The following is a 144179-nucleotide window of genomic DNA, read 5'->3' as shown; positions in this document are numbered from 1 at the left end:
GTTTTTTTTTTCATGGAATGAAAACTCTTTTGTATTAAATTAGGTGTTTCAATTTTTTAACAAATTAAAACGAAGGTGTTTTGATTTTTTTGTTGAGAAGTATATATTGGTCGTCAGATATTTATGAGTGTGTGCAGACATTTATTCTGTGCAAATAGCTTTCTTCCATATACTAATGATGCATTTTTAACCGCAAATATATAAATATATATAATAGCCGACGCGGCAGATGTTGTCCTGTCCGGAAAACTGTTACTAAATTTGATAGCTTACATACCGATAGCAGCGCCACCTACCGGGTCTAATTGAGATTAAAACTATCACATCTTCCAAGTTGGAGCAAATTACAGGTGCTTACAAAAATTGATAAAAAATATTTCTGTAGTTTCGGAGCTACATACAGATAGCAGCACCACCTATCGGGCCCAATTGAGATAAAAATTACCACATCTTCCAAGTTAGACCAAATTATAGATGCTTACAAAACTTGATAAAAATTGGTTCAGTAGTTTCGGAGTTACATACCGATAGCAGCGCCACCTATCGAGTCCAATTGAGACAAAAACCACCATATCTTTCAAGTTAGACCAAATTACAGATGCTTACAAAACTTGATAAAAATTGGTTCAGTAGTTTCAGAGTAACATACCGATAGCCGCGCCACCTATCTGGTCCAATTGAGATAAAAACTACCATATCTTCCAAGTTACACCAAATTACAGATGATTAAAAAATTTGATAAAAATTGGTTCAGTAGTTTCGGAGTTACATACATTAAAAATTTTCATTGTTAACGCCCACCCCCGAAATCCTTATTGGGGATGAGTTATCCTAAAATCCGCTCATTGATCATTTCTATGTCACATATATAGGAGATTCGCACCAAATTTGGAGTCGATAGGAGCTATAGTTTAAAAACGGCAATTTTCCATTGTTAACGCCCCCGCAAGAATATAATAAGTAATGTGAAATAGTTAGTTTAGTAATTAAAATGCGGTCTACGATTAAGATCAATTTAATCATTAATAACTTACGTAAAATACGCCCTAATATATTATTTAACATGAATTTTATTGAATTGCAATAAAGTTCAAATCGACTCCACATTTTAGTTAGAAAACGTTTGTATGGGAAAAAGAAAAGGGCTGTTTTTAGGGTTTTCCCGGAAAATATTCGAAATTTTCTCAGCTTTTAAACCTTCCCTAGACCTCCACGAACATTTCAAGACCAAGATAAGATAAATCCGTTCAGCCGTTCTCGAGTTTTAGCGAGACTAACGAACAGCAATTGATTTATATATATATAGACGAGTAACGATCCCTATCATAGGTATATGATATTAGCTGACGTAGGGCACGGCAGGAATTTTTTTGCTCAAAATATGGAGCAGCTCGACTGGGTTAGTACCTGGACCTTACAGAAGACCTCAGCTAAATAATGTATTGTGTTTCTGTTGATGAGTAAGGTGACCAGAGCTCTTGGGTGGGAATTGGGGATAGGCAGAGGGTCGGCAACGCGCTTGCGATGCGTCTGGTGTTGCAGGCGTCTATAAGCTATGGTAATCGCTTACCATCAGGTGAGCCGGACGCTTCTTTGCCGACCTAGTTATATAAATATAATATATAAATATAGTTACGTCTATGAATACTCATAAAAAAGATCTAATCACAAACATACTACGCTCAATACTCATTATTTTTCAATCACGAAAATGTACTAAATATGACGGCCTTAAGTAAACACACATTAATGCGATAAAACAGATAATCTAATATCATAAATCCTATAAAGATGTCTACCCCATGAGAGACGTCTGCCCCAAGAGAGACGTAGTCGCGTCTTGAATCACATATCACCCTCTTTATGCTCCAGCATGTCTCGTAATATCTTTGATTTTTGTTGCAATTTTCGATGCACGGCGACGTCGATATGATTCGAATTTTTAAATGCCCCAGAGAATTATAGGCGTGTGTGTTGCGTCATATATCGGTTTGCTTTGAATGTAATTTACTTGATATAAATAAGGATTAATATTTAATACAGAAAAGTTCTTTAAAAGTTACGTATCCTACTTATATTAAACATGCGAATGTTGTGGGAATGGATGTTTCATTCTCTTTTACGCAAAAACTATTGAACTATTTAACTTTTTGCAATGAAACTTAATACAAAAAAAAAATATGTGAAAATAATCCTGATGAGACCGATCGAGACCGGACATTGAAACCTGAGTTACAGCTAATAAATAATTAATTATCCATGGAGGAGAACTCTGGCCTTTTCGCCGAGGCCAGCCGGTCGCTGGAAGGATTCTGTTGCCTACAGATCCGGGACCCTCCAATTAAAGTGGCTGAAGGCTCCCGCAGGGGTTTGGTCGGTAGTGCACCCCCAAGTGTTGAAGCCGACATACGGTCTAGGACTGCCTACCCGGGCGTCCTGGATATCACCCATAAATGGGTTCCCCTGCGATAACAAAAAAAAAAAAAAAATAGATCCACTTCAATTTTATTACTTAGTGAAGTCTGTAAAAAGTGGTGAAACCGCGAAAAATAATTAGGCGACGTTTTGAAACCCTCCTACTGTTTATACAATAATAAGAACGGTTAAAATGTTTACCTTTACCTATTATAAAAGATTTTATAAACTGTCAAAAAAAGAAGTAAAAATTAAAAATAGTACGTAGATAATAATTATTTAGATTGTTATATTAAGATAGAATTGTTTAAAAACAAAGTAATTGATAACGTTACAATAATTGACTTGAAGATACGAAATTTTTATGTAATATAACGGTATATGAACATAATGCTTATTTATTTTAACCGGTACATGGAGCGTGGATGAGGCTTCCTGTGCTTCAGACAATCTTCCCGTTGTTCAGTCATGCCTTTCTTTCAGCCAGTATCTTTGATAGCAGAACATTTTATAAGAGTTTCTGAGAGTTCCAAACCTTATTCTAGCGCGGGACTTATTTGTATCAACTAAGTACCTCGTTAGACTTTTTTTAATAATATACTAGCGGGCCCGGCAGACGTTGTCCTGCCCGGAAAACAGCTACCAAATTTGATAGCTTACATACCGATAGCAGTGACACTTAACGGGTCCGATTGAGATAAAAACTACCCTATCTCCCAAGTTGGACAAAATTATAGATGCGTACAAAATTTGATAAAATTTGGTTCAGTAGTTTCGGAGTTACATACATTTAAAATTTTCATTGTTAACGCCCACCCCCGTAATCCTTATTGGGCATGAGTTATCCTAAAATCTGCTCATCGATCATTTCTACATCACATATAGGAGATTCGTACCAAATATGGAGTCGATAGTTTAAAAACGGGAATTTTCCATTGTTAACGCCCCCGCAACAATATAATAGGTAATGTGAAATAGCTAGTTAATACCATTTTTACTGTATGTAAATTAAATTAAAAGGCGGTCTACGAATAAGATCAATTTAATCATTAATAACTTACGTAAAATGCACCCTAATATATTATTTAACATGAACTTTATTGAAAAGCAATAAAGTTCAAATTGACACTACATTTTTTTTTTTGAAAACGTATATATGGGAAAAAGAAATGTTTTTGAAGTAAGAGACTTGAAATTTGAAATGTATGATCTATAGATGGTGAAGATGTGTCCGAATAATGCATCGTAATCTATATATATAAAAGAGAAAGCTCACTGACTCACTCATCACGAGAACTCAAAAACCGCTGGATGGTCCATCTATCCTGGATGGACAAAGATGAGGCACGGAGGTAGATTATAGTTAGTAGACGTCCGCAAAGAACGGATTTTGCGATATTCCACCGCTAAGGGGGTTTAATTAGGGTTGATAGTTTGTATGAAACATATAAGTTCGCCTGATAGGTTATTTATACTGCAGCCTGAAAATAAAACTAAAAATCTGGTGTATAGAGGTTTTATGAAACTAACTATTAAATTATACTAAATTGTGCCTTTTAAAAAGTTACTCAGCGTGATAAACATTTCAAGTGACTGAAATAAAAAAATAATTTTCCTTATAAATCTTAATAGTAATGCATATCTTCGTAACCACGCGGACGTAGCCGCGGGCAACAGTTAGTGTATTATAAAACAGTCCCCAAAAGTGTATGTGATCGATTTCCTGCAAATCTACTGAACGGATTTTCATGCGGTTTCACCAATGCAGAGAGTGCTTCAAGAGGAAGCTTTACGGAACGGCTAAGCCGATTTTGATGAGAGTTTCACTGGAAGTTTGCCGGGAAAACTTTGTGACACACTGATTTCAACGCGGGCGAAGCCGCGGGCATAGCTAGTAATAAATATACTAATGATCAGCCCGTTGGCACAGTTTGTAAAGTCTATTTTTTTTGGAACTGTCTTATTTAGTAAACAAACCCCTGTCAATCGTAATTCACGTTTTTTCCGCATTTATCACTCACTTTCACAACATATTAGCTTACGGACATTTGTAAAACTCCATTTACTATTTATTTCACTAAAAACAAATATCAATTTATCATTTTCATCACGTCAAAACTATTAAAATACGAATTTCGAGAGTACGGATAAATATTTTTTAAATATGATATTTCAATATCTTTAATTATAAGGCAAATAGGGATGTGGTCATAATAATGTGGTCATAATAAAATGTGGTCACAAAAAAAAGGTTACAAAATATTAAAAATGTCAATCTTTTATGGTAAAGGGTTCATTGTAAAGGTTTTATTTTATATTATGAATATTTCTGAATATCAATTTCACCCTGAACATTTTTAACGTTATCCCATAGATAATATTAAAGTATAGCACATAGCAATGGCATAAAAGTTTACTGTAGTTCACAGGAAAATTTTGTGAGAATTTAGGATTACCCAATGAGAGCTTTGTGGAGAACAATGTTATTAGTCCTTTTTTTAGATATTAGAGAGTGTGCCTGAGTGTGTGTGTGAATGTGTGTTTTTTATTCATAGTAAATACAAAAAATTTTGACAATAATATTAATAGGGCCACTTTTTTTTAGACACAGGCCGTGTGTGTGGCAGGATATTGTGTTGTGTGTGTTTATTTGTGACGCCTTTTTTACCGATCATTTTACATAAACGAAATATAAATTTGTTGTCTTTTACTATTTACTATTATTATACTCGATTAATATTTTTTAACCGACTTCCAAAAAGGAGGAGGTTCTCAATTCGACTGTATTTTTTTTGTATGTTCTCAATTCGACTCTATTCTTTTTACTGTATGTTACTTCAGAAGTTTTGACTGGGTGGACCGATTTCGACTCTTTTTTTTTTTTGATCGAAAGGTGGTGTGTGTCATTTGGTCTCATTTAAATTTATTTAAGATCTAACAACTACTTTTTGAGTTATATATAATAATGCGTTTTTACTTGACGCTTTTTTCGTCGACCTACGTTGTATTATACCGCATAACTTTCTACTGGATGTACCGATTTTAATAATTCTTTTTTGTTGGAAAGGATATATCTCTAGTTTGGTAACATGATAAGGAAACCAGGATCTGATGATGGGATCCCAGAGAAATCGAGGGAAACTCGAAAATCCGCAATAACTTTTTACTGGGTGTACTGATTTTGATAATTTTTAATTTAATCGAAAGCTGATGTTTATCATGCGGTCACAATTAAAATTTTATCGAGATCTGATAATTATTTTTGAGTAATCTTTGATAACGCGTGGTCACTTGACTATTTTTTCATCGACCTACGTTGTATTACTCGTCAATGTAATTGAAGTCGGTTTTTTTTCGTTTGCGAGCAAACACAATTATTTTTCGTAATTCTGTACTAAGTCTTAGCAAAAATATTCAATATTTCATATATTCAATGTTCAGAATTATCAGGTTTTGAAATAATTTTAGCAATATGGTATCGTTAAATATTTGATGGCTATGGCTTATTAATATTGTTCATTCATTTGCTCTTCGTGTTACTTTACTATACTTACAATATTACTCTATTGTCTGTGGTCGGAAGTAAGCCATATTTGTTTACTAAATAAGACTGTTCCAAAAATAATAATAATTGAATATAGTGACCCTGCTTTATGCTCCGGGGGCTGTGGGTTCGGTTCCCACCCCAAGCCTGGATGTACCTAGTATCTATATTTATTTTTATCTGTATTATGTGTTTATAACAAGCATTGAGTTGCTATTTTAGGAACAGACGTACGTGTGCGTATGTTAAAGATATGTATTTATTATTAATTACTTATATTATTTTCTTTATTTACAAATTTTATTGTTAAATAATCACACACGTTTTTATTCTGAGAATTTTGCGAATAGATATAATTTTATATTGTATATATTGTATATATTCTTTATTGCACCTTAAAAAAAACAACATAATTATTAATCATTTTTACAAAGGATGTTGGCGAACTTATCTCTTTTTATGACGCTCACGCCATTTTATGCCATGTTATACAAGAAAGTAACTATAATTTAAATTTTTTGTCTTCATATAAAATTTGCTTTCGCAGTGAATAAAGGTCTATTAGAAAAATAGTTTAAAGGGAAAATCTTTTAATAATTTATTTAATCTCAATACTAACATACAATAAATCTCTCTTAATATTCAATACAGTTTTTTTTAATAAAATATAATATTAATTATATTAATTTTTTCTACTGATTTTAAAAGTGGACATTATAGAGATAGTAATTATAAAGTGAATATTATAAATATGAAGGATGATTCACATTTCACCATGCGAGTGATTTATGTATGTTCTATATCAGTGAATATATCGATTAATAATTACATAATGACACAATATATGTCATTTCCAATCAAATGTAACAGATACTCTTGTCGGCAAGATTCTTTGCCGATACCGTCCGTGTACCCATCAAGCATATTAATATTACATTACATAGTACCGAAAACGCGCCAGGCATAAGCTGAGGTAAAATATAGCCGACATATATGGTAAGGACACTGCAAAGCTCTAGTTTGGTGTAATATTAATCATCCTCATCAGAATTCACACAGGTTCTAAGCTTTACTATTACTTAGAGTAAGTTAATTAAGAAAATAGTATTTACCTTACATTTAATTGTAATAATCTTTGAATTTTTCAATTAAATTATTGTCGACAAGATTACATTGTAATATGACTTAGTAAGCTTAGAGTAGTGTAAGACTTAGAAAAATATACGAGAACAATACCCTCATCATTTCTTATATATGCATAGAAATATAGAAATAGTATATGTTACTTAATTGTTTTAAAACTGTCATACAATAATCACGTGATATTTTTGGCCAACTATTTAACCCTTATTCACTAACCCAAAAAATATATTCTTTTTTCAATTTTCAAAATACTATCTTAAAATATAGGTTTTATCTGATTAAATATTTTGGAACCTTAACACTGTGATATAAATTTCCAGATAGATATCAAAATTGCATGTTGTTTTTGGTTGTTTTTTTTTTGTTTGGAAATCCTATATATTACACTCGCATTTTAAATGCTTAGGGCGATCTTGTTATACGTTCAAAAATGATTTACACACAATTAAAGCCACACATTACATTCACAAACGTAATACTTGTAATATAACATTTAAATTTATAATTTTAATACAGAAAACATCTCTATGTACTAATTTATATATAAAAATACATTTTAAATGTATTCGCCATCGCACAACAAGAATTAAAATCGCATAATAAATAAATGTAATTATAAAATATCGCTTTCAAGGTTCCTGACTACCTCACTGTTAAAATAAATTACAAATTAACTCTACTTCTTGACATTTAAATATAGGCATTAGAAAAATATTGGAATTTTTTCTTATTTGTAAAGTGATACAATTCAAATAGTTAGCTATATTCGTTGTTTCCCAAAATATGATGTTGTAATACACAGTATAGGGTACTGTTGGTCACAAACACTCCGATTTAAGATGCTGCTATGGGAGAAATTTGTTGTTTCATAATTTTAGAAAAGAATGTCAGTAATCACAAATAAGATTATTATTTATTTTTAAAATCTAAGCTAATAGTATCCAAGATTGTTTTATGCTTAGAGTTATATAGAGTTTTATAAAGGAGTTCTTACTATTCTCTGAGCTATTTTCCTAGTAACTTAGTACCTACTAATAAATTTCTAGTAAATATAAATTCTCTACAATTGATAACAATGAAGGACAAACGCTAAATATTCTTTGAAGAAAACGTCAGCAACATCCTATCGACACCTGATAAGCGATATTAAATAAAGCCGCACCCGTAATGAAGTAACTTATTCTTCTATTAATTTTTGCGTTCTGTAGTATGAACTTGACCACGTTGTGATAAATCAAACGGAAACCTGTTTTTGTTCATGTTACAATTATTAAGAATACGATTATTTTAGTTTAAAAAACATTGTATGAACACTTCCAATAATAATGTAGAATATATAAAGGTATATTATAAGCTGCTGTTATGTTGAAATTTGAGTAAAAAAATAGATATCTGTTATTACAATGTTAATGTGTTCAAAGAAGACCTATATTATATATATATATTTTTATTTTTGTAACTGAAATTACAATATTTTTTAGCAGAAATCTGGATCACCTTGAATTACAATGAAATTTTTTTTCATTAAAAATCGTTCTAGTAGTCATATGAATACGGTTCCCAGATTAAAAGATACCTTTTTTCCCCTCAGTATTTTAATGGTATAGTTAAAAAACGTCGTTTCATTAGTTTCAACGTTCTTCATATCAGGTGTCAATATATAATGAATTTATTATAATATAATTATTTACTATCGAACATTTTGACCAAAATACTACATTCACTATTTTGCTAAAATTTTACTTTTATATTATTTTTAATTATTATTTGTTAAAACATCATTCGCTTTTAAACGTTTATGTAGCCTTTATATTTCCTCCTTATTGACCTCCATGAATGACGTTTCTTCTATAATGATTTCATTGATATTTTCGGCATTGTTTCTGAAATATCGAGAAAAACATTGAAGATATATTGTTTCAAATATTTGCTAAAACATTATATAGTGGAAGAACCGTTAACTAATAACATGTTTATGTAATTACCCGTAATTCTGTAAGTAATTTTTATGTTTTTTTTTTATTATAAGTGTTTAAAGTATAAGTATATACCGTATGTCCTAATATCAAGTTTTACCTGAAATAGATGTTAGCCGATTCTTAGAGCTACCCGACATGCCCACAAAATTTCATAAAAATCGGTCCAGCACTTTCGAAGGAGTATGGTAACTAACATTGTGACACGAGAATTTTATATATAAGATATATCGACGGTTATCCTAATCTAGGATTAAAACATTGTTCAACACACAAGACTAGCTGACCCCGCAGAAGTTTTTTGCCATATATGTTATTAACCCCTTTTTATCCCCCCTTTATAGCTTAGGGGTATGAAAAATAGATGTTGGCCGAATCGCAGACCATCCAATATGCATACAAGTTTTATAAAAATCGGTCCAGCAGTTTCGGAGGAGTATGCTATAGCTGAGTAGGAGTATAGCTGAGCCCCCAAACTTTGTTTTGGCATATATGTTTTAACCCCCTAATCCCCCCTTATAAATTACGGGTATGATAAATAGATTGCCGATTCTCAGACCTACCCGAAATGCACACAAAATTTCATAAAAATTCACGTTCCAGCAGTTTCTGAGGAGTATTATAACTAACATTGTGACACGAAAATTTTATATATAAGATTTAGCTGGATATTACTGCTAGTTAACATATATACCATAAAAAAATTAGAAATCTTTTGATCTTATTTAGATTGATACTTTTGTAAAATGTTAAGAAAAATATGAATTAGTAATAAATTGTATTTATTTTAGTATGTATCTATTTAAGAAAAAAACGTACCGTTCTTCCACTATAAATCAAAACAACAACACATTAAACAACAAGAACATCGCATGGCAGAAAAAGAGAAGTTAGCGCAGTAGCAACAGTTTGCTTGTAACAAAAAATATGTCACACATACACACACATACAAAGAAATACAAAAAGGAATTGACACTGACTTTTGCGGAGCACACATATAATACTTAAAAATATAAATAAAACTATAATTTAAAATTCATTCCCTGCATTGCAATATATGGGTATACATAAATAAAACTAAAATATAATTCAATACAAAGTAGGTAGCGAAATTAATAATTAATAAATATTAATTGGTTTGTAGATACCTAGTAAATTCCGAAAGCGTGCGCATTTCTATTTCTACCGGAAAATTATTTTGCTCGTGACTAAAAAATGTAGACATTGTTATTGTATATATATTATGTACATTAGAGTTAATTAAAAAAATACTTTAGTTAGTGTTAATATTTAGCAAGGGTCATGTCCATAAAATACGTTATGTGGAATTTAATCTCTTTAACCTTTCTGTCCGATTGTCACGTTAAGTCACTTTCAGCTTTCGTAAGAAATATTACAAAAAAAGGCTGCACCACCTCTCTCAGGAATAACTTTGTGAATGAAAATGGCATACAGATTAATAATTATATGAATTTATATATATATATATATATATATATATACCTAAAAAAAATTATATGTTTAATTGTAGTTGAGGACGACATCAGACGACGAAGGTGCGGCACGGCGATTAGATTAGGATGGGACGACACGACAACACGAAGGCACGGCGAACGGATAGGTAGGAGTCAGTAAAGAGGGATTTTGTATAAAATAATAGTACCTGGGTGACCGAGCTAAGCTCCGTATTTTTAGTAAATCGTGTTTTTTGGAAATCATATTTAAATACGAATTACATATTTATAAAATATGTATAATATTTTTATTTACCGACGATAATAAAAAATATAAATAGATATAAGAATCAAAAATAAAAATATAATTAAAAAAAATAATGATAAAATATGAATAATATTTTTCGATTTTACCAAAATAATAATAAAAAATAAGAACTGGTTATTTAAATAAATAATAATGAGTGCAATTAGAAAAAAAAAGAAAAAATAATAATCGATTTGAAAATTTAAGGATTTGAACCGAGTGTTATCAGTCGATCGCGTCCGGCCGATTTCTCCCTGAGCTAATTACAACTTTATTGACAGTTGCGAAATTTACCTTCGTATTCTAACGATATTGTAGCCCTTTTTTCATTGACTAAAAACAGAGATAACACGACATTTTCTAAAAATGAATCCTAGCTAGATTTATTTATCTCCCCCGAAATTCCCTGTGTACGAAATTTCATAAAAATCGTTGGAGCCGTTTCCGAGTTTCAGTTTATATATATACATATATACAAGAATTGCTCGTTTAATAGTATTATATTATAATATTAAATAAATAAATATTTGGTAGAAGAAAATCACAGACTCAGTTCTAAGCCGAGGTGCGATTTCGGTAGGTGATACTCTTAGGACGAATGATGACCCCGAGCCCTACTAAAGGGCTTCCCTTTTTCTTTTACGGTTAAGTTTCAGTATTCGGTCATCTTATCCACTGACACTGTCTAAGCCGATAGGCCCAACAGTGGCAATATTAACTCCGAAAAAAGTATAATATTTATCATAGCGAGGTGAAACTTTCCGAGAGCAATAAAGAAAGAAATAAAGAATATAAAGTTAAAAAACGCTAAAATATAAGTAAAAAATAAAATTTTAAAAACATGACATTAGCTTTTCATCGTCATGAAAAAATCCTAGAAGTACTCGGTTTTTAAAAAAGTAACAAATATATTGAACTGCGGCTATCCCAATATCTTCTTGTTCCCATTCCCATTGTTCCTCCCTTTGTTATGGCTCATCACGTTAAGCAAAGCGCTTCTCCTTCCTTAATTGCGCACGTATTTTATGTATGACCACAAATTAAATGAGTTGATATTAAAACAATCAATTAAAATGAGAATTACAAAAATATTTTTGAATTTACGACAGGAAATATCAATTTTTCGTTACATTATCAAAAATATTTATTTTGTAAAAATAGGTTTTATCTTATATACAAGTTTATTAAACTATTAATATGTAAGTAAACTTACACTTCTATATCGGAATCTGTATCCCAAGATTTCGCAGGGCTAAAATCATAAAAAAAGTTCAATCAGTTCAACATCTAAAAAACTAAATAGGCGCATTTCTTGGTAACAAGTTGATTGGTTTTAGACTAAAAATATTTGAAAAGCTGGACGGAGACTTGGAGACTAGAAAATGCGAGCGTTCTTTTTTAGTTGAAATTATTTATTTATTTATTTATCCCATCATACATCTAACATTACAGGATATTATCCTAATGCGTTAGTGTCGTTGTCGTATTAAATACATGTCATACGCAGATAAAAATACAAAAGTTGATATCACATTAAATTCCATTATTTCATTTAACAAACAAAACTAAGTTATTACTAAAAATTCACAATACATTGTTCACATAAATTCAAATTACATAATCTATGTTAATAAAAACTATAATAATTTCGTCAATTTAATAATTTTCATGAAAAATAAAATAAATTAAAACCAATAAATAAATTTAAACCTAGTCAATAAAAATAAAATCCAATTAAATACATGATAAAAATGCAATTAATACAATAAAATAAAATATCAAAATATACCAATTTAAAACCATAGTCAATAAAACATAATTAAAATCACATAACTCATAAAAAATGAAATTCGTCGAACTATAAAAGGAAAGTATAATAATATAAATGTCAAAACAAATAAAACCGATTTCAATTTAATTCGTATGAGACGACTCCAGATACGACTTACGATCCTCGTGAACTCGTTCAACTGAATAAGTCAATAATATTATAAGAGTACAATATTTATTATATAAAGGTTTAGCTGGTAGAAGATATTAGCCACTCTATGTAAAATCATTGTGGAACTAGATCGACGTTGCCACACTTATTATTTTTTGTTTATGTTATTAATATTTTTTTTTATTTCTATTTAAATGTATTTTATTACAAAATTTAAAATAACTATATTTTTACATTTTTAACTAATATTAAATTAATATTTATTAACAATAATAATTTTAAAATAATTAAATTTCTAATGATTAATATTGCTACCTTATAAATGGTGAAATCTGTTCGATTGATTCCTTCTCTTGTTCATCTTTGGCTTCGTTTCTGCAACAGAAAATAAATATTTGTTATGTGACTTAAAGAAAGGAAAATAATTCTTTGTTGATAAAAATTATATTGCGTAATGTCGTGTAAGAGTAATTTAGTAAGTGGTATTTATACAAATGTAAAAAAAAACAGCTTTTTAGAATCCTACCTGATTGATAAATATTAAATATATAATTATTAAAGCTGTAATAAACATCTCACTTGGCAGTCGCTCCATATGTGATTTTGTTTAGAAGTGAGCTTCGATAAATAATAATTAGTGTAATATATATTGTACATTATCAATATTATCAGTATTTCTTTTTTTTTATAAGTTAAAACTTGTAATATTTTATGTTTACCGTCTAATAGTCGATAGCTGTGGTTGGTTAAGATCTTTTTTTGTACGTCGTCTCAATTTTGGTTTTGAAAATCGATTAATGCCAAAGAGACCCATTTTCCATCTATTGTAATAGCGGCGTTTAATAACAGTGCAGACCTGTAATAAAAATTAACTAAGTCTCTAAGCATTTAATGTTCTAATATTTTATATATTTTGTACATTTCAATAAAGTGATATCTTACCTCATCGTTAAAAAAACAGTAAGTTAAAGCAAGGAGAAGTCCTTGAAAAGATTTAAGAAACTGTCGAGAGTAGCACCAGACTCTGAAAACTGCTAGGTTTGTTGTCAGTGAGATATCGAAAGTGCTTAAAATATTAGTCACACCTAGAAGTGGTATTAAAACAAAAGCTGCTTTTACACTTTTTCTGTAAAAGAATAAAAATATATTTAAAATAGGATAGTTAATAACAACAAGTTTCAATTGGCATGAATAATAAGTTAATATACTTACTTAATTTTTTCGGCCTCAGATGTTTTATTAGCACGTAATTTTGAAACTACCGTCTTCATAACTCTACATAAAATTATAAAATTAATCTGTAACAATTACACTAACATTATACACGCCTTATATAAATAAAAACTGTAATATGCTGAAATCATACGCCTGTTTTAAAAACACAAGCGACGCAAACAAATTTCCAGACCATAATAAATATAACAAACTTAGTTCATCTACTCGTATACAAATAATAATATGTCGTTAAACGTGTTGCAGAGTTGAAAGTTTAATAAATGTTCTAAAAATTCTACTCAAATAAAAGTTCAACTTGAACTTGCCCAGTTTTTATTTAACAAACATACAATCATTATTAAAAAATATATATTTTGTTCATTCATGACTACATTTTGTTTTTTAATCACTTACGAGAATAATGATCAATCGCGGAGCTTGCAGGAACCAATAACTTGCTGCGAAGTTATATCCGAACCAACATCTAAAAGAGAAGCTAATTAAGTTAATAACATATTCATATAATAACCAAAGTATTACGAAATTAAACTCCACTAACATAAATATTCATTTTTATTTTAACTTACGTTTTAATTTTTTCTTCTCCGTAGTATTTCCAGTTGATAATCGACCATATCAAAGTTGAAATACAGGGAAACCCCCAACCAAAAATGTTATAATATTTAAGATCCAGGGTTGATTGCAACGCAGTTTTCGAAACTTGGCAATTCAAGTAAATTCCTTCTAAGAAAATCCAAGTAAATGTTGATGTCGCGCTACTTTCCATTATGACGTAAAGTATTTCACAGAGCGTCGCCTGAAACAGATACATTTTATTACAATTAATATTTAATAATTAATTTTACAAATGAATTTTATACAGCTAGCTGACATACGAGTATATCAATATAACATAGATTTTGGTTTTTTAAATTTTATGATTCCAGATTTGATTGAAATTAAAAAGTACCTAAAACCCTTTTCAGGCCCAATTGTGAACTTTATTAGACAGTTCAAGCGATTTTTTCATAATAATAGTCATAAATAAAGACATTTTTAATTGATTAGAAGTCCGCCAGAAATATATGTGACTTTATGCATTTGATTAGGAAACCAAATGATCTAGTTTTATTAGTAACTAGCGACCCGCCCCGACTTCGCACGGGTGCAATACTGATACGAAATATAAAATAAATAAAATAAATATATGCGCAAAAAGTGTGTTTCTTTACGACAACTCATTAGAAACCTGTAAAACTATCAGTGTTCCTCTACTATATTATGCACATATTAACCTTCCGCTGGGATCACTCTATTATACACAAAATCCGTTGCATAGTTTTAAAGATCTAAGCATACAGACAGCGGGAAGCGACTTTGTTTTATACTATATGTATAGTGATAAAATGTAACCTACAGATTACTTATCATAAACTCAGAATCTTGAAAATTGTTACGAAGCGTCTTATAGCACAGACAATGAAAAAATTGTGAAAAGCATTAAGTTTTAGTTATACCATATAATATTTTTTTTTAATAATTTTTGTGCGGAACTCGCTGTGCGCGAGTCCGACTCGCACTTAGCCGGTTTTTTAATTTTGCGAAGTTCTTGTTATAATGGCAATTAGTCACGAAAATTTTATAATAAGCTAAATACAAAAATTCCACAATGGCATATATTTGTAGGGCAGCTGACTACACTCATTCCAAGTTCTTAAAATAATTACATACAATGCAGTAATTGGAAAGCTATCTTCAGACAGGATATAAAATTAATCATCATTAAATGAGTCTCTCATTAAAAGAGTTTCATATACATTATAAAATCCTTTAAAGTATATAGTTTAAATGGATATTATATATAGTTTTTAGCTGTGCTCGCGACTTTGCGTGGAATTTAAAAATAACAAAGTTATTGATCAGTTCACAGAGTTATAAAATAAATCATTTTCTAAATGAAAAGTAGCCTAAGTTACTCCAGTGTCAGTGAAAGTCCCGTCAAAATGCAGCTGTTTCAGAGATCATTCGGAACAAACAGACAGGCAAACGCCCAACCCAGAATTACACAACAGAATTAAATTTAATGTGCTCACTAGGTTCTTTCGTAATTTTATCCCATTGTGTATCCTACCTTGTGATAGTAATTATCGACGAAATTATTTTATTTGCAAATCTACTATGTACACGATTTAATGACCTTTTGCGCAATCATTGTGATGTTAATATTTTTCTGATTAAACCTTACTCTATTAGACGATTGGTGACCACGGAATATTTCTCTTCCGATAGCTAATAATGTCTAAGCAGTTTAATGATCCAGCTAAGTTCTCGAACCACCCTTAGTTTAATTTAGTTTTACTCTCAAACTATTAATAATATAGCACTCTTTAGTTGTTAATTGTAAAAACTTTTATTTAGACGTGACTTACTAATTTGTTCTGTATAACTATGTTTTATTGAATAAATAAAATAAAATAATTATAAGTATTATCGCAAAATAAAACTAGGCGTGCGATTACTGGATTCGCTTGATACCATCTCCGCACTGCGCACATATATGTCACTAAGACCATTAGATACTTATAGTGCGCAGCTGAGACGTGTCGTTAGTTCATGTATAAAGTAGGGTTAGTAAAGATAAAATATAACATATTTTTGTTATAGGGTCTAACGGTTTAAAATAACATATTTTATTTAATAAATCCTCTGAGTATTTAATTAAATAAACAAAAACAGTCATTACTTCAACGTTCATTTTTGGGCCTGAATCACCATAAGTAATGGGCATTGCTCTTGCAAATATTTACAGTGGCAAGAGCGAGTGTAGCCGATTTATAATCTATATTTAAATTATATATGTATATATGTTTTTTTAGTATAAGTCTATTTCATTTTTTTTTCTATCGAGCTTATGTCATCCACACCTAGTTCTAGCCGTAGTAGTTTAAGCGTATAATATTTTGGATTACTAGGTGTTATGGTGTCGGTTCAGTCTAGTGTGAGATTCCGATCACGATAATACTAATGCTTTATGTATTTCTTTAACTGTCAACTTACTATGTTATAGATGCTTTTTTTGCCACTGAACTGAGCCTCCGAATCGTTGACAGGATTGAAAGCCTGGTCTAAATAAAGGGTCACGTACATTAATGTTTGTACAAGCATCGATATAAACAAACATTTATGCAAGTAGAACCTTTTATTTAGGACTGACCTGAAAAAAAAAGTGTGTACTTTAGACCACACGACTGAAGTAAAACTTCTGCACAATATACCTTCACTGTGACTTAGATGTACGAAACGTAACTGGCTATGAGAGGAAGACAGAAAGACACTTCACACTTTTCGTATCGCTTTCGTCACGCATTCATCAGCTTACTTCCCAAGTCAAGTGTGCGTAAAGAAGCTTTACTTTAAAAATATGAATATTATACTACTAACTAACGTGAAAGTGACATTATTTAAGCGTGCACACACACACGCACACACACACACGCACACACGCACACACACACACACACACACACACGCATATATATAATATTTGGGAGAAAACTCAGATTACTTCTGTGATTTTATAAATTTTTGATAGCAGCGTGGATAAAACGTTTCTTATTTTAATCAATTTATTATGGTATTAAATATAACGGTCTCATGCGTAAGTTCGTGAATATACCCGATAATAAATTTTAAGTACTTTAATGTTTTCAGTGCATATTAATGATCTCTTACATATAAATGTAAATTGTGGTTTTGTATTTGTGAATATTTTAAAGTTATTATGATTTTATTTTAAAAACAAAAATACTGTTTCTTATTATTTTATGAAATGATCATTAAGAACTATGTAGCTTAAAATCACAAAAATGAAAATATATGACGACGTCTTTGCGTAACCATCACAGGTAATCACAGGAACTGTTGAACTAGCGGTCGCTGGTTCGATTCCCGTTCACGGTGAACCTTTGTATTGGCCGTAAAGAAATACTGGGGGCCATTGAGTGTAAGGCGTTTATTAATTTATTTACTTCACATGTATTAAGAAAATTCAGCATTTTACATTACAAAGTGTAAAGAAAGAAACATATAACCTGAGGATAAATAATGACGTACTTAAGGCTATCCATATACTGTTCGTTATTCAAATAGTATTTTGAAATAGACGATGACGGTGGTTCGTTTTAAGGTTGCGCCAAAAGGAGTATACGGTTTAGATATATGTATTTTTATGTTGTAAAGGTGTTTTTTGAAAAAAAGAGACTAAATCTAATTGTAGATAACAAAATATAACAAATAATTTGATACATACACATAACACTTTTACAACTTTCACGAGTTCAGAAATTTTATTTTCTTCTCTAATCGTTATTTATATCTGCTGTAATGTGTTAGTGAACTAGTGATATTATACGGGTACTTACTTGTAGCGAGTAAAAATAATAATAGCCAAGAGAATGGTGATAAGAGACAACGTGTAACCGACAATTTCGATTATCCGGGTGTTTTCAGCAATTTCGAATTTTGTCTGCAAAAAAAATTGTCCATATACATATCACATATTTATTAATTTTAAGTAATAGGATTATTTTAATATATAAAATAAAATAAATAATAAGTTACAAAATTATCAGACAAAAAATTAACAATTATAAAAGTAGATGCATTTTTATTATAAATATAAATTTAAATTACTCTATAAGTACACTAGTCAGTTCATTTATATAAATTAAGTTTTAGATTTAAATGTATAAAGAATAGGTAGTTTAAACTAGGTATTGGTACGAGACTCCACGCGTGAAACCGTGACCACGTTGGACGTGTAGGTTATACCTAACGTAAAAATTATTAAGATTTTTGATGCGACAATGTCTAATAAATCGATGAACGGCGACTGCATGTACGAAAAAGGATGATGATGAAAGGATCCCTTTACGCTAATTGTGCCGTTACGCTCATTGTACGCTTGCGCCGCATCTATCTCTCTTCCACTCGATTGGCCTATGTGTCCGAGGAGATGTTTTGTAATGACGTTGTCATGTTAAACTATTGTCCGTAAACCAACTTTACAGACAACCAATTTCTTTTTTAACCGACTTCAAAAAAAGGAGGAGGTTACTCAATTCGACCGTATATATATTTTTTTATGTATGCTCGGGGATAACTCCGTCGCTTATGGATCGATTTCGATAATTCTTTTTTTGTTGGAAAGGATCCCTAGTTTGGTACCATGATAAGGAAACCAGAATCTGATGATGGGATCTTTACTATTACTGGGTGTACCGATTTTGATGATTTTTAATTTAATCGAAAGCCGATGTCTATCTTGTGGTCATATTTAAATTTGATATATAAATTGAGATCTGATTACAAATTTTGGAGTAATCTTTGATAATGCGTATTTACTTGAATTTTTTTTGTCTACCTACGTTGTATTACTGGTCGATATAATTGAAGTCGGTTTTTCTTCGTTTGACGGCAAACACAATTATTATTTTAATTTTTAATTATTTGTTTTAATTTTGCATTTATTTGTTTCAAATTTGCGATTATTGGTATCTGTTTGTTTATTTTTTTGTCTGTTTTTATTACTGTTAGTGCAAACTTGACTGATTAATGTGATATCTTCGTAATAATATTAAATAATAAAAATTTTAATATTATTGTTTTGCGTTATTGATGTTTGTTTCCCGAATAGAACGTACAAACATACCGAAAGAAATATACATATATAAAACAAAAAAAGAGATAAAAAAACATTTAATGTTATTAAAACACAACAAACTATTATGTCATATTTTTCGAAAGTTTCGCTTAGGTCGACGTTCTTTAGACACTCCTTGAAGCAAGCTATGTGCACGAAGCTTATAATGTGTTCCTGAAACAAAAAAATGTTATATTATATGTTATTTGCACTTAATAAATCAACACTTAAATAAATATAACTCTGAAATAAAGTGAACAGATTGAGCCATAATCAAAAAATTTCAACTGTTAATAATATTTTATAATTTTAGTACTATTTTAGGACACCTTCCCCTTATATACTTTGAAAATTGTAAAAAGTGAAAAAAATTATAGTAGGATGAAACCTATTGGAAAAGGCGGTTGGTATTTCCGGCTAAACTGCAAATCCTATGGAAAAAAGTTAAATGGCAAAGTTATTAATAGGTACTAGGTAGTAAAATGATCTAAAAATTTTTAAAGAATTAAAAAAAAACAAGTTTTTGGTTTTTTATTTTTATCTTGTACAAAATTCTTTTTTTTTTACAAATTTTGGTGAAAACTTAGCATTTTATGTTCCAAACGCAATATAATTTTTTAATGTAAAATATTTATTTTTTCATCTTATTTTGACCGCAATATCTCAAAAGCACCCTCATTTTTAATCGAAAATTCTCACGTCAAAATTATTTAAAAAAGTCGGTGGGCTTTTTGTTTCTTAAGATCTCTACTTTTTGATGGTGCAAAAATATATATTACTATGGTAAATGTTTTCAGAAAAAGCTCTTTCTTTTATAATGGGTTTCATCCTACTATCTTTTTTTTTGGTTTCAAAAGCTAAAAGCACTATTCTATTAAATGTATGTAACAGTAATATTTATTTTCTTAGTCTGTCACCCGCGAGCTGTGGAGAAATTAAAAAAAAATATTTTAGAGCAAAAAAATATATACTTACATAACTCATAAAAAAAAATCACAAAAAATCGTGTTTAAACTAAACAGGATAAAAGAAAACAATAAAATGTTATATTACTACTTTATGTAAGTTAATAAAGTCGTAATAAATAAACAAATAAAATTAAATTATACAATAAGTTTAACCATTTTTTTCTATTAAAGTTATAATTCCCAATCTCTAACAACATTATAAATGTGAATGTAAGTTCATTTGTCACGCAAAAACTACTTAGCAGATCATTCTGAAATTTTGTACTTATATTTCTTCGAGGTACTAAAAGTAACATACGATACTTTTTATTAAAAAATGCGAGTGAAGTCGCGGATAAAGGCTAGTAATATTATAAATATGAATGTCAGTTTATTTTTTACACTTTCACGCGAAAACTACTTAATCGATCATCGTGAAACTTCGTACACACTTTTTTTTATGATATTAAAAGGAACAGGATATTTTTTACTAAAAAGAAAACCAATTTAATAAGCTACATTTTGACACTCACAATATAACATTATAAGTAAAGCCTTTCAAATGTACAACTTTGTCATGCGGTCCTCTACTAAATTCAGACATCCATCCACATTCGTGTATCTTTTTAAGTCCTTATTAAGGCCACAACTCGAATACGCCGTTGCTATCTGGAATCCATTATACATTAAATTAGAGAAAAGCTTAGAAAAAGTACAGAAAAGTTCTTACGTCACATGAATTACAAATGTTATCGTAAACGTATGCCTTATGAGTCGCTTTTAAGGAACTACAAACTGCTCGACTTGAAATCTAGACGACTGCAACTAGAAGCTATGTTGCTTTACGATCTTTTTAATAATAAGTATGATTGCATGGACATTGTAAATAAAATTAGATATTCTGTGCCTTCGCGCGCTCATTTGCGACCATCCCGCCGTTATTAATTTTTCGCAGTAACACGATCTCGTACGAATGCAGGTATCCGTCCCAGTTAAATCGAATGTTTGATACATATAATAGGAAATTTTATACATTAGACATTTTCGCCCATTGTAATGACGCATATACGAGGCAGGTTATTAATATTTTAAATGGACAACCACAACACACAAGTCACTTACTCGCATAATATACCTATATTAAAGAAAATATGTATATAAAAGTGTATTTTAAACTACTATATTAGTGTATTTGTAAATGTTTATGTATGTGGGTGTTTATATATGTATATATATTTTATAGTTACTATAATAATTGTACGTATTAATCAAATTTTATATATCTATATGTGAGTACATATCTATTATATATTATATTTTGATTACAACTTATCGAAATTTAATTATAGAAACAATGAATTCTTAGACAGGTTCACCATTTGCAATTTAATTATTTTCAACGTGACTATCAGTGTTTAGTTTGCAATAACTTAAATTGTAATACTTAAGCTTAATGTAATTAATATCTATTGTAAGCTTGTTTGTGGTTCAAATAAATATAAAAAAAAAAAAAAAAAAATTGTGAGATATTATAATTACCTGGATAACCGAGCTTTGCTCGGTATTTTTTTTTGATAAATTTGTTTTTATAAATTTTATTTCAATACTATTATTATATAACTACTCTACTACATTTATATAATACTAAAAAAGAGATCGCTAAAAGAGCGATCTCTTTTAGACATTTGTTTTTGTATAGGACACGAAATAGAAATTGCAGGTAGGAAGTGAATAAATACTTGGTGTGTGAATTAGAATATGTTGCGATAAAATAATAATAACAAATAATAATAATTTTTCTTTATACATAATACTTAAAATAAATAAAAAATAAAAAAGCCTTTTATTTCCTGCATTACAGTAGATGTACAATTAAAAAAAAAAACATTTACGCTGCAGCCTGTAATATCCCACTTCTGGGCATAGGCTTCTTTCCCCTATGTAGGAGAACGATTAGAGCTTAATCCACCACGCTGCTCTAATGGCGGTTGGCGGATACTTTCCCTACTATGAGTAACGATCGCTATCAGGTGTACATGATAACAACCGGGACCGACGGCTTAGTGTGCTCTCCGAGGCACAGTGGAGAGACCCACAAGGACTGCACAAACACCCAGACCACGGCAAAGACCTGTATGGCCAATACATGTTTGTCATGTGCGGGGATCGAATCCGCAACTGCCAGCGCAACAGGTACAATCCATGGCTGTGACCGTTGCCCCAACGCGGCGTCAAGATACAGTGTGCATGTAAAATTAATTTTAGACAATGTTATAAAAAATGTATTTTAAAAGTGTTTTAATAAACTATGTGGATATTCTAAATTGAATTTTGGATGTAAATGTACAATAGCAAGAACCCCTCTCAACGGAGGATAAAGGCCTCCAGAGATGACTAATGTTCTCTATCCTCTGCTACCCGCATTGAGTGGGTACCAGCTATTTTTGTAACGTCGTCAGCTCAACGTGCAATTGGTCTACCCCTTTTTCTTTGGCCCGATGGTCCCAACCATGATGTAGTCTTTTTGGTCCAGCGACTGTCAGTAAGTCTGGTTACATGTCCAGCCCATCGCCATTTCAGCTTCTGTGAGTAACTGAGAGCATCGATGACTTTGGTTTTCTGTCTTATGGCAGTGTGGCGGCTTTTTTGGATCTTCCTAATCTTCATAATGCTTCTTTCTATACTTTTTTGACTTGTTATGATCATATTTTTTATTTTCCTAGTAAATTTCCAGGTTTGACAGGCGTATTAGTAAGGGGAGTAGGCAGTTGTTCATGACTTGTTCATGACTCTACTTTTCAATCTTATGGGTAAGTCGCTTTTTAAAATTTCTTTTAGGCTCCAGAACTTCTTTCAAGTGATATTGACTCTTCTCTCTAATTCTAGTTCGTTGTTGTGTTGATTAAATGAAATTTGTTTACCCAGGTAAATGTAAGTATCAACATAGGATATAGGCAGATTTTTTAGATATATAGGTATTTTTTACGGTTTGTCATGAGATTAGTTTTATTTAAGTTGATTTCTAGGCCTACTTTACAACTTTCTTCTTGTAGAGAGTTTATCATTAGCTGTAGTTGGTTTGTGCTTCTTTGTTTATGTTTGTGCCGACTTTCTCCCAGTTTAGTTTGGGGATGATGGACTTAAGCACCGCTATAAAGATTGTTGGTGAAACTGGGTCTCCTTGCCTTACACCTCTTTTTAATTGTATGAGTGGCCCGGTCGTTTCCAACTTCACTCTGCTAACAGTGTTATCATAAATGTTTTTTAAGACTTGTATATAATCCAATACCACTTCTTGAGATAGTACAGCTTTCCAAATCGATGAGTGACGTAGAGTGTCGAAGGCTTTTTGGTAACGACAGCATAGAGTGGTCTGTTAAACTTTTGCAATTTTTCTATTATCATCTCTAGCGAGTGTATATGGTCAACTGTGGAAAATTCTCGTCTGAAGCCCGCCTGTTATATTGGTTGGAATTTTTCTGTGGTTTCTTTTATTTTTTTCTCTATTATGGAGGAAAAAAGTTTGTATAGTGAAGGTAGGACTTATCTGTCTATAATTACTAATATTCTGTGGGTCTCCTTTTTTGTAGAGCAAAAATATTTCCGACTCTGACCATTGACGTGGAGTGTTTTTGCAATTCAATATCATGTTGAACAGTCGAGTTAGAGGTCCTACTAGACACATAAATCCTATTTTTATGGCCTCGTTGGTGATTCTGTCGGGCCCTGGGCTTTTATCTGTTTTTAGTGTTTTAATTCCTTTGACCACTTCGTCTTCACCAACGGTTGTTTTAATCTCATTTGAACGTTTATTTGGTAAGTTATATGTTGGTAGATTTGGCGAACTATAAAGGTTTTTATAGAAATCGATTGCTATTTTGAGTATTTCCGTTCTATTTTGTGTGCTTTTAGTTTTGTCCTTCAACTCTTTATTCCATGATTTGTGTGTTCTCAATACCTGGTACGTTTTCTTGGCGCTCCCTGTGGCTTGAAGACATTTTTCGACGGTTTGTGTGCGGTGTACCTTATAGTCTTGGTTTATTCTTTTACTTATCATCTTATAAAGTGCTTTTAATTCGTTTTTCATAGTCCTTAATTTTGGTTTTGTCTTTTGTATTTCTTGTCTTCTGTTGATTAGTACCTTTGTTCGTACTGAAATTATTTGGTTTTTCTTTGCCTTTGTGCTAGATGTTAGCTCGTATGCTTTTTTTTAGGCTAATATCTATTGCGTTTGTTATTTTATCGTAGCAATTCTGGACGGTTTCGTTTTCATTCCAGTAGTCGAGTAGATTTGATGAACAGCTTTTTAGTGATTCAATGTAGGTTTGCTCCTCTTCTTTGTTTCTTAATTGAAATCTGGGACATTTACCAAATTTAACACGATTTTTTGATCTTGAAAGTATATTGAGCGCTGCCCTAACAGGACTATGGTCCGAAGGGTAAGTGATGTTTAGAACTTGTGTATTGTCTACGTTTCTTGGTAGGTTTGTTAAGGTGTAGTCTATTTCGTTTCTTGTTTTACCATCAGATGATTTCCAAGACCATCTCTATTTGTTGTCCTTTTTGAAAAAAGTGTTCATAATGGCTAGATTATTCTAGTACGCGAACTCAATGAGTCTAGTTCCCCTAGAGTTTCTATTGCCATAGCCGTAGTTTGCCATGATAGTTTTGTTTGGAAATCGAAGTTTGACCAATTTTGGCATCAAAGTCACCCATCACTATTATATTATTATTTTTTTTATATCTCTAGGTCGCTAAACTAGCGTACAGCTCACCTGATGGTAAGAGATTACCGTAGCTTATAGACGGCTGCAACACCAGAAGCATCGCAAGCGCGTTGCCGACCCAATCCCCAATCCCCCTCCCCCAGGAGCTCTGGTCACCTTACTCACCAACAGGAACACAATACTGCTTGAAAACAGTATTATTTTGCTGTGATTTTCTGTAAGGTCGAGGTACTACCCCAGTCAGGCTGCTACATAATTTTAGCAGGAAATTCCTGCTGTGCCCTACCTCAGTTAAGTTTTCTGAGAGTTCTATAACTCTGTCGACAGTACTGTAGAAAAGCTCTAGTTTTTCTACCATCGAGGCTTCTGTTGGGGCGTAAGCTTGAATGATGCTTAAGTTTAAATTGTTGATACGTATTCTTATCATCGCTACTCCTTCTGATGGTCCCCTGAAACGTTTTATGTATTTTTTCAATTGTTTTATGATAATGAAACCTACTCCATATAATCCTGGCGTTTCTCAGATGTAATAGAAAATAAATTCATCATGTTCCTCTATTTTGTTGCCGAGTTTTCTGACTTCTGAGAGACCAAGAATATCGTATTTTACATTTTTTAAAGATTCTAATAGTTTCAGTAGACGTGAATAAGTCGATAGGGTTTTGTCATTGTAAGTTGTTATATTATAATATAGGTTGTTATGATAATTGTTTTTTATAGTGTTTGAAGAACCTGCTAATGTTTCCTCTGGAGGCTTTCGGTTCTAATTTTCCACGGTGACCAGCCGGCTTGGAAAATATGGTTTTTAGTCTTAGTTTTTATTTGTAGTGCTTTTTCCGTGAGAGAGGGCGGTAATTGCTACTGTTCATTATTTTTGTTTGTTTGGTCATTTGGTGGGTTGTTAGTGATTTGGTTTTTGTGTGTTAAGAAACTAAGTACCTATTCCTGGTTTAATAACTCCCTCTGATAAACTCGACGATTTTTGTATATACTTTATTGCACTCAAAAAATACATGTAAAAACAACATAATAATAAGGTTTATGGCAAAGGTGGACTTATCTCTGAAAGAGATTTTTTCCAGTCAACCCATGGTCATGAGTAAGTGTTTTATATGGCGAGACAAACAGTGCAAGAAGATTTACTAAGAACAAGAAAAAAAAACGTAAAAAAAGAAAAGATGATAAATTTGATAAATCTATACATACACACACACACACACATATATATATATATATAATATACTACACACTAACAAATACATGTAAAGATATACCAAAATAAAAAAATACACTTGTACACATACATAAACATATGCAAACTCACTACAATACATACGTAAATACATACATATTCTATAAAGATCATTACACATTTGCACTAGTTTCTTGTATATACAAGAAACTAGGAAAATAATAATAGTAATAAATAATAATAATAATTATAGTAATAATAAAATATTATTTAATACTACAAGTATTTATTATAATCTATATGTATCTATTATATATAAAGCGGGTGGAGTGACATCCAGTCAGTATCGTAATAATAATAATAAAGAATGACTCTGTATTCTAGCCTTGCAGAGAAATATTGATTTATGAAACCTAATACGGTTTTTTCTAAATTTGCATAATATGATGTTTCAGTTTCCGCTAAACCAAAACTTACGATGTTTCTCTGCCTTGATTGTATTTCTAGGTTTCCCAGCTTCTCTTTGAGATTTTCGTATTTTACGTCTATTGTTTTGAACTTTTCCTCCAATGTGCAGTTTATATTATGCGTAACTTGTTCCGTAACTTTATCAGCTGACTGTAAAATTATTGCTTTTTGTTCATTTAATTCATTTTGAATTTTTCTGAGCATATTTAAAACTTCTTCCATGATTACCAGTTATGTTTTGCGGTAATATAATATTGTGATTATTTTAAATGTTGTTTTGCTACTTGCGCTGGCCCCTGGTGGTCTAACTAGATACTAGGTCTAGCTAGGTAGAAGCTCTTTGGTACGTGACAAGCTTTATAGTTTCAAGTATTTTCTCTAGATGGCACTCATTTTATTGATCAAACTGCAAAATTATGCATCGATTTTATTATTTTCTGTAAGTTTTATATTTGAATAATGTGAATTATGATTTTTGCACATTCTTTATCTTTTTGTAGACCGCTGTCAGCAAATTAATGTAGGGAATGTTGCTAAATAGTTCCGTTTTGAGGTATTATTCATTTAATGTTTTGCACGTATAATGATTTGTTATTTACTGTTTTTGGACCTTGCCCACAATGTCTTTCGATAATCACTTGCTTATAGTTCTATTGCACTTATTTTTAATGTTAAATGTCACTGGTTTTTATTTTTTATTTTACACTAAATCCGAAGTCGATGTTGAATGTGGCTCAGTAGCACCTACCCTTATAATACTTCTTATGTATAATACATCTATACTAATATTGTAAAGAGGTAAAGTTTATAACTTTGTTTGTATGTACGGGTTAATCTTCGCAAATACTGATCCGATCATGAAAATTCTTTCACTAACAGAAAGCTACACTATTCAGGAGTGCTATAGGCTATATTTTGGAAAGGGAAGGGAAGGGAAGGGAAAGAGAAGGGGAAGGAGAAGGAGAAGAAGAAGGAGAATGAGAACAAACTGCAGGACAGCAGCACTGTATCACTGTAGCACAGCAGCATATCAGTATAGCAGCATAGCAGCGCTGCAGCACTTCAGCGCATTAGTATAGCAGCATAGCAGCGCTGCAGCACTGCAGCGCATCAGTACAGCAGCATAGCAGCGCTGCATCACTGCAGTACAGCAGCACATCAGCACTGTAGCGTTGCAGCACAGTAGCGCAGCAGCACAGCAGCACAGCAGCAATGCAGCACAGCAGCACAGCAGCACATCAGTACAGCAGCATAGCAGCGCTGCAGCACTGCAGCACATAAGTACTGCAGCATAGCAGCACAGCAGCATAGCAGCACAGCAACATAGCAGCACAGCAGCATAGCAGCACAGCAGCACAGCAGCACAGCAGCATAGCAGCATTGTAACACTGCAGCACAGCAGCACAGCAGCACATCAGTACAGCAGTATAGCAGCGCTGCAGCACTGCAGCACATAAGTACTGCAGCATAGCAGCGCTGCAGCACTGCAGTAAAGCAGCACAGCAGCACATCAGTACAGCAGCATAGCAGCGCTGCAGCACTGCAGTAAAGCAGCACAGCAGCACATCAGTACAGCAGCATAGCAGCGCTGCAGCACTGCACCACATAAGTACTGCAATACAGCAGCACAGCAGCATAGCAGCACAGCAGCACAGCAGCACAGCAGCACAGCAGCACAGCAGCACATCAGCACAGCAGCATAGCAGTGCTGCAACACTGCAGCACAACAGCACCGCAGTACAGACTAACTAAAGGATGTAAAGGACGGTTTGGCAAAACCTGAAACAGGACATTTAGACCATCGTTCTGAAATGGAATACTGATGGAATTTCCCGCTTGTGTGGTTTATTGAGAACGTGGCATCTACGTCAACGGCAAATACATCTCTCACCTTCGTTTCGCCGACGATATCGTCATCTTTGCGGAGACGTTGGAAGAGTTAGGCCAAATGCTGGCCGGCCTAAACAATTTCTCCCGACGTGGTGGTCTCTGTATGAACTTGGATCAAACGAAAGCTATGTTTAACTACCAAGTCATACCGAGACCGGTATCGGTCGATGGTACCCTTCTCGAAGTTGTTCATAATTATATTTACCTAGACCATACTATCCAACTAGGCCGCAACGACTTCGAGAAGGAGCCCAATAAGAGGATTCGGTTGGGCAGGGCGACGTTTGGCAGGCTCCTGCCTGTGTTAAAAGGAGCCGAGACGCGGACACTGACGAAGGGACTGGTCCTCAATTTTAAAGTCGCTTAACGTGGAATGGAACGGGCTTTGTGTGGGGTTTCTCTCAAAGATTGGATTAGAAATGAGACTATCCGCGAGAGAACGAAAGTAACCGACATAGTCCTCAGAATCAACAAGTTGAAGTGGCAGTGGGCTGGTCATCTGTGTAGCAGGAGCGATGGCCGTTGGAGCAGACGGGTTCTGGAGTGGAGACCGCATCTTGGCAAACGCAGTGTGGGACGTCCTCCGGCCCGTTGGACCGACGATATACGTAAGATTGCCGGTGTAGGCTGGATGAGGATTGCAGGAAACCGGGATATCTCGCGCGAACTTTGGAAGGCCTATGTTAATATATTTGTTTTATTTATTTATTTATTTATTTACAGAAAAAAAAGATACAGTTTATGTGATAAACAGTGCAGCAAAAACAATGAATAGTTTAACAGTGCACTGTGTTTCTAAAGTAATAATACTAAAGTTCATACGATATTATATACTAACATAAAAATATAATATAAAGCTATACAAATAATAGATTATACATGTGAATATAATTGGAATGAAAAAAAAATAACATTAAGTGGTTAAAGAATAATAATAATCATAATAAAAATAATAAATGCGGCCATGTCAATCTTTCTCTATATGTCCAGCAGTGGACTGCAATAGGCTGAATTGACTGACTGACTGTGACTTATAATAAGTTGTAGACTTGCTGTTTTCTGCTGAAACGTATGCCTCCTTTTAGAATGAGAGAAAGAGTGTGTTTTTAAACATTAATATAAATTTTTTGTTCATATAAATTACTTCATCTTCGAGGTGTACTTCATCTTCAAAGAAATCTAGAGAAGCTTTATCAAGGAATATTGTAGGGAAGCAGTTTTATGAAAAGAAACATGCTGATCATGTGTCTAAGATAATTTTTTTTAAGAAAATCAATATTATTTTGACACGAATAAAAATGCTTCAATCAATACATACAATTGTTTTCTTGAAATGTTGTTTATTCCTAATCCTTATGCATATATGAATTAATCTAGCCGTGGCCGTGACTTCGTCCGAGTGGAATTTAACAAAAAAGTTATTGTTCAGTTTGCAGAGTTATAAAATAAAAATAATAATTCTATAATAAAAGTAGCCAACTTTACTCCTTATTACATCGACTATCTGCCAGTGAAAGTCCCATCAAAATCGGTACAGTCGTTTCAGAGATTAGCCGGAACAAATAGACAGACAGACATACAGACAAAAATTGTAAAAAATGTTTTTTTTTTTTTGGTATACGTATGCACCGTGTAAGCATCCTAAGTATTTAGTAAAACGCCGTTATTATAATATTACAAACAGACTCTACAATTTTATTTATTTGTATAGATGTATAGATGAATTACATTCTGACGACATATGAATAACGCCGCATTAGCGCAGCGGTCACAGCACTGGTTTGTGATTGCTGCTCTAGCGGATGCGGGTTCGGTTTTGTATTGGTCATTTATTTTGTTTATTTTTTATTTTATTAATACAACAAAAGAAAAAAATAACAGGCAGTGAGGCCCAGACCTTTCTAGCCCCTTTCCAACTTCTCTATAAAATAGCTTTTGATAGGCCAACATTTTCCGCAGGTCACTCTGGTATATAAGTTATCTTAAAATAGCAATAAATAAGCATCTACTTATATAATTTAAAGAAGATTCTACAATTTCTTAAAATATTGTAGATGTCTGTTGTTGTTAAATATTATTTGCATTTTCTGAAATTACCATAGTACTTAACATTACTAAAAAAATAAACATATATTTTTTTACACCATCAAAAAGTAGCGATTCTAACGAATAAAAAGCCCACCGACTTTTTTAAAAAAGCTGATATTTTGACGTGATTATTTTCCATTGAAAATGAGGGTGCTTTTTCGATATTGAGGTCAAAATAAGGTGAAAAAATAAATATTTTAAGTTAAATAATTGTGTTTGCTCGCAACTGAAAAAAAAAACCGGCTTCAATTACATCGACAAGTAATACAACGTAGGTAGACGAAAAAATAGTCAAGTAACTATACGTTATCAAGGATTACTCAAAAAGTTGTAATCAGATCTCGATGAAATTTAATGTGACCACATGATAAACATCAGCTTTCGATTTAATTAAAAATCATCAAAATCGGTACACCCAGTAAAAAAAAAGTTATGCGGTTTAATATAACGTAGGTCGACGAAAAAATAGTCAAATAAAAACGCATGATTAGATATAACTCGAAAAGTAGTTGTTAGATATCAAATAAATTTAAATAAAATCAAATGACACGCATTACCTTTCGATCGAAAAATTGTGACGAAATCAAGTCACCCAGTCCATCTAATCAAAAGTTCTGAAGTATACATTAAAAAAAATTCATTCGAATTGAGAACATCCCCCTTTTTGTAAGTCGGTTAAAAAAATATAATGTATTTGGTATATAAAAAGGTAAGCTCTTTTCTCTCTCTCAAATTTTGTAAAAAAAGAGTTTTGTCTTGGTTTTTTGAGTTGTTCACATGAATTACGAGGTTATATGGAAGAAGTGTAAATACAAAAGTTTTCGATCTTTTTACTACCTACAACTTACCATTGAACTTTTTTCCATAGGCCTTGTAGTTTAGGCGGAAATCGAGATAAATCGTTTTTTACCCTTAAACCCCCTCTCCCTACCACTTCCCGACCTCAGATCGCCCGTAATTTATTTTTTCTTGCATTTTCGTTGTATTCTCTTTCTTTTACAATGGGTTTCATCCTACTATATATTTTTTGGTTTCAAAGCACTGGTCTATTATAGAGTTTTAAGATTAAAATTCTACTCTTTATTTTAAATAGTGGTCGCCAATTAGTTGAAATTCGACCATAATTAAGTTAAATTATAAGTTTGAACATTAAACAAAAGTATATATATATATGCGTGTGTGTTTCAGATACATGGTAGTGTGTGTAATGTTTTTTTTTACTGATTTAATGTATTTTTATGCATAATAAAAAAAAAAAACATTGGTATTCTACACTCTGTCTCATATAAACTATAAGTGTTTGAAATTTTATACTCCTTCGTCCGCGCATTTTCTTAGAAAGGGGTACAAAGTTTTTGCTTCATATATTAATTATATTGATTAAACTCCTAATATCTTATAAAGACTTGTTGATTGCTATAAAAATATAGTTACGTTTTATGTTTATTTATAAGGCTATGAACACAATAAAACAATTTATTTTAATAAATTTTGTTATTTACTGAACAATTAGCAAAACATAAAATTATGCTTTTTAACCCCCGACGCTTCCAAACGGATGAACCTATTTTCGTTACCCTGAGTGTTTTTAGCCATGTTTCATGAAAATTTGTTCAGCCGTTTGAAAATAATCAGCTCTTTTCTAGTTGATGAGGGGATCTAACTTCATTATGTCCGATCGATTCGAAATTTGGTACCGTGTTACTTCAATGATATTGGAAGTATATGACCTGATCAGCTTCTTGAAGATGGAGGGGGTTAAACCCGTTGAAGATTGGGGGAGGGACTAAAAAGGTATTGTGCACTGGGTGCGAGTTAAGCTCGCTACGTCACTGCATGTTAGGGTAAGGCTTAAATTTCGAAGGTAGGCTTTGGTTTTAGAACATTGAACTTAAATTACCATTCAGTAAATCTGCGCCTTTTGGCTTCGTTTCGAACATTTTTAGTTTACACCCAAGACCCATTTTATTGCTATGTATTATTTTTTTATACAGCTAGGTAGTTGAATCTTCATCTAGCAAATTGAAAGTAATACCTACCTAACTTGAAACTAATATCTATCTATATTGCTTAAACTAATCACAAAGACCTACCTAATATTTAACCTAAACTTAGAGTAGGTAGTTAAAACTTATTCTAGTAAATTAAAACTAATAAAATAAAATAAATTAATAAATTAAAAAATAAATTAATAAATAAGTAATAATATTAATTTTTGTAGTTTAATAGTAAATTAAGTTTCAACTAGCAATATAGTTTTAAAGCATTTTAATAAGCGTTGGTAGTATTTTATATTGCAGGACATTATTGGTCAACGCCAATATAAGAAATAATATTATTTTAAAGATAAAGCTGAAAATTTCGACGTACCCGGGATTCGAACCTGCACCATCTCTATGTGTTGGGTGTAAATTGTCGCACTAAAGACTTTAACGCTTATACGGCTGGCACAGAGACAGGAAAAATAATATCAACAAACAGACAAGAATAACTTCATACTTGTACTTACCATGTATTTCAGCCAATCCATCTTCGATGTTTTAAATCACCAAAACTCGCAACGCAATAACTGCACTATGGCACGTGCGTGTGCAACAGGGTCTCGCGGAGGACTGCATCCCGAATAGGAGAGAAATGAAGGTGGTAAGGGGGTATGCAGGGAGATGCTGGAGCCCTGACGTAATAATTCGCGGAAACATTATTCGCAAAAGCCCGTTGGATAAAATAATATGATATAGGAAAATGTAACATTGAAAGTTAATATCACTGTTTGTGTCTGAGAATAAATGTAAAAGGTGTATTAAAAGAAATTAATTAAAGCTTACTATTGTTCGATACATATTACCATTATATATAATTTTGCAGAGTTTTGTTTGCTAGTTTTTCTATACAGAGTCTGCATTCCGAACCGTTTGGTAGCTTCACTTTTCGATTTTTTCACCGACTTCGTAAAGGAGAATATTGTCAATTCGGTTGATATATTTTTTTATCTACGTACACTGTTTACGCAGAGGTTTCTGATGCGTTAATTACATAATTCTGTCGTGATTGTTCGATGTAGAATAGTTTCCATTTGATCTCATAAAATTTTTATACAGTTTGACTCAATACTTTCTATTTTATGTGCAATTTTGTTTACTAGGACGATGTAATTTTTACGATACTTTTTTACATGTACCTACTGATTACTTTAAGATTTCTGATCCGATTTACGTGTTTTTTTTTCTGTTCGATGGGAGATACCTATTGGTAATTGGTAAAAAAAAATGACTTAGTTTAGACCAAGTATTTTTAATTTTATGAGTTTTTTGTTAACTTGGACGATGTAATTTTTACGATATTTTGTGTTGGTATGGCTTTTAATTTAGATTGATTACATTTATTGGTTTATTTGAGGGGATCTATATTCTTTCAAGGTGCGTAGTACCTTTTGTAGGTCTACCCATAGCTAGTTACACCAATTACTATTTAATGTATGACAATAGCCTGATCTAATATAGAAAAATCCTACTATAGCCTATAAAACAATTTATTATAGAAACCAAAATGAAGGAAAAAAAAGGAGTGCACTTTAGACCACACGACTGAAGTAACTTCTTTCGCACAATAGGTGTGCACTTTGTCTTAGATATACGAAACGTAACTGGCTATGACCGAAAGAGAGAAAGAAAATGTGTGCTCGTACCTCTCTCTCTTGATCCGTTCGCTTCACCCGACCACACTTTCATAACGCCGTCGCTACGCGTTCACCAGCTAAATCCCGGCTACCCACTAAAACTAGCGGTACGCTCAACGTACTAGTGGGACGCCACGAGATCGCGTTAGCATGCACTGCGATGCCCCGACGGTTGGCCACACTTGTTGCGGCCTCCTTCGATCATAGAGCGCTCACGGGCACCGAGAGCACTCTATTGCCTCGGAGTGGAGAGGAGAAGTACTACGGTGACATAGCCGCAGCTTCCTTTGTAGCTTTATGGTTACTGGGAGCGATTGAGTTACGCCCAACAGTTTTTCTTATCTTTGGGGGACGACAATCTCGCTCCCCCCTATAATGTGCGCCGCCGGTTTGCAGGCGCTGGTGTAGACTGCACAACACGGCGTAGCAGTACAGGTGCAAGCAATGTGACCCTCCTTCACGCACCGGTAGCACAGCATGCTTCGGTCGACCGCGAACAGACACGTTGGGTGAGTATGTCCGATGACCGTGCATTTATAGCACCGCAGTGGGCGCTGCTCCAGCACTTACCAGCTTAACCCCCATGTCAGGCGAGTTTAAGGAAGTTTTATTTCAATTACTTAATCAAGTTACCGGGAGGAAAAAGACAAAGAGGCAGACCAAAAGCTCGCTGGATAGACGACATACTTCAATTTAGTGTTGCCCAAATGCAAGAACAAGACGAGACTTAGCCAGTCTTGGTCTTGGTCTTGCGCCAATACACCTGGTCTTGGTCTTGGTCTTGGTCTTGCGCTCCCAGTCTTGGTCTTGGTCTTGGTCTTGCAGCAAGAGTCTTGCAAGTCTTGCAATTACCTATTAGTCTATTACTATTTATTAAAGTTTACTTTAAATCTTAGAAAAACGTATTAGAATTGGAACATTGTGAGCTTGAATTAACATAGCCATAGTAAAGATCAAGCAGATTAATAAATAACTGAAGATTTGATAAGAAATTCGAAAAATTAACTGACCTATATGTCGTTTTCCATGGAAGTAACTGTTTCTTAATAAACATTTATGATTTATAAGCTTACATTTGCTAAAACATGTAAAAAAACAAATTAATTACAATAACTTGACTGTATTTTAAAGAACAATACTTATCTGTCTAGAAAGAGATTGAAATCTCAACTTATAAGAAATTTAATAAAAGAGTTTTAAAATATATGTAAAGAATTAGTGCCAATCACTATTCTTTACATATAAGTGAATGTTTTGGCGTACATCTATACTAATATTATAAAGCTGAAGAGTTCGTTTGTATGTTTGATGACAGAAGTTTTAAAATAAATAAATAAGTCCTGAACGTCACTATACCTCCAAAGTTACTATTCCTCGTGGACGAAGTCGCGGGCACAGCTAGTAAATACTTACTCTCATCATCTCTCTCAGAGATATTCGGGCTGGTAAGTAATACAAAACTCTTATCGCAGGCTTTTTATTTTATTAGTAGGTAAGTACCTACGCTTTTTATATTATTTTATTAGTTTTGTAGAATTTTTTTACACGTTTCAAGTATATTTAAAAGTGGCTACAATATTTATTAAACGGGTGATATTTGAACACTTTTTGCTATTTTTTCTTGTAAAAACTTAAGAAATATAATGACTAAATGTACAATAATAGTACCTAAGTAATTAGTTTAAAACCATATAAGTAATCAATATTATAATATATACTTACTAGAATGAATTAATATGACATCTACTACCTATCCTTACCATTTTATCCTAATCATAATACTACTTGCGTGATCAGTATAATGTATTCATTTTCATTCTAAGCACTCTGAAACTTATTTATTCTTTGGAACACCTGTAGGTACTCTTAAAATTCGAAATTATTTTGCATGAGTATACCTACGCCCTATGGCGGCAATCAAATAGTGTCAAATGTTATGATTTCGGCGTGGCGGCAACGATTGTTTTAGATTTCAAAAGAAGCCGCCGGCGCGTGTATCATAACCATGTACTTCCGAAAAGCGGCAAATTTCTTTGAGAAGTAAGTACAAAACCTTTGATGCCGCATTATCAAAGTGCCGATGGTTAAAACATAACTATGCATGCACTCAGTTTGATTTTAATAGATATTTTTTTATTCGCTATGTTTATGGTATTAGTCGTAATGCGCATAGGTCCAGTTTTTCATATTCTTTGATACAGTTTTTTGCGTCTCATAGAATTCCTAAGCGTACCTACCTATACACCGAACTGTTACACCTAACTACTCAGTGAAATAGCGCTAAGTCCTAGCTGCAAGACGCAAGAGTCTTGCAGGCTATGTCTTGTTCTTGCTCAAGTCTTGCACGGTCAGTCTTGGTCTTGGTCTTGCTAAAAATACGCGGTCTTGTTCTTGGTCTTGGTCTTGCAAAAACGCAAGAACAAGACCAAGACTGCAAGACCAAGACTGAATTTGGGCAACACTACTTCAATTGTTAGGAAGAGACTGGATGAAAACAGTTAACGACAGGAAAAAATGGGGGCAACTGGAGGAGGCCTATACCTGAAAGGGACCATGCCATATATATTGATCTGAAATACCTACTTGCTAAACCTAAACTTAATTGCTAGTTTTTATCAAAAAAAAAAAAAAATGTTTGTCATGGTTATAAAGAAAAGGCTTGTGATTGATAGATTTATTTTGTAACACCTCTTCTTATGTCTGCTACATTTAATATATAGTTTTTTTTTATTAATTTTGGTTTCATTATAGAGTATTTTCTTAATGTGTTGCTTGTTAATTACTTAACATAAATAAACCCACCTACTATAATGTTATGCATACGTATGCAAATATTCTACATACTATACTATCTCCTAGTGATGTAACGAATATTTGCATTCTCACATTCCCACTCTCGAATATTCGCGATTTTTCAAAATTCGCAATCGCATTATACTAATAAGATTTATTTTTGTTATTTACTTATATCTATACTTATATCTTACAAATAAATAAAATGAGGGTGTCTGTTTATAATATAAAAATAATCGCTTTAAGCTAAATCTATATGTACACGGTACATACACCAAAATAACATTTTTTACAATTTTTGTCTGTCTGTTTGTTCCGGCTTATCTTTGAAACGGCTGGGTCGATTTTGACGGGATTTTCACTGGCCGATAGCTGATGCATTAAGGAGTAACTTAGGCTACTTATATTTAAAAAAATTGCTTATTTTATAACTCTGCGAACTTAATAACTTTTGTGTTAAATTCCGCGCGGACGAAGTCGCCGTCACAGCTAGCTAGCTAGTCTATATATTAAAACGTGAAGCAAAAACTTTGGCTCCCTTTTTAGGAAAATTTCGCTGACGGATGAGTATGAAACTTCGCACACTTATAGTTTTTATAGAGAAGGAGCGCAGAGTGCTAATATTATATTATAAAATTATATTATAAAATTATGCATAAGGAATACATTAAATCAATGGAAAAAACATTACATACACTACCATGTATATGATACACACACTCGCATGTATACTATTTTGTTTATTATTATCGTATAATCGACCACTGGGCGACCACTAGTTCTAATAAAACAACCATTCTGTCGTAGTAGTTCTTGTAGGACACCGACCTTAGGTTTGATTTCCACAAATATTTGTGCCTATTTGTACAAATAGATTATTCTTTACAAGACGCAATTTATTCTTTTTTGCTCTATTGTCAATAAATCGATCGAAAACAGGTCGTAAGATGGCCCTGTACTGGCTGGTGTCCCGTGTTACTCGGTATCCCGCTCATCCATCGAGGCTTACAGTATTAATCAATGTCAAATAATACAAAATGTTAATTTTGTTTGTGAGTGTCTGTGTGTGTGTGTATTTGTGTGAATGTGAGTAAGTGGTTAAGTGTGCGCATATATAAGATACCCCACAATTAGGCTGTGCTATATTATGCTATATATCTTAATAAAATAGAAACTTATTATGCATGTTGACGACGCGTTAGCGCAGTGGTCACAGGACTAGCTGTTGCGCTGGCGGTCGCGAGTTCGATCCCCGCTCATGACAGAATTTTGTATCGGTCATATAGATGTTTGTCGTAGTCTGGGCGTTTGTGCTTGTGTTAATACACACATGTGTGTTTCCGGACCCCCGACATAAAAGAAAATCCTACTGAGGGCCTTTGAGTCTGAAGCGTTTAATTAATATTACAAACCTTCTCTTTGTAATAACATTTCAGTTTTCTAGTAATTTATAGTTAGCAGAAGTTTAGTTACCAGATCAGTTGTTTAGACTTTTGTTAGTGGGTAGATATTTAATATGTTATTTATTTTATTGTACAGTAATGCAGACTGATATGCGAATTGGTTATTTTTAAATTTAGTTTTATCTAAAGGTCAAGCAATATCTATTCTCCGTTTATTGAAAGATATTTTTATATGGTTATTGTTGATGCAGTTTCCGTATTCCCTGAAAAAAAAAAAAAATAAAAGACGTACAGATACTTACTTGAGTGTCATTGTCGTTGGAGACTTCGACGAAAAGAGTTTGGATGTCTGGAGGAAAGCACGGTGTAAAGTTAGTCCATCCTATAGCACTTGCCTCAGTTGGACGACGACCTTCCCAAAGGCCTTTGTATCCACATTTTCGGTAAGCAAATCCTAAAAAAGAGCATATATTTGCATCAAATATACTATGTTAACTAAAATAGACCTTTGTATTAATCACCAAGAAATAAATATATACAAATAAATAAAATTGAATTGTCTGTTTGTAATATTAAAATAACCGCTTTTTATTAAATGCATATGGATGAAAATAACATTTTTTATAATTTTTGTCTGTCTATCTGTCTGTTTTTTCCGGCTTAACTCTAAAACGGCCAGACCGATTTTGACGGGACCTTCAGTGGCAGATAGCTGATATAATGAGGAGTAAATTAGGCTACTTTTATTTTAGAAATTTATTTATTTTATAACACTGCAAACTGAACAATAACTTTTTGTTACATTTCAAAAAATATGTTAACATGCGAGGGTTTAATTCGCGACCGCGCTGTTGAACACATGAAAATAATAATATTGTAGAATCTCGAAGATAATGTTTTTGAAGTGAAAACTTATTTAGCTGCGGTGGGCTCTTTTTGGATGGCTGAAATTTCTTGCGTCGGCGACGCCGACATGCTTATACCTGTAGCTATACAACTGACGTCTTTTGTAACGTTAGTGATGTGTATCTTATAAGTGAAATTGAATGGTTTTAGTGAAAAGTCAGAAAATTCGATCATTCGATCGACTTCGATCAAATCAAATTTCAATCAATTCAATCAAATTCGAATCAAATACATCTATATCTATACATCTATATCTATACATCTATACATCTATATCTATACATATTAAATAAGAGTGTCTGTTTGTAATATTAATATAACCGCTTTTTACAAAATGCATATGGGTGAAACAACATATATACCAAAATAATTTTTTTTTACAATTTTTGTCAGTCTGTCTGTGTGTTTGTTCCGGCTAATCTCTGAAAATACTAGACCAATTTTGACCGGTATTCCACTGACAGATAACTGATGTAAAAAGTAGTAACTTAGGCTACTTTCATTTTAGAAATTTATTTATTTTTTAACTCCGATAATTGAATTAAATTGAAGATTAAAAAAATTAAATAAAATAACTGTGAAGCCAAGTTGAGAAGAAATCTACGTCTTATCTTTTTCCAATACTTTAAATTATTACATTCACATAATATTTTCAGTGAATACCAACCGATATTTATAGCTTAGTCCCTATAAAAAGCTCAGAATAAGAAGAAACACGTGTAAGGTTAGCAATACATTTAATAAGTTTACGACAATACAAGAATAATAATAAACACACAACTATACAAAACTTTAATAAGAATTGATATACTTGATGGATCGCTGAGACGAACGTTTGGACAATTTTGTTGTATGACGGTGTTCGCTTTCGTTGGAGGCCAGCATAGATAGGTATCGAAGGTAGTGTTGCAAAATATAGCACCTGCAATTAAAATTATATGTAAATAATAATGCTTGACTTCCTAATACCAACCTGCTCTTAAATTACGGTAATTATTGATTTTTTTTTTTCAATTTTTCAAATATTACATTCGTTGTTGATTTTTGTCTATATTTTAACTTGTCCTTTTGACCAATTATTGAATGCAATTGTGTTAAATAAATAGATATGCATGGAAGCAAGGATGTCCAAATATAATATATTATCGATGTCGATTATAATCAAATAATTAGTGAACTACAACGGAAATCTGACGTTACAGAGATAGGGGGCACTGCACGCTTGTATTTGAAATTTAGATTTCTAGAATGTTATTAATTTATTAGTACGTAATTACTAATTCGCACCAAAACCAATTTCGCCAATTTCAGATAATCCCGTTAACCCACCGGTCCAATAATTGAACTGATGCACGCATGTAAAGGTTGAAATTTTGGAACGGCTTAACACGGTGAGTGTTTCGATGCATATTAAGCCGATTTTAAGGCGATTCCTGACAACTAGGCAGTTGCTAATGCAGCACTTACCATATGCCCTTAACAATATTCATCATCACTACATAGTATAAAACAAAGTCGCTTTCTCTGTCACTATGTCCCTATGTCCCTATGTATGCTTAAATCTTGACTCTTTTGACTAGCCCGTTGGCGCAGTTTGTAGTGACCCTGCTTTCTGCTCCGAGGGTTATGGGTTCGATTCCCACCCCGAGTCTGGGTGTAATATAAATATTTATTTATATATTTATATATGTATTATTTATAAGTATGTTTATCAAAAAAAAATGTAGCTATATACCAGTCGGCTGTTACCTATAACACAAGCATTAAGTTGCTTACTTTAGGAACAGAAGACCGTGTGTGTATTGTGTAAAAAAAAAAAAAAACCCTAAAACTACGATTAATAGATAGAGTGATTGAAGAGGAAGGCTTATATGTATAATAACTTCCATTAAATAGTGGAGAAATACTGTTATTTTTGAGGTTTCTAATGTGATGTCGTAAATAATTAATTTTTTTCCGCTTACATTGCAAACGCAACCTGAACCCTACGAGATTTATCACAATAATGTACTAAGTATTGTACACATTGAAAAGGTCTACAGAAAACTCTGCTATGGTATATGTCTATCTCTTATGGTTATCCCACAATAACATTTTTTTGTCATTTACTTTTTACGACAAATAATGGCTAATTTTCAAAGCGATTTTAACCAATACAACATTAATCCTTATCTAATTAAATACCTTAAATACATTGTTGATTTAATATAGACCTATATGATCTTTAACAGCATATGATTTAAATGAATATTTTCGAAGATATTACAGATTTAAAAATTGCGGTACGTAGCGTTTGCGGCGGTTTCGACCGGCTTTTACTCTAAAGTTAACGCGTGCGGGCCACGGGCAGTAATGAATAAATCAAAACTACTGGATCGATTTAAATCATTTTATTATTATTTTATACCCGTGCGAAGCCGGAGCGGGTCGCTAGTTCAAAATAAATTGTAGTATTTCTAAAATTACTTGTATCAACCAAGAATGTGTATTACCATGGTGTTACCATTCTCATCGTTAAGATGAATTACAACAATGTCATCGGTTGCCTAGCAACGCTTTGCTTTTTAGTAACCTTAAAAAAACATTTCTATGTAGAAATTTTAATTCGAATCCCCCGTTCATACTGGGAATTGTAATTCAATTGCGCAAGTAATTCAAAAGGATACCAATTTGCGAACTACAAATAAAATAATTTTCTCCTTTGTTATAAGAATCTCAGTTCGCTACACGTGCAACATAAGTACCTTTATAAGATAGTATTTATTTTTTAATTTATTCGCTTTGAGTAACTCGATTTCAATGTTTTTTAGAAAATGAACTTGAAAATAATTAGAAAACGAAACGATTTGAACTTATAACATTTTGTTTCATTAACATTAATTTGCTTGAGTCTTTATCGCAGTTTGTAAAACTATTAAAATGGGTGAAGAAGAACCGGCTTCACTTGAAGGTCAATTTTTCGAGTTTTCTAAGATGATGGATAAGAAAAGAGACGGAACAACAATAACATTATATAATTCAGATTTTTGGATGAGGCAGTGTAAGCTTTTGGATGATAGAAAAATAACGATGACGGATACTGGGATACTATTCAATAAGTTCAGGTATGACTTCAATTTAATCTTTTTTTTCAAAACTCAAACATCTCTGTAATATTCAGAAATTATTTAATGGAGATAATAATGACATAAAACGTAAGACATAATGGCTTATACCAAAACGGTTTTATTTTAAAGTTATGTTTTTGTGCTTGCTTGTGTGACCACACAAGAATTAATTTTTTATAGCCAAGACTGATGTTTTCAATTTTACTCCATTCATACCATTTTTATATAAATTTCAATCCATAGTACACAGTTCTCTTTATTTTTAATAACCTTTGCAATCATTTTGCGCCGTTCAAAGACATTTTTCATTAATACATATTAAATAACTTTTACTTTCGTGTTTATTAAAGGGAATTCCAAAATACTTATAACAAAATATTATCAGCTTACTAGTAGAGTATTATAGATACTGGTATAAAAGAAAAGAGATGAATATTATTTTGTAATAAAACTTCATTAATTTTTTTTTTGTAGCAGTGACTTGGAATATTCTATGAAAATATAATCTATACAAATAAATAAAATTGGAGTGTCTGTTTGTAATATTAAAATAACCGCTTTTTATTAAATTCATATGGATGTATACTCGGTACATATAACAAAATTACATTTTTTACAATTTTTGTCTGTCTGTCTGTCTGTCTGCCTTTCTGTCAGTTTGTTCCGGCTAATCTTCGTAACGGCTGGGTCGATTTTGACAGGACTTTCACTTGTCACTGAATGCATACGAATGCATACACGGTACACGTACCAAAATAAAAAATTTTGACAATTTTTGTCTGTCTGTTTGTCAGTTTGTTCCGGGTAATCTCTGAAACGGCTGGACCAATTTTGACTGGACTTTCACTGGCAGATAGCTGATGTAATAAGGAGTAACTTAGTCTTCTTTTATTTTATAAATTTATTTATTTTTTAACTCTGCGAATTGAACAATAACTTTTTTATTAAATTCACGCAGACGAAGTCGCGTGCACAGCTAGTTAACATTAAAAGTAGTCGTCGGAGTGCGAGAAAATTAATTAATTCTAGAGAAATTAACTTTAATATTTTTATTGGTTCTTTTTTTTATTTGTTTTCTTGAAACTAATTATCTATTTTTGTTAAATACAGTAAGTCAGAGTTGAACTGGGATGAATGGAACGAGTTTTTGACGGAACTGTGTGAGTGCAAAGGTCTAGATGAAGAAAAAGTTCGCGATACATTGACTAACTGCGGACTTCCCGGACAAACGCCAGTCGTGGTTCCACAATATAGAGATTTCTTTTTAACTTACAAGCCGAAAGAAAAGTTACCTTTCTGATGATTCAAGTGTGTTTATACTCTTATTAAATGTAAATATATAGTATTTAAATTATTAAATGCACGAAGCTTATTAAAGTTTAAAATAAATCTATATGTTAAAACGTTAGCCAAAAAAATTTGTACTCCTTTATAAGAAAATTGCGCGGACAGAGGAATATGAAATTTCGCACATTTATATTTTATATAGAGAAGGAGTGCAGAATGCTAATATATTTTTTAATTATGTATAAAAATACATTAAATCAATTTTAAAAAAGCATTACACACACTAGCATGTATTTGACACACACACCCGTATATACGGGCGACCACTAGTAGTATTTAAAGTATCAATTATAAGCTTTTCGCTTTGAATATTTCGTTTCGTTTTCATAAATCCGAAATTATTTATAAACGAGAAAATAAAATGTAAGCACGTGTAAAGGTCAGATACATTGACGTATTTTACTGAGAAATACTGATTTATGTAATAAATTGTGTTAATATTAATCGTGATTGAAGAATATTTAAACTGAACTAAATTATATTAATTGCTTTCATTAAAAATATAATTAACTAGCTGTGCCTGCGACTTCGTCCGCGTGGAATTTAACAAAAAGTTATTGTTCAGTTAAGTAGCTTTAGTTACTCCTTATTACATTAGGTATCTACCAGTGAAAGCCTCATCAAAAATGATTCAGCCATTTCAGAGATTAGCCGGAACAAACAGACAGACAGACAAAAATTGTGAAAAAAATAATATTTTAGTATATTTAATGTATATACATCCATTTGCATTTATTAAAAACGGTTATTTTAATAATTAAAACATACACTCCAATTTTATTAGTTGTATAGACTGTTTTTAAATTTATTTACTTGTTATAAGCACTTATTAGTTTGTAAAAAAATGTTACTAAATAGTAAAGAGTAACAATTTTTTTTTCAATATTCCTGTGGATTTATTTAAATTAATTGTAGGTGAAACGTCACAGTACCTGTATTTAAAAATTATCCATACGAGTGTGTACTAAAGTTCTGTATTTTTGGTCATAAATCAATATCTACCAATGTACTCTAAGAATTCTCGGAAGGTAACGAAGTTCGTGAAGACGAGTCTAGTTTCTAAGCATCAATAAATTTGTCTTCAATAAGACAGTAACGTGCAAAATAGCATTATTCCGATGATGTGCTTGGAATCCAGGAAGGTAGGAGTGAGGTCGGAGCTTAATCCACCACTACTGTAAGTTGGTGGATATAATCCCTACTATGAGTAACGATCGCTATCGGTTGTCACTGATATCAAACGGGACCGACTGTTAACGTGTTCTTCGAGATACGGTCGGGAGGGTCACAAGGTCATATACCCTGACCGGATGTGTAATTAGATCGACTTTCATTGATTTTGGGCCTTCCTTATAACCTTCACATGTCGTCTCCCACTCGCATGTCGTCTCTCAATCACAGTTGTTCTGGACCATACAATTTTTTGGTCCTACGAGAGTACAGCTTTGCTGGTGACAAGCTGCGGATTTCGATGATTGTCAAATAATATCAAACCATCAAGCAAACTACTGGCTTTCTAGAAGACAAGAGTCTTTCTTCGAAGATACATACAACATTTTTGGCGGTGTATATTATATTTGTATTTGTATATGTATATATATTTATAAGGAGAGTGTAGAATTCAGGATGTAACAACCCACTGCTGGGTATAGCCCATTTTCTCCATAATAAATATCTTTGTCGGACTGAAATATGAACAGAATTTATCGCAACTAAACCATCTTAAAAATCTCGACGTTCTTTTTAAATAGGAAATTTTTAGCGTTTTAAAACCACAAGATTCAAGTTAAAATTCTTTAAGTTGCCCTACAGTAATTAATATACGAAACGTAACTCTCTCTCTTTCCATCTTCGCTAACTTATATCTTCCACTCAACTTCCGTTCGCCTCGCCCGATCACACTTTTCGTAACGTTCTCGTCACACATTCACCAGTTTACTCCCCAAGACAAGCGTGCGTAAAAAAAAAGTTTTATTGCAATAATAAAAAGACAAAATGTTTATCGTCACTGTCTATATTCCAAAGTACTCGTGCTCTATATATATCTCTTAAGGCCTTTCCACCTGTTAGGGAGAAACATAAAGAGCTAATCCCACTCCGAACCCGCTGCACTTCTGAAGATTTACCTTCACGTATGATATACAACGAATATACATAAGGCATAGAATGTCTATATATATGTATAGAGTAACGTCGATTACTCAATCCATCGTTAGTCCTTATAACGAGAGTATTGATAGAGCTATGGATATTAAGATTCAATACTTTTAATACTTTAAAATTACTACCGAGAATTCTGTATCCTTCTTAGTGCACGTCAGGAATATTTAGCAAGAGGTATATATATGTATATCACTAAAAAGGAAATACAGCTTTTGGCTATGGATTTTTTTAATTATATAGGAGAGGTATATTATAATTTTACCAAGGTAAAAGAGTATACTCGTACTAGTACATTATAGTTATGTATATCATTACATAGTATAAAATAAAGTCGCTTCTTGCTGTCTGTGTGCTTAGATTTTTAAAACTACGCAACGGATTTTGATGCGGTTTTCTTTAGTGAATAGAGTGATTTCAGGAGAAGGTTTATATGTATAATATATGCATAATATAGTAAAGGGAACACTGATAGTTTTTGCAACCGTGCGAAGCCGAGGCGGGTCGCTAGTTTGAAATATTCATAAAAATTAATTATCACCTGTTAATAATTATGCAATTATTTTTATTACGTATGTAATTATTACCCGGTGATAATGTAATACGTCTTAGGTGCGACAAAGCTAGCCCTGCGGTCACCAACCCGCCTGCCCAGCGTGGTAACTATGGGCAACACACATGAGTTCACGCCATCTTTGGCGCTAACTTGTGGACGCATAGGTCCAGCAGTGGACTGTGATAGGCTGAAGTGAATAATTATGTAATATTATATAAATAATAATAAATAAATAAATATCTACACAATACACACACGGTCGTCTGCCCCTAAAGTAAGCAACTTAATGCTTGTGTTATAGGTAACAGCCGACTGGTATAGCTACATTTTTTTTATTTTTATAAACATACTTATAAATAATACATATATAAATATATAAATAAATATATACATTACACCCAGACTCAGGGTGGGAATCGAACCCACAACCCCCGGAGCAGAAAGCAGGGTCACTACAAACTGCGCCAACGGGCTAGTCAAAATAAATAAAATATCTATCTATACTACTAAATGGAGAGCCAGTTTTTTGTTCGGTTACACTGCATCGAAAACTACTAAATCGATCGAAATAATATTTGTACCATAGGATGCAGCATATTTCGTAGAAGGTTTTAATATATAGTATGTCGGTGATAACTTATCGTAAAAAAATATGGATGGACAGAGGTCGAGATTCGGTGACAATATTTAATACTATCGAACTATTTTCTCAAGTATAAATTAAAACTGAAAGAATATATTTTAAATTGCCAGCAAAGCCAGGAAAATTTTGTGCACGATGTAAGTGTAATTTGATTTATATTGGTCTGTACATTATTAATGCTTATTGAATTGTGATTGATCCGATCGGTACTACATGGCGGATTCGTATATAAATTGGTTGATTGATTAGAAGTTTTCGTTATATTAGATAACCTATTATTTATTTTACCTGGCAAGCGTTATTTATGTTGAAAGAATATTTTTATTACTTACTTTAGAACTCAAATGTAAACAAAGCTAAATTGTACTCTAATGTATCGGAATAAGAACGAAATTCCTTTTAATGTCCAGAGCATTTCACTTTGCCGTATAATATATTAGTCCCATGTCTACTTGATTATATCCATTTAATTTTCATGTTTCTTTTTCTGTATTCCAATTCTGTATGGTATGTGGGGTTGGTGCGACCGTGTTGTCACCCGACGGCTCAAGCGGAAGATCGGCGCTGACAGCTCTGCTAGCATATGCTGAGCTTGTGACCGGGTTTGCGACATCCTTATTGTATAATTTACTTGTTTAGTTTAATGGATATGTAATATTGATTTGTGTGGATGTTGCAAATAAAAAAGTATTATTATTATTATTATTATTATTAAACGCGCAATTCTTGTATAATATATGTACTCCTCCGAAACTGCTGGACCGATTTTAATGAAATTTTGTGTGCATATCGGGTAGGTCTGAGAATCGGCCAACATCTATTTTTCATACCGTTCAGATATAGGGGGGGGGGGGGGTTAAGGGGGTTTATAGCATACATGGCAAAACATCGTTTGCGGTGTCAGCTAGTATCTATACATATAATAAAATGGTAGGAAAGTCAAAACTGTATATTGAAAATTTTTTTAAAAGAATACTTGGGGTGTAATCTACAATCGACACCGAAGCCAAAAATATAGTTTTTAGAATTTTTGTCTGTTTCTCTGTCTGTCTGTATGTATGTCCAGGATAAACTCAAAAAGTACTGCATGGATTTACTTCAAATTTGGTACAAATATTATTAAGAAGTCGGGTCAACATATAGGATACATATTATCATGCTATCACCTACGGGAAACGAGCAGTGTATTATGTTAATAACCATGCTATAAGCTAGCTTCACACTGTAAATAAAGACATTCTGTAGTATATTTAGTATCAGCATTGCACCCGTGCGAAGCCGGGGCGGGTCGCTAGTATGTACATTATAAATAATAATTTTATGTATATGAGTTGAATTTTTTTATAACTATTTTGTTTGTCTTTTTATGTGTTATGTTTTATATGAAAATTGAATTTTATTTATCTATGAAGTAAATTCTGATTAATTGAAAGTTTTGATTCATGACAACTTGACTCGGTCTTACTTAATTCAGTTTCACTTAAGTAAGTTTAATATCGTTTGATTTGTTTTCATAATTTTTGATTTCACTGATTAGTTCAAATCTTTTATGTATCTTCCTATCCTATTCCTATTCTTATTTTCTTCTGAGTTCTTGCTACTGTTTGATCAAGTTCTCTTCTATCGTTACATTAACAGGATAACTTGTTGGTTGCACTTTTTAAAATGTAGTTTATAATAAACTTAATATTGTAATGTATCATAAATGTAACCACTGCTAGCAAAACTTAATCAATAAAAAAAAAACTAAACATTTACACGACAGCTCACTCGCTTCAGCCTGTAATATCCCACAGCTCGGTATAGACCTCTCTCGTTGGCGGATATACTCGTATTCCCACTATGAGTAACGATCGCTGTCATGTGTACATGATAACAACGGGGACCGATATCTTAACGTACTCTCCGAGGCACGATGGGGAACCTACGAGAACTAATAACGAGACCGGAAATAAATATATATGATATGTATAGGCATAAAATATCCACTCCGAGCGGGAATCAAACCCGTGACCGTCTGTGTTATATAAATAAATAAATATTGAGATAAACACAAAGGTAAATATATACACATTATAATTACATAACTTTACATACCTTCTTCAAAAATAAAATTTGCATACTTCGAGAGACAATCGTGTAGATTGTGCACGATATCCTCCAGTCCCTTTGATGTAATCGTTGTTACGTTGTTGATGACCATGACTGCGTTCAGGTTGTTCACCGTTTTATCTATAGTGCTCTACAATAATAGAACATTAATATTTCTAAACTTTATATTACTTCTTATGTGATGTTTAAGAAAATCATAGCTAAACAATACTGCTTCCGTAGAGTTGTGTTCTTGTGACGAGTAAGGTAGCCACTGCCCCTGCAGACAGTTGGGGCTAGGTCGGCATCCCGTTTGCGATGCTAGTAACGTCTATAAGCTACAGTAATTGCTTACTGCTCACGTGAGCTTTACGCTTGTTTGCCGACCTAGTTGTATACAAAAATATGAATAACAAATGTCCGTAAAACAGGAACAGTATCTAATTAATTTAATGTAGTATAGTTGTATTAAAATTTAATTTAGAAGAAGTAAATCTTTACATCTATACAAATAAATAAAATTGGAATGTCTGTTTGTGATATTATATTACCGCTTTTTACTAAGTGCATATGGATGTATACACGGTACATTTACTAAATTTTTTTTTTTTACAATTTTTGTCTATCTGTCTGTCTATCTTTCTGTTTGTTCCGGCTAATCTTTGAAACGGCGGGACCGATTTTGACGGAACTTTCATTGGCCGATAGCTGATGTTATAAGAAGTAGCTTAGGCTACTTGTTTTAGAAATTTAATTATTTTATAACTCTGCGAACTGAACAGTAACTTTTTTGTTAAATTCCACGCGGACGAAGTCGCGGGCACAGCGAGTATATAATATAAGAAGAGGATCAGGGTCAAATGATAATTTATTATTATTCAATAATATATTTTTTTAAAACATATTTGAAAGGTAAACGTATCCATTCCACATTCTATGTCTGTATCGAACAGAGCCGGTAAGGGGCTATCCATTAATCACGAGTGGCTTCAAAGGGAAAAGGACATCAAAGCTATATTGAAATATTACGTTTATTTATTTTTCGTTGGACGCGCGACTTTCAAACCAACGAACGAAGTTTTGAATGAAGTGTTGCCTTGCAAATCCTGATCCCTGGCTAGAACTTTGTGTTACGATGTTCGATTTTTAAAAATTTAATAAGGTTATCTATAGACAAATATTAAAAAAAAATAATAGTCTGAAAATTTCAATTTAATTTGCACAAAAAATACTCGTATATAAATGTCGTAAATAATATGTCTGGCGCGAACTTGGGGAGGCCTATGTCCAGCAGTGGACTGCAATATGCTGAACTGATTGACTGACTGAACTGAAAAAATACTCGTGATTTTTTTGGTAAACGCTGGGATGGGTGTTATAAAATCTCACCAAATAATTATAACCAAGGTAGGTGGTTAAAAAGTTGCTAAAAAATATCACGTGATTAATGGATGACCTCAAATAAAATTTATTGTATTAGTCACACGCGACACGCGGGTTGTCCTTCGAAGACATCTTGAATGGAGTTTTAAGAATAATTTTAGAAAAAAACATAAGTAAGATATCAGAAGAGCCTTGAATTTGACTCTCTATCAATATTAATTTATCTGCATCGTAAATATCATAAGAGCTTAACGAACTATTGAAAGCAATTACGAGAAGTACCTACATGCTAGGGAATTATAAACAACAACCATCTCAGGAAACCATTTTACTGATTTTCTTTTATATTAATGTACTACAGGATCGTTTTAAAACAACTTATGATTTCATTATTTTGTTTACATCTATATCTATACAAATTAATAAAATTGGAGTGTCTGTTTTTAATATTAAAATAACCGCTTTTTACTAAATGCACATAGACATCCACGTATACACGGTACATATAGCAAAATAACATTTTTTACAATTTTTCTCTGTGTGTCTGGTTATTTCGGCTAATCTCTGAAACAGTTGGATGGATTTTGATGAGACTTTTACTGACAGATAGCTCATGTAATAAGGAGTAATAACTTTGGCTACTTTTAATTTAAATTTTTTCGTTAGCTGTGAACAGAATAAAATTTTTTTATATTCCACTCGGACGAAGTCGCGGGCACAGCTAGTCTGTATTGCTTTATAAATTACATTAATAATTTGCTTTATAGTCTCTCTCGATAAATCAAGTTTTAATTCATCAAATAAAGGTCGGGGAAAAGTTTTTTCGTATTTTCTAGCGAAAAGTTGCAATAAAATCATTTTAGTTGTATTGTTTCTTTTTTAATTACTATACTAGCGACCCGCCCCGGCCTCTCACGGTTGCAAAAACTATCAGTGTTCATCTACTATATTATGCATGTATTATAATTGGAATATATTGGAATATACATTGGAATCACTCTATTTGCTAAAGGAAACCGCATCAAAATCCGTTATGTAGTTTTAAAGATATAAGAATATAGACAGCGAAAAGCGAATTTATTTTATATGTATTATGTTATGATTTCACAACAATTAATATAACATTACATATCATAACATAATACTTATTATATGATATAATAGTATAAAATAATACAACATTGCATAACATAATATCATGAATTATATAATAACTTTCTTTTCGCGGTTTTTTAATCAGAAGTCTCTAATATGTACGATTTTATTTTTGTTCCACACATTAGGAATTCTAAACATTTTTGAATATCATATCAAAAATTGACCACTCCAGTGGGGTTCGAACCCGCGTCTCCGACTGACCGTGTCGGCGCTCTAGCCAATTAAGCTATGGAACGATCATCGTTCCATAGCTTAATTGGCTAGAGCGTTCGATATGATATTCAAAAATGTTTAGAAGTCTCTAAATTTCTAAAGTAACGGATTCCTGCCACTACTTATGAGCTGGCGGCGGATATCAAAAAATAGTAGTACATTTATATTATAATTAATGTAAATTAATTTTGTAAAATCTTACTTTGAATTTCTATATAAAATACGAATAAACTTTTCCCCGGTTTGGCACTTTTTTTTTAATGCAAAAAGTATTTTCAGTGTTCAGTGTTTGTAGATGTTTTCTTGGTAAAACAATAAATGTGTTTTTCCTGTTATCTTTATTACCGGAATAGTACTCTTTTTAAAAAAAAAAAAAAAAAAATATCACATCGTAGTTTGTATCATTTACATTTTAATTTAATTATTATAAAAACTACGAAATGATACAAATAAAGAGAAATTATTCTTTGAAGATAATAAGTATTTACTGTTGTCCGTATTTGAAACTATTAGGGCTCAAGGTTTATGTATTTCATGCTACTTACCCTACTATGTTTAATAGTCAGACTAGCGTTACCCTGCGGTTTCACCCACGTTAGTTTGAGGCGAAAATATAATATTATATAGCCTTTTTCGGTAAATGGAATATCCAACATCAAAAGAATTTTTCAATTATAATGTGTAGAATTTGAGATTAGCGGTACACAACACAAACAAACTATTCAGTTTTATTGAATTATAGTATACTCTTAGATGTCTTGTAATATTTTAATTAAATAATCAGCAGTTGCAGCAATTTGTTCCAAATTGTCTGTCTAATGTGTACGTAAAAAACTTTTATAATCAAACTTATTTATTTGATCTCGTTTATTTTGGGCCTCTTTACGAGCTAAATAAGACGAAACGTAAGTCGTATTAGTGATTTTTTTAAGCCTTGTAGTACTTGCAATGTATGTATGTATAAATATGAGTTACCCAACTACACGATAACCGAATCGGAAATTTGTGTGAGTACGAAAAATTAAGAGACGTTAAGAATGTCCGCTACTAGCGTCACAAAAATACATATATATATATATATATATATATATATATATATATATATATATATATATATCTTTTGGTTAATTTTGGATTATATAAATACCGATATTTGGGTATTCTTAGTATCTTCAATGTGATTGTTTTAATTGGCATTTTTTTAAAACTTATGAACCGATTGATATGAATCAAACATTTAAATGTTAAGTGAAGCTTACCATAACATATTGGTAGATAGGTAGTTAGGTAGATAGGTAGATAGGTAGATAGGTAGATAGGTAGGTAGGTAGGTAGGTAGGTAGGTAGGTAGGTAGGTAGGTACCTGACTAGGTAGATAGGTAGGTAGGTAGGTAGGTAGGTAGATAGGTAGATAGGTAGATAGGTAGATAGATAGATACTCTTTATTGTACACAACAACAATCAACACAATAACATATTACAAATAAAAAACAGTGCAGTGACTTATCGCTAGAGTAGCGATCTCTTCCAGACGACCTTTGGGCATATAGGACACAGCGTAGTGAAAGCAGTAGAGAAGTTTACACAGAGAAGTGACAATTAGTGTCATCTTTATATATAAATATATATATATATATATATATATATATATATATATATATATATATATATATAAACATATATAATCATACGCATAAAAACACTATACTTACATATAAACGAAATACATGGACAATATAGATAATATGGATAAAAGCATAGAATAAAAAATACAAGTGAAGCAATACTCCTACATTATGTTAAGCAGAGATATAAAAACAATTATGACGTACTAAGTGACAAATAGTTGGCCTTGAGGTATTTTTTCGGCTCCAGAAAGGTATATTTGAAGATAATAAGTATGGCTCATAATATCAGAAAATGTTGGTACTCATAAGATACTTCGATACTGCAACCGTTTCCGAATAAATCGAAAATACAGAAAATCAGTTAAATTTGTTATTTTCACCACCTTGTGAATCGATTGATCTAAATACCGAATATGTTTTGAGGCACGATGGTAGTTTCTAAGAAAAAAATATGATCACAAGTAGCAATATGCTTTCGTTTGTGTGTCTGTTGAGTAGTGCGAGGCACGTCTCTACGCGTATTTCTCGCTGGCGTTCATTCAATTCGTGAGGCACGCATTTGTCGAGCTTCTTTACCTTGCCGATTTGAGGCAAATGGACCAAGATAGAGACGAGACATAGATAGATGTAAACAAAACGCTAACCATTAAATAAATATAAATAAATAAATAAATATCTATACAATACACATACGGTCGTCTGTTCCTAAAGTAAGCAACTTAATGCTTGTGTTAGAGGTAACAGACGACTAGTATATAGCTACATATATTTTTTTTTCGATAAACAGACTTATAAATGATACATATATAAATAAATATTTATATTACACCCAGACTCGGGGTGGAAATCGAAACCACAACCCTCGGAGCAGAAAGCAGGCTCACTACAAACTGCGCCAACAGGCTAGTCAAAAAGCAAATAAATAATTATAAAAAATAATTCTATATATTTAAAATAGAAAAGATAATTAGAAATTCGAGTTCTTAGCGATTTTTTTTAGGTTTGAAATAGCCAGTACGACGAAGCGGCAATTTCTTAGGTAAAGACCTAATAATAAATCGAGAAAAGAGGCACGTGTACAAAGGTCACGTTTATATTAAATACTATTGATTTGCTCTCAGTCTTTATTTATTTTCAACTAGCTGAAGCCGCGACTTCGTCCGCCTGGAATTTAACAAAAAAAAAAAAATATTGTTCAGTTCGCAGAGTTATAAAACAAATAATTTTTTTTTAATTAAAAGTAAAAAAAAAATGAGGGTCCAGATACAACCGCCCACGCGAACAAAGTCGCAATTACAGGTAGGGTGAGAAAAACAGCTAGGAAAATTCGAAATGATATTTATAGATATTATATTTATTTTATTTTAAAAATACCATGATATCAAAGCTATAACAAGCTCATCACGGCTGATAGACTTGACATACTCGTACTAAGAAGCACGTATTAAATAAATCCTGAAATAATAAAAAAGAAATAAATCCTATCTGACACTTTATATTTAACGCATTATCCGATTTCTTTATTAGTTAATTTTATCCCGAGTTAATAGTTTACTTTCTAATAAATATTATAGGAATATCTATATAAATAAATAAAATTGGAGTGTCTGTTTGTTATATTAAAATATCCGCTTTTTATTAAATGCATATGGATGTATACACGGTACATATACCAAATTAACATTTTTTTTTTACAATTTTTGTCGGTCTGTCTGTATGTTCCGGCTAATCTCTGAAACGGCTGGACTGATTTTGACGGGACTTACACTGGCAGATAGCTGATATCGTAAGAAGTAACTTAGGCTACTTTTATTTTAAAAAATATTTATTTTATAACTGCGAACTGAACAATAACTTTTTCGTCAAATTCTACGCGGATGAAGTCGCGGGCACAGCTAGTAATTAATGTAGGTCATTGAAAAATCAGAAATTAATGGAAATGGTTCGTGTAATTTGAATACAGGTGGCAGGTATCTGGGTATCGGCTTGGACACACTACCGAAACTAGGTTACCGTGTCTACGTTAGGTGATTTTGTGGTTAAACTTGATTATTATTTTAAACTAGCTGTGCCTGCGACTTCGTCCGCATGGAATTTTAAAGATATTGTTATTATTTAGTCTTAGAGTTATAAAATTAAAATAATCTATACATTTAATAAAATGGTAGGAAAGTTAAAACTGTACAAATAATATATAATGTAATAATAATATTTTTTTAAAAGAATACTTGAGGTGTGATCTTCAGTCGATACCGAAGCCAAAAATATAGTTTTTAGAATTTTTGTCTGTTTGTCTGTTTGTCTTAATATGTACGGGATAAACTCAAAAAGTACTGCATGGATTTACTTCAAATTTGACAAGGATATTATTAAGAAGTCGGGTCAACATGTAGGCTACAAATTATCACGCTATCACCTACGGGGAACGAGCAGTGAACCTTTATTTCGTCAACGCATTCTTGTATGTATGTCCGGGATAAACTCAAAAAGTACCGCATGGATTTTCGTCAAATTTGGCGCGAATATTATTATGAAGTCGGGTCAACATATAGGCTACATATTATCATGCTATCACCTACCGGGAACGAGCAGTGAACCTTTATTTCCTCAACGCATTCTGTAACAACGTGTAATCTAACGACGCATATTTGAATGTTGTTGTTATTATGTTAATAACCATGCTATATAAGCTAGCTTCACACTATAAAAATCACGCAATATAAGTAACTAAGCCGATAAACATAATTAAATGAATATAAGTAGACAAGACAATTTTAAAGCAGCGCCATCTATGAGATTTTTCTGTAGATATGTAATCGTAGGTATTTTTGGTGCTGTATAGCGTTCACGCAAACGACGTCGTGGGCAGCAGCTAGTCTAAAATAAAAGTAGCCTAAAATAATCCTTATTACATCAGTTATCTGCCAGTGAAAGTTCCGTCAAAATCGGTTCAGCCGTTTCAGAGATTAGCCGGAACAAACAGACATGTTCGATAGACATAGAGACAAAAATTGTAAAAACTGTTATTTTGATATATGTATCATGTGTATACATCCATATGCATTTAGTCAAAAGCGGTTATTTTAATATTACAAACAGACACTCAAATTTTATTTATGTGTATGATATATATAGAATATAGATTTTTACTTTCACGTTAATAAAGCGAATTTTAAAATCCTTTAAACAAAATATTATCAGATTACTAGTAGAGTATTATACTGGTATAAAAAGAAAGGGGAATATTATTTTGTAATAATGACTATTTGTCATGGCAGTGACTTGGAATATTCTATGAAAATATAAATAACACTGAAAATAGTAGTCGGAGTGCGAGAAAATTAAATAAGTCTAGAGAAATTTAGTGTAATGTTTTTGTTTTTTATTTATTTATTTGTTTTCTTGAAAGTAATTATCCATTTTTGTTAAAAACAGTAAGTAAGTCAGAGTTGAACTGGGATAAATGGAACGAGTTCTTGACGAAACTGTGTGAGCTCAAAGGTCTAGGTGAAGAAAAAGTTCGCGATACATTGACTAACTGCGGACTACCCGGACAAAAGCCAGTCGTGGTTCCACAATATAGAGATTTCTTTTTAATTTACAAGCCGAAAGAAAAGTTACCATTCTGATGATCGAAGTATGTTTATACTCTTATTAAATGCAAATACATAGTATTTAAATTATTAAATGCACGAAGCTTATTAAAGTTTAAAATATATCTATACTAACTGTGACCGCTACTTCCCCCGCGAGGAGTTAAACAAAAATCGTTCAGTTCGCAGAGTTATAAATAAATAAATTTATAAAATAGACGTAGCCTGAGTTACTCTTTATTACATTAACTACCTGCTAGTGAAAGTCCCGTCAAAATCGGCTCAACCGTTTCAAAGGTTAGCCGGAACAAACAGACGGACAGACAGACAGACAGACAAAAATTGTAAAAAAAAATGTTGTTTTGGTATATGTACCGTGTATACATCTATATGCATTTAGAAAAAAAAAACAATTATTTTAATATTACAAACAGATACTCCAATTTTATTTATTTGTATAGACTATTCCGAAAAAAAAAAACTGTATCGGGAAAATAATATCCGTTCCTGAGTTCTAAATAGTGTAACTAACACGACTTTCTTTTATATATATAGTTTTAAAATCAAATGATCACTATTATGAGATGGTTGTAAAAAATCTAAATAAATACTTAATTATAATTTCAATTACAATTAAATAAGTTCAAAGAACTCTCTTTGTGTAAAAATGTAAGTCAGATTTTTTGCTATCACTGAAGGTAACAAGAAGAGAGATAATCGCATTGACTTGTATTTAACTTTGTAAAGCGGTCGGGTAGCAAATCTTGTATCGGTATTTTTATTTCTTTTTTAATATTATAAAAATAAAAAGTCACGACTGACGATTAATGATTTCTGGTGACCTTTGTTTTGTTGACGTAGTATTTTTATTAACCTTTCTATAAAACTGATAAAAAAAAAGGTTTATCCGATCGATTAATCTAAATGGTCATAATAGTTACACATATATTTTATGTTACTTTTTTAAGATTTAATCTTACCATTGCAACTGGAAACTTCTTCACCAATAGTTTAGAGTTATATTTATACTGATGCTCACTTATCACTTAAATTAAATAGTCATTGGCAAAAATAAATATAGGCTTACGAATATATAAAAAAAATCAATAAAACAACACTGTCAAATCAAAGCACCCATCACGACCGAACTAGCCCGAATTTTATATTGAAGTAGTCTTCCATAAGAGTGTTAGAAAACTAGTGTAAATAGACAAAATACAGCACAGAGTTGGCGGATCGTTTTTGTTTATTTATGTATTGAATATATTTATGTTTGAAACAAGCGTAGAAAAGCAGACAGATCTATTAAATGCGCATATCAAGACTATTTTAAGTACTCGAAGGACTTTTCAAACAAGCAGCGAACTATCTAATTATGTTGTTATGATAGTCAAGCTCAATAGGGATTCATTTATATCGCAAATTATTGAAGATACTATTGAAGCTTTCAACGCAAATAAAATGTTATAAATCTTTTTGTATAATAATTTTGTAAAAAGGAGTTATTCTACGAATATGTCTTACAACATTTTTTTTTATAATTTAATTTTTTTAGTTAATTGCCTTGAGATAATATTATTATAGAAGTAAAGTTTTTAATCATATTGTCTACTTGCTATTTTATATGTATAGCATTATATAAAGTATAGAAAGCGAGTAAATGGGGCCTGATGGTGACACAGTGGTGCGGGTGGTGAGAACTAGGCGCTGAAAATGCGCCTGGGAGGGGGGGGGGGGTTTGTGGTCATTGAGTGGCAGGAGCGGGTAGAGGCAGTACATTCGCTCACTCAATGATGAAAGCGTGGGTGGTCTTGCTTGCCTTGAGTTCCCTGCAGTTCTTGTGGTATTGTCTATGGTGTGATCTAGCGGCAAAGAATAGATTGTTCAAAACCAGCACATTTTTCTTCGGAAAAGAGCCAGTGAAAAACCCGACGACAAGAGTAAGCTCCGAGGCACAATGGTATATGCACAAGCGATCCCAGGTGCTAAGATACTAGGCGAAATCTGTTACAAATATTTTATTTGTTTGTCTACTAGCCTTAGGAGATTGAAATTTAGAGGTTTTGATAAATAATGACTCTTCCGCAATATCAATAGGTAGGTACGCTATTGGTTCAATATTAAAGGGGATAATTTTGTACTTGTATGTAACTTACGTTCAACTCAGTGCGAGTTTCGAAAGAAATCCCAGCCTACGCATGGACAGAGTAAAAACTGGATATTTTAATATTACAAATAGACACTCCAATTTTATTTATTTGCATAGATATGGCATTAATATTTTTTAATTTAGTCTTTATTTCAAAAATATGTTGGTACTTTTGAAGATATTAAAAATGTTCTAAACGACCCTTTCTATTTGCGGTCTAGTGTATTTGAATTTTAAGTGGTTTCAGCTCAGATTTGAACTCAGTCGTTTGATGAAATAGCACTGAGCCAAAATAAATCAACCTGAGCAAATGTTGAAAAAAAAAACGCTAATTTTTTTTACAATTAATTTATAATTCTTTCGTATTTTTATAATTACTTATAAGGGTAATTTACTTTTTGTAACAATCTTTCTCGAATACCTTTTTGATTGCAGTCATCTAACCAGTTAACACATTTCTTTTCAGAATTGTAATAAATATCGTTAGGAACGATTGTCACAAATGGATCTGTCATATCTGGTCTAATGACCAAAAAGTCGTTTCTGCCCTTCTTTTGGACATATGGTCTATCTAACAAAGCAGAGGCTTTTTGGGACAGCGCGTTCAATAATTCATTTTCTACGAGACCATCTAATTCGTCTTGGACTTCTGTTCGAGTTGTTTCCTCAACGCCCTCTACCGCTTCGTTACGTAGCCACAATTTAAAATCACCCGAGTTCCCTGAATTTGAAAGAGTTTTATAAAAATATTTTAGTTTTGATTTATCTATATTTCCAGATTTTCTTTTGATGGAGTGATAATTATTTTTCTCACGAGGCATTTTATTTATTAGACTACGAATGTATTCTAAAGAATCTATTTGTCTGCTTTCACTATTCACATTCCCAACATACAGCAGTTCTAATGAAATAAATTGTACAAACATTACCTGAAATTAATAATCACAAATTGAGTCCTCATATAAGTTTACAAATACAGGAAGCGTAACAACATTAGTCTATTGATTTGGTCTATTGAATTGGTTTATTGAATTGGACCAGTATGTACAGAGAAACCTGCTTAAATTTGATCCTCTAAGTTCTTACTGAAAGTAAATTCAATGACATATCAATTACTCACCAAAGCATTCATATTTAGTAGCTTAGTTTAATATTACGGTTTCAATAGTAAGAAGCAGTTTGGTCAGACTCAAAGTAAATGATTAAGTTTGATATAAAATTATTCATGCATGAAATTAAATGAAAGAACGTAAAGATTAAAACACGTTATAAGAAATATGCACATAACATTTAAATAATATAAACACAATTTAACTAAATACATTTATCCTACTAATATTATAAATGCGAAAGTTTGTATGTATGGATGTATAGATGGATGGATGTTTGTTCCTCTTTTACGCAAAAAGTGCCGAATGGATTTTAATGAAAGTTTAAAATAATAAAGTTTATGTCAATATAACGATAATTGTCAAGTAAGTCGGAAAAAATCTCCAATCTGCGATCTATTCTGGTGTACGCTGCAAAAACTAGAAATTTACACGTATATAATGTATAAGAGAAATGTTTATCTTACTTACTTCTACAATAAAGTCCGCGACAGCATATGTTTATCTTTTATGAGTAAGCCACTATCGCAAAAACAGTGAACTATAATAAAAGTTGATAATATAAATTTTATATTTATTATATAAAAACACCGACACCGAGTTGGCGTAACGGTTACACCCATGGATTGTAACTGTTGCGCTGGCGGTTGCGGGTTCGATTCCCGCACATGACAAACATTTGTATTGGCCATACAGGTGTTTGCCGTGGTCTGGGTGTTTGTGCAGTCCTTGTGGGGTCTCCCCACCGTGCCTCGGAGAGCACGTTAAGCCGTCGGTCCCGGTTGTTATCATGTACACCTGATAGCGATCGTTACTCATAGTAGGGAATATATCCGCCAACCCGCATTGGAGCAGCGTGGTGGATTAAGCTCTGATCCTTCTCCTACATGGGGAAGGAGGCCTATGCCCAGTAGTGGGATATTACAGGCTGAAGCGTATATAAAAATCAATTGCTGTTCGTTAGTCTCGCTAAAACTCGAGAACGGCTGAATGGATTTATCTTATCTTGGTCTTGAAATGATCGTGGAGGTCTAGGGAAGGTTTAAAACGTGAGAAAAATTCGAATAATTTCCGGGAAAACCCTAAAAACAGCCCATTTCTTTTTCCCATACAAACGTTTTCTAACTAAAACGTAGAGTCAATTTGAACTTTATTGCTATTCAATAAAATTCATGTTAAATAATATATTAGGGCGCATTTTACGTAAGTTATTAATGATTAAATTGATCTTAATCGTAGACCGCAATTTAATTTAATTTACATACAGTAAAAATGGTATTAATTTTAGCTTTAGCTATTTCACATTACTTATTATATTCTTGCGGGGGCGTTAACAATGGAAAATTCCCGTTTTTAAACTATAGCTCCTATCGACTCCAAATTTGGTACGAATCTCCTATATATGTGACATAGAAATGATCAATGAGCGGATTTTAGGATAACTCATCTCCAATAAGGATTTCGGGGGTAGGCGTTAACAATGAAAATTTTCAATGTATGTAACTCCGAAACTACTGAACCAATTTTTATCAAGTTTTGTAAGCATCTGTAATTTGGTCTAACTTGGAAGATATGGTATTTTTTGTCTCAATTGGACCCGATAGGTGGCGCTGCTATCTGTATGTAAGCTAACAAATTTGGTAGCTGTTTTCCGGGCAGGACAACGTCTGCCGGGTCCGCTAGTTAATATATATAAATACAATAAAAGTTGATAATAAGATATTTCTAATGCATATTTGGTAGTAACAAATTGAGTTATATGTCACAGAACCAATTTTGACGAATTTTGGTATAAAGATAGATATTAATAAGATAATAAGCTACTCGAAGTACTTACTAATCCTGCGCAGACTACCAGCTAGTTAAAAATAATTTTAGGAATTATTTTGTTTGTAATTATTCTAATAGTGGTTTTTGCTGGTGCGTAAAGTGGAAGTTAGAAAACTCTATTTCGGTTACTGTATTCAGAAAACTATTCGTTTAGTTTATGAGCCGTTAAATTTAAAAAAAGTTTTGTTAAAAATTAATGAGTTCTAAGCAAAACAAATTGTTTTCTAAATCGATCGAGTATAAATCTGCTAACTATGCTACATAACCAAGAAAATTAAATAAGTGTCTTTCGAGGGCATTTGATTGCTAAATATTAAGTAGTATTCTCTCTTCAAGTAGTATTCTCGTGTCGCGGTGTTTGTAGTTAAACTCCTCCGAAACTCCGAAAATTCTCATGAAATTTTGTGTGCATTTTGGGTAGGTCTGGGAATCGAAAATCATCTATTTTTCATCCACCTAAATGTTAAGGGTAGTCCACCCCTAATTTTTTTTAATTTTTAGATAAATTATTTATTCTTTATTTTATTATGATTTGGCGTTGAAAAATACATACAACCCTAAATTTTCACCCTTCTACCACCAACTCCTATTTTTATATAGCATTTAGCGGAAAGACAATGTTTGCCGAGTCAGCTAGTCATTATATATAATAAAACTAAGTTGATAAAATGTGCCTGCCGATAAAACTTAAAAAGGAGTCCCGGCAAGATAAAGGATATAGTGTGATAGCCCTTTATCTCCCCTCGAACAAGAAAGTTCCCGTTTTAACCTAAAGGGCGTGTTTTTAAAGATATAAGGGCTTTTCCAACCCTTCAACTTGGAAATTAAGTGTAATGGCGCCATCTGTTGTCAAATATTTGAATTTCATTTAGAACAACGATTATTTGGGTTGCATTTCGAAAGGAGCTGCGAGCAATTGCAGCATGTGTAGTAATGGTGCGAAATTTAAAATTCCAATTTCAATACAGTTTTAAATTACATTTGTTACTATAATAAAGTTATTAAATTTTATTATACAGCAGTAGCTTACTTATACTTTGGAGTCAACGCGACATAATTTTAGTAATTCAAATTAGTTCTGAAAACATTTTAAAATTTAAGTTATAAATTTCGCGCCTTTACTGCGTATGTCGAAACAAGCGATTTCGTAACGAAAAGGAAAGAAGTTATTTAAAAAAAATAGGTATTGGAAATTTTTGTTAAATACCCGTGCAAAGCCGGAGCGGGAAGCTAGTTTATTAAATAAAATTCCTTGTTTAAATTTAAAAATAATATAGTTGATGTTATTTTATACTTTTTACGTTGAACTTATAGTAAAATTTTTCCCCTGGTTTTCGTGCTCCTGATGGTGCACAAATAAGAAGTAACCGCCATGTGGCAATAACACACTGGTGACTTCGATATAGAAGCGTAATATATTATGTAGGTTACTCAGTCCAGTTAGGAAACACAGTTACCAGAAAATGCTGCAAGTATTGTTGTCATCTTTAAGATCACAGCCAATCTATCACTTAGATGTACCTACTAGAACTACAAGAAATAAATTTCTAACAATGTCGGAATTTCCCTTTTTATATCATCGACTCAATGTTTTGTACTTTTGATCTTTAAAGTACAGGTATATTTCGGAGATAACCTTGAAAATTCAGAACCTTATTCATTCTACGTCTTCATACTACAGAGCAGCAAAATATTTTCACAAGTTGACAAAAAACGAGCCTTACTCGTAATTAAAGAATTAAGGATATTAATCCTTGTTTCCGTTAGCAAAGTCTTGCATTGCTTTAAACTCTAGCACACGGTTCGAGTTTATTCTCACCCTGAATCTGTAGCTTTCGTATTACGACCGCTCTGTTGTGGTGGTTACTCGCTCGGGATTTGTATACGTACAAATAATTCTTTCCGGTTGGATGTCTGTACTTTTTGGTCTACCCATCCTGCTTTGGAGAGCACGTTAAGCCGTCGGTCCCGATTTTATCATAATCGTTACTTATAGTAGAGAACGTATCTGCCAACACGCTTTGGAGCAGCGTGGTGGATTAAGCTCCTATCCTTTTCCTACATGGAGATAGAGGTTTATACCCAGCGGTGGGATGTTAAAAGCTGAATATTCGTATTATTAAAGGAAATCGTAAATATGTATACAGACTCATCAGTCTGTTGTTGTACTCATCTCATGTTACATAGAGTACAGGCATTAAGATGTCTATCTAAGGAAAAAAGAACAGTGTGAGTTTTGGTAAACATACTTAATTCATTATGTAGCCGAAATTCGACCCACAAAAAGAACCATCGTCTGTGTAGCCTGCAACTTACAACCTAAAATATTTATTGGGACTTTCATTGGAATTACGTACACCACTCTTACCTTTCTCTAATAGAAAATTGCCCACGCCTATCTTTATCTATAATGTAAAAAAAAAACTTAAAATATTTAGTCATTTTTAGGTTTGATTTAAATGGTATTATCGAAAGAACAGAGACAGAGAGAGAGAGAGAGAGAGAGAGAGAGAGAGAGAAAAGAAGAGACGAAGAGAGAAAATGTATAAAACAATTATGCATTATTTCGAATATGACCGAATGCTCACTTTTGTATGAAAAACAAAAATAAAAGACATTTTTTTTTTAAATTTTTATTAATTGCATTTGTTCATTTAGCAGCAGTTATACAATCAGAAATATTAACATGTAGACAAGTTCTTTGAAACAAAATTAGACTTTATCAAATAAACACGATTTCATCGATATAATATTTTTGCGTAACAATAATGTATATTAATGCCACAGTATTTTCAGCTAAGCTAAAAACAACAAATACATTTCATGCAAGTATAATTTCGTAATGTCATATAAAATATGTAAAAAGGGATAAACAAATCACTGGCGATATATTTAAGTTAAATGCGACCGCAGTTGACTTTACTAGGACAATTTACAAAATTAATGAAAAATACAATTATAAATTATAATGTCTAAGTATTTAAACGTAGAATATTTGTCTTAAAAACTGGAGTAATAGCTACTTAATATTAATAAAGAAAGCAAACCAATTGGCAGTGGTCGACACTAAATTAACGTAGGACCAGGTTTGGCACATGACGCACGGGCAGTTTGTTCACCCAAACATTCGATGATAGTAACTGACAAACTATAAGTAATTTGATATTACAAAGCTTAATAAGCAAAAAAAATAGTAAATATTTTCCTAACTACTTTTACGTTACATTCAAATGTTATGGCACCATTTACAACGCTCCGAAGAAAGAGCACCCCGTGTGGTTTACTGGATGTACTGTCCAAGACATACTGTTTGATATGAACGATTTATCCATTTAAAATTTGATTTCATATATAATATATTTCAATATCTTATTAACATTCCAAGTTACCTAACTTATCTAAACTATTAGTATTGTCCTCAACAGTGAAGTTACCTTAATACTAAGTACGAGGGTATATTTCAATAAAGTTCCTACTAAATCTTGCAACAAGTTTCGAAGCCGTAACATTTTTGAAAAATAAAAGTAAACAGACGGAATATAGTTTAAACGTTTTTTTTCGGCCTTAGAATTTATCAATTGACATTTTCGTTTAGAACTTTGAATATTTGTAGAGAGATTACAATACGTTCCTTCGATGTGGGTTTTCGAGTGAACTAAGCAGGTAGCTTATCTGAAATAAAACATATAAGCTAATAAGTAAGATAAAATAAAATAAGATTATACTGAAAAATATATGAGCAATGAAAATAATTTCCAATCACCTTAGTCATGTACATCTGTGATATTATGTTGTTAATATTTTTCGGGTTAGTAGTTCGTCGCTGGACTGTAAATCAAAATAAATGTTTTAGATTATTCTAGAACGAACAGTTAGGTAACATTTAATGAATTAAAGAAGTTGGACATATAACATGTATTGTAACAAAAATCAAAATTGTTACCGTTATTAACGTGCGTTAACAAAAAATAAAATGTATGTTAAAAGCAAAACAGAGAAATTAAGACGTGTTGCTACGTTATATTAATAATAATAATTAATTCAACGAAACATCGATAAATTTTCTAAAGATGACACGCAGTAAAAGATAACGGCATCATTACCAGCTGCATAAAATAAAACAATCTCGTGCACGCTAACAATTACTACAGTGTGACATATATGATTACGCTTGGTTTTAAATATACTTAAAAAAAATATTAATAATAATCAAAAAATTATATTAATAATAACATTAACGTCTCTTGAAATAGTGAATCGTTTAAAGATATTTACTCTAATTAAGACATTATTATCGCTTACACGAAAACACATTTTTAACAAACACTTAAAAACACAGTTCGACTTGTAAGAAATAAATTATATTAAGAGCCACTTTTAGAAATGAAGACGTTAGAAGCATGATTTTGATTAGAAGTAATTATACCATTATATAATTTCATACTGTCTAATTAAGTACATTACTCTAAACTTAGATTAACATTCTACATAAACGAAAAAAAAAAACTTGAAAAAAAAAAACGCTTAGAACAAAGTATACGTACCATTTATTAGTTAACAGTAAATAGTAAATCGATCAGGCTCCTGTGTAGATAAATATATAGTAAAAAGTTGAACAAGGACGGCACTATGGCGAGTGGAATGGGTCTATTGTTGGAATTAAAATGGTATCTAGGTGGAGGTGATTCAAATACATCGATCTCTTCGAAGAAGGGATACACGTCCGGGAACATAGAGCTGGATCCGAGCAGCGTGGAATAAACGGTTTCATATGATAACATTAGTTGGTGTAGACATGTTAGTGATGGCCGCGAATGTACTTACTTCGATGTCAATCTGTCTGCAATCTTATTTGTGTATATATATATATATATATACACAAATATATATATATATATATATATATATATATATATATATATATATATATATATATATATATATATATATATATATTACGCAACACATTCGTGATTCTTTAGCGATGGCGACAGTTTTTTGAACGATCAATCGCCTGTATTATCGTTTATGTAATACAAGCAATTATTTTAAAATTCTACATTTTTACTTTTATTAACAGTGGTAAATTCAATTACATGTCTAACCTATTTTTATTTTCAACACGTTTGTTAACTGTCATGCTCAATTTGTCTATCGTATCTATAACATGTATTTAGGTCATATATGTCAGGCGATTTATTTTACATACTCACTTTTTACAAGGCTGGGTATTTCTACCGGCCACGGCGACTCTACCGAGGTTAAGACTTCGCTCTCCCTTAAATTCTAGTTGCTCTATACATCCCACTAGACCTGGGTAGTTGTACTCTGTGTTCAGGTATTCTGGAATACCACCTAGAACAAGGAAGTTATTCTTTGGTATTTTTCAAATTTACATAATTTATTTTATAGATATTTATAATTTTAATTTAGTAAAAAATATTGTGACGTACTTATGAGGTTACAATTTTCTTAAAACTTATTATTTACTTATTGGGTTTTATTGATTTAGAAATACATTTTATACAAATAACAAAACTTACCAATATAAATGTTTGAATCGGCGTTCATAACATTTGAAATGCCATTAGTAACACCAGTCTTCGTTTTCGATCCGACAGTCAGCTCCACATGGCCATCGTTGTAAATTTTCGCGATAACCTATATACGTTAAAGATAATTAAATTATGTATAAAAGTAATAAACATGCTAAACACGGCTTTTAAATTTATATTAATTGAAATGTTGTCAAGTTAGATGGATAGACTTACTTCGTGGCGCTCGTCGTCGTTTACATATACGTCGTCTACGGAAATTATATTTCTGCCACTGCCCAAGTCCCATTCCATAACCACTACGCCTCTTTCCACTAGAAAATTATAAAAAATGTATTAGTAATTTTTTTGTAAGTGAATATGCAGATAATGAGGATGTAGTGTACAAAGTCAGAGAATTCTTTTTCTTTCGCTACCCTTCTCATTGGAATCTCAAATACAAAGCGATGTTAATATTTTTGTTAATTTTGGTTTGTGAAATTTTGAACATTTTATAAGTGTTCTATAAAAGCATACTTGTACAAAGATTTTTTTTTGGTTTATTTTTACACAGTTGTCCCAATTGCTTATCGAAGTTACCTCTAAGCAAGATGTAGTCTCCACCGCGCAAGAGTTGAGCCTCCTTCTGGTAGAGAAGGACTCCGTCGTTGTAGGTGTGGAACGCTAATGCAATGAGTTCAGGTTCAATTTCCATTTGATCGTAGCGCAGGTAGCTTGCTGGCAGTTCCAGATATCCATTTCCGTTGAAACCGACGCTTTGGAATAACTCCAAGGCTGGATATGAAGAAAAATTGTATGTTACAAAATTTGTTATTTTTTTTGTATATTCCTGGATATTCTCTATGAAATATTTTTATAGGTATTTAAAATTAAAGAATAACATGATTTCTGGTATCATACACTTCACGTTTTATAGCGTTCAAGTCATAATCAAATTGGATTAAGATGGTTTTTTTTGCTATACGTCAAACACTCGTTAGCTATATAATAGCCGCTAGACCTTACCTAGGACCTCCGTCCTTATTTGATTGATAAACGGTTAACTTTACCTAATAAATCTACTTACGCATTTGACAGTTGGCTCCAGCGAAACCAAGCGGACAGTCACAAGTGTAGTTCATTCTTTGGCTGCGGTCGATCTTACAGGTGCCTGAGTTCCTGCAGGGAACCGCTGAGCAAGGATCACCCAACGGTCTCCTATTCGGTATTCTGGTCTCACAGTAGGTACCAATGTAGCCAGGGGGACAGTTACAGGCCGTCTGGTCAGGGGACGAGCAGTAGCCACCGTTGCGACATTGAGAGCAAATGCTTTCAGTCTAAATGAAGGATATTTTAGTTTATATGGGCACGATAAAAAAAATTTGGACAGGTCAAAGAAATCGTCAGTAAGGTAAAATATGATAAATATAAGTTATACAAAAAAGTATGATAAAACAAAGAAAATTAAAACAATTATGGGAATCGAAATATACGATCATATCAAAATACAATAGATATATATTCCGTTTTTTTGGAAGAGTCTTATTTGGTAAACAAACCGCTGTCAATCGTAATTCACGTTTTTTCCGCATTTATCACTCACTTTCACAACATATTAGCTTACGGACATTTGTAAAACTCCATTTACTATTTATTTCACTAAAAACAAATATCATTTTATTATTTTAAAACACATAAAACTGTGATCGGAAGTACGCCATATTTGTTTACTATTTAAGACTATTCCAAAAAAATAGAACAAACGAGTACATATAGATAGATAACATTTAGAAAACCAAGTTTCAGATTTATTTGAATAAATTAATGGTATTATAATATTAATAAATGTTTAAAAAAATAAATTTAATGATACATTTAACATAATTATTATGGTTACCGCAAAAGAAACGTAATAAGCGTTTATTGCCTTTTACCTACTGGTTAATGTCGTTTAAGTAAATATGTATTCATGGCAAAAGGTTCACTTTATTACTATTTATGTTGCTTACTTCTGGTATATCGCCGCGGTCGTAATTCACACACTCCTGCAGGTTGGCTGCTTGTATCGAGGAGTTCGTAAGGTCTAATGTAGCACCGTGAAGTGTTACCTGTAACACGGTAACTTATTAGATAATATAAAATATTGATGAAATAAATAAATAAATAAACGCCTCACATTCAACAGCCGTCAATAGGATTTACTCCGGTATCAGGGGTCTAGAAACACACAATACACAAGCACAAACGCCCCGACAACGTCAAACACCAACACATATGGCTAATACAAATGTATGCCATGTGCGAGTATCGAACCCGCATCCACCAGCGAAACAACAACGAGCCAGTGCGCATCATTGCGCTAATGTAGTGGTCAAATAATAAATAATAATTAGGGAAATAAAAATAATAATAAGCGGTCTCTATTATTATTGTAGCCAGCGTCAGGGGTTTCTAAAGATCAACAAAATACGGACCAATGGTATTCAGAATACGTCTGTTATTCCAATAAAATATTTCAACTTTACATACTTTTATAAATTATATTATTATATTATATATTAGCAGTGCTCGCAACTTCACTAGACTTTACATGTTCAACGTGATTCTTTAAACTGGCAAAACTTTTTTTATTTATGAACCGACATGAAATAAACACTAAATGTTTAGTGAAGCTAATCACAATATACGAGTATTAGTGACAAGCACATCTAAATAGGTTAAGCCGTTTTTTTTTAGCATACACAAACGCGCAGACAAACAGACAAAAGTTCTAACAATCATTGTTTTGGGTGCTATTTGCGTTGATAAAGGTCTCAATTTATCTCATATACACCCGTTACATTTTTATTATATGTATTGATTGATTTTTTGATGGTTTCATTCTGTAAAGTATTACTGCTGGGCATAGGCCTCTTTATCCATGTATGAGACGGGTCGAAGTTTAATCCTCCAAGCTCCTCCACTGCAGGTTGGCAGACATATTCCTTACTATGAGTAAATATCGCTATTAGGTGTATATTCTAACAACCGGAATAGTCAGCTGAACGTGAACTCCGAGGCACGGTAGGAAGACCCACAATCATATTAATTGGTAAACTATATTTAAAGCTTACGTCTTTAATGCATCCATTGAACCCTCCGGTGACGCCAGTGTTGTTGTTGAGGACGATAGAGTCGTCATCCACTCCTCCAACGAACATCGAAGTTTCAAAGTTGAGCTCCTAACATAAGGAAATATGTTATTGATAGGGACAGTTATGTTTGTCACCTCGGTTTTGGTATATTTTTAAATCTAAACTAAGTAAACTTTTTTTTTTAACACAGATTCCAATCTACTTTTTCCTATGCCTATATGTCATGTTATCAATTTTTTTTCTTTATTGACAGAGGTTGTCTGTAGGACACTTTTTAAGTCAAAATTCAAAATAATGTTATTTTCTTTAATGTAATTCTAGATGTGTAATAAAGCATGAGATAAATAAGTTTATTATTCTATAAATTTGATTTAAGTGTTCCATCTAAGGTTCATACTCGTGTTACAAATTTTCTTATAGTTTATTGTTACCTTTGCTGACGCTAGTTTAGCTTCATAGCTCTGGCTCATATCTATCTTCAAAGACACGACGGGTCCGACGCGAGCGATGTGAACATCGGTCCATTCGTTAGGAGCCAGTGTCTTGTTACTGATCAGAACGGCGGGCTCGTTTCCTGTGAATAAAATATTTGGATTAATATTATTTATTACTTTTAAAGTAAACATTTGTTTGTATTTTCGCTCCTTTTCAGAACAATTTAATGCGCTTGTAAATATCTCAATTTTATTTATTTATTTAAAATTTAAGACATTGAAATAGGAGGCAAACTGTTAAAAAAATACATAATATAGAATTTGGAGCAGATCAGCCATAAACATATACCATTTGATTGCTATAAATTTTCAAGGCAGAAAAGTAAATAAATAAGGTATGTATGCTTACCATCTCCAAGATCATAGCGGAATTCGAGTCTGCCATCATGGACAGTCAAAGAAGTGAAGCCTCCGTAACCACGAGCTGATTGCGCGCAGTACATAATTATACCGTCCGTGACTGGTGCTTTGGGTCTGATCTTCATCGACATGCGGAAGTATCTAGCGGTCTTGGGTGGTTTGATGGCTAAGTAGGCGCTACCCGCGAAAGCTGGATACGCGATATTCTGGCTGACTTCACAGCTAAAAATATTTTTTGATTAGTATATTACCTATACTCATATTAAATGAAAGCAATTCGTTATTTTTATTGCGAAATTTTATTAAATTTTAATTTTAATAATTTTTTTTTGCGTAAACCAATTTAGAACTTAATAAATCTGCGTTTAAAAAACTTATAAATTACAGTTAAACTCACCCTACCAAGTCTATTTGAAAATTACTAATTCTAATTCGAGTTTAGCAACTAACTTGATATGCGACACAAAACGACGTAAAGTTGAAAATGTCAAGTACGGTACTATACAAGTAATTACGTTTGTAAATGTCCTTACTTGACGTAGCGTACTTGTCGACGAAGGGAAACTTAAAAAACCACATACTGCTCCAAGCATGAAAAGTTTGTGACTCTATTTTTTATGTATAATATGTTACCTCAGAACTCTTTATTGGAAGGATCAATTTCGATAATTTTTTAATAATCGAACGGTGGTGCTTGTCATTTCAGTTTAATCGAGATCAACAAGTGATTTTTGAGTAATCTTTAATAACGCGTCATTAACTCGTATCTACTTGACTATAGTTTTTCGTCTACCTACGTTGTATTGTCGATGTAATTGAAGCCGTTTTTTTTCGTTTGAACATTATTTACATATTTATAAAAAAGTAAATTAAGCGCTATTTACGTTTTGAGAATCGCCTGACAATCATCAGATATTATATATTTGTAAATATATACTACTATTATACGAAACTGCTTGGAGATTAGAAAAAAATAGAAATCTATGACTTGTTTATGTTACAGGATTTTTGTATAAATTTCAAAATCATTAAAGTTAGAGTAATGTTTAAAAATATTCGAGTTTTGTAGAATCACATCGTCTCGTACTGTGTCGATCTTTATTATTTTTCATCATTTGTTGGGCATTGATTTTTTTTTTATTATTATTCTAAATTAGACGTATTAGTAGTAGATTTGTAATACATTGGTTATGTATTATTTGTTATTATCTGTATCAATTTCGAGTTACGCCGAATTTTCATTTCTTTGCTTACTTTATTTTTTATGTATAGTAATAAAAAAATAAATCTATACCAATGTTATAAAGCTGCATAGTTTGTTTGTTCGAGCGCGCTAATTCTAGAATGTACTGGTTAGAATCGAAAATTATTTTTGTCCATTTATCGAGTGAGGTTTATCTAATACTATTAAACGAGCAATTCTTGTATATATATATAATCTGAATCTCGAAAGTCGAAGTATGCAGGGGATTTCGGGGCCGATAAATCAATATAGCTAGGATAAATTTTTAGGAAATGTCTTTTAATCCCTGTTTCCGTTATCCGTTAGAATACGAAGGTAAATTTCGCAATAGTCAGATTTGTTTCAGGTGGGAAATCGGCCGATCGGGATCGAACGAGAAGCCCACGGTTCAAATCCCCGTGTCTCCAGATCGATTATTTTCCTTTATTGTTTTTCCTTTTTTTCTAATTGCACTCATGATTTTTTTATTTAAATAACAAGCTCATATTTTTTTATTATGTCGGTAAAATCGGAAAATATATTCATATTTTATCAATATGTAATTCGTATTTAAATATGATTTCCAGAAAATACGATTTACCAAAAATACCTAGATCACCCAGGTACTAGGCTCTTAATATTTTGCTACGATTGTTCATCAAATTAACGCAAGTGAAACCGCGAGGAACAGCTAGTAATAAATAATTGTGTTTGATCGTAAACGAAAAAAAAAACCGACTTGTATCGACAAATAATATAACTTTGGTAGAATATAAAAAAAATAGTCAATCAAGAACTTGATCGTTATTAAATCAATCACACCACAAGCACCATATTTTAATTAAAAAAAAAGAATAATATAAAAGATATGAGTATATATTATGCTAGCGACCCAACCCGGCTCGGCACGGTTACAAAATCTATCAATGTTCCTCTACTATATTACACGTGTATAATACATATAAACCTTCATCTCGAATCACTCTATTAACTAAAGAAAACCGCATCAAAATCCGTTGCGTAGTTTTAAAGATCTAAGCGTACAGACAGCGGGAAGAGACTGTTTTATACTGTGTAATGATGATTATAACAGACATTAAAACAAAGGATGAAGCAGCGGGGTGCGGCTTGTAAATAAACGATTGTTTTGTTATAGTTTTATTGTTTTATTTTAAATTTTACGAGACCGGGCTAATTATTTACTCGTATTGGGTTATTGTAATAACCCAAATATTATATAAAGTCGAATAATTTTCTAGGCAATTAAAATAACTTGTGGTCGCCCAGTGGGCGAAATACGACCATAATTAATTTAAATTATAAGTTTGAACATTATTAAGGTTCTGTTGTCAAAGACCATACTTCTTTAATAATAACAATAATAATAATGAACAAAAGAGTATATATGTGTGTGTGTGTGTGTGTCAAAAACATGGTAGTGAGTATTTTTTTTATTGATTTAATGTATCTTTGTTTGTATGTAATTAAAACATATATTAGCATTCTGTGCTTCTTCTCTATATAAATATTATAAGTGTGCGAAATTTCATACTTCTCCATGCGCCCAATTTTCGCAATAAGGGGTACAAAGTTTTTGCTTCACGTATTAATATATAGAAGATAAAAATGGTATTAATGGTACATGTACTGGAACGACTCACTTTTTCCCGGTGTAAGTGACGGGGCACGTGCACTTGTACCCGTCGACGGTGTCTGTACACTTGCCCAGTCCGCAGAGGCCGGGGCGACACGCCTCGCCCGGGCGGTCGCAGTTCAAGCCCGCGTACCCGGCGGGACACAGGCAAGTATAGCCGCGTTCATTGCGTGCCTCCTGCTCGACGTGATATTAAACTATCTCAGTAGAGTTTTAAAAGTAATACTCAATTGCTAACACACAAAATTAAAATTCATATTTTTGCGAACGTCTGTGATTGATAAATTAAATATCCTCGTAAGGCCCAACCTAAACTAGGTCCCTACGTATTACGGCTTAACGTATACAAATTAGTTTTAGTTAGCTGCGGCCTAAGACTTAAATCTCTCTTACGCAGTCGCCTATCACTGAAAGAACAACGATTTTTGTTTTGAAAAAGGACAAATTGACACGTGTCATTGTTAAAAAAAATAGGTTTATATCTTGTGTCATAATATTTACATTTTAGCTCACTCTTTTCATGATTTCGTAACTGGTTTGGGCTGTAATTTCTAAATGTGTTTGTTCTTAATTTAAGTCGTTAGATCTGACGAGGATATATCGGTGTGCAAAAGTAATTCACTTGTGATGTGCATTTCATAAATTTTGTCATACACACTTGGATTTTAAGACCGAAAAAGACCTTTGTAGGACTTTTAAAATAATAATAATATGTAAGTAAATAATATGTAAATAAATTTATTATATTATTTATATTATATGTATCTATTATATATTAAGCGGGTGGAGTGACGTCCAGAAAAAATAATAATAACATTTTTTATTGTACACCAAAATACAAACACTGTAGTGAGTTTCAGTTGAAACACTTGGAATGGTATTTACGTTCAAATACATTTTAAGAGAACGATAAATTGAAAACTCGATAAAAATTTAATTGAACTGTTTTGTATATTTTATATCAATTAATATATGAAAACAAATTTCGTATTTTAACAAGGTTATATATCTCGTAATTTTTATTTTTTAAAACACTATTAAGTCCTTTTTTTTTCTTTTTAGTTTGTTAGTCTTCTTTACTAATTTTTAATAATTGTGATATGCATATTATTTAATTTCTATAAAGTGCTAAATTGATTTTTGTCAATAGGTACGCACTTATTAGACAATATTAATATGCTAAGGTTAAGATGTCACATAAATTATATATATCATTTTATAGATAATTGTTTGCTCTACCGGGTATCCACAACTAAAAAAAATATTATTGCTTTTATTTTTGTAAATTAATTAATTATCAAAATTATATATATCACGACTTTAATTTTGAAACAACGTTAACATGATTTACGTTCGATAAATTTTTTACTTTTTTAGTGCGAATTATTTTCACGGGTATTGCTAGGTAGACAATAATGCATTAGAAGCCTACAATAAAAACAAATCTTCACATTATATTTATTATAGAAAAAGTTTGTGGCATAAGGCAGAAATCTTTTTTTTACCTGGCAAACACCATTGTTGAGACAGAGATTAGGTGAGCAAGAATCGCAATCCGAAACATGGTATATGTCGAGACTTTCTGCCATTATGTTCTTTTCTTCTTTGCCGAGGATAAGCATGCTCACACAGCCGACGAAACTGAAATAATTACTACAATATGAGCAAATGGTACTTTCTAATTTACACATCATAGTTTTGTTTATAAGGTAATGTTAATACAATTACGGTGTAAGTATATACGTTATATTGTCAGCAGGTAATCGGCGTTTTTCAAGAGAAATTCTAAGACATTTATATAACCACTGTTTCGTGATAAAGTAGAAATAAAAATATAGATATAATCTGCACCAAATACCATAATAGAAAAAAGGATTTAACACCGTAATTTGCAGTTAATTAAATAAAAAGACGCCACGTTGGCGCAGCGGTCACAGTCATGGATTGTACCTGTTGCGCTGGCGGTTGCGGGTTCGATCCCCGCACATGACAAACATTTGTATTGGCCATACAGGTGGTACCATGGTCTGGGTGTTTGTGCAGTCCTAGTGGGTCTCCCCACCGTGCCTCGGAGAGCACGTTAAGCCGTCGGTCCCGGTTGTTATCATGTATAGATAGTTACTCGTTACTCATAGTAGGGAATATATCCGCCAACCCGCATTGGAGCAGCGTGGTCGATTAAGCTCTGATCCTTTTCCTACATGAGGAAAGAGGCCTATGCCCAGTAGTAGGATATTACAGGCTGAAGCGATTGCAGTCAATTTTGTACAGTAAATCAATATATATATATATATATATATATATATATATATATATATATATATATAATAAAAATGTAACGGATCTCTGTCTGTAGATGTAAGATATATAAGAAAAAAATATTATTGGACAAAACAATGATTGTTAGAATTTTTGTCTGTTTGTCTGTACGTTTGTGCGCGCTAATCTCCGAAACCACCTATCCGATTTAGATAAAATTTTCACTAGCACATTGTAGTAAGCTTCAATTATCATTTATTGTTTGTTTCGTGTCAATTAGCTTATAAATAAAAAAGTTGTGGCAATTTAAATAATCACGTTAAACATGTAAATACCCAAATGACTGCGTTTATAAACTAAAATAAACCCAAGGATGTATCTAAAAAATGCGGTCCAAAATCACTATTTCACACGAACGAAGTCGCGGGTACAGCTAGTATAAAATAAAATTGTCTTTTCATTCAAGTAACAAAAATGTGTACTTATGAATTACTTATATATGATTCTATTGATTAGCAACCGTTATTGTATAACGAATACTCGAAGGAAATAATGCTGTTAACTAAATATTGGCTATGCCTTGTTGGACACCATACGATAATCTGATCACTTTTTTTTATGTCACTAGGTCGGCAAACAAGCGTACGGCTCACCTGATGGTAAGCGATTACCGTAGCTTATAGACGCCTGCAACACCAGAAGCATCGCAAGCGCGTTGCCGACCCAATCCCCAATTCCCCTCAGGAACTCTGATCACCTTATTCACCAACAGGAACACAATACTGCTTGAAAACAGTATTATTTTGCTGTGATCTTCTGTAAGGTCGAGGTACTACCCCAGTCGGGCTGCTCTATATTTTGAGCAGGAAATTTCTGCTGTGCCCTACCTCAGTTATAACACTTTTGAAATTGTTGACAAATCGTCATTGTAAATTAGTACTAAGTTTGTGGAAATAAACATATTGTTATTATATTGTTATTCACTTACCCTGGAGCGTTTTCTAGTTCGGGAGGTCGTTGGGGTGGGGCTCCGCCGACATAAAGATTTGCGTATAAGTCCAAAACCTCGTACTGGTTAGATGATTCAGCCACGAATGGACCAGTGTTATCGACGTCCATTGTTACTACAATTTGTAAATTTGGACATTATTCACATTAAAAGTAAACTATATGCTGATAATGAGTATTGAGTGTCAATTGAAAATATAACACATGTTTTATGTATGCACCAACCCGCCTGCCCAGCGTGGTGACTATGGGCAACACACATGAGTTCACGCCATTTTTGGCGCGAACTTGTGGAGGCCTATGTCCAGCAGTGGACTGCAATAGGCTGAAATGATTTATGTATGTAAGGATCTTAACAATTATACAAGACTGCTTAGACGGAAAATATCGAAAACCTATTACTAGTTTCTATACAAGGATTTTTGTACAAATTGATCTATAATAAGGATATTATAACAAAATCAATAAAAGATAATAGGAAAAAATAAATTATATTACAATAATACCAGATATATTATTAAGAGAATACCTTTAGAGCCACTGCGACTTAGACGTATAGTGTGCCATGTATTCAACTGCAGAGGGCGGTCACCCATCACGATCAGAGGAGAGGATGTGTCAAATTTAAGAGTAAACTCTGGAACTCCATCGACCAATTGAAGGATCAAGTTGTCGCCGGTACCATTTTGGTTCTGACTGTTGTATAAAATGATTCCATTTGGATCTGAAATTATGAATGTTTTCGTAATTATTTTCACGTATCTCGCTTACCTTCTTATCTGAAGATTTAATATAAAACAAAAATGCACTATAAATATTCCAAAGTAAATTCAAAGATGAGAAGGTGATCTTAATGCTAATGTAATACTTTGTTTACCAAAGAATAGCATATAGGATACATTTTATTATTATTATATATTAATTATGTACACGAAAAAGGAACCAAAAAAAATATTACAAAAACTAGAATACAAAGGCAGCCTTATCGCATAGAGCGATATCTTCCCGGTAACCTTGGGATGGAAACTTCGAAAAATAACAAATACCTAATTATATGAAAAAAATTATAAAAAGCATACCAGAAGGTTTAAATGAGACCTCAATGTCGAACTGCATGTAGGCATCCCTTAGAGTTGGTAGCGCCAACCAACTGTCTCCGTTGAACTTGGGTACTATACCAATGATACGCAGAGTGGCGCGGGTTTCTACTCTAGCACGGTTATTAGATACTCTACACACATATGTACCGGCGTCGGCTTCCGATAAACTTTCCAAGCGTAGAATTCGCTAGAAAACAATACAATATTATTATTTGTTATTTTGGCATAGAAAAATAGTTTAATCAAACCAATCCAAAATCCAAACGACTTTTTAATTTTAATGCTAAAAAAAACACTTTTTTTCAACATCTTGTAAAAAAAAATCATTAAATTAATAATTTTAATTATTTAAAATACAGTAAAGCAAAAGCGAGTCATTTTATTATAATTGCGATCTTTTTTTTTTGTCATGGAGTCATAATTTTAATTGACTTGATTGTTCAAAAAAGAGAAATGTCACAATTTTTTTACACCGATAACATTTTACCTATTTTCGGGGTCGCGTTAACCTTGAATAAAAGACATACCTCATTCTGTCTGACACCGGAAGGTAGTTGAGAATACTCTCGCCTCCATTCAACGGACACCGGTTCTTCCAAGTTGTGGATGCATGGCATCTCAACGGTGTCACCCAAACGAGCCGTGTACGTAGTATCTCTATTATTTCCCGGGTACGGAAGTTCGTTTTGTCCTGCGAAATTCATATAAATATTAACGAGAAAATTCATTTTTTAAAATTTAAAAAAAAACATTAGTAGCTATCACAGACTCAAAATATAAAAATCAAAAGAACAAAAAGATTGAGGAATAGAAAACGTAACTAGAATGATTTCGTTGTATGTATATCACTAAAACAATGTTGTTAAACTTGTATCTTCGTAAAATTTTTACGGAATACCTGGTATAACTTCAAGCGTAAAGTTGTCGTATGAGACACGTCCGTACGGATCTTGACCGATACATCTGTAGATACCAGCATCAGACTCCTGAACACTTGATATTTGTAAAATGGCTCCATCGCCATAGACCTAAATAAGGAAAAAAAACAGAATTAAATAAAACGAATAATCAAAACAGCAGGTTCAATAATAGTCGTAAATAAATATATATATATTTTAGTCCTTTAAAAAAAGAGACGTTGAATGTGGATATCTTAGAATGCTGAACTAAATAAGTATTACGTTATTTTTACTTTTACTCACTATAGAGTTGACAAATTGGTTTGTCCTATATCTCTCCCACGAAACTCTAATATCTCTGGACCTCATTCTACATGTTACTTCGACTTTATCACCGACTCTGTACGGCCTTCGAGGCTGATCAATGGCTATAAGATTAAGAGATTCGTCGCGAGGTCCTGTAACGTGAGAATAACATAAGTTTACAATGTTTAGTACTATACAAACATAAAAAAATGTATTTTAATATATTAAGGCTTACACTGACACATGAATAATGGACGAATTAATAAATATTATGTATTTATTACATAAACATGATCATGCAAAAGCCAAGGTGGTTAGTAAGAAATAAAATGTAAAAACACACAAGGAATAGTTTAAAGGTTTTTCAAAATAAATTAGAATTTATTAATAAACGTATATATATAGCTTAGTTCAATCTTGACAGATCTAGGGGTATGGCTAAAGAAAAAATAAAAAACACTAAAGCAACTTTTAGTTAAACTTTTAACTTAAAGTTCAGGGTCAACAATACGATTTGATGTGTGTACCGAACATTTGAGTCTATGAAAAGAAGAAAATGAAAGTGTAAGCAATTTTGAAAGACATCAGTAATTTATCAATTTTCTTGTAACTTAAAAATGAGCATTTATTTTTCTTTACTAGCTTCTATTCAATTACTAGCTGCCCGGAGAGACTTCGTTCTATCAAAAGTTAATAGATTTCTATTTATATAGATTTTAAATTATTTTTTTAGTATTAAAACCTTGCGTGGGCTTTAAGGAACATACAAAAAATAAATTAGCCGAATTGGTCGAGCTCTCGAGCCTTCTCGAGTTTACGATTAGCAACATTAATTTTTATTTATATATAAGAAGATTTATTTGATGATCATATATTTCTGACAGACGGTGTCCTTTCATACGAACTGGTGATATCGTGAAGTTTAAATAAGTATTGTGTTTTCTGAAATTATGCGATTTTCCATTATATTATCTTAATTTTTACTACCTAAGAACATTTTACAAAGTACTAGAAAATTAAAAAAAAAGGTTGACGAAATGGTCCAGCCGTTCTCAAATTTTGCGTGTAGCAGTGTTGCTATTTAGCGTTTATATAGATTTACTTATAAGAGACGACGTCGACAATATTTGGGAACCAGCAGTTTTTACAAGATGACCTTAGTTCGCAGACCTTTGGAGTATTTGCCATGTACTTTTAGAAACTTTTAAACTTTTGTATTATTTAGTAATGTCAACTCTTGATTATATATATGCTTATCATTGCACATCAAGGTTGTGTAACTTGTATTTTGAAATTGTGCTTTTCTTTTAGAGAACAATTAAAAAAACTAGACTGTTTTCTTTTTTACCGATATTCGGAGACGTGATAATACTTACGAAGACCGCTTCTTAAGTAAAATTCAAACTCATCTTCTTGTTTCGTTTAAAATCGAAAAAAAGTATTTAAAATATGAATCGATGTTCTAGCTGATATTAAATATATATTATTTTATACCTATATATATGTCCTAGATCCGCCTTCAGGTACATTTACGTATACGATACACATATACAATAACATTTTCCTGGATAAACGACACAATGGATATAAACCGGGATGTATACTAATAAAATTTACCGGTTCTAAGAGTATTTACGCTCGAATCCTGTAACACTAAGCAGTCGCGTTCATCGCTCGCGTCCCGACAATCGTTGCGATTGTCACATACCAATGCAAAGTTTATGCAACCGCTGTCATCCTCACATGTGAACTGAGTCTCCAAGCACTCATTGCCTTTACATAAAATAAAATAGTGAACCAATTATTTAATAATAAAAAATATAATAGGAATACTAAACAAAACATGCAATCATGCTGTCGTTAGGCAATAGAAGCAAAGCTATAATGAACTAAGATTGAGCGCTGTCACAGCCGACTCGCACTGACCCTCGATGTAGAGGTCGATGTAATTGCTTATCTGTCGACCGTAAGCATCTGTCATGAGACAGACGTAGCGGCCGCTGTCGGTTTTCTGCGCGAGTCTTATGAAGAGGGAGCCGTCGCTCTTCTGAAGGACGGAGCTTGGAAGCGGTCGGCCGTCTTTCTTCCATTGTATGGTTCGCCAGGGCTGCGTCACATTACAGCTCAACTCGACCTCGGAGCCCGCGTACGCGCTCTGCTCGTTATCGTGAGACACCATCCCTCGATCCGTATCTTCTATGAACCGTTATCAATACATGCACAAGACTGTACCTCATTCACATTCACTGGTATAGCAATGTTAAACATTCGACGTACATATCTGTTTTAAGGTTATGATCGCGTGATTTTGATTACCATGGCCTTGCAAATTATAACAGGTGCGCAAATAATCACGTCTAGTGCGACCTGTACATTGGTGTGATTAAGCGATTGAATCGATTGATGTGTGTGCTCTTAATACAGTAATAGCATCATCTACGTGCTAGTTATTGTGAATATATTTGAATCAAGGCAACACGACGCGTATTGTCTAATACTTACCACTGACTCTCACTTCGGCGATGGCAGATGCGTTCGCGACTCTATTCCTAGCAAAACATTCATACTCTCCAGCATCTTCGATTTCAATTTTGTGGAAGATTAAAGTACGGTCCTGGATTTCTACGCGTCTAAAAAGTACATAATATTTTAATAACTATAAAAAATATTTGCTTTATAAATGGTAGAATTTTAGGAGAGGAACTGTTACTGAATCATATACGTAAATCACTATATTACCTAGAGAACGACGTCCTCGATCTCCATGTGACGTCGATGATATCGTCTCCCTCGACAAAGCACTCGACTGTCGGTGACTGTCCGGGATGGACGGTCTGGGTGGGGGGGTTGAGGGTGATGATGGGCGGGGCCACGACTTGGAGACTTGTGCGAGCGGACTGCTGCGCCTCTCCCGTACGACGGTTATACAGGGTGCATTCGTAAACGCCAGTATCGGACTTCGTAGTCTGCCATAAAATTATAACACTTATAATGCAACTAATTTGTCTAAATTTTATTTTTATAGGACTATGTTGGTAGACAAGGAGATCGTGATGGTAAGCGGTTATAGTAAACTATAGACGCTTGCAACAGCAGAAGCATCTTTGCCGATCTTACGCAGGAGCTCTGGCCACCCAACAGGATTACTCGAGAAAAGAATTATTTAGCTGTGCATGGTTTTATAAAGTTTAGGTACTTTCCTGGAAATTGAAGGAAATTTCCTGCTAAGCCCTACCTCAATGAAAAAGTTATTGTAATATTGAATACTAGTGTGATCCTTCCCCTACACGGAGAAAGAGGCCTATGCCCAGCTGTGGGATATTAGAGGATGAAGTGAATATTGAATAATTAATTTATTTATGCGACACTTACTACATTAAAGTCACAAATACAATCACCAAGTCCGAATTTTGATGATGTCTCGATGTTGGTCGACCATTGTTTTATAAGGGTATTAATTTGTTATAGTAAATAGTGTTTTGTTATATAAAAATCCAAATCAATAGCGTAATATAACTAACTACACATTATTCAAATTAAAAGAGAACTACTTAAAGGTTGACTATTTAAATCACACTAGCCCTACTGATACATACGTTGTAAATAACAAGTTCGTTGCCTTCTTGTCTTGCATTGTTTTGCAAACGATTTCTGTCAGCGCGGCCCCAAACAACGGCAAATTCGTCTGATGCATTGCAACTGAGTAGAAGCATATTATTAAAACGTAAATATTAGGAAAATTTTCAATTATGAGCAATTAAAGAGAAATAAAATTTGAATAAAATTTTTAGTTACAGAAAAAAAAATTAAGACGTGAAGAAAATATGACCAAAAACTGAGGGCCAGAAAATCTGGGCAAAAAATCAAGTGTTTTTTATTTCATGCACTTAAAATATCGTAATATGTAGCTTAAAAAATAAATAATAATAGTCACCTAATACGGCTCTGTTGTCCCTCAATAACTGCAATATCCTTTGGTTGAACGTCGTAAGGGTTTTCATTGTTGTCAATATTGTTGTCACCGCTTCCATCTATGTTATATAATAAACATTGTAGATTGTATTTATTTATTAACTTACTTATTAAATATTTTTTACTTTGTACCAATAAACTTATATATTTTTTTTTCTGTTAAATACTTGTTATTTCTATAGACTATATTTCACTTGGATACGTATTTTTGTGAAATATAGCTTAGAACACTCATTACTAGTAGATATTTCTAATACTTAATTTATTTTTCACTGTTGTGTGTCAGTAAAATTAAATTAAAAACAGATAAAATATTAAATTCGAAACTCAAAAATGACATTTTAGAAAAAAAAAGTAAGAAAAACAGAAACGAAATATACCAATGCTGCCACCGTCACCTCTTTCCACCCGGATGATGAATTGCTCTTCAATCGTTCCAGCGGCAGAGGACGCGGTACAAATGTAGTCACCATCTTCGCTTACACTCGGTATCGAGAGCACCGCTATTCTTGGTGAGGGTGGAACTAACAAACGCAAGTCGCTCGCTGAAATTACAAATACACATTAATTTTATTATTTTCATTAAAACAAATTTAACATTTAAGAACTGTGGAAAAGGTAGTTAGTATAAGGGAGGGAAATAAATGTAGAAAGAAAGAGTAGGAGTTTTTTGTTAAATCCTTCCAAATCAAACAGTTTATATTAATTTACCAGAACTCCTTATTAAACGTAAAATAATATTAAATATCCCGGATTTTTATTCTATTTTGATTACACTCGTATAAATAGCTCGTCATAAGTCGCTATTTCATTGTTCTTGACACTGATTATGACAACAAGTACACAAGTCGTAGTATGTTTTATACCATTGATTCCTTTGAGCCTTCTACATCTACATACAATAATATTTAACAGACACGCTGTTTCAATGCGTATTGGTGGATATATTCCCTACTATGAGTAACGATCGCTATCAGGTGTACATGATAATAACCGGGACTGACGGCTTGACGTGCTCTCCGAGACACGGTAGAGAGATCGACAAAGACTGCACTCAGGTGTACATGATAATAACCGGGACTGACGGCTTGACGTGCTCTCCGAGACACGGTAGGGAGATCGACAAAGACTGCACAAACGCCCAGACCCCGATAAACATCTGTATGGCCAATATAAATGTTTGTCATGAAAGGGGATCGAACCCGCAACGGCAAACACAACAGCCACAAACCAGCGTTTTGGCCGTTGCGCCAGCGCGTCGTTAATCTCGTATACCTCAGTAACGGTATAAATATAATTAATAAATATCTTATAACATACATACACGGTCGTCTGTTCCTAAAGGGGGTGATAGACCTTTTTCGCCCGTGTGTCACCCTAAGTACGCGTACTTAAAAACCGCCGAGTAAGTTCGTTGGCGATCAGACAAGTTTGAAATATTGCTCGTAACCCGCCTCCGCTCGTGCGTGTGGCAACGCTGCGAGCCGCGAGCCGCCAATTTTAACTGACTTCCAAAAAAGGAGGAAATTCTCAATTCGATTCAGAACCTTAGAACTTTTGACTTGATCGATTTCCATGAGTTTTGTTTTAATCAAAAGGTTTTATATGTCGTGTGTTCCCATTTAAATTTGATTGCGATCTAATAAGTAGTTTTTAGGTTATATCGATGTGTATGGCATACGATGTGTTACTTGTCGATGTAATTGAAGTCGGTTTTTTTAAACACAATTATGTTTCGCTAGTCCGTGGATCTGGAACGCTTGTAGTGTTGGTATTTGTAATTTTTGTTACTTTTGACTGAGAAATTACTTAAAATGAATGATTTCCGAACTTCGTCTTTATTTGGTTTTTAAAATGTAATACCATTCATCTTCTAAATAACACAAAGCTTCTTCTGTCGACGAAATCGCAATACAGAATGAGTAAGCTTTACGTGTGTCACCGACGTCGAGCCGAGTAAGTTCGCGATCTTCAAAACCGCGTACTTTAAGTTCGTAAGTCTATCACCCCCTTAAGGTAAGCAACTTAATGCTTGTTTTATATGTAATTTAGGTAACAGCCGGCTAATATAGCTTAATACTTTTTTTTATAAATATACATGGAAATTTTATATAAAATTCTCGTGTCACAATGTTAGTTAAAATACTCCTCCGAAACGGTTGGATCGATTTTTATGAAATTTTGTGTGCATATCGGGTAGGTCTGAGAATCGGCTAACATCTATTTTTCATACCATAGATATAGGGGGGTTAAAGGGGATTAAGGGGGTTCGTTACATATATGGCAAAACAACGTTTGCGTGGTCAGTTAGTATTATATATATATAAATACAAATATTACACCCAGACTCAGGCGGGAATCAAACCCGCAACCCACGGAGCAGAAAGCACGAAAGCACTACAAACTGCGCTAACGAATTAGTCTGTAGTCTAGTGTTAATAGTAAACTTACATTTGATAGACACTTCCGGTTCAGGATATCCGTCAGCGCGACATTCAACGTTGACCCTGTCGCCTTGGTTAACGTCGATGTAGTTGGTGGGGGTGATGGTGATGACCGGCGGTGAACGGACCTTGATGGTGGCACTGGCGCTGGCCGCGCCCGCGTCGTTAGTCGCAGTACAAGTGTACTCTCCTTCATCATTCACCTCCACATTTTGGAATCTAATCACAGAATAGTCATAAAAATCAGTTTTTTTATGTTCACTATCGCTTATGGTGGTTCTGATTTGTTATTTTTAAGCCAATTAAAAAAAAAGCTATATGACTTTTTAACGATATAACTTTTTTGAGCCATTTGTTCAATAGAAAATTTGTGCTTGTTAAGTGCTCTTATTTAAATTTGATCGAGATCTGATGAGTGTTTTTGAGTTATTCCTAATAATGCGTATTTAATTGAATATTTTATTTACTGCTTCATCATTACAGCCTATACAGTCCACTGCTGGACATAGGCCTCCACAAGTTTACGCCAAAAATAACGTGAACTTATGTGTTTTGCCCATAGTCACCACGCTGGGCAGGCGGATTGGTAACCGCAGGGCTGGCTTTGTCGCACCAAAGCCAGCAGTTGGATGGTTATCCCGCCACCGGTCGGCTTTTTAAGTTCCAAGGTGGTAGCGGAACTGTGTTATCCCTTAGTCGCCTCTTACGACACCCACGGGAAGAGAGGGGGTGGGTAAATTCTTTAGTACCGTAGCCACACAGTACCGTAGCCACACAGTAGTAGTAATTTACTGCTTACGTCGGATTAATTGTCGACGTAATTAAAGTTTTTTTTTTCTTTTGCGATCAAATATAATTATTATCTTATCTTATACTATTAAACGAGCAATTCTTGTATATATATAATCTGATTCTCGGAAACAGCTCCAATGATTTTCATGAAATTTAATATGCAGGGACTTTCGGGGGAGATAAATAAATCTAGCTAGGATTCATTTTTTAGAAAATGTCATTTTATCCCAGTTTTTAGACAGTAAAAAATATCGTTACAATACGAAGGTAAATTTCGCAAATGTCAGTAAAGTTGTAATAGCTCAGGTGGGAAATCGGCCGGTCTCGATCGACGGAAAAGACCACGGTTCAAATCCTCGATCGATTATTAATTTTTCTTTTTTTTTCTAATTGCACTCGTTATTTTTTATTTAATAATGTATGTAAAATCGAAAAATATTATTTATATTTTATCATTTTTATTTTTGAATTTTTATATTTATTTATATTTTATATCATTGTCGGAAAAAATATTATTCATATTTTATAAATATTTAATTCGTATTTAAAAATGATTTCCAAAAAACACGATTTACTAAAAATACCGAGCTAAGCTTGGTCACCCAGGTACTTAGTTTAAAGAGTAAAATAATAAATAGAGTTAAGAATGTTGCTCCTGTTAAAAAAAAATTACGAATAATTTTGATAACGAAATGTAATTTATATAAGACCTCTTTAATGTTAAATTGGATACCAACCTTAGAATATTGTTCTGTAATATTTGCACGTGTTGTGAAAGCGGTCTACCATCGTTCCTGCCCCAAGTGACTACTGGTGGTGGGATGCCACCATTTACATAACAATGTAGTTCGTACTGACTTCCGAGCGTTACTGAATTCTCGCCTTGAGGGTAAATATCGATCCTCGGAGACTCACGACCTGTAAAAGACCTCAATTACCAGTTTTTCCCCTTGAACATCCTTAAGTAAATGTTATCGCTTAGTACAATAAGGACAGTATCATTAGAATGATTCACTTACGTTCGATTTCCACGTAAACGTAGCTGCTAACAACAGGTCTGCCGTCGATAATTCCTTCGCAGAGGTAGTATCCCGCATCACTTTCTTGTGCGTTTGTTATAATTAGCTCGTTGTATCTTTGACTTGTACCAGGGCCAAATGGTTCTTGATACTAAAAAGTAACAAATAAATTATAAGACGTAAAATAACATTTTTATCCTATCAAATAAAACATTGATCGCATATATATCTAAATTGCGCGACATAACCGTAAAAGGTTAAGACAAAAACAAGACGAGGTTAACAAACTGTTTGTCACTAGTGGATATAAAGCTAAGTGTACGTGATTGTTTGATTTGTATTTTTTAAGCAAATCAGAAAAAGTACTAACCTTAGTCCATTTAATAAGAGGCGATGGATATCCATGCGGAATACATTCAATTGAGCCGCTTCCGCCGGTAGGAATCCTGAGCTGATTTACAGACAAGGTAATGTTTGATATATCGCCAGGTGATACTGGTGCTGTGGGTACAACGGTCAGTACGACTAGCTCTGAGTTTATGTTTAAATAAGGACTGGTCTGGCAAATGTAAACGCCCTGGTTCTCTGGAACAGCAACTTCGACGTAAAGGACACCGTTCTCCGATCGTACGTTTGGTAAGAATTTGGCTCCGTCTTGTCTAAAAAAGATATAATAACGTTAAAATATTTTTCTATTTGAAAGAAATCAATTTTATACTTTGACGTACATAATTATTTTAAAGTAAAACTAGTAATAGGGTTAAGAAAATATAATCTAAGAATACTACAACGGTAATCCAATGCGTTAAAATATGGATGAATATTGAAATAACTATGTTCGATGCCTTTCATTTATAAATGGGACAAAAATATTCAATTGATGCCGTTACCATGGATTACGCAGTACATAAAAACCTTTATAAGAAGTATCATAGTATAGTAATTATAAAGAAGTATATTATAATTGTTTACCTGATCCAATCAATGCTTCCAGCGGGAATATTGGCAGTTCCAGTGCATACTACACGTGTGCTCTGTCCCTCGTTAATAGTGGGTGACGACGATGAGACGGTAAGTCTTTGACGCGGTGGTCTGGACGGTTTTGGCCTGACTGTCACAATTGCAGTACGGTCCGTGGAACCGGCTGAGTTCGAAGCAATACATCTAAGAAAAACAATAATATTGTGTATATTTGTTGTGCTCACTCTATTGTATCATTAGCCCTATCCCGTGGAATTTAAAAAGTTAGAAGGAAGTACAAAACAAATAGTGTTATTATGAATATTCAGCTACATTTATTCCAAATTTAATTTTTTGTATTTATTTATTTTATTACTGAATTCCTTTGATATTTTTTAACAACTAGCTTACCTACCAATTTTTAAAAATCAAAATGTATAATTATGAAAAAACGACATATTAACAAAAAACAAAATGCGGTAGGAAGTTCGCCTGGTAAGCTAGTTTATTTTTTGTTTGGTACATTTACTAAAATAACTAAGACAACAAGCGCACCTGTATTCACCGGAGTCTTCAACGCTGGCGTTATCAATAATAAGCAGAGCGTCATACGACATCGACGAACGAGGCAAGGGCCGATTGACGGCTCTCTGCCAAGTGATCCTTGGTGCAGGATTACCAGTTGTGGTGCACGTGAGCTCGATCCTGTCTCCTTCGTAGTACTCCTTAACCGATGGACTTATGGATACAGTCGGTAAAGTCATTTCATTAACTGAAATCACAAAATAGTAAAATCATAGAATAGGACCCGGTTTATAAACACAGTTCAATAATGTTTATGTTTAACTAGTTAAAAATACACTTTTAGGATTGTGATCTCACCTTTCGCATAAAATACCCAATCGGGAACAACTATTCCACAGTTAGCATGAAATTAACGTAAAACTCTATTATTATATATAAAAATCGTAAAATCTGGTATACTTATATTTTTCTTATATTTTATATAATGAATATACGTACCTGGTACTTTGAGAGTAGCGATGGCCTGACCCGTAGAGATGCCATCACTAGTTTGACAAATGTATTTGCCACTGTCTGACACTTGCAGATTCGTTATAACCAATAATCCAGTGTTACTATCAATTTGGTGTCTGCCTTGTGGTAGATATCCATCAGCCTTGTACCAATTGACTTGCAGAGGGCTAGCGGTCATTCGACTTTGCGCCTGGCACGTGAAATTTACAGTACTTCCTACTTTTTGAATCTTAATAGTTGGGCTCGTTATTCTCACTACGACCGTACTCTGAGGAGGTGGCTGCGGACGGACTGTAGTCTCGATAGGTTCTCCACCTGTAATTAATTATATTAAAATTCCAATTTAGCGTATTAGCAATTTTATGTACGTATATAATATTATATACTCAGATATACGTATTCAGAAAATTTACTAACAATAAAGCTTCCATAAATAGCGGGACAGTTACAATGCTAACAGCTTTGACGACACAATGGATTTATTCATTAAAGACGACTATAATGGCACATATAGCAAACTACAGACATGAAGGACAATAGATACTACACAATTTTCATTTCACAATTATAGGAATGCTGCATAGTACAAAGACACGACGCTATGTAAGAATTATCTTCCTATCAACAAATCTTGACAAAACACCTTGTAGTACAGATGGACAGACTGATGAGTTATCGATAAAGCATTACATCATGAGCTGAACACAGTTGGTCAATGGTGATACTAAACCTCCACGTTAAAGACTACCTCTTTCTGGTAAAGTCGTAGACAAGACCCCTAAAGTAAATCCATTAGCAGTAATGGTTCGACATTCGTAAACTTCTCCCTGTCGTTTTGTATTCCAACGAGTGTTCCATAAATGCTCGCCACGCCAACCATCTTTATATAGTCTTGATTCCAAGTAACTCTTTTCAGGTTGAATTGGACGTCCCTCGAAGTAAAATCTAATACTCAGAGGCTCAGGTGCCCTGTACTTGCACGTAAACGTAACTTGAACGACAGTCGAGTTTGAATAGTCGTCGTGTATAGTGGGGTGTAGTTCCATGATTACGCCTAATGGTCATAAAATTTATTACAAAGCTATTCTATTTTAGTAATCCAGATAGCAGTAGAAAGGTCTTAAAACTTCGTAATAGTTATGTTATAAATAATATAAATACATAAAATTTATTTTTTATTTCACTAATGGAAATTCTATCTGTGTAACTAAAACTATGCCAAATGTAAAACTAATGTGTAATCATAACGTTAGTCCTGTAGAACATTAAGCGTATGATTAATTTCTTTTAAATTGCTTTCTTAAAACATGTGTTTCAGAATAAATTCTGAGAGTCGATTATTAACAGGCATGCAATAGATAACTCTAAAGGACAAGGTTCCTTTTTTAAATATAGTATAATGTCACATCGCTTACCGACTGTGGAGCAGTCGGGTCCGGTGTAAGGAGGTCGGCAGTTGCAGACCACTTCGTCGTAGCTACCCAGTCTGCAGTCGTGTCCGTTGCAATTACACTGCCTACAGTATCCCGCTCTGTCTTTGTAAAAGCCGGCGGCACAGTCCTCGCAACTGGTACCAATGTAACCTTCAGGGCACATACAGACCTGGACATACAACACGACTCAAAATGAAATGACGACACAACTTAACAAACAAAAAAATATATATTAAAAATGAAGTAAAGTAAGTACAAAAAGACAATCAATAAAATAAAAATTTACATTTAATCATTAGATACATTACAAACTTAGATAACGTGAAAAAAGTTTTTTTTTTTTTTTTTTTTTTTTAAATAAAGTTATGTCCACAGGCTTAAAGTGCCCATGCTTTTGTTATTCCGATTTTAAGTTTTATTACTGATCGTTTACTTGTTACACTACTGCAGCTTACACTAAGAGACCTAATTATTCTATCTTAGTATCCCTAATGCAGACGTGAGTCCACCGACCAAAATTATGCTAAACTTAATTGATATCTTACATGCAAAAAGACATAGAATTATATTGCGCCTTACTTTAATTATTGTTGTCACTATTATAATAATTATTATTATCTATGTTTATATATACACTTACTTGCTATCTATAATATATGTACACTTATTGTCTAGCTAACGTATATGTACACTTATGGCCTACTTGGCCTACTTACAATATACACTTAACCTATGTTATTATTAGTATTTTTTTTTTTTTTTTTTTTTTTTTTTTTTTTTTTTTTTTTCTTACTCCTAAGTTTTTTCCTTATACAATTTATTCCTACAAGTAAGGTGTGCTACAATTTTAACATTTCGAGCACACCCTCAATGACGGCGGCATCCCTGTGGTGAATCGCCATCCTGAGGCTGTGCTCGAGGATATCTTTTTCAGAAGTTTCCGCTGCCTTCGTCACAAAGCGACCAATTGCGTCGTCACGGTCGTCGGTGTAATAGACACAGGTGTTGGTATGCCTAGTCACCGCGACTACAGCGTGCGAGACGCTGTCGTGAATCTTGAGCCTCCTTGTCTTCGTCTGGAGGACAACGACGTCCTCATAGGTCTGGCCCTGCGCCTCATGGATGGTTAAGACGCGCGATCCCTCACCAGACCCGTATCCCTGGTCAGTCAGCAATCTCTTCTCCTCTTGCGTAAAGACCAGGTACAAGGTCCGGTCCCTTCCTACAGGAATGCGCGCGCCCGTGAGGCTCTCCACTCGCAAAGATCGGATCTTTGTGCTTGAGCTGTACACGGTCTTGTAAACCTCACTGATGGCAAAGGCGACGTCTTTGGGGTTACGATGCGTGCATGACAACTCACATGAGATGGTTGTTAACAGGTTTGGTCTGCGGTACCGCATTTCGAACAGGTTGTCCCTGTCGATGTACGGCAGCTGATTTATATCTCCAATGAGGACTACCTTCTCTGCTCCCGATAGTCGGGCGGCCATTACTATGGCTCCGAAATGGTTCATGAGGGCTTCGTCCACCGTTAGGCGTTTGATTTTTGAGCCCTCACGGAAACCATTTACCAGCACGGATGCCATAGTGCGCACCTTTTGCTTGGCCTTGTTGCCATAGCGGTGCGCCAGTTTTTCCTTTAGGTCTTTGGCCGCCTCGACTGTGGTCGTAATCACGACCTCCGTGTCCTCATCGAAGTCCCTGACTATGCGAGTTGTCTTACCGCATCCCGGTACACCGTTTATCCACTCCAGCGATGGTAGCCCCCAGGTCACGGACGGTAAACCGGCTTCCCGGTCGCCCGAGATGGTTTTCGCCATCCGCAGCATCCGGTCGCCCAGCATTACTTTCGTGCATCTGGCCACTACCACCACCGGGTCCCCTTCAGGTGTGTCGAAGGTTTGAGACTCCTCGTCACTCCCCTCAGACTCGACCGCGCTCACAAAACCTGCTGTGGTGTTATATGCAGCCATATACCTACCCGACATCTTGCCCTTGAGTATTTGTCGGGTTTTGCTGTTGTATATGGCTGCTTCGGCTTCCTCGAGTTCCACCTCCAGTAGCCTTTGGTGATCGTACTGGTAGGCCTGCATGATCTTTTTGCAGGTGGCCAGGCTTACCTCGCGGTTTGCCTTTATTATGGCCAGGAACTCGATTAGGGCGTTCTCTGCATGTTGAAACGGTGTGGACGCAGGTCGAAGTCTTGGTGGTTCTACTTGTCCCATATCGGCCCTAGTTCGAGCGGCGAGTGACGCCTCCGGGTGCCTCGGACTGTCGTCTTTGGTGAACCCGCTCAGCGTCCCCGATAGTCGCTCTCCCTGTCCAGCCTTTTTGGGAGAGGGGTGATGCGGGAGCTTACCTTGTTTCGGGGAGATGGTTGCCTGGATAAAGGTCGCCAATGACATCGAGCTCGGCTTAGACTCAGGTGCGGCCCTTGCTTTGCGTTGTTCAACCTTCTGGTTCTCGATCTTTTGTTGTAGGCGCTCCGAGCCACTAGGTGCGGGTTCGCTGACAGTCGGCAATGCAGGGGATGAAGGTGTTTTGGATTTCGGTCTTAAGTAACCAAGATCCTCCCCCCTGTCTTCGTAAACAATGACCTCACTGTTCTTAGAAGCCATTAGGCAACCGTACCTATCCGATACGTTGCCTCTATCATAACCGACTCTCATCGAATCGACACTGATTCTTCCGGGGATTCCCCCGGGGATCTCGCCCAAGCGCTGTAGCCACAAGCTGGACTGCGCGAAGGCGGACGTCTCTCCCCATTCGAAAAGTGCGATCTCTTTGTTTTTCAACCGCAATAAACGATAGGTCGGGTCGCCCTCCTGCTCTTGCGCTAGCGCTGTGATTTTTGTGCGCTTTATGCTTGTCTTTTGGGTGCTACCGTTTATCAGTAAGGCGAGCCCCGGCGAAATCGCCAGCTGATTGCGTTCTTCAGAGCGACAGAAGCTTATTCCCATCCTCTCCGTTTCGCTGTCCATGAATAGAGCCACGCATCTGGTCCTAATACCAACTTCTCCACTTCCGTTCACTTCACTGGGCGAGGATTGTGTCATCCTGCTCTGAGTCGGTTGCGGAGGTGCGTTTTGGTTGGCTCTATTCCTGAACAGGTTCTGCAGTGAGGAAGACATGGTCCTAGTTATTTGGCCCAGAAGGGTGCGGCCAGGAGACATCCGCGGAGCCGTGATGTTGTCCTGCTGAGTTACTTGTTGGACACGGTTTTGTTCTATTTGTGTTTGTGTGTTGTGTGTCTGAGTGTGTGTTGTAAGAACGACGGTGTTGGCATTCTGCGTAGGTGTTAAAGCCAGTGGTGGAGAAAGCGTGCTGTTCCTCTTTGCGGCTGTATTGACGGCCTTTCTCGCGAATGTGAGGAAGGACGTTCTGCTAGTCTCGCTCTCCAGGATGGTATGGAGCGATGGCTGGTCTAATTTAATCTGGAGTTTGAGTTCCAGATCCAGCCTTTCCTTACTGAACCTCGGGCAGCTCAGTATAATATGCAGAACTGTCTCCTCACAATTCGGGTCGCAGACGCACGAAGGACTGTCAGTGATGTGGAATCTGTGAAGATACGCCGCAAATCCTCCGTGGCCGGTCAGAATTTGTGTGTCGACAGATGTTGGTGCCGATTTCCTTACCAGTCTGCGAGCGGTCTTTACATCCGGTAAGAATATTTTCGTGACCGAGCCAGTCTCCGAAGAATTGTATCTGTCTTGCCACACCCTGGCAGACGCTTCCCGTATCTGCCTTTTGACATACGAGAGTGGTACTCTGTCGTAGTCAGGTGCCGTCTTTTTCGTTAAAGCCGCCCTTTTGGCTAGTTCGTCCGCTCTCTCATTGCCCGGTGTTCCAACATGGGCCCTCAACCAAAAGAACCGTACTGTCTTATTCTCCTCCCGGAGCTGTCTGATTTGACTCTTCATTTCCACGGCCAGAGGGTGAGTTACTGAGGGGCTCCTCATCAGATCTAAAGATGACCTCGAGTCGCTCAGGATGTTGATGGAGCGTGACTTTGAGGTTTTTGCCATTTCCACTGCTCTGAAGAGTGCGTACATCTCGGATTGAAAGACAGTGTTGTGCGGCTCTAACCGGAAAGTGGAGTATCTTACTTCCCTGTCTTGATCCCAGCATGTGAGGGCAGCTCCTACTTTACCCTCTATTTTGCTTCCGTCGGTAAAGATGAGAGGTCCGACGATGCTGTGTTCCTCAAGGACTTCGGGGTTCAGACTCTCTAAGCGCTCGTACTCTGTTGGCATGAGTAGAGAAGGGTGGGGGTTTTGCATTGGTCCCACCCTGCGCTCCAGTTCTCTTCCCGGTGGAAGAAGGTCCGTGCTGTAACCTTTTTTTGTCTCAAAAAGTAAGGCCGCCTCTCGAACGCGAAGGTCTAACGGGAGTAAGCCTGTGAGGACTAGTGCCGATGTAAGCGACACCGTTCTGTACGCCCTGCACATTTTCAGTGCAAATCCTCTCTGCAGGGAGTTTAGTTGCTTTCGTATGGTTAACTTCTCTGCTGCAGAGGACCATACGCTCGCTGCGTACAGAACGATGGGCTCTATTACCGCCACATATATGGTCCGTACGATCTCTCCATTCAGACCCCAAGTTACTCTCGCCGCGCGCGCAAGCTGTTTATAAATGTCCGCAGCTTTTTTGCATACGGCGGATACGTGCGCGTTAAAAGTGAGCTTCGAGTCCAAAATGAGCCCCAGCAGTTTAATTTGATCTACAAGCCTCAGTCGGGTGCCGGACATATGGATTATGGGGGTATCGTATTTCAGCTTTTTAGTGAGCACCATCGCGTTGGTCTTATGCGCGGCGAAGCTCAGTTTGTTATGTATACCCCACTCTTGTACGGCAGCTAAGGTGGTTTCGGCTGAGGTCTGTAGGTTGCCGGATTTTTGGCTGGAGAAGACGAGGACCACGTCGTCCGCAAAGGCCTGGCAATACACTCCCATATCGCTGATCTTTCTCAGCAGCGAATCCAGTATGAGGTTCCAAAAGGTTGGCCCGCCAATGGATCCTTGGACGCAACCCTTCGTGGTCTCCTTCTCACTGGTCGCTCTGGCGTAGTTAACAATGACGTTATGACGAATGATGAGTTAACGTGAAAAAAGTTAGTAATGTAAAATACCCAGTGTTATCCAGAAACCTTAACTTAGTCACTATATTTATTTAACTCAAAATCCTAATATCTCGGTAGACATTACTTTCCTATTATATCCTCAGCTTTATTAAATATTATATTAAATAAAGTAATGTCTCTAGTGTAGACTGAGAGACAAAAAAACCCGGTGGAAAGAACTTCTGGTACTTTTTTAAAATTTAAAGTCTATATACAAGACAAAAAATGCACACATGACCTTATCTTCTTAACCTTAGCGTGTCAATATATATGATTAACAACTCCTAACATATATGTACATACCTCGACACCCTTCGCCGCAGGTGCGGTTGGATCATTACTCTCCACAGCGGTATCCATAGAAACGTCAGCAATTGCAGTGGATACAATATTGTTGGAAAGCGTGGCTCGGACTAACACTCTCTTTAAGTCCTTCAGTACAGACATGAAGTCTTCGCGAGTAACGGGGTCAGGTGAGTTCATTTTGTGCCAGTTAGCCTCTCGTAATGGAACTTGATAGCTCTGTGAATAATAATAATGATAAATATTCCTGTTATATGCTGTTTGCATTTAAAATAACGACTGTTTATTCTGTTCTTTTAAAATTTATATAGCACAAGAATAGGACTGTATAGTTCTTTGCGCGATATCCTATCCTATATATCCTAGGCGGATAAATTCATTTAAAAATGGTGTTCAAAAGTGTTTTAAAAACCAACTTAAATACACTACGCTAATATTACAAAGATGAAAGTTCGAATTTTTTGTTTCATTTTTAAAGAATAAACACAAAATCTACTGGAACGATTTAAAATATTCTTTCGACAATATGAAGTTGCTGTGTGGTTACGGCAATGAAGAATATAACCACCCACTCTCTTCCCGTGGGTGTCGTAAGAGGCGACTAAGGGATAATACCACGTTTCACTACCATCTTGGAACTTAAAAAGCCGACCGATGGCGGGATAACTATCCAACTACTGACAATGAAATACACAGGCCGTAGACGGGCAGCAGCGTCTTCGGTGCAACAAAGTCAGCCCTGCGGTCACCAACTCGCCTGCCCAGCGTGGTGACTATGGGTAACACACATGAGTTCATACCATTTTTGGCGTGAACTTGTGGAGGACTGTGATAGGCTGAAATGATAATGATGATGATGATGATGATGACGATGAATATAAAGTTATCACTGTAGTGGCACAAGGACACATTACTTCGTTATCACTGGTCATTGGTACAGCATGTACTGGCGTCAGCGTAAATGTTGGCGAAAATCTAGTACCTAAATTATATTTTTAATTATTTCAATAAATTAAATACAGCATGATAATATTTACCAGAGCTTCATCAGATCTTATCGGAGTTGGATTTGTCCAGTAGATTGTTAGGGATTCTCCAACGAGTACAACATCTCTACCAGGAGACGACTGTTCCGGCTCCCCACCCGCTTCGAACTTTTGTGTCAATGACAGAGTGCCACCATAGGAGAGAACCCTCTTGCCTAGAACACATAAATGTGATGTGTAATGTACGCCCAAAATATTACGCTAAATTTTTTTTTAATACAATTTACCTGGGAAAACTGGGAGCGACCAATATAAATCATCATAGGGTCTTGATGAGAACACATACATAAGTTCACTTTCTTTAGGTGCTGGTATAAACTGATCATTAATGACTTGTTCAGCATTTAAGTCCATAAGAGTGTAACCGCCATAGTCTTCGCCGAAGATAGGTGCGGCTAAAGGTATTCTTGAATAGTGACTAGCCTAAAAAATATTATTATTATTATTATTTGTACAAAATAAAAACTCAAAAATTCTTTCAATTATATTCATAATATTGAAAATACGTATATATTTATTTAAATATTTTGATTATCCTTCAATAATAACTACATAAACACTTATTTATTAAATTTGTGCCAAAATTGAAGTCCGATATAAACCGTGTAAATTATGTGTACTAACTTCATGGCAGTCATTTGTGACTCCGGAGCAGTAGCAAGAGGAGCAACCCATCGGGTTGTTGCCGTCGAGGCCGAAGGTTCCAGGTCTACATCTGTCACACTGCTCGCCTTCCACATTCTGCTTACATTGACACCGACCAAAAGCGTCACAGGGCTGAGCTTCACCTCTTGGATCGCAACTAGAAGATTACAAAACAAATTTTAATCTATATTCATCAAAAGAAAAAAAAAACAGTCTACTCATATATTTACAATTCCTATATGTAAGTCTACTTTTATAAATGGACGTGGACATATAAATATATAAATACATTTCTTCGTATATGTTATGTCATCAAAAGTAAAAGGAACGCCTTCAACAACTTTGTGAAAACGACTTAACGTGTCTTCAGTAAAAATGATATTACGTTCGTCCTTAGACGTTTTTAAGGTTACAAATAAGTATTACGTAACGAGACTAACTTGCAAGTAAACGGTTCAGGTGTAGAGCTAGGCACGCAGTTGTTATTTTGATCTAGCTCAAAGCCAGCTTTGCAGCTCTCACAGTTTGGTCCGGCAGAGTTGTCAGCACAATCCTACATAAAATATAATATAGCATTAACAATACTATTTAAAACGTCAGTAACATTTATTCATTCATTAATTTAGATTATGGCCTCCAACAGTGTCTAAGTAATACTAATTACACCAATGTCATATAATTAAGATTAATTCTTTGTGTATGTTACAGAAGAAAACGACTTCATCGAGTCTGTTAATTCAAAGAAATTAAAGAGATTCTCAGTTTTGTCTGAGGTATGATTTGGTCATTACTACAATATAACAACTATCATGTCATGTCATATTTACGGAAACGAGTAAAAATGATTGTGAACAACTCATTGGTAGATACAAAGATTTTTATCGATGATATCCTTACAAAGCATTCGCCAGTTTCTGGATGGCACATGTCGGAATGACCGTTACAGTCGCAAAGACCACAGTGTTCCAAATAGAGACCACTTGAACTCCTGTAAATAAAACAAAAATTTTAACATTCACGCCACAAAGCTAGTTCTAAACCTGATTTGCGATATTAACCACATTGATAATAAATACATTTCTTTTCTATGACAAACTATAGTGTAATGTTTAGAAATCTATATAACGTGATTCTCCGAAGATGAGAGAGTTATTGAGATTAATTCAAAGCAATGATTGTAAGAATTAGTCTATTTAAAACTACAAAAGACTAGTTGCGCCCCATTTCACCCGCATCCTGATCCTGCGGAACGTCAGAATAAAAAGTAGCTTATGAATTATTTTGGTTCACCGGTTATGTATGTTCCAAGCTTCATTACAATGCAGTAGTTTTTTTGCTTGAAAAAATAACAAACATGACAAAACTTCAACTTTACTAATTTAAAACATTAGTAGAATATAGTTATATCTCTCTGTGTATAACATTAAATTAAGATTATATTGACCTTGTGTATCCAGGTGCACAGTCTTCACAAGACGTGCCCACGTAGCCCACAGGGCACTGGCACTGTTCTACGTGTTGGGCGAGGGGACCGTCACCGTTGGGTTCCGCGGTTTCAATACTGGCGCTCACGATTGACGCCACGTCGGTGTTCTCTGAGTACGTCGCCTTGATGAGGATTGTCTTCACATCGGCTAAGGCGAGGAGGAAATGCTCGCGGGATACTTGCTTGCCATCAGGTCTGAAAGTTAAAAATATTGAATATTGAATTAATATTATTTCCTAGATTAGCATTATGTGACTTACTTTTTTGTAAAGTGGAGAAACTTTAAAGGGCTGCAATATATATGCAACAGAGGAGATGCTTAAAAAAAGTCTTGATACTTGTTATGGTTACGAGTATTGTATTGTTGTGGGCTCGGTTTTCTGCATTTAGGCACAAAGGTGGGTTGGTTTTTTTGGTCACGAGTGTCACGACATGTCCAGATATATGTTCACGTAAACACATATTCTATCTAATTTTCCTCTCTATTTTCACAAGTTAAGTATGTAAAATAAAAGTGTTTTAAATTAAAATATAATTCGATAAATTAGTGCATGAAGAAACAAATTTTTATCGTTTAGATTACTTTCTATTAGCATTAAAAATAAAAAATTACCTCTGCCAGCCCTTTTCCAAGAATTGGACACTTGCGTTTAAGTAGCCATCGCTAGCTGGTGCGAAGTTGCCAAAGTAGTGGAAGGTTAAACTGTTATCCTGTAAACAAGAAAATATTTTTATAAGTTTTTAATTTAGTAGACGTATTTGTAACATCCCACTGTCGGAAATAGGCCGCTTCCTCAATGTTAGTGAATAGTCTTTCTACACGTAGGAGAATAGATCCCAATAGATGCTAATACACTTCACACACTTTAGCCTATCTCAGTCCACTGCTAGACATAGGCCTCCCCAAGTTCGCGCCACACAGATGCTTATAGACGTAGTTAAATTTAATTATTTTTGTCAGTCTCAAAAAGTATTTTTCTAATACTATAATGGTGGCAAACAAGCATACGATCCATCTGAGGGTCAGCGACTGCTGCACCGTAGCTTATTAATGTCTGAAACACCAGTAACATTACAAACCCGTTTTCAAACCTATTTCCGGAATTCTGACTTCCTTATTCACCACAGAAACAACAATACCTGAGAGTGGTATTTAGCTGTGAACATCATATATAATATCTTTTACATATAATATATAAACTCACACTTATGAGTTGGACGTCAGCGGCGGAGTTCCTTGAACCACTGTATGTAGGCACATGACGAAGTTCGTATGACAAGTATCCACCATACGATGTTACTTTATCCCCAGCGAAACTAAAAATGAAAAAATACAAAAATACAACTACGCCTTAAAAATACGGTCGAGAATATATCAGATAACAATATAATTGATAATAATTGCAAAGAACGTCCATTTCAACTGAGTCGAAGCATAAGAAATTTCAAAAGCTATTAAGACATTAAACATCGAGTTTTGAATTGTGTACAAAAATAACGGAAACTTCTTAACTATTAGGTATTTTTTTTAGCAACAAAATAAATTTCCTCATATCTATTGTGGTTTTGGAAAAAAAGAATTTGACAAAAAAAAAACAATAACTTTAACGTAAAACTTATTCTTTTAGTATTGAAATAATTGTCAAAAAGTACCTGCTAGGAAGACTCCAGTAAAGAATAGAAGGTTGGGAGCGTTCGTAGGTGCTGACAGCGATTTCGCCTCTCACGATTTCTGGTTGCAAGTCAGTTTCTATCGGAGCGTTGTATCTGACGGCACCCGCCGGTCCTATCGGCGCACTCTGGTACAGTTTCACTTGATCCACTATTTGTGGTACATTGAAACGTGCTTTTGTTGTCTTGCGACGCAGGTTGCTTATCATACATTGTTGAGAGACGCCAGAGCAGAAGCAAAGAGCACATCCGTGTCTGTAAAAATATTTTTTTCGTACATTCTTAGAAAATGAAAAGTAATTTTATCTCCAGTATGCTATATTCGAGAGAATTAGTCACCTGATTGTCATTTAATAACTGTAGCTTTTTTTTTAAGGAGGTTTATGTCACGGAAGATTTTCCGAAGGAAATACTGGAAAGACGAAGAGAATTGCAACCAAAGCTTAAAGAAGAACGGGCGAAGGGAAACTTTGCATATATCAAATATGATCAGTTGATAGTCAAGGAAGGAAACATAAATAAAGAAAAAAGGAAAAGAGAACAATCTACGTCTCCAGAAAATTATAACTGTGCAAAGAAACTAGTGAGCGACACTCCGTCAATAAAAGAAAACATGGTAAATTCATTCAAGATAACAGGAAATAGATTAAATTCACTGTCTCAAGAAATGCCCAATCAAAATAAGTAGCAACAATGCACTAGTAACCGGAAGCAGAACAACCCCAACCCGGCTGGTCCCCGTGGGGTTGTTAGACCACCACCCCCTAGAAATACGTCCTTCAGCATAAACGAGAAGAACAAAATTTATCTTGCAACTTTAAACGTCAGAACACTAATGGAAGACCACAGATTAGAAGAATTAGAATACGCTCTCAAATCAATAAACTGGGATATTATTGGATTATGCGAAGTTAGAAGATCAGGAGAAGAAATAAGAGAATATAACGAATATATTTTCTATTACAATGGCGAGACACAAGGGATGTATGGAGTAGGATTTTTAATAAAAAAATATCTAAAAAACAGAATACTAAATTTTAAAGGAATATCAGACAGGATTGCGGTTCTCAATATGCAGTTAGCTGGATTCAAACAACCGATATCTATTATTCAAACCTATGCACCTACAGAACAAGATACGATAATAGTAAAAGAAAAATTCTATAAAAAATTAGCTGGAGTACTGCAAGGGATAAATAAAAACGTAATAGTGATGGGAGATTTTAACGCAAAGACAGGCAGCAAATCAAACAAAGACGAATTCGTGTTAGGAAAATACAGTAGCGGAGAAAGAAACGATAATGGACAACGACTCATCGACTTTTGTTTTACGTTTAATCTAAAAATAATGAACAGCTTTTTTAAAAAGGGAAAGATGAGAAAGTGGACATGGATTTCTCCAAATGGCAAGCATATGAACGAAATTGATTTCATTTTATCAAAAGAAAAACAAATATTCCGTGATGTCAGCGTAGTAAATATTTTCAATTTTAATACAGATCATAGAATGGTAAGAGGAATTATAAAATGCGAAAAAAGAAATTCAAGAAAACATATCTTATCAAATAAAAATATAGGCACTTCGTTTCCGTTATCAAAAACTAACTTAGATGAATTAAATAAAACACTACTAGAAATTAAGACGCATAGAACTTTACAAGAAAAATACGATTTTTTGGAAAAAGCAATGAAAGAAGTGAATATATTACGGACAAAAATAGAAAAAAGGGATAAATTAGGAGAAGAGACAAAAAAATTAATGGAAGAGAGAAAAAAACTATTGGAGAATCGTAAAGATAATTTCCAAAATATAGCGAACATCAGCAAGAAAATTCAGATATCAATAAGAAGACACCGTAAAGAAGAAAGACTAAATATATTAAAGGTACAGATAGAAAAAACAGGAGGGATAAGGAAAGGCCTGAAACAACTAAAAGAATATACACAATGGATACCTAATATCAAAAGTCAAAAAAAGAAAACTGGTCAACAGACTACAGGAAGATTGTCAATAATTACAGAGGCAACAAAATTTTATAAAGAATTATACACAAATAAGAATAAAAATATACTGATAAGAGAAAAGAGATTTGAATTAGAAGAAGAAATACCATGCATACTAGAAGCAGAAGTTGTTAAAGCTATTCAAACACAAAAAAGTGGTAAAGCACCTGGTGACGACAAAATTTCAAATGAGCTATTGAAGGACACAATAACAACAATTGTTAAGCCCTTGACCTACTTATTCAACGAAATTCTCTTTACCGAACAAATACCAACTCAATGGACAAAGTCGACGATAATTCTTTTACATAAAAAAGGAGATAAAACAAATATTAACAACTATAGACCGATATGCCTTACATCTAATATTTATAAAGTGTTCTCAAAAGTTATACTTGGAAGAATAACAAAGCAACTGGACGCAAATCAACCAAAAGAACAGGCGGGTTTTCGCTCTGATTTTTCAACCATTGACCATATTCATGTAGTCAAACAGTTAATTGAAAAATGTAATGAGTATGGCAAAACTTATTATTTGGCATTCATAGATTACAGTAAGGCTTTCGATTCACTGAGTCACACCTACATCTGGAAGACGCTAGAAAACCAAGGAATAGAAAGTAAATATATAAATATTATAAAAGAAATATACAAATATTCCACAGCGAAGATTCAACTAGAACGAGTTGGAGATGAGTTTACCATCGAAAGAGGCGTCAGACAGGGGGATCCACTTTCGCCGAAGATATTTACAGCAGTTCTCGAAAATATATTTCGAAATATTGAATGGGAGCACTTTGGCATAAATGTAAATGGAACCAACCTAAACCATCTAAGATTTGCTGACGATATCGTACTATTTGCTGATACTCCGGAAATGCTTCAAACTATGATATATCAACTGGACCAAGAAAGCAGGAAGGCAGGCTTATCTATGAATCCAATTAAGACTAAGCTAATGACAAATGCGATAAAACATAACATAGAACTAAGGCAAGAGCCTATTGAATATGTCGACGAATACGTATATCTAGGACAAATCATATCTACAAAAGACCAATATTCAAAAGAGATCGACAGAAGAATAAGCAACACTTGGAAACGCTATTGGTCTTTGAAAGAAATATTTAAAAACGAAACAATCCCAATGACTGTTAAAGGCAAATTATACAACATCTGCATTCTTCCATGCCTTACCTACGGGTGTCAAACTTGGCCTGCTACGTACAAAAACAACGCAAAACTTGTAAGTTGCCAACGTCACATGGAACGAAGTATGCTTAATATAAAGCTGCGAGACCGGTGGACCATCGCTAAAATAAGAAGCAAGACAAAAGTGAGTGATATTAGCAAAACAATTAAAAAACTGAAATGGAACTGGATAGGACATATTATGAGAACAAATAAGGAAAAATGGACCAAAAATATTATGGAGTGGTACCCTAGAAATGGAAAGAGGCAAAGAGGGCGTCCAATAAAAAGATGGGATGACGATCTACCAAAAGGATGGAGAAGATTAGCTCGTGAAAGAAAAGTGTGGGAGCAACTAGGGGAGGCCTATGTCGAAGGACAACCTGACAAAAGAACCGGTTACTAAAATAGTAAAAAACAAAAATTGTGTAGTGCTTGTTGGTCAGTGAATAAAGGCTTTATTTATTTTATTTTATTTATTAGCTTTTTTTATTTGGTTATTATTATTGGTGTTTAAATAGCACTATTTTAGTAACTACGTTTATACTTCCAAAAATCAAGATTTCTGTTCTGAATATATTTTATTAACAATATACTTTTAAACAAAATATTACCTGAAGTCGTTAGAAAGGTAGAAGGAGCCGTTTTTACATTGATCACAGTAACGACCTTGGACATTGTCCTTACAGACACACTCATCTGGAGGACGTACTAAGCTGGTTCCTACTGGGTTGCAATTGTCATGCGGCTTGGGTTGACACGAATCCCCGACAACTAGAGGATTGCCAATGTAATTTGGGGCACAGTAACTACAGTCGGGTCCTTCATATCTGCAAAATGATAGTTACAATATTAAAATTTAGTTAACCTGCCACTTCATCTGTGCTTTCGAGTACATTAACAATTTAACAACAAGAATTTAGCAAACTAGGGCTCTGTGTGATGTTCCTTAGAAAATTTATTGGCCAGTTCCATCTTTGTCTCTTGAATTTAAATTTACGTTTATTTCTATTTTACCCTTAAATTATGATCAGTTGTAAAAAATGCTTTAAACGTAATTAAGAATTACTTAACATATAAAAGTACGATATAAAATAATTTATTTAAATATATATACCCTGGTTGACAGTCGCAGATGACGTTTCCTCTCGGTCCAACGGAACACGAGCTGGCGAATTGGTTACCCCTGTTAGTGAGCGGGCAAGGGCAGGGCTTGCAGTCGCCACCGCTGTTGGGGTCACCGTAGGTAAGTGGCGGACAAGGTGCCTTTGGTACACAAGTACCGTTCCAAGGTCCAGAATTCTGTCTTTCGAAGCCTTCCGCACATTTCTAAAATTAATAATAATATTTTTTTAATATAAGCGTAGGGGCTAGGAACTATGAATTTTATTTTTTAAGCTTTGTTTCGAAAGTAGGTTTTACTCAAACATCAATTCTTACCTCGCATGATCTTCCTTTGTAGCCTTGCGGACAAGAACATTCCTCGACTAGACTAGCCGCTCCAAGGCCAACATTGCTCGTCTGCGCCGATTCCATTGTAAATTCAGTTATATTAACACCTGCATTGTTTAAGTCAGCTCGCAGAAGAATAACTTCAACATCGTCCAATCTAGAATTATTTAAATTAATAAATTACCCCGATCTTAAATTTAAAAAACATCATATTCTTATATATAAAATTCTCGTGTTGTTAGTTAAAATACTCCTCCAAAACGACTGGACCGATTTTTATGAAATTTTATATACATATCGGGTAGGTCTGAGAATCTGCCAACATATATTTTTCATAGCCCTAAATGATAAAGGTGATCCACCACTAAGTATTTTTTTATATTTTTATTTTATTATGATTTTGCATTGAAAAATACATACAACCATTCTACCACCAACCCATATTTTTTAATAGCGTTTAGCGGCAAGACAACGTTTGCCGGTTCAGCTAGTATCCTATAAGAATTACCACTTTTTTTTTAATATACTTACGCCATCATTATGTCTTCTCGTGAAGCTGGTACTAATCCTCTAGGAACTGGTTTCTGCCAATAGCCAGGTGTCAGGCGAGCGTCGATATAAGGCTCACGGACTTTGTTACGATTTTTGTGAAGCAGTGTTTGATATTTACCCTGCAATTTTTTATTTATAAATCATATTAAAAAGTTCCGTTCATAGAACACGTATAATACGGTAAACTACTAATAATTACCAATATGATGATATCAGGAATACTGTTTCTGGAGACGCGTTGACTAGGATTGTGAGGAGATACTCTGTATTTGATGCGGCCCCCATAAGAAGTCAGCTGATTACCGTTGTAAGTTTCCGGCAGAGTTAAGTACGGGTAAGTCTCAGAATCTCTCTCAAAAGACGGACCATAATCAGCCAATTTAGTAACCTAGGAATTGACATTTTATTTATATCATAAAATTTTTAAGGTAACTTAAGATGCCGTACATTGTGTATACGTTTTAGCGAATTAACTAACCGTAGCTCCATTCCTCAATGGCTGATAGTAATACCGATTGGTTATATCTTGCTGTTTGTCGATTTTAACGTCTAAGAAATAATCTTGGGTGACACCAACAAGCCTAGTGCCGCCCTCGCCGAGTGGAGTTGGCATGTTAAAGATGAAAAGGTCTGCACTTTGACATTGAGTCGATTTTCCGAAGCAGAAACATCTTATACATTCGCTTTGTGAACGTGCCTCGCTAAAATAAGTCATAAGATTAGAATATATATATTTCATAAAAGCATAAAACATGAATTTTACAATCAAATTTTAAATATCAGAAAAATAGGAGTATAATAAAAAATCACGATTCTGGTAAATGAATATCTACCTGTTGAAGTATCCGTTCGGACATACTCCGGCAGTTCTATTGACATACACAATAGCGTCCTGGGCGGCAAATGTAGTACCCCTGTTGTTGATCGCCTCGCAGGAATATGCTCCGCTATCTTCCGACTGAAACCATCATTTTATAGTTAATTTCATTTAGTTCGCATTGTTCTTTGACAATTAAGTACACTCTAATAAAGACAGTCATCACTCTTATTTTATACCAACAATTCAACGATTCTCAAACTTCTACCAGTTTGAATTGTAAACCTTATTTGTATTGACAAACTTCTAGCTAAGCATGATGTATTTAGCGTGTTTTCAGCGTAAGTACAACATGAATTTGTCGTGGAATTACTGTGGAAACACATCGAAAATAAGCACAGTAGAATTTTTATGTAACTACTGTGGATTCGGTATGTAAAAATGGCACAAATACACGATGTATCTACAGTGCATTTACGATGAGTCTATGAAGTTTTCACTGTGTATACACTCTGGACTCAAGTTGGCGAGGATTGTAGGATTATATTGTGACAGTGAATGTGACGTGATATGACATTTACCTGCATGTCTGGGCAAGTTAGTGTTCCAATACCATTAACGCTTGTTGATGTGCATTTCTCTGGCACATTACCCCAATTGAGACGCCATGATATTAGTGGCATAGGTACACCCACAGCTTCACAAACCAAGGACAAAGTTTCGCCAGGATTCAATTTGACATTAGCGGGAGATGGAGATCTTGTAACGTGTACAGGCGCTAAAAGGATATAAACATATAATATTACAACATGGATTATATGCTAAAAATTGATTGCTGTTGGTCAAAATAGTTAGTCATGCTTTAAGTCGAAACGATAAGTTTTAATACAATACGATATTTCACAAAAAAAACTACGTTTGAAAAACCGTCTTCAAAGACTAAAAAAGCAAATAATAGCTTTATAAAGATTTAACTTGAAAAACCTCTTCTTATGTAAAACCTACTAGCCTAATTAAAATACTATTATTTGTATGGGCTGCCTATTGTTACGTTTGGAGTCAGTGCCAAGCCCTAAAGAAAATAAAACTTAATATTATAAACAGTTTAAATTAATGCTGGTATTCGCTTCAACCTGTAATATCTCACTATTGGGCATACGCCTCTTTCCCCATGTAGGAGAAGGATCAGAGCTTAATCCACCACGCTGCTCCAATGCGGGTTGGCGAATGTATTCCCTACTATGAGTAACGATCGCTATCAGGTGTACATGATAACAACCGGGACCGATGGCTTAACGTGCTCTCCGAAGCACGGTGGGGAGACCCACAAGAACTGCACAAACACCCAGACCACGGCAAACACCTGTATGGCCAATACAAATGTTTGTCATGTGCGGGAATCGAACCCGCAACCGCCAGCACAACAGATACAATCCAAGGCTGTGAGAGTTGCGCCAACGCGGCGTCTGCTGGTATAAATTACAGTAATAAGATTCCTACTACGCTTGCGTTGTTATATTCTAGATGAAACCACCCCACAGGGGTCAAGCTCAAGATCACGGCTAGTGTTACATTTCGCTTGAATATTATAGTATTTGAAATCGGTTTTTTAATTACTTAAAAATATATAGCGAACTTAAGAACTTACCACAACCGATTTCATCAGACTTGTCGAAACAATCGCTCTCTCCATCGCAGTGGAAGCTCTTGCGCACACACTGATCGCCGCTGGCGCAAGCGAACTCGACGGGCAAACACTGCTGAGACTGACGAGGGTCGCTGGTTATGCAGTTCTGTTCGTCAGAATTGTCACCGCAGTCGTCATCAGAGTCACAGAGCCAAGTTTTCAACACACATTTACGATTAGCACACTGGAACTCGTTTGGTTCACATATACCGTTTCGATCTGAAAATATGTCATATGTTATTTATATATCTACTAAAAACATGATTATCTTTTAAAAATATAATTTCACATTGAGTTTAGTCTGTTTCAGCAAGTTTTATGTTATTAAGTTACTCGATTTAAGACTTATTAACAATTAAGTTTTGCAAATGCATTTAGACTTTTACGCTAGCGATAAAAATTATATCAGTATTAATGTATAAAAATAATAAGCTTTCTAATTTCTGAGTTTTTCTATGGAAAATATACTTACTGCAAGAGTCTTCGTCAGATCCATCTGAGCAATCGATGTTACCATCACAGACTGATCTCTTTGGTATGCACTGTCCATTACTGCAAGTGGCTTGGTTGGATTGGCAGGCTTCAGGTGGTGGTTGCGCAGTGATTGCTGAAATAATATTACGATTATATTGCTGAAATGTTAAGGATAATATCACAAAAAGGTAATACCACGAAAAGATTAATAACATAAAAAATAATTCAGGTCGCTTCCACTTTTACAAAATTTACCGCGATTGTCATTTTGAAACTTTCGACATGGTAACATCGCAGACGCCATGGTCACAGGTGACTCTAACCAAATTATTCTTCTTGGCGCTAGTAACCTCACGATATCTTGAGTTTCAAAATTACACTTGATTGAAATTCCGTAATAGTAAAAATGATCATAGTGATCGTTATAGTTTAGAAACTTACTTGATTTTTCGACATTCAACATAACTCTTATTTCAGATCCAGGCGATCCTAGATAGCCTGGCGCTTGGCAAATGTAGATACCGCTATCCGCCGTCTGTTAAAACGTAATTGTGTGTATCACGTATTATTTTAAATATTTAATAGAAATATTTTAGATTGTGAAAGAAGAAATTTACCGTAACTTTGACCATTTCGAGTCGTCCATTCCTATCAGTGGAGCCAGCCTTAAGAGGTCTTCCGCCTTCTCGGACCCAGCGCACGGGCGCTCTTAGTAATCCTTCGTCTCGACAAGAAAATACCACGTCACCGCCTATAATTATTATATTAGTTAACAAAATACAAAGTACACACTATCTATGTCTTCCCAAATAATAACCCATACATGCAGTCCTATTATTTTTTAATTATTAATTCAGTATGATATAAATATATAATGAAATTATGAATGATGTAAAGTACGAAAAAAAAAAATACTAAAAAGTAGCATATTATTAACGTATTTAAATAGCATTTTAGTCTAAAGGTCTTATTTACAAAACTTCAACAATTAAAAAGTTTAAGTAAAATTTTAGTAACTTTTTATATTTTTACAAATAAAACACGCTTTTTGTTTTGTAATGTTTTTCTTTCTGTCCATTTTTATGGGCTGTACATATTTATATGCATTTGAATGGCCCAGTTCAAGAAATGCCCAAGTCCACTTTGGGATTTTGTGTACTAGCCACATCTTTTGCAAGAGCTTTTACTGTCTGCGGAATTGATCCGTTTATTTGTAAACCGTTCCCAAGTGCATTTTTCGTATAAAGTTTGACATAGTCGAATGACTTGACTCCAAAAATTCCTAATCCCGTAGTTTTTATTCTAATTATCACTAAGACTATATCTATTGGTGCCAACGGTCATTTTCAAAGTTTGCTAACCCTTTTTTTAATTGGTAGGAATATTAAGTGAAAGATTGCGGCGTTACGTACTGTTTATTTAATATTTAGTATAAATTACGTACCCATCAGTGTTTATTGTTCGGCTTTTACCTCATTTTTAAGTTATTAGATCAAGCTAGAATTTTTGAGTTACATGGACATTAAACGTAATAAGAAAAATGAAATATTGCTTATAGCTGTTTCAAACTAAGCGTGATTTTATGTGATTTTTATATGGGTGAAACCGTGGGCAGCAACCTAGTTACTTAGCCTATCTAGGATATTGTTTTCTAGAAATCCTAAACATTATAAGTAGATCCCTGAAGAGAAGTACAGGTAATAATCCCTAAGTCGAGTCGTTTTTTTATGCCAATTGAAATTCATTAATTTTGTATTTTCCTCAATCAAACTTCATTTATATACGTTGATAGAGGCTTTACTCGGGAATACCCCTTCAAATTTACTATAGTTATTACCATTTAAGATTCAAAGACTGATATATCGTTTAAAGAACACGATTTAAAAATGCCATTCCATTATTTCAAATACAATAAAGTGGACTTATTTGATTTTTTGAACCTGACCTTTCAATTCTGATATCATCAACAAGCTCTATAACCATAATTATTGGTAAAATTTTAACATATTTTAGAGATAAAGCGTGCTTGCTAATAAAAAAAATTAAAAGAGCATATTACAACGAATAAAAATCTGTCTTATTTAATGATACAACCAAAACTACATGAAATATTTTTTCCTTAGAATGTTAAAAATGTTAATTGAAATATAAATCCCAATGATTTTTCTATCCAATTTAAATGATGAATATTTATAGATAGTGATATTTTTAATGATCATTACGTTACCACTGGCTCATCCCCTTGTTTAGTATAAAAATAGCTATACAGTAATATTTTCGTGATTAATACGTGAATAAAATATAATTAATGATATGCAGTATATTATGAAAGGTAATTTTTACTTCAAAATATGTCGTGTTATGTCATATAATTAAAATGTATATTATTTAATTATAAATGGTATAAATCACAATGAAGCAAAATTCCATCGTGATCGTATTAAAGTATGAGTGTAACTTCAAAAAAAAAAAAAAAATTAAAAATTAACGGTTATTTTGAAACCCATTGTGCACCCAAGTAGAGATACACTGACTCACCATAATGGGCTGTTCCACCACCATGAAAGAAATATAGAACATTATTATTTTTTATGTAAGCAATATAATTATCTAAGCATTATAATTTACTTTATAAATTTATTTGTGTATTCCATCACCATATAATATTAATACAAGATATGTGCGATTACCGCTACTGTTCAAATTATACATAGTGAACTTTAAGTAAATTTATATTTTTGTATTCTAATGTTAAATTCGCGAATTTCGCTCATTATAATAAAACAATTTTTTTTCGATTTTAATTTGGTTTAATAGGTTTTTTACATTCCCGAAGTTTCGGATACTTTACAGCAACCATGGTCACGGAAGAACTCAAAGGTCGAGCATGTAAAAAATCTAATAAAACGCGATAAAATCCGAAAAAGTTGTTTCATTATATTTTTGTAAATAAATATACTGTATACTGTTGTACCTATATTGAAATTTATAGCAAGATAGATATCAAAAACAATCAATAACATCTCACTACAATATTTTAACAGTTAAGTATTTTTCTTTTCTTTTTTATCACCGTTATGATTTATTAAGCAAACAAAAAAACCTATATAACTATTACAACTATTATTATGTAAAAAATTTAAAATTAGAAAAGTTATACCTAACGACTCCAAGCTCACCTGTTCTCCAAGCCTTTCGTTAGATCAGAGAAACGTTTGAAATTATTACTAATCTTATGTTTTATTGTTTACACAAATTGCAAGAGAAACAATTAATTTTAATTTTCTTCAAACTTAACTTAGTCAAGATAATGATTTATTTAATACGATCTTTTTTGTTTTCATAAATCTTTACATAGAATTTTTTTTAATTTTATTAATAATAATAATTTACTCACCGTTGCGAACAGTTTGTTCTCGAGGGTATGTCTTGAGATTCAAACCAGAAGGTTCTGCGAAATAACAAAAATAAATAAAAATTTGCTATTAGACTTTTTTCATTGTTAATAATATTTGACAATTTAATTAATAATGTAAGATTATTAGACTGTTTATTTCTAAACACGTTGTATTCGAAATTTAACGGTTCATAATCACAATCGAATCGATTTTGGTAATTATATTCAAAAAGTAATCGATTTTGAATACACGAACTTTGCTTAAAACGCGAGAACACCTAAAATAACAAGTACAAGTACAAGTAAAAGTAATAAGCAGGCAAGTCGAGTAATTTTAGTGGTTTTTTAATACACAATACGTACGTACAATACGTAATAAATATGTAAGTTTAATTAAATATACCGATGTAGTAGGATTAATAATCATTGATGTTATGCATTATAAATTGTCACGCATTTTGGCCGGTTAAGGATTTGTTAAAGTGCTTGGTCCGAAATAAAGAATTTATTTATTATAACAAGATTGCGTTAGTTATTATTATACCATAAATTACACTTGATTAAGAGAAGTGTTATTGAAAAACATCTTATTATAAACACGCTACTTATTAAATTAAAACAGAAACGTATTGAGATATGCGTATAAACATAAAAGTAATAAGAGAAAAGATGTTTGCCAATTTAAATTTCGTTTTTGATAGACAAGAGTGAGAGGTTACTTGAGATTAGATTTCAAAACGACATCAATACGTGAGGGGCTTACAAGAGGTGATGACACCGCTTCGTGCTGTATTATACATTCGTTAATTTTAAGCAGATTTGATATCGAATTGTCTTACTGGTAGCTGGACAGTCCAACTCATCTGACCCATCTCGGGGACAGTCTATACGACCGTTACAGCGCAGTCTCGAGTCTATACAAGGTCCATTTTCACAACGCCATTGATTTTTGCTGCATCCTAATATTATTACGACAGATCTTAGACTATTCTACTAAAAAGCTAGCTGATTTTGAAATAGGATATTTGCTAAACGATTAATATTTTGTGTGATAAATGAGTCACTTTATTTCTTTTGTAACCAGTGGGTTAAAAACAACCACGAGTATATAACCTGTGTTAATAATCATATCAAATTTTTAATTATGTGCCGTATAGTATAAATGTTGAAAATACAAAATGTCGAGAATATGAGTAATTTGGTATACAGTATGGTATTAATTGATGTTATACGATACAGTCGTGTTCATGTTCAACTATTACTTACCAAGATTTCAATCTCGAATGTGCCATGATTTCTAAAACTAGTTAGAAATCTAGTATGTAGTTACGTAGTACCTACTGAGTGCTTATTACAATAGCTAATAGGCAAAAAAAACTTCAAGACCTTAGTAAAATATCACTGATGTTAAAGAAATAAATTATCATTACATAAATCTTTACCTTGGTTAACATTCGGGTAATAAGGAGCCGAAGTAGTGGTATAGATAGGGCGCTGAGTCGTCACTAGATCTGGATATCGAGGGGTTGGGTAGCCTGGGGTAGAAGAGGGGTAGATGTACGGTGGGACTGTAGTAGTGAAGGGCCTGAATGTTGTTGGACAGTCACTCTCATCAGAGGCATCCGTACAGTCAGGGTAACCGTTACAAAATCCATTGGCTGATATGCATTGACCGGAAAAGCATTGCCAATAGCCATCCTCGCAAGCTGAAAAATAATGTACCATTAACTATGTTTATTCACCCATCGAAATTGAATAAACCATAAAATAATTATATAACTCTTTATAAATGTAGTGTATGCATAAAAATCTAATAAGTTACATTTACAAACACATCTACAATAAATCATTTTAATGAAACTTTTATATCATACAAAAAACTACATATTTAAGTATGCTACGTTCATATAATTTAACTATATTTATCATTTATAAAATTTTATACATATAATAATCTTACCACCCCCTTTATGGAATCTAATATCTAGAAATTGGATTGAAACATATTTGTTCACTTTATTACGACTAAAGCGGCTACTACTTTGAAAGTAAATGGTGAAAACGTTAAAGTACTCTTTTCTTTAATACTCAACTGGGACGGCAAACAAGCGTACGGCTCACCTGATGATAAGCGATTACCGTAGCCTATAGACGCATGCAACACCAGAAGCATTGCAAGCGCCTACGCTATCCCAATTCCTTCCAGGAGCTCTGGTCACCTTACTTACCAACAGGAACACAATACTGTTTGAGAGCAGTTTTATTTAGCTGTGATCTTCTGTAAGGTCGAGGTAATTCTCCAGTCGGGTTGCTCCATATTTCAGCAGGAAATTTCCTGCTGTACCCTGCCTCGGTTACTCTAACATGTACTGTACTATCTATAGCTTTTATTGACACTAAAAGGGGGTACAACATGCACATACACTTCTACGTATAATACCTACAAAATTAAAAACGGTAAAGCTTTAGATTAGGTAAAACCGAATTTCGGGACCGTGGGGGGATGGGGGGGGAGAGGGTGGGGAACGCTACCCCTGGTACCACTGTCACACCTCGGAACCCCATGGTTATGGAGATATCCATGGTTAAAGTTTTGAGGTTAGAAGAAGAATTTCGAAAGTTAGAGGGAACGCTTGGCTCCGGCGCTGCGGGAAGTGCAGCCCTTCCGCCCTTGCGTGCGAAAGCACGCTCACTCATGCTCCGTTCCGCAGCGGAGGCTGGTCGCCTTCGGCGACCAGCCTCAGCCGCTCCTCTACGCATTCGTTCGCGCGCTTTCGCACGGCGGGCGAGGGCTGCCCCCCTCCGCGCCTCCGCGGCACAAAAAAAACACTCTAGGGGTAGGACAGACCAAGACCACGTGGACAGTGGGGTGCTCCGATTCGGTTTTGGGTATTTTTCGAATTTCTAAACCTATATTCTAGCACGCAATGTTACTAATTTTATTAGAATATTATGTCTGACGCGTTATTTTGTTTAAAAATGTCGATTTGTCAGTCGTTAAGCGTCAGTTCGTATCGTTTGTTGATCTTGCAATCGAGATCGTTTTTACGTAAATTTGTTCGAAAATAAAATGTGAAAGTTGGTGAATGGAGCATATGAGTGCACTTCCCGCTGCACCGGAGTTAAGGTGGAGTCAGACACGGAGCTCTAAGGTATTGTAATATCTCTGAATCACGTAAAATTAACCCCAAAACTTCAAACACGATATCTTCGAAACCACGGGGTTTACGCGAAACGCACACTACGGGGGGCTAAAAAACCCACCCTCCCCACCACCCTTTACCCTCCCACCCCCATTTCACCCCATAAATTGGAGGCCACTTAACTAACGCTTGACCAATTCTTCTTCTAACCTCAAAACTTTAACCATCGATATCTCCATAACCATGGGGTTCCGAGGTGTGATAGTGGTACCAGGGGTAGTGTTCCCCACCCTCCCCTCCCCCATCCCCCCACGGTCCCGAAATTCAGTTTTACCTAATCTAGATCTTAGCCTTAAAAACTAATGGTAAAATAAATAAACAACATTCCTCAAAAACGGTATCATTACATAACAATAATAAAAACGTGATAAAAATAGGTGCGTTAAGGAAAGAAAAACCGAAAATATAATAACAATAAAGCATTTCAGGTATGAAATGGTTTCTGATCTAAGGTTTCAATGTATTTCACAGTGAAATACCGATAAAGGGTAATTTTCGAATACGCATTCAGCATTCCATAACCAAGTGCGGTATAGAATACCCGAGTTGTAACAGTTTTGCTCGTCGGAGAAGTCTGAACAGTCATAGATATTGTCGCACCGCCGTATGTGCGGGATGCAGCGACCGTCGTAACACGTAAACTCTGATTCGTGGCACGGTGTCTCTATTGGTGAACGGGACGGCCTCATCATGAACCACGCTGTATATTAGCTACGTTTCAATTCCATATATAACGACACAAAACTTTCCAATCATCTAATGGATTTCCATATTTTGTCTTTAGGACTGAGTATTTTATGGCTATAGTAATTAATCGGAAAATATTTAATATCACAACGTGTAAAATATCTAAAATGTGCTGTTAGTTTTAAGTGCATAGAATTTCGATTTATTAAGACAAGAAATAGGCGTAAGTACGGTGCACAACCTTTGAAGCGTGAAGTGCATTGTGCCGCGAAAGAACAGAAACATACTTTTGTTCGTCGTGCTTCCTCGTGTTTCAAATTCCTGATTTGCATAGAGTATTGTGAAGCATCTCATACTTGTATATCAGCAGTTTTTAAATTATATAACAACTATTATACTCACGGCAGTTTTCTTCATCAGAATTATCATTACAATCTTGATGTCTGTCACAGAAGAACTGGGAATCGATACAAGAACCGTCTCGACATTGGAACTGATTTCCATTGCAGCCAACTAAATGAAAATACAATATTTAGCCACACCAGGCCGAAAATCTTATGTGGAACATTTGAACTTATTAAAAATACTCACATGGCTCAGGTATCACAGTAACATTGCAATCGAGTTCGTCACTAGAATCGGTACATTCTGGCACACCGTTACAACGTAGAGCGGCGTTTAAACATTCACCATTTTTACATCTACAATTTAAAGAAACGACGGCATATAGGTCATCTATTCGATAAGTAATAATAATAATTATTATAATACGTTCCGTTCGCCAATTGTAATAACTTCTTAACAATTAATAATAAGGACATGGCATAAGATATTCGCTATAAAAACATCGCGTTATCAGTTTCGCAAAGCAAAGCACAGACTTAAAAAATTATCGTTTCCATTAATCAGTAATCGCAATGCTCTTATTACAACAAGAATAGCATAGAATATACATTGAATCACATGAATGTTACCTGAAGTCATTCGGTCCATCGCATTCGTCACAGTCCCTCTCGTCAGAGCCATCAGAACAGTCGAAGTTCTGGTCGCAGATCCTACGATCTTCTAAACATCTGCCGTCGCACATGTGGTTGCATTCTTTAAAAGAAATAGTAAGACATTGTATAACCTGTGCTGTTGAAAACGCTGGAACATCACAATAATGACCGATCATACACACTTAAACACAAACACACACACACACACACATACACACAAATAAACATCACGTAGCACATCCCATGGGATTAACACACACAAGTAATATTAAAATATTTTTATTTATATCGCTTGCATTTTTATTAATAAAAATTATTTTCATTCGCAAAGCCTGCTTAAAATTAATGTACACTTAAAACTATATTGATATAATATTTAAAGTATATAACAATTTCATTATATATAATATTAAACAAAACAAAAAGTTACTTTCTTCATTAGCAATGCAGGTCCATACACATAAAAAAATAATTAATTGTTTTTGTTAGACTATAAATGCAAATATTGTTGATTGTTTGAAGTGTATTTTAATGTTACTTGTTTTTAGAATCATTTAAAAAAAAAGTTGAAACTACTGGCAGATATTCGAAAAATTGTTTTCTTGTGGTAGTACATATTATGAATAAGCCCCTCATAAAAAAAAAAAACAAAATTTTATAATGGACAAAGAATCTTTGTCTATTTTACTTTGGCGAAAAAATACTTCTTTTTCAACCTTAAGCAAATTCACTCTCAAAGTTTGTCAATGTTTTCAGCAACGAGATCGCATATGTGTGCGCCTTTATTCCTAATTCATAAAATTTTTGATATACACAATCATAATTTTATCATCTTATGTACATAACTCTGAGTGTTAAAAAAAATACTACATAAGTATTTATATGAGTGTGCGTTGGAGCAGTGGTTTCAGTAAGTGGGTTAATTGGTAGTAGGTCGGGTTCGATTTCCACGTAGATAGACCGTATAGATACGCGTTTGTGGGTCTAGATGTTTGTGCTTATTTGTTGTGTTATTCACATCCTACTTAGGTGAAATGAATGAATGAATGAACGGTGTTTATTTATACACAAGTATTATTATATGTTACAAATATTCAATATGTAGCATAAGCTTTGTTTATCCGACTGTAATGTTGTGTAAGTTTTATGCATGTCCAGGTAGTTTACCCGGTTTACAGTGTATGCTATGTATTTACCCGGGCAGCCGTCTTCGTCCTCGCCCGAATCGCAATCCTGTACGCCATCACAGCGCTTGGCGCACGGCACACTGGAGCCAGGGTCGCAAGTGAAGCTCTCCGCTGGGCAGCGAGACGGAGCTGAAAAATTGTTTCGCTTAGTTTACGTCTTTATATTATTCAATTATATGTCCTAGCTGTTTTATTAATACTTAGGCTGTGTTATATTTTTGATCCTACGGGACTTACCGCGATTAGCATTTTTACACTCTTGATATTTTGGCGATGTGTCACATGGCATGGATGGGTAAATACCTTATATTATACGCCTTGTTGCAATATGCTTACAACTACCATGCAATGCATTTTATCATGCGCGTGCTTAACGTTACGTCTTAATGTTAAGTAGGTACTGTTCAAATAAAAATATATATTTCATATCCCATCATGTATCGTAACTGTATTAAAACTTATTAAACCTATACTACGAGCCAGTTGAGGAATACTCAAAAGACGAGAAGAACATTTTATTATCTATCTACGAGAAAACTCTGAATACTTTAACACTCAAGCAATGTGAGACGAGTGTCGTACAAAGAGCACGGCCGAGTAGCAGACGACAACAATTTTATAACAAAGACTTCAGCGTCCATACTTACCGCAGTTCATCTCATCTTCCCCGCTTGGTTGACAATCTTTGTAACCGTTACAGCGCTTGGCAATATTAATGCAAGAGCCGTCGTGACATTCGAACTGGCCTCTTTTACAGGGACAGTTACTTTCGTCCGAACCGTCTGAGCATTCCCGAGTTCCATTGCACCACGATTCCGCCGGTACGCAGTTTCCAGACGTACATTTATATTCATAAGCCATGCATACTGTGCCTGCCATAATATAGTATACCATAACCAAAATAAAAGGGTTTGTCCGCATCATAGACACGCATATTTTACAACAGCATAACCTCGTCATATTCGACAGAAAGTCGATTATTTACAATAAGTTGTTGTCTAATAATGCGAACTATTTAAATTTTATGGATATAATTACGATTTAGCATTTGAGTACAATTTTAAAATAATATATGTTTTACCATATATAAAAATATGTTAAGTGATCGTCTATTAGTCAATATGTTAAAAAATAACGTTTTAGTTACTTTTGAAGTGTTTCTTTACCCATTTTTAATATTATCCGCTTTATACTTTTTGTAAAATTGTTTATATATGAATGATCTTTGAAATCTTTTAGGAATAAAGTAATGTTGAAATCTTTGAAATCTTTTAGGAAAAAAGTAATGTTGCAGGTTGTTTTAAATTAATATAGAAAAACATTGAAAAATCAGAACATAGAATCAGAACAAGTATACGTAACATCATACACATAACTTCTTTTGGTATTTCAAGGTTTTTTCCCTCGTTTTAGGATTGCGCGATTAATGGACGATCATTTATAGTTCGAATTACACTTTTATTATTTAGCTTTCATCAGATACAAGCATTGCTAATAGGGCAATTTACAAAGCATACATACATTCCGTCAAATATTATGTTATAATATTTTAAAGTAATAGTTTACAAATTTGTTTACAATTAAGTTTTTTTCTATAATGAAGTAGATTAGTTGACTACAAAAATAGCAAATAAAATGTTAATCACATTCTTAAGTTTTAGTAATTACATTCATTTAAAAAGCTAATTAAAATTAACCTTGAAAAAACTAATAGTTACTTTATATAAAAAATTAACAATCATTAGGCATTAATAAAGCTAGTTCTACTTATTGGTGTTCGGAGCATGGGACGTCACATGAAATGTTATGATCGCCCTTAAAGTGACAAAACTAAGACGAAGAGAGTAATTTTGAAAGTATTCAAACCGTAAATGCAATCTCGTTCATCAGAACCATCCTGACAATCATGCGTTCTGTCACATTTTTTGGATGCAGGTATGCAGTAACCATTGTCACATTTGAAGTCGCCGTCACCACATGCTGATTGGTAAAAGATTAACTTTTAGTACAACATTCTCAACTAATCATACGAAATTTCATTGAGGAAGACATACAAAATTAATCATTCAAGAAGAAAGAGTCGGAAAGATACAATAAGTGATGATTATTACGATGATGATAAATCAGTATTTGGTGCGGACAGAAAAGTAACAGCAAATGATGCTATCAATAAGGCGAGAATAAAATCAAATGTGTAAAGAAGAGATGGAACAAAGAAGACGTGAAACAAAGAAGACAGAACAAGTCGCCTTATAATGTTAACAAACTTACGACATTTTTGTTCATCGGAATAATCGCCCTCGTCGCAATCATAACGACGATTGCATCTCTGATTTTCGGGTATTAACTTGCCATTTCTGCATTTAAAGTACCCTTGCGCTGCAAATACATGCAATTTTTATTGTTAAACTGTTTAACAATTATTTTTTAATATTATTTTTATATCCCCCCATTAAAAACATATGTGTAATGCTGTTTTGTAACAGCTACAGCCTAGATGAATTTTTAAGTACTTTTTTAATGTTATTAATAGAAGCAGTTCTCATAATACATATGTTACAGATATATTGCCATTAGTCATAATGTAGTTAACATGTTCTAAACATCTTACCGACACAATTCCTTTCGTCCGATCTATCAGTGGGGCAATCTACGCGACCGTTGCATCTTTTACTACGTTTGATACAATTACCGTGATCGCATTGCCATTGGTCCGATTTGCATGCTTTTGTAAGAATATTGAACGTGTTAGTATTTCAAGTTATAAAGCCATTTAAATAAAGTTCAATTAAAGTTAATTGTTAGTTCTTGTTAAATTAGCTACTTACGACATTCTAACTCGTCGCTCCCGTCGTTTGGACAATCTTTAAAACCATCGCATCTTAAAAGTACCGATATGCAAGTTCCGTCCTTACATTTGAACTTGCCTCTGTCTTTACAGACATGATCGCCAGACCAGTACAGTAAACGAGAAACTTACCATTCCAAATAATATATGAAGCATGCATAGAAATATATCACAATTGTAGAATCAGTCAATATTCTAATTTCGATCAGTGGCGTAGCAAATTGTTGCCAAAAGCTCAATTACTTAGGCTTCGTGATCAATGAGGCCTTGCGAGTAGCCCTTCGTAAAACCAGTTCCGTGTGGAACACCATCAACAAATCTGCATAATATAATATTTATAACCTATAAGTCTAAACCAACCTCGACAAAGTCCTTTTTAATGTTGCTGGCAGTTCGCGGCATGGGTTAAAAATTGTTATTAAATTTTAATCTGATATATCAAAATTTTTTTGTGTCTAACTTTGATATATACAATAAAGTTTTAATAAATGAATTTAGTTAGAAAATATTAGTATTAAAATATCCTCTCTCTTATATTTTATGTGATATATTATATTTTAATTCATTCCTATTAATTTTTAATCTTGGATCGGTTGTGTTTGCTTACAATTTGATTATAGGATTGTATAATTTATAGGATAATAGTGGCTTTAGTCGTTATAAAAACATTGAACAGATGGCTTGTAAGAATTTTTATGGCCATGTTTTTATTTGAATCGTGAAAATGAGAGGCGTTAACAATAATATAAACTTATGTGCAACGGGCGTTTTTATTGACTATTTAAGCTGTTTATAGATTAAAATACATAAGGAATTGGTCATACATAATAATTTGTTACCAAAATTGAGAGACTGATCTCTTGACGATGCTTGGACATTAAATGAGCATGTCGAATTAAATAATGATTTCAAATTTACTTTAATTTGATTAGTGAGAGACGCGGCTAAGCTAAGTGTAAGTGATCACAATATTTCACTATTTACTTAACGCACATAAAGTATGATAAAAATTATGTTTATGCTTTGGACAAAAAAATATTTCTTGACTTAATAGATTTTAAAATTTCCTAAAATATTTCAGACACAGTTAACAAATTTATTTTAACAGCCGAGATTAGGATTTGCAAAATCACGAAAAGAATAATAGGGAAAGGACCTGGCAAATGCATTTTTATCCACGCCTTGATTTGCCTACGCCACTGAATTAATTTCATGTCAATTGTTTATATTCACTTATTGTAATGTAGAAGTTTTTAAATTATATGATATATAGTGACATAGATTTCATGTCATTCAGATAGACTATTTAACATTGATACTATATATTCATATGTGTTTTACTTACCACAGTCTTGTTCGTCTGATGAATCACTGCAATCGCTAAAGCCATCGCATCGCCTCCTCTGCTCGATACAAGATCCGTCGTTGACGCATTTGAATTGGTCTTGAGTACAATCTATGCCATTTTTTTTAAAATTAGAATCCGTACTTTACGTTTTAAATATAAAGAGTTTGTTTAAATAGCTGTTTTTTTGCATTTTTGGGCTCTACTTGATTTACAAAAAAATACGTCAGATGACAAATTTTTGGGATTTTAGTAATAAAAATCACAATAAGTATATACAATGAAATATTAACCACATACTCTAGAGAAACCACGCCAGTCGTGAAGTTATCTATGAAGTTGTGGAGTTCGACTTTTAATGTCATTACCCTTCAATGCATGATCTTCCCATTAGACTAAAAAAATGCTCCTATATCTAGTTGTGTGTTGCGTCAAGCTAGCACCAATGTCGATACTACAGGATGTCCACATCATTCACTTACCACAAAATCTTTCATCTTCTCCAGAAGCACAGTCGACGACTCCATTGCATCGATATGAACTTTCGATACATTTTCCATTATCACAGCGAAAATCGTCAACTCCGCATGATTCTGTTGACAAATTTTTGTTTAAATGCTGACATCTACACAAAATCAGTAAAAACAATTCAACACATAGTTTTGAAAGAGAGAAGAGAATTTATTCTTCTAGCGCCATCTGTAATGTAATTTTTGTTTACAAATGTTTTAACTAGATGGCGTTAGATGATGTTTATCCATAATTTTACAAATTTGATGCATCAGTAGGCAAAGCGGTCTATGATATTTACACGAACAGCAAAGCAGTTCAACGAAGCAACGAGTTAAAAGAGATATTTGTTCAGTTAATTGGCAAGTACACACTCGTTTGCTGTCATCAAACTAGGTTTGAGTTTCTGTGTTAATCTAACGGCCTTAGTCACTTGTAAAATGCAAAATAGCTTTTTGGCAATTTTGTCACACATATTTACTCCATAAATAAATATACTAAGATAGAACAATAATGTATTTGAAACTAGCACAAGTAACTTGTTTAAATGAAATTAATTTAATACCTAAAATTTAACATCTATGATCTAAGCATATTACAAAGATGAACACATACCTAAACGACACCTATAAACCGCTATACTAATTTTTATATTTAAATTGAGTAAACAGTTAGGTAAAAAAAATACCTGGATATCACATCGCTCACGGTAAAAGCAATCGTTCAAACCGAAAATGTCAAGTGATTGAAATTTACAACCATCATATACAACCGATGTCAAGACAATACCATCACGTAACACTCATACAAACATGTTTGCATAAATCGACGATAAAATGTATGAAAAACGCGTCGTTTCGCTGAGATTTTTCTACCATTTTTCCCAGGCATAAACATTTTTAGAAACACCTTTCCATAGTTAACATTCCGTAGGCGAAGACAGGCCTACGTGTTAAACTTAACGTTGTATAATAAATAGGGGCCGAGATTGAGATGGCTTAAATCTGTGCAGTCTTCATATTTTAGATAAAAATTTTAAAAAATAAAAAGGTAAGCTACGATACGCCTACATGGGTGTATTTTAATACAATATATGTATAACCCTATCTATGTTTTATTAAAACTGTTTTTGATTTATTTTGTACTAGGTATTCAGTTAAAACTTTACTACTATATTTTTAAGTATACATCGGGTCACTTACCCTTTGTATTCAAAATAAACGTTTAATAAATAATTTATATTACAATCAGGTTTACCGTGTAGCCTTCCAAGTACCTATGATCACAGATTTATTATACTGTGCATAGATATTACTATAGATGGGTGGTAAGATTATAGGACCTTTAAGCTGTCGTCTTCATATGTTTACTTGTAAATTTATATTTCGCTATTTAATGTCAACAATTATGTCACGATTATCTATATGTATACAAAAAAAAATAGATAGACTGTTTACACTATTAAAATAACAGCTTTTTACTAAATTCATGTGAATGTACACGTAACACGGTAGCCATAACCAAAATAACATTTTTTTTACAAATTTTGTCTGTCTATCTGTCTCTCTCTGTCTGCCTGTCTGTTCCAGCTAATCTGTGAAATGGCTGGACCGATTTTGATACTACTGGATTGGCAGATAGCTGATTTAATAAGGAGTAACGTAGGCTACTTTCTTTAATGAACAATACCTTTTGTGGTAAATTCCACACATTTACACAATTACAAAGTCGCGGGCACAGCGAGTACTTATTAAAATTAGAATATTTGTTAACCAGTAGCGGTAACTAAGCAGGCACCTGACTGTTACTTTACTCTTAAGCTAATAACTAAAATATACAAAAGCCAAAGGTTATATGATTCAAAACTCTTCATCAATTAGCTCGCGGTAAACCAAATATGTTTGCCCAGGGTGTGCTTTAAGCTCACATTTCAAAAACTATTTATATTTCTACTTAATATAAGTATTATAAAGGCATTACATCAACCGTTTCTTATTCATGACCTTGAGAAGAAAAAAGACGATCTGAAGCAGACACTTGATATAGAAAATGTGTTCACGAAGTTTTGAATGGTGTCATTTTGTCTATACAGAAATACTTTTAATCATTGCTGTAGTTGTAATAAGTATTCAAGCGATATGAAAATTTTATATTTCAAAATTAAAGATAGTAATGGGTAACGAATAATGTTGCTTATATTCAAAATTTTGGTTGTAGCATAAATATTTTATTACGAAGACCTAAAATATAAATCTCCGAATTTTTTCAACTGGCATTATTAAACGACGGGCTATATCACCCCGAATAACCCTATAATTTAATAATGAACACATTTCTTATACAATTACGATAGTATCCGTATTTTATTGTGGTTAACATCAGTTTAAAAAGCTATTCTGAGATTTAATTGTTGTGACTAGCGACCCGTCCCGGCTTCGCACGAGTGCTAATACTAACGTAAAATAAATATTTGGAATGTAAGCGCAAAAAATGTGTTTATTTACGACATCACATTAGAAACCTCTAAAACTATCAGTGTTTATTTTTTTTATTATACATATAAATCTTCCTCTGGAATCACTCTATTTACTAAATAAAACCGAATCAAAATCAATTGCGTAGTTTTAAAGATCTAAGCATACAGACAGCGGGAAGTGACTTAGTTTTATACTATGTAGTGATATAAGTAATTTTACAAATGGATTTACAATCACAATATACTTTTGAAGTAAGTCTATCTCCACCTTTTATGGGTTAGAGTTTGAATGTGTTAAGACGAAAAATTGTAAACGTTAAAACAAGGATAATTAATACCAATAAGATGAAGAAAAAAAAAAAAAAAAAACTAAACCAAAAACATCAACAATATAATATTAACCTACAAGCAATTGTATTAGTTATAAGGTTAGTTTCTAGGAACTTACAAATAAATTATCAAACAACATGACGCAAACTTAAAACAATTTAGGTCGTTTATACCTTAGGCTGCACAGGAATGAATTATAATGACTGCAGCAGGTATGTACCGACAGATGTTAAATGCAATTTGTTAGAATAACAGTGTCAACAATCAATTCCAAACACCATTTGCATCTCTGAATAGAAACAGTAATAAACATTTGAAAATATGTTTTACTCCTAATATATATGTATGTAAAGTGTAGTATTTTTATTGGAACCTGTTGAAGTTACTAATATCGACGACTAAAAACGAAATATGACGATGATATAAGTACAACTGTAAAACTTCTCGGATAAAAAAATATGTGTATTTAAATATGCATTAATAAGTAGAAGATTTCTTTTAAATATTCGTTATTCGCGGCGAGAATTATTGCTGCACTAACCTTTTATACTAACTAGTGGTCACCCAGTGATCGAAATACGACCATAGTTCAACATTTAAATTAAAAAAAAAATATATGAAAATAAAAAACCTTGTAAAAAAAATTCAATTTAACTACACACTTTGGCAATCAACAAAAGAGTTTTTTTATTGATTTAATATATATTTCTGGATAATTTCAAAAGAATATAAATTATAATAATAATAAAAATATTCTTCACTCCTTATCTATATAAACTGCAAGTATACGAAATTTCATGCTCATCCGTCCGCGCAATTTTTGTGAATGGGGGTTTTGCTTCAAAGCCAAAAGGCAAAAGTTTTTGCTTTACGTATTAATATATAGATATAGTACTGCATTTCAGCACTCATTCGGTGTTGTCTTGACAATCCAAGTATTCGCAGCACAACTTTAGTTATTTGCTGACAAACTTCTTTACACACACCGCTGATTTTAAGTCATAAAACTATTTTATTTTTTCCAGTTATAGCATAGTTTAAAGATGTCAGTTAGGGACGATTTTACGTTGTGAATAATCAGTATGCTAAACATAATTTTTAGTGAACTGATAAGTTTGTATAGTATCTGCCCATAGTTTTGTTTTTGATACCTGGTGTGTTAAAATATATGATTTTTTTGATTTTGTCTATCCACATAACACGTGATACGAAAAAGCGCCGAAAGCTTTTAATAAATAATGTTACGTTCGAAGAATCGTAAATGAATCCAATTTGAGCTCTGTTCGTTGCAGCCACTTTCGGAAAAGGTTCCTAAAATAAAGTACTGTTATGAAAAGTTTCCTTAAATGTAAGGATATATTTTCGTTCGTCCGTCTGTAATTAGAACAATATTATAGGGTTGTTTCTATAGTATTGGTGAATTAATCCGGAACCGGAACATAAGTATGATAGTCACTTGGATAAGTGGAAAGTGTAGTCGAATAATATGGATCAGTCTTCTTTGGGTTATCGAGGGATAAATATTCTTTTAAACATGGTAATTTTATATTTAAACAGTGTTAATTATTGATTCATCTTCGATTTTTAAGATTTTTTGCGCTAGCGATTGCGAGTTCCATTCTGTCGTGAACGGGTTCACGACAGACTTGTATTGGTCATGTAGATGTTTGTCGTAGTTAGAGCCTTTTTGTATGTGTGTTGTGTATGTTTCCAGGCCCACGACATAATATTGTAAAATGTATTTATAAAAAATTAAAAAAAAATAATGAATTAAATTGTCGCTATTTTAATGGTAACACGTAAAAACATAAAAAATCGTATGTATTAAGAATTATAAGTATACGGGCGGAAAATGTAAATTTTTCAAATACCTACGTAATTAAACATCAAAATATGGAAAAAGTTAACGTATCAAGGTCATGACAGTTGTCGGAGTAGTTGGTTAGACAGCGCAAATTAATATTTTTTTTAAGAATTTGGACGCGGTATTAATCTTATAAATAATATTCTCGTGTCACAATGTTAGTACCGTACTGCTCCGAGTAGGCTGGACCGATTTTTATGAAATTTTGTGATCATATCGGGTAGATCTGAGAATCGGCCAACATCTAGTTTTCATACCACTAAGTTACAAGGGGGGGGGAGATTAAGGGGCTTAATAATAATATATATATATATATTATAAAAAAAAAATGACAAAAGCTGAACTTTATACTGAACTACATAGGTAGTATACATACGACTCGTAATTTTACCAAATCGAGTCGTATGTATACTACCACATTGTCTAGTCGCTACCATTGTCAAAATTGTTTCAACATTTGTTTTAGTCGATTGAAAGTCGGTTAATGTTTTAATTGATGAAAAATTTAGTTCACGCTAACGATTATTAATATAAACCAGTAATTTCTTCCATGAACAGTCAATCAGAACATTTTTTCAAGGCATTTTTTTCAAATCAAATTTGACAAAAATGCCGTGAAAGTTTCATTAATTATAGCGTGTTGATCACAATAATTTCGTTTTAAAAAAATGCGCAAACAAATCGAAATATCACAGAAAAAATAAAATATTTATTAAAGACGACACTATTAAATTTTATTCCGTAATGCCGCATCCGTCCCAAGAACTTTCGCATATTAAAGACACTAAAGTAATGGGTCCCAAACAAGACAGAATCGACAAATAAATTAAACTGTGTTATAAGTAGTCGACCTGCACCAGGCACAGCCTTTCCCTTATTACCAAATTGTCCCCGTAGTTTTACGTCAGACCACTTTTTTAGTCAATTCAGATTTAATCGGAATTAGGTTAAAATAGGGCGAAGAATTATGTATATACTTAGTTTTTTTTTTAATTTTACAAAACAAAGTTTTGAGTTTGATTGACTTTTATTAATAACATAAATTTAATAATTTCATCTGTTCAATATAAATATACAGTAAATACTTACATATATACAAGTACCGTGAACTCTTTCTCTCGTTTAAGTCATGTTAAATAAAAAAAAAATTTTAAAGTTATAGTGGACAACACTTGATGATGCGTTCCTATTTCAAAATTAACTTTTTAATTTTTTTTTCATTGTTGACTTAATTAGGACTTTGTATTTACTTTATTTTATTTTTACGCACATTTGTAGTTTATATAGAGAATTACTGCAGATTGCTAATATTTTTAAAATTATGCATAAAAGTACATTAAAATCAATAAAAAAAATTACACACACTACCATGTATTTGAAACACATACACACATATTATGCTATTTATTGATTGTCATTCTGTAATCAAATTAAAAATTAAAAAAAAAAACTTTTTTATTTCATCATTTTTTGGTTTTCTTTAATTTAAATTTTTATTTATGGTCGAATTTCAACCTCTGGGCGACCACTAATTTATATTATACCTTAATAAATATCTGTTTATTGTTATATATTATTTCAAAGCTGTCATTAAACTTTCAACGTACCGCTACTATGTGAACAAGCTTCATAAAGAAAGCGCAGATCCAGGGTAATGAGGCAACGCGCACTAAATTCGGACAAACAGATTTAACAATACCGATTAATATTTATAAAGAAGAGCTAAACTGTCACAGTGAAACGGGTCTTATTAAACAGTTGGGTATCCCTATTTGTATATTGTTAGTAAAAGGACGACACAATATGTAATTGATGAAATATGCAAAACGTGTGTATTAAACTGTTTCGATTTGAACGAATATAAAATACGAGTATATATAAATATTAACATAAATATATATTTATTATATAAGTATTAAGATTGTTTTATTGTCTCTTCTCAAAACGTTTTTGTATTTACTTAACTATTGCATCACGCAGTTTACAAAAGTTCTTAATAAAATAATTAAATTATGCAGGATTAAAAAAAATAGCAAAAAAAAAATGAAATATTGAAACAGAATTTTTAAATACGTAACACGATTGTTTAAAAGCTGTATTATCCTTACTCAAAATGATTGAAATAATGGATGAGCATTAAAGAATATTACCTACCGACTTATTTATAGTATTATCGTTATACACAAAAATAAAAGTTAAAAAAAAAATACTGGGTACATGTAGTATGACACTGTTTCTAAGGCGGTGGGGGAACACACGAACAACTTTAGAAGGCGCTCTCTTGCGACTTTCTGTCATGCTAATAACATCGTCTCCCTCGGTGGTTAATCTTTCGTGAACCCTAGTGGGTCGTTTGACAAAAATCAGAATGGATAAAAATGCACCCATTACCATTATAATATCAACATCTTCCTTATATATGTATCTTTCGCTCTGGCTTAGTTCTTGTATCTATGCATACGTAACTGAAGAGTAAGGCAATTCACACAAGCTAAAATGAATTTCTGTTTGTCACCATAATTAAGAAATCCGTTATTCTTATATTAAGTATATTAAATAAATAAATAAATAAACGGTTCACAATCAACGCCCCTCTGTAGGATTTTCTCCTGTGTCGGGGGTGCGGAAACACACACAATGTCCAAGCACAAACGACCAGACCACGACAAACATCTGTATGGGCAATACAAATATCTGTCGTGAGCGGGGATCGAACCCGCGACCGCCCGCGCAATAGTCAGTAGTGTGACCGCTGTGCCAACGCGTCGTCAAATATTGTAAACACAATTAAACACGTTGTGTCTAAGAATTTTTTATTAGCCGACTTTTTAAGAGTTTTAATTTACGCAAATTAAAATTAAAACATCCACCCATCCATCCATCCAGTCCTCCCCTGACCATAATTGCTGTAAAGTATCCGAAACGTCAGGCATCTAAAAACTTAATAAACCGCGATAAAGTTCAAAAATTAGTTTCATTATAATTATGTTTTTTTTTTACTAACAATTCAACGTCAAAATAAAGTCCAAAATATTTAAAAGTGCTTAAGTAAAGATATCATTTAATACTATAAATAAAAATCACTCCAACAAACACAAAGTACTTATAGCATTATACGTCACACCTCCATTTTGTAATGTCTTCCACACATAGATCGTTTAATACGAGATTCTACTGAAGTTCACAGATTTTGCTTAATTGGTAGTATACGAGGGCCCTTCATATCTAAGAGACATCGAAAAACCACTTTGTACCAAACATGAGCCTGTCTCAAAGAGCTATGAATATTAAAAATTATAATATTATACGATCAAATACCTCGAGACCAGAAATCGTTACTAGCATGACATTTTGCGATGTATAATGGATAATACAATACAATTTGAAACAATTATTAACTGACTTATAAAAAGAGAGACAGCATATAAATATAATATGCTATGTATAGAATTACCGCCAAAATAATATTATAACTGGACTTATACTCGTATGTATCTTCTAAGTGTCTTCACAGTTTTTCTCGCAAACTATAAGTAAAAACATACCTCACAAACAAGATATACGGTAAATTAATTTCTTAATTAGCAGAGCTTTCTACCAAGCTTTTACTTTGTTAGGATGGTCCACATAACAATAATATAACAATACAATTGTTTTCTAAACTTTTTCCTCTCCCGCTTTACAAAGTCATGTTGTTGTTTTGTATTAAAATATTGAACATAATAAATGGGTCTTTTGCTCAAATGTATTAATTACTGTTCTTGCGGTAGCCGGGAGTACCGCGACTTGATTATAACCGCCCCTATCGCCCACAGACGTACAAGCGATAGAAGAGAATAGATATAAAATGTAAAATGCAAATGAATAATGAAATTTTCCAAGTCAATTCAGCTCAGGAAGTTAATTAAAAATTTACAGTATAAAATTGTATTTTAGTTAATATTTACATTAAAAAATATGCAGCCGTACAGCAAAATTATATTTACGTAACCCCACTATTTAAAGAATATCTATAAATTAAAAAAAAAAACTGTAGTCTATTTTGAATTTAAATAAAGTAATCTCTATGTGTTATTTGTCCATTTTCAATTGAAAAACTAGATAAAAACTTTTGTCTTGTCTTAATTTTGCTAGGCATATACCATAAATTGTCCCAACATCATGATGAGACACGCCTCTCGAGATAATTATGGTTGTGATCGTACACTATGTGCGTACAAATGGTTACTACGGCTTTTAGACATTCCTAACTGATAATACAATAATAAAAATAAAAATTAATAGTTAAATGCGTTGCTAGGCGCAAAACACGAAAACGGGCGGTCAAATTCGTCTTATTTTTTTTCTTTCAAAATATAGAATGTATAAAGGGGGTGATAGACGTACGAACTTAAAGAACACGGTTTTTAAGATCACGAACTTATTCGGCTCGACGTCGGTGACACACGTGAAGCTTACTCATTCTATATTGCGATGTCGTCGACAGAAGAAGCTTTGTGTTATTTAAAATTCTATCGTATTAAATTTTAAAAACTAAAAAAGATGAAGTTAGAAAGTAATAAAAATTACAAATGCCTACACTACAAGCGTTGCGCGTCGACGGACTAGCGAAAAATAATTGTGATTTAAAAAAAACCGACTTCAATTACATCGACAAGTAACACATAGTAAGTAGACGAAAAAACATTCAAGTAAATACGCATTATTAGATATAACCCAAAAACTACTTATTAGATCGCAATCAAATTTTAATGGGACCACACGACACATACTATCTTTTGATTAAAATAAAAATCATGAAAATCGGTCCACCCAGTCAAAAATTCTAAGCTTCTGAATCGAATTGAGAACTTCCTCCTTTTTTAGAAGTTGGTTAAAATTGGTGGCTTGCGGCTCGCAGTGCTGCCACACGCATGAGCGGAGGCGGGTTACGAGCAAAATTTCAAACTTGTCGGATCGCCAACGAACTTACTCGGCGGTTTTAAAGTACGCGTACTTAGGGTGACACACTGGCGAAAAAGGTCGTTGAGCCACAAGTTCGCGAACTTATTCGCACGTCTATCACCCGCTTTAGGTCGTTTTGTAAATGGTTCTTACGAAAGGAAAATGTCAAAAAATGGCAAATTTCCAGTAAATGTGACGATTATTTTCACTTCAACCCCTTGACAACGTCTGTCGAGTCAGCTCGTAAATAAAAACAAAAGCTTCAAACTTAACAGTTTCCAAAGGATATAAATCCTGTGTCATGGGGTTTGGAAGCGCATCACAAATTCCGACTAAGACATATCTATACAACCTTTTTTGTCAAGATCTAGCACATCAGCCAATTACTATGATCATTGCAATAATGTATCAACAATATTAAGTTAACATATAATTCCTTATTATTTTTCTAGGACTGATTTTCAGGTTTCATTTAGTTATTGCAAATATTTTTTCAAGTAATTAATAGTATTGCATTATGGCACATAAAAGCATCGCAAAATAACGCAATTACTGTGAAAGTTGAACGGTTAATTACGTACCTATTTGTGTCATTTATACAAAAAAGAAACAAAACAAAAAACCATTTCCACTGATCAGTATCAATGGAAATAGTGTTTCGATGCGGGTTGGTGATTATATTTCCTACTACGAGTAACGATCGCTATCAGGTGTATATCATAACAACCGGGGCCGACAGCTTAACGTGCTCTCCGAGATACAGTAGGGAAACCCACAAAGACAGAAATCCAAACCGAAAAGAAATATTTGTACAAAGTGCAAATAAGAATAACCTACCCGAGCAGGTATCGAACCAGCAAACCCCATGTATTTAGGCGCCGACACGGCATACACACCACTACATCAGAGCATTTGTTAATAGTGGTCAGTGTTACCAAATACTGTACCTACATAAATTCTAGTATGAATACTACTTATAGTATGTAATCTTATCGTAATAAGTAGTTACAGTGGCACAGAAAATGACTTAGAACGCGGAATCAATCCCCGAATTTTTGTGTTTCCGGACCGCCGATGCAGGATTTTACATTATTAGTAGCTGCTAAATGTTAAACATTTAATCAACTATATTGATTATTAAATTTAATTTTTAGTGAAAAGACTACTTATCAAACAATTCGAAAATTCATGTACTAGTGGTAACTGAGGTAGGGCACAGCAGGAAATTTCTTGCACACAATATGGAGCAGCCAAACTGGGGTACTACCTCGACCTTACAGGAGATCAGGAGGACAACTAAATAATACTGCTTTCAAGCAGCATTATGTTCCTGTAGTGCGTAAAGTGACCAGAACTCTTGGGGGGAATTGGAGATAGCTCACCATTAGAATACTATATAATATGTCCAGCAATTTTTTGCTTTGTGAGTAGCGCCCGGGGAATGGTGGCCTTTTGCCCTCCCCCCTCGCTACGCCACTGGCTTCTAGCATTGCAGACGACTATAAGCTACGGTAATCACTTACCATCAGGTGATCCGTACGCTTGTTTGCCGACCTAGTCATGTTTTAAAAAAAAAATGTCAGTGTAAATCTTCTTTTTCTACTTCTTATTCTTATACTTCTACTATATTTTTCTTATTATTCATTAACAAGTTACGCTCTTGTCACGGATTCACCAGCTTACTAGCCAAATCAAGCTTGCGTAGAGAAGTTTTACTTCAATAACCATTCTAACCTTGGATTTTAGTAAATACTGTTACATAGTTCTATTTAATGTTTTATCATGAAATACTACTCAACTTATTGTTAGTAAACGGACCACTTGACACATTTATTGATTAACTAATATTATTATTTAATCTTTGGCACTTACGATTATTATAACAGCCTTGAACTGACGGCGCATGATTGTATAATGGCGGTAGTTTAGGCGATGATTTTTAAAAAGTTTTTTAAGTCTAATATTTAAATTCATTTTAATTCATAAATAAATTATCCTAATTGAATTATAACTACGTCAATATAAGGGTATTTGAAATGGGCTCAATAATCATTCACTGTTCATATATTGTGTGGCTACTGCAGTAAAGAATATAGCCACACCCTCTCTTCCTGTGGGTGTCGTAAGAGGCGACTAAGGGATAACAGAATTTAAAAAGCCGACCGATGACGGGATCAACTATCCAACTGCTTTGCGACTTTGAAATATACAGGCCGAAGACGGGCAGCAAGCGTCTTCGGCGCGAGAAAGCCAACTCTGCCTTCACCAACCCTTCTGTCCAGCGTGGTGACTATGGGAAAACACATGAGTTCGTACCATTTTTGGTGCGATTTTTGGCAGCCTATGTCTTGCAGTGGACTGCGATAGGCTGAAGTGGATCATTCACTAAAAAATACAATTATGTGATGACATATTAAAAGTGAATCAATATTATCTCCAATAATAACAACAACCAAGATGTTTGTGGCGAGCTTGGGGAGGCCTATGTCCAGCAATAGACTGCGATAGGCCAAAATGAATTGTTCATAATACTAAAGATAAGTAAATCTTACAATTAACACACTAGGACTAACCTAAAAGGACTTACTCCTTTAACGGGGCTTCAAAAACAGACACAAGACAAAGACAGGCTCGTCGGATTAGGCACGCAAAATATTTTTACGATCTACATAAATGTTTATCACAAGCGGGGATTGAACCTGCAATCGTCAGCGCAAATTCCATAGATGTGAACGCTGTAACGTGACGTCATATACCTATCTCCATAATAAAAGATTAAATATAATAAGTTACAATTAAAAATATGCAACTTTTATAAATACCCTTAAAAAATAATGTAAGAGTAAAATTTTGTCGTCACATCTTTGTATATACATACAGAGGTATATACCACCTGACTATTCGAGTTTAACACTATTTCCATGACATTTATTTAGATTAAATATTTTATATAATGATTACTTACGTCTGATGAAATTCTGTGCTCGTACACACGAAGTGATCGCCAGAAGACAAAAGGACACAAGGGTCCCTTTATTTTTTATAATCATTTTATTCACTTTGTTATCGCATTTATTTTGTTTTCACGAACGGCTCGAAGCGGGTCGAGTTCTGTAGAGTACACGTTGTTTTGCAACAGTCTTAATCACTACGTTTCGCACTCCACACAGCGTATATTTATTCAACTAAAAAATAGCAGTTTTCGATCAAAGTTTGATCTTCTATCGAATACCGATGGTTACCTAAATAATACATATTTTATCTAAAATTATCAAACGCATATATTTGTGAATAATTATAAAATGGATCACATAGTGTAATCCTAAATGGCCAATTTTTACGTTCTATTGTTGTATTGTTTAATTTCTTTTTCTCGTAATATGACGCAGGTGCTGTCCATATGATTCGCGTCTTTGTAATTTTATCCGGTCTGTGTCAGCACTCGCTTTCAGGTGTTCACTTTTTAATATAAACTCTTTTGCTAATCGATTTTTTTTTTTGGATAAACTGATACGTTCGAGTATTATTATGTTGGTATATTATACAATTGTTATATAATAAATCAGTTGTGTTAATAATACTCTACAGAACACTGAAAACGTGCTAAACATTGGAAACATCTGTCATTAGGGCAGTCAAATTACGAGATCGAAAAAATAAAGTTAAACGGAAGCATAAAAAATTGCTCCGGTCTAATCAAGATGAGATACTGTATCGTCAGAGTACACACAGTCAAGGTTGGTAAGGATTTTCACGTTATCTATACGATAAAATTCCTCGTTGAGCCTGTAAGCTAAATCTTCTCCAAATTTAAGAACTATATTTAGATAGCAAGTAACAAAATAGACTGTATTCCAATGACTATAATAGTTGTAGTCCCTTAAATTATGTAAAAAAAAAAATTTATGCAACTGTTAGTGCAACAGATATTATAGACACTTTCAGAAATGATTGGCGGTTAATTGCAACACACGTTTCATATCTTTTTAAAACCTATAGTTATATGGCGATAGAGATCGTCGCCGCGCTGAATTTTCAATCGGGTATTTTCCAATCGAACTCCTAACTCATCAGAATAAAATAGCATACCGTTCAGTAATTAACAAAAAACAACTTTAATTCCTCTACAATTTAGCTTAAATCTATTTGCAGTCAGAAATATATAAATATGTCTGTTGTATTGCACAGTATTTTAATATAGTTACATTTGTTTTCTTGAATCATTTCGTACGTACGTACTCGTAGTTCATACAGTTATACTTATTTATAGAGGATAAACCGATATTGGTTGACACGAAAAGTCCATTGCAGAGTTAACAGACTTACAATTAAGTAGATTAATAATATCATCAAGCCGACTTGGTTTCCAAATAAATGCTTGAATGAAAACCACTTGACATTTTGTTTCAGTTTAACTCTTATTTTTTTATATTAATTTTCGCTTAGTTAGTTTTTGTTTAAGTTTTACTAAATTTATCACCAACATACTGAATATTTCTTTAAGTATAAATTACGGAACTAAATAAATTGCGGCGTTTGGCAGGCTTCGTCGAGTCTTCACTTCGAAGATTTCGCAATGCTTGAAGACAAAAGTCTTCGAGCAATGCGTCCTGCCTGTGTGTAACATACGGAGCCGAGACGCGGACACTGACGAAGAAACTGGTCCACAAGTTTAAAGTCGCTCAACGTGTAATGTAACGGGCTATGTTTGGGGTTTCTCTCAAAGATAGGATTATAAATGAGACTATCCGCGAGAGAACGAAAGTAACCGACATAGCCCACAAAATTAGCAAGTTGAAGTGGCAGTGGGCTGGTCATCTGTGTCGCAGGACCGATGGTCGTTGGAGCAAACGGGTCTTGGAGTGGAGACCACGTCTTGGCAAACGCAGTGTGGGACGTCCTCCGGCCCGTTGGACCGACGATCTACGTAAGACTGCCGGCTAGGATTGCCGGATAGGCTAGATGAGGATTGCGGAAAACCGGGATGTCTGGCGCGAACTTGGGGAGACCTATGTCCAGCAGTGGACTGCAATAGGCTGAACTGACTGACTGACTGACTACGGGATAAATTACTATCTTCTTTCTCTAATATTCAATGTTGTTTTATAAATTGTATTAAGAATTCTCACCACTTGTATAAATATACACCTTATTGTTATAATTACGCGTTTATGTAAAGTCCCGGTAAAACTATTTAATACTGTTCATAATATGTTTTTTCGATCATAATATTTTATTTGTTAATGTCGTTTTTCATTTCTTTCGAATAAAATTATATACTTAAGTTATTTACATACATCGCTCATATAAAACCAGTTGAGATTTCAATTAGAATATTTATTACTTTGTTTTCTAAAAAAAATATTAGATACATAAACGAGATTACATCATAATTGAAACTAATTTAAGTATATTTTTATCGACTACGTTCTGGGAACTAACGCATGTGTTTTATATTCGTATTATTTTTATAACCGAGCCCTTGAAATCTTAGCATCTGGTTTTCACATTTAACATATCGAAGCTCATCTCCTAAGATTCTCATGCGAACGAAACTAAAAGAAATAAACCTAATTCACTGAATTTAAATGTTCAATTGATACAGCACTTCACAGCGTAATTTACAAACTCGTATATTAAAATTAAAAATAATTAAGTTTTCATTAAAATGTTTATCACAATATTCAATGCTTTCTTATGCGGTTTACTATTATATGTTAACATTTTACACTATCTATACGTTTACGACTATATATATACATATATTGAAGAAGTATTTAGGAGTAATAAGTAATTAATGCGTACCAATAGAAATTTCTATTCTCCATTCTTAAGTAATGTAATTTATTTTTAATTCTTTTATACTCTTCAATATTACTTCTTTAACTTATTAATTTAAAAAATACCACCTATTTTTTTTTTAATAAAACTACAAATTAATTGAATTATTTTTAAATATCTTCTGTTGTTTAAAATGCAAATGTAATAATATATTTTTCACGTTTAGGAAACATGTTTAAGTCACGTTTCGTTTAAAAACATGTTTAATGCAAACACATGTTTTATGCATTATTTTTAATTTTTTTCTTCATATATCGTCACCTTTAATGATTATTAACGTGAAGTGTAACTGTTTTATTTACTTCTCACGTCTAAGCTCCGTATGTACGTATGTTTTCTAACTGTTAACGTCGTCAACTTTAACGATTTAACTCCTTTGAAATGTGCGACTAGGTTGAGATTTAAATGGAATAGTTTTTTTATTATGGTTTTTACTGAAACGTGTTTAATTTTTTATTTTTTTAAAGGATTCTTATTGAAATTATTGTGAAATAGTAACTTTGAACATTATTTTGGTGCATCTTTATTATCTCTCTTTCAAGTACTTAAACAGTTAATGTAAGCATGGTGAATTAAGACACGGTGAGTAAATGAAAAAAATATATCACTGTGTTTACTTGCAAACGAAAAAAAAAACGACTTCAATTAGATCGACAATTATAAACTACAACGAGCAGACGAAAAAATAATCAAGTTAATGCGCGCTACCAAAGATTAATTAAAAAAATAGTCATCAAATCTCAACAAAATTGTAATGGCAAAATTACAAGACAAGTATCAGCTTTCGATCAAAATCGGTATATTCAGTGAAAACTTATGCGGTATAACACAACGAAGGTTGAAGAAAAAATAGTGAAGTAAATACGCACTATTAGATATAAATAATAATATATTAACATGACATGACATGATGACACGCACCACCTTTCGATTAAAACAAAAATCGTCAAAAATCCAGTCAAAAGTTTTGAAGTAATATACCTTAAAAAAGTACAATCGCATTGAGAATCTCCTTCTTTTACTCGTATGATATATATAATAAAAATTTCAATTTTTATTTTGTATCATTCATTTCACACAAAAGGCCAATAGGGTTACATTGTATAAAATGACACATATAATATAAATGACAGTTAAAACCAATGCAAACTGAAGAAAAGTCGTATCTGCATGTCTTAAGCAAAAAAAAATGTACGTCGTGTGTTCACCGCGAGGTAAAGTATGTCATTCTTTTATACAGAAAGCTCGCTATAATCACCGCGCAACTTTAATGGATAGACAATTTTCTATTTTTCAATCAAAGCCTTCGATTAGGGTAAATTGAATCCTTGTATGTAGAAAAGTAGTCATAAACTTCTTCATTAGCTAATGATGAATAACAGAGATTTTTCATTCTCCGTTATAGATAACTTTCCTATTTTCTATTTCTATCAGGAATTCTCTATGTTAACGACACTTAACCAACATTAATAAAGATAAACAATAAGTTGTTTTATATTTAAATTTACGTAAGAATTAAAAAAAAGAACAGATGTCATATATATTGTAACTATATCTCAAATGCAATGCAATACACACTGTTTACCTATATATAAATCTATTTATATACCTATATCAAAAATATTATAGTAATTCACACATGTTTTATTAAATAGGGACTATACGAGCGGTTCGAACGTAGAACCAACCGATAATGACATTTGGTTGCAGCCGATATCGGTATGTTTAGTGAATAGGTAGCTTTAGTGAGGCTTGTCATTTAATAATCTGTAATAATGTATACTTAAAGAAATTTACTTTGTTTGATGAAAAATTTAAATCATTTGAAAAAAACATTAATTTTACTATTGTCTAGCATTATTTCATTCTTTATAACATAATGCCCGCTGCAGTCAATAAGTATTAAATAGATTTTAAAATCATATGTAAATAATGCGCGAGGTGTGAAATTGTAATTAAATTAAACTTATTACAATTTCAATTAATAGTATTTAATATTTTGCCAGATTGTGAACAGTTTATCGGTTGAGGTGAACCACTGAACTATTCAATGGTTGTGTATTACACGCAATTTATGGTATATCTTGCATATTAGGTACTCATACTCAATCGAGAATGATAATTTTATTCAATAGTAATTAATAAAAATAAATCATAAATTACACAAAAAAACATGGCACTAATTCATAAATATTTAAAGTTTAAGAATAAAAAAAAAGTAAATTTGACAATATAAAGATAAAACAAAAGTTAAAGCAATTTAATGTCATGAATAAACTGGCCGTAGATAATTGCTAATTACGTGCTAATTAATTTTATATTTATTTTCATTTTATAAATATAAAAGTAATAAATATAAATTTTTATACAAATTTGCGTGCGTATTTACTAAATGTCGAAAAGATTTTTTTACGTAGAAGTAAAAAAAGTTTAAAATATTTAATACACCAAAGGCTTGTTAGATTTATTCATTCTATTGGTAATATTTCGGTACCTATATCTCTTATAATAATAATGCACGAAAAAGCAATAAGGGTCGTATTACATTACTACTTACTCGTAGTTCTTAGGGAATACGACACCATTGTTTATGGCTGTCTTAGCGACAATGCCTGTTAGTGGATGACACCCATTGTTTTCCAACTTTGGAATAATCAACTAGGTGACATACGACATCGCAACAGAGTAATGCGCAGATTTTAAGATACACTTAGGTTTTAGCATGCTTAATATACACCGAATAAATAAATAAAAAAAGAAAAAAAAAAAAAACGAATATCGATACGTGTATTCTAGAACTCTAAATTTAATTTTTTTTCAAGTTATGCAACAACCCTGACAGTCTAAAATCCTTGTCACAATAAAAATTCTTTTGAAATAACTATGAACTTTAATAATAACTCTCATTTGTCATCGTTTACTATCTTTCGGTAAAAACGGCAGTTGGTAACGAATGGTAGAATTGCTCAAATTCAGAAATATGAAATTCATTTTGTCAGGACTATATAGCAGGACACTTATTTTGAAACTGATATTAATTTCATGATGAGCGGGTATCGCGTGCGCGAGGGACGACATCGTAACCCTATCTACAATACAAGCTACAGCGGAATACAAATCGACACTGTGTATTTAATCTTATTTACTTTCTTCGATTATTTAAATGTTCGTGTTGAAATCTATAAATTATAATGAATTCAACACTATTTGAAATATAAATGAATTAATTAATTAATTTCCATAAAAAATACTATATTTTTTTATAATCAAATTAGGTCAATAAATTTATTTTATAGTAATATAAATTAAAAAGTAATTTTAATCGAATACGAATAGGTCGCTATCGCTTATAACGTAACCCGCAGCGCACGGTAATCGGCAAATAGTTGCTCTTTATGCAAATCTGTACATCGTCACGACATTTTCTGTGTTTTGTCTTTTTAACTTGTGAACCGCATTCTGCTATCTCCGATATTTTATAAAGTACAAACTTTTTCATCGAATCGAATATAAAACTTTTCATTAGGAGTAATAAAACTGTTCTAATGGATTTTTAATATGTTTTATTGTTTAATTTATATTTGAAAAATAATACAAAATACTGTTTCGTCGTATAAATGCGAAAGTAATATAAATGTAGGTACTATCAATAATAACCCATAAAAGTTTATGTATTATGGATAATAAAGTATATTTTTTCATAATAAGAGAAAATGTTTT

The 144179-nt window shown here is 33.5% G+C and overlaps 2 protein-coding genes across 2 annotated transcripts; one reads left to right on the top strand and one right to left on the bottom strand.

Annotated features, from left to right (window-relative positions):
* The first annotated feature begins 42706 nt into the window (after positions 1–42706).
* Positions 42707–44248, top strand: LOC123668684 (tubulin polymerization-promoting protein homolog). Its single transcript, XM_045602390.1, has 2 exons — positions 42707–42891; positions 44005–44248. Exons 1-2 carry the CDS (start codon positions 42707–42709, stop codon positions 44192–44194), a joined length of 375 nt encoding a protein of 124 aa, XP_045458346.1. The 3' UTR covers positions 44195–44248.
* Positions 44249–65549: 21301 nt separating this feature from the next.
* LOC123668521 (basement membrane-specific heparan sulfate proteoglycan core protein-like) lies at positions 65550–137668 on the bottom strand. Its single transcript, XM_045602256.1, has 73 exons — positions 137584–137668; positions 124977–125087; positions 124495–124605; positions 123130–123276; positions 122913–123026; positions 122573–122680; positions 122168–122281; positions 120949–121173; positions 120311–120430; positions 119091–119214; positions 118708–118817; positions 118519–118629; positions 115669–115932; positions 115066–115185; positions 114227–114280; positions 111447–111580; positions 111271–111364; positions 110828–110962; positions 110317–110574; positions 109250–109446; positions 108685–108809; positions 108330–108552; positions 108051–108239; positions 107831–107970; positions 107288–107456; positions 106965–107176; positions 106462–106677; positions 102635–102907; positions 102187–102298; positions 101595–101692; positions 100940–101176; positions 100393–100483; positions 99936–100048; positions 99475–99652; positions 99078–99273; positions 98842–99005; positions 97805–98023; positions 96820–97316; positions 96545–96711; positions 92365–92568; positions 91698–92003; positions 90935–91264; positions 90467–90683; positions 89924–90115; positions 89322–89610; positions 88952–89102; positions 88670–88850; positions 87148–87359; positions 85077–85241; positions 84659–84755; positions 84321–84423; positions 83464–83690; positions 83227–83354; positions 82651–82920; positions 82342–82497; positions 80722–80876; positions 80418–80547; positions 80047–80210; positions 79499–79706; positions 78949–79143; positions 78400–78535; positions 76658–76793; positions 75160–75329; positions 72266–72498; positions 71854–71996; positions 71402–71509; positions 70298–70396; positions 69376–69625; positions 68889–69083; positions 68526–68623; positions 68298–68415; positions 67968–68109; positions 65550–66426 (listed from the first exon to the last, which is right to left on the bottom strand). Exons 1-73 carry the CDS (start codon positions 137666–137668, stop codon positions 66423–66425), a joined length of 12267 nt encoding a protein of 4088 aa, XP_045458212.1. The 3' UTR covers positions 65550–66422.
* Between the last annotated feature and the right edge of the window lie 6511 nt (positions 137669–144179).

Source organism: Melitaea cinxia, chromosome Z (genome assembly GCF_905220565.1).
Source record: "Melitaea cinxia chromosome Z, ilMelCinx1.1, whole genome shotgun sequence".
NCBI lineage: Eukaryota > Metazoa > Arthropoda > Insecta > Lepidoptera > Nymphalidae > Melitaea > Melitaea cinxia.
Note: the sequence above shows the minus strand (reverse complement) of the source record. Positions and strands in the feature narration are given on the sequence as shown.

Excerpts from the sequence above, each read along its gene's own strand:
- LOC123668684 (XM_045602390.1), top strand. The coding sequence starts at position 42,707 with ATGGGTGAAGAAGAACCGGCTTCACTTGAAGGTCAATTTTTCGAGTTT. Across the intron at positions 42,892-44,004 it reads ATACTATTCAATAAGTTCAG|TAAGTCAGAGTTGAACTGGG; the intron begins GTATGACTTCAA and ends TGTTAAATACAG.
- LOC123668521 (XM_045602256.1), bottom strand. The coding sequence starts at position 137,668 with ATGATTATAAAAAATAAAGGGACCCTTGTGTCCTTTTGTCTTCTGGCG. Across the intron at positions 122,282-122,572 it reads TTCCGATGAACAAAAATGTC|CATGTGGTGACGGCGACTTC; the intron begins GTAAGTTTGTTA and ends TTTACCAATCAG. Across the intron at positions 68,110-68,297 it reads CGATTCAAACATTTATATTG|GTGGTATTCCAGAATACCTG; the intron begins GTAAGTTTTGTT and ends TCCTTGTTCTAG.